This window comes from Sphaerodactylus townsendi, linkage group LG03 (genome assembly GCF_021028975.2).
Source record: "Sphaerodactylus townsendi isolate TG3544 linkage group LG03, MPM_Stown_v2.3, whole genome shotgun sequence".
Lineage (NCBI taxonomy): Eukaryota > Metazoa > Chordata > Lepidosauria > Squamata > Sphaerodactylidae > Sphaerodactylus > Sphaerodactylus townsendi.
The window spans coordinates 131,631,043-131,775,221 of record NC_059427.1 but is presented as its reverse complement, the minus strand read 5'-3'; the positions used below and the strand labels follow the sequence as shown (position 1 = coordinate 131,775,221).

The following is a 144,179-nucleotide window of genomic DNA, read 5'->3' as shown; positions in this document are numbered from 1 at the left end:
GCCATCCTGAGGCTGCGACTTGGTGGTGGGTGGCTGCTTCCTTCCCCAGTCTCTTTGTCAGCATGGAAGCTGGGGACGGCAGGAGTTGACCTCGGCAGCGAGCCACTCAAACAGGGCTCGGGAGGTGGCAAGCGGCTCAGTGGGCATCTAATGCCGGGCATCTAATGCCTATCTCCCTGGCAGATAAGTGGGGCCCAGGGAAATGGGCAGGGGGGCATGCTCAGAACAGGTTTTGCCCCCGGGTGCTATTTTTGCCCCATACACCTCTGAATGGGGGTAGAGTGGAAGAAGCAAATGTGGGAGGGAAAGCGATAACTGCTTCCACAAGTTTCTTGTGGATCCTCATATGAGTTTTTTTAAAAAAATATTCTGTAAACACCAAAATAGATCACTTCATTGCACAGGGTTTGCAGGCTTCTTTATCTTAATCCCCAGGACTGTAGGACCCTGGCAAAGTATATCCATCCCACCCTCATGTTTTCACTTTGCTTAGGCTTTATCATTGATACTCATGACTGGTACTATTGTAAAATAGTTACTGTCCATCATTGTCCAAGGCTTACAAAAAAGACTATCACATTGATGTACCATCCTAGCATGTGGATTCTCTGCCCTGTATGGAGACATGTTCCATACATCTAACTTAAGGGTCAGTATTACTCTTGAAAGAGGGATCAAAAGTTTGCTTTAATATTATAAATTATAAATCTAGTAACATTGCTAGATATTCCCTCCCTGCTACAAAGTGTCAGTTTAACTCTTTAATGGCAGCTGATTCCGTCCTCCCCACCCACCCCCCTGCCCTGCAGGGCTGAATGTTTCCTTTCAGCTGAAGGTTAAAGGGCATGCAACTTTTGCCCACAACCCCCCCTCATTTCTCCCCTTTGCAATTCATCCTCCTCCTTGATCTCTTGAAGATTATAAAAACAGTGAAAATAGTAAAATAAACATGGAGGGGAAAACCCCTGACCTTCTAGTGGAGGTTCTTCCCCTTTCCATCACAGAAATGTTATAGAAAAATAGCCTGAAAATGTTTAACATCAATTTGTGGAGATCTCTATAATTAGACTGCATAAAAAGGATGTATCTTATCCATCAGCCTTGCAAAAACACAGAGACTGCCTCCTTCTCTCTCTCATACGCTGTAGTTTTATTTTGTTCTTTTGAAGGACATCAGTAGTAAAATTCTAATTAGTATGTGATACATACCTCATGTATATAATAGGTATGTGTTGGTAGAAGGATAGTTATGTGTATGTTCCCCCACATCTCCTAAGAGGATTGCTTTAACTAAACAACTTGAGGTATCTGGTAGAGCAAAAGTAGCATTATAAAAATATCAATGGGAATTGAGTTGGTGGTCTCCATCCAAGTCCCAGTGGATATGTGTCCACATCAGCCAACCCGCCACCACAGCTGACATTAATTATCACCCCTGTAGGCAGAAAAAGAACACCCAAATGAGCTACAGAGAGGCTCCACATTGAAAGTGGTTCCATTGGGTCTGGTTTGAGGTACGATGATCGTCACCACTGACTCAAACTGAGGTGCCACTGTCTTGCTCATGGGTTGAACTGTGGGCATATCAGTTCTTCCAAAAACCAGGCTAACCCCAGACCTTTTTTCCCCCAAGATTGGAAAATGTTTGGCTGATCTTTTCTTGTATGTTAGCTTTGCTTTTACAGTTCTGTGATTCAGGCCACAAATTGAAACAGAAAACAGAAAATGCCTTGAGGAGAGATTGGGCCTGGTCAGAAAATGCCCAGAAAATTGAGGGTAGACTTAACTATTTACACAGATGCATACTGATGTATTTTACTTATCATTGAGGACTACAAAAAATTTGAACATAAGAACAAAATAATTAAATTTCTATCATTAATCCTTCAGCTAATCATATTATTGCTGTAATACCAAGTAATTTGTCTATTCAAATTCACTTAAAATGGGCCTGTTAAAACAAAATTGTAAAATATGAACATGTTTGGAACCTTAAATTCTGCTGCTATATTCCGATACCTTTATCATTTATTTGATACAGAAATATTACCATGTATTTATTAAAAAATTAAAACATACCTGCTACTTTGAAATTCTTGGGCACCCGAATTCAGAGTGTGTGGCGGCCAGGGACGGTGCCACTACTGGGCCACTGCATTGCCCCCAAAGGGCTTTCAGCGGATGCAGGAAGAAGAAAAAAAGAAAAACCCCAGCTGCTCAAAAATCACCCATGAACAAAAAAGACTTACACCATACTTTCAGGTGATGTAAATCTGTGGCAGAGGAAAGGGGCATGCTCCCTCAGCCTGCCACCACAAGGTGATGGACTCTTCCAGGTTCAGGCATCATGAAGCTGCATGGCACCCACCAACTAACATAGGTGCTCTCTCTGCTGGCATTTGTACCCCTAAAACTGGTGGTGTGGGCACTGGTGTCGCTATGAGCTCACGCTTTATTCATAACCTCGTTACGCACCCACCCGCCACCCATGACTGGGCTGCTAATATGAGATATCAGGGTTTGGAACTTTGTATGCCCAAACTTTTGGGTCATTCACAATTTTTGGTTTTCATTTTCAGTTAATTTTCTGTATCAAACAATTGATTTGGTTTTCATATATTTAGTATTAAAAGTACTGATTTTTGTTATTTCCATCCCTAGCTGTAACACCCCCACCCCACCCCCACCCCACCCCCACCCCAATTACTGGGCCTCGAGGGATTCTCCCTGGAAAAATTCAAATAGAATAAAACATTGTTATATAAGGAATTAAAATATTTGGTTGCAGAATGGGCACAAGCAGTATTCTGGCAATCCGAGAAAACAGACAGCTTGGCAAAAAATAATTTCACTGCATCAAATAGTAAAGTGGCTAAAACCTGTGTGGGTGATGAAAGCCACAGCCACCCACAGACAAAATAGAAGCCTCTACATTTGAAAAGACTCAGCAGGTGTGGGAAAAAATGACTTCATAAATTAAAAAAACAAAAAATAAGAAAAAAAAACAAGAACCCAATGAGTATAAAATATGCTCTACTAGAGTCTGAATGCTGATAGTAGCTGGGTGTCCATACATTTTTTAAAAGGAGGTGAAATCAGCATACTTGGGACTCTGAGAGCTTAAAGGAGTACAAAGGAGGAGAGTGTCATGGTTTGCCCAAATTCCACTGGGGAATTTCAGATAATAAGGAAGTTAATGAGTCCCTTTCAAGCCCAGAGATCTCTGAGGTGCAGATCGACCTAAAAGTGGTCCACAGTTAAACCCCATGAAAGCAATCAGTTGTAGACCCAGTAAGACAATGGAATAGGAACCACCTGGAAAGTCCTGAGTGTCATTGACACTTTCCAGTAACCTGGAGCCTCTGCAAAAGCCCTGCCAACGACTTATACCCACAGACTCCATTCCATCACAGAATCTCAGCATCAGGGACAAAGGGGGACTAATGCAAAAACAGGAACCCAAAAAAGCCACACACATTGAGCAGCCTGCGGTCTGTGTGTCTCCAATCTCACCCTAGAAGTGTAGTAGCCCTAGACAGAAGCCATGATTCTAACTGGGTCTGAGGGAGCAGTAGTCCCAGCTTCTTATATAAGCATGCAGAAGCTTGGAAGCTTTGCTGGTTCAATAGTTCCCATAAAGCTCAATGTTATTGCCTAGACTTCTGCCAACTTGATGTCTGCTTGCCTTCATACCCTGCCTCATACTAAACCTGCCTGCCTCTGGCCTGCCTGCCCACCTTGATTCCTGCCACCTAGCTGCCTGACCTGACTCCTGTCTGCCTGCTGGCCTCAGTCAGGCTGCTTTCTGTTGACCACAAAACAGGACATCATTTTTTGGGGGGTGGGAGTGAATTTTTCAAACTGCACTTCCCTCAACTCACACAGTTCCTCCTAGGCACCAAGGCTTTTACTATGTCTCTAATAATAAACTGACTGACCCCCATTATGATAATAAAATCAGCAAAATCAGGCCACCCACAAACAAGACAGTGGTCTCTACCTGCACAGGGACTACCTAGTTATGCAGAAAAAATATTACTTTATTAATTAAGAAAAAAGAAAAAGTCTGCTAAAATGGCCTGAGGAGAACTGAATATGATCCATGAGTGTGAAATACTGAGAGCTGCTGAGCTTTCTATTACGGTAACAAAAGCTGCAAAATCTGGCCACCCACACAGGTTTCTACTTACTTGGGGACTCTCCAGGTATGTAGGAAGGTATGGAAAATCAGTCTAAACAGGCCCCAGGAGTACAGGATTTTGAGTGGGAAAGGAGCAGGGGGGTGGGGGGATCAGTCTGCTCAAGTTCCTGAGAGCTTGAAGAATCCCACAGTAGGATATTTGGAGAGATGAGATAAGAGCTCCAAATTGCTTTCCACCTCTCATAAGTCTCTGTAAGATCTTGGCTAGTACTAAAAAAATAAATGCTGTTTGAGCACATTATGTTTAACAAGAAAAAATGAATGCAGGGCCTTCTCAGTACCTGTAGTACAAGCAGTGGGATTGGGTGAGGACAGACCTTGCAGAGCAACTACTGATCTCATTTGCTTATTCTGTAACACTGTACGAGTTTTTCCTCCTGTCCTGAAAGGAAGAATCATAGAATTATAGACTTGGAAGAGGCCATACTGGCAATCTAGTCGGCATTTCAAAGCCTTTGCCTAGGTGACTCTATCATGGGCTAGGCTAAGAGAAGTACCTCTTAGCTGGATGTCCCGAAGAGATCCATAAGACTGTATTCAGCTGAGCCATTTCTCTAACTGCATTTATGTTTTTATTTCTTTGTTTTGAACTTTTACAATAAATCTTTGAGAAATCAGCTGGTCTGGAGTTTAATAGGAGGGAAACGAACCTGAGATCGAGGTGAGATAAGAGTGGCTCTCCCAAGCTTAATCTCAGCCTCAGTCGTCATATGGTGGCAGTGCAGACTCCTATTCTCCAGGGTGAACACCTTCTTGGCTTTGCAGCTGGTTTGCAGTGATGGAGAAAAATACTGGCACCTGGTACGGAGAAGAAGGGCATGTGCAGATTGAGGACCATACAGTGGAGGTCACACTGCATGAGTCTCATCTGGCCGGTGCAGTCCAGGAGGACGAACTGGTGACCGCTGGGTCTGATGCAGAGTCAGACGCTGAGGGGATCTACCAGGACAGCTACGGCAGCTGGGCAGCAAGTCAATCAGCATCTGGTAAGGAAAAGTGGAGGGGCAAAGGGAAAAGGAAAGGAAAAGTGGAGGGGCTCTCAGCCTCAATCGTCATACTTAATCATTTTAAAATTTTGAAATTCTGCTTTAAGAATCCCAAATTTATTTCCTGCCTATTTCTAAGTTGTGTCCTAAAATTACTCCCTCTCCATGTATTAAGTAACTCTGTTTTGTCCTCTGTGCACTGAAAGTGAATGTTTAGCATTCCTGGAAACTGATGGGCATTATTTGTCCTTATTTTCCATTTCCTGCTAATCTGAAGAAAAATATAAGCATAGCCCATATTCCATGGACTTTGCTTCAGTGTTAGGTGTTTTAACTGCCTTCAGTAAACATACCTTCTTTTTCCAACTGCACAGTATAAGAGAAAGAATGTGTGGGTGCTTGTGTGTGAGAGATGGGGGGAGGGAAGAGAGCATGTAAAAAAGGACCTGTATATTCAGTGAATCACTGTCTTGGAATGGGCAGATTATTGTCAGCTCAGCTATCCCAAGACCATATGAAGGTTTAACATTAACAATGGTTGCAAAAGTTTCACCACAAAGACATCCATCTCTAATGCAGTCAAGATGGTGGTTATTCTGACTGTTATGTCATAGACCACACAGAAATATTATATATTGTTCCATGTGTAATAGCCCTGATATTGCACCTTCTATCCTAAATAGTTTTGCAACAGCACATGCACAAAGAAGACATTTCTGGCTCTACCAGAAAGCAGCCAGTGAGGGAGGCGTACATGTGTGTGGCAAGGAGTCTGGCCAAATGGCAAATTCTATGCAACCATGGGTGGGAAACAGCTTTCAGCCAAGCGACACCACAGCAAAACTCAGGTCTTACCCAAAGTGAAATGGGATTTTAATGGGTGTCCAGAATGGAGAGGACTTTTTGCATTAAACATGCAGCATGAAAAATTCTTTCTACTGTTTGTCTACCACAGGAGGATGGGGGTTTGAGACTGCTGTGCCAGAATTTTAACCTGTGGTTCCAGGGAGTCTACTGTAGGTATTTTGAATCTGATATATAGACCACAAAGTCCTGCTTGTTGATATATGCATGAAATATAGGCTTAGTTGCATTCAACACACATCTGTATAAAAATACGAACCATAATAGCAATGTGCACAAAGCAGGTACAGAAGGCTCATTTATGAATGAGCTATATACTACTAATCATTATATCTATTAATCATACAGCAGTCAGAGGGAATGATTTGCTTTTAGAGTTTTTTAAGCATTTGAAAACCTGGGCAGAAGCACTATTATGGGCTTATAACATCTCTTTGTTGTCAGTATATTTTCATTAAGTTTGGTCCTTGGAACCGGTGTTCTCCAGCCCTCCTGTCCTAATTTTACATTTGTAAAATATTCTAGAGAGGAACAGAACCTGCAATCGAACAACTGTCCAAATTCCATACTGTCTCATACAGAAGTAGCAATGGTCACTGCTGTAGCAGTGGCACTGGAAGATTTTCATCCATTTCCAGATATTTATAGCTGGATTGTGATATATTTTTTTTGCAATTGTGTATTTAGCATTCTTTATTTGAGAATGGGTTTTTAAAGAGTTGCATTTGGGCAATATAAATTGAAAACATGCACACTGGATGGAGGCACACTTCTGGGTAGCAGTGTGATTAACAAGATCTTGGGGTGCAGGTGGACTGAAAGCTAAACAAGAGCAGCCAGTGTGATGCAGCAGCAAAAAAGGCTGATGTGATATTGGAATGTGTCAACAGAGATGTCACATCCAAATTGCAAGATATCATAGTCCTGCTATACACTTCATTCATCAGACTGCACATGGAGTACTGTATGCAGTTCTGAAGGCCTTTCTTCAAAAAAGGCAGAATGGAGCAGGTCCAGAGGAGACCAGCAAGGATGATCAGGGGCTTGGAGGTCAAGCCTTATGAGGAAAGGGTGAGGGACTTGAGAATGTTCAGTCCAGAGAACAGGAGATTGAGGGGGAACATGATTGCTCTCTTTAATTACTTGAAGAGCTGTCACTTGTAGGAAGGTAGGGAACTGTTCCTGTTGGCAGCAGAGGACAGGACTCTCAATAAGGGATTTAAATGACAGGCAGAAAGATAATGACTGGATATTAGGGAAGAAATTACAATGACAGTAGATCAACAATGGAATCAGCTGCTTAGGGAGGTGGTGAGCTCCCCTTCACTGGCAGTCTTCAAACAGCAGTTGGACAACACACTTGTCAGGGATACTTTAGGCTGATCCTGCATTGAGCAGGGGGTTGGACTAGATGGCCTGTATGGCTCCTTTCATCTCTACGATTCTATGTGGAAAACGCTAGATGCATACAGATGGATAGCAGTCTGTTCAGATCTTCTACTACACTGGTAAAGGCTGTGGGTAAATACAGCAAATGTAATTCCAACCCTCTGGGCATATTCAACTCTCAATTTCTGACATTCTAAATTATATATCTCAAAACTATTTTCGTTTTCTCTGCCTGATATAAAACTGATGAAGAAAAGGTAGCAGAGCCTTACAGGGCGAAGGGTCAGGACTCTCGTTTTCTAGAGCAATAATTGTGAAGTATGTGAGGAAAGTAGGCAATGATGATTTAAAAATTGTTCTTATTAAAGCAGATTCTGCTTAAAATGATCTAGCGCTCTGCATTGCCCCAAACAACATTTCTTTCAGTAGTCAGATTTTACCTTTGTGTGAACAAATCAAATTATCAGACCTCAGGAGTGGGCTTCTATTTGGGGAGGGGGGATCCAAACTCTGATTAATAAACTTTAGTCTCAGCATGCATTTCATGTAAGGTCCATATCTCCTTGACTAATGCTGCTGCTTGTATCTACTTGACTAACACTGCTGCTTGTTCAGAACAGAAAACTGTTCTCGCCACTTCCTAAGTCAGGGATTCCTCCAGATTTTTTCTGTCCTTTTTTTTTGGTGGGGGGGGGGTGAAACCTGGCGAGCATTTGCCTTAGTATACCAGGAGCACAGGTTTGCAACCCCAATGTGTGATAAATTAGAGCTTTCAGTAGGAGTTTTTCCTGGCATGGATACTAAAACAACTTCACTGAATAGCTACTACTGCTGAATTTTAAAATTTCCCTGGCTCCTAGTTTAGCCAAAACTTAAAGCTACAGTCAGTTAGAGCTTGGCAAAATGCAGCATTCAGTAACCTTATCTTTTTATAATAATCATGTTTATTGCTATTCTACAGTGCACTATAAGGCCAAAGAGCCATGTTCTTATATAGCAAGACATGGAACAGTATCTCAGGAAGTAGTGCAGTAAACTCTATCACTGTGGTCTAAAAATAACAAGACACCATTGCGCAGTATTTAGAACTAGTCCTGGATCTGTGACTGGTTTCATTGGGTAACTTTGCTGTTTTAGCAAGGCTGAGGAAATTCTATACCAAATCCTGGAGAACAACTGCCTCTCAGTGTTGGGGTACAACTGACCCTTGTCAGGCTCATAATAATTTGTAAGAAGACATAGAATAGAGAAACACCCATTTTTAAAGAGCCGAGAGTACATGATTTCTTCTCCCTTTTTTTCCCACAAAACAACACTGAGACACTCAGACTATGAAGTTGCTTGGATGACTGTAAGCTTGGCTCAGTCATATGTCTCAGTGATCAACTTGAAGTTGAAGTTGAACACTGAGACATATGACTGAGCCAAGCCTATAGCCATCCAAGCAACTTCATGGTCTGAGTGGTGATTTGAACACTGCTCTCCCTGGTCCTAATCCAGCACACTAATCATTACACCATGATGGCTCAACTGAACGATTTTATAAAATGAATGATATTACCTACTGATTTGTTTAAATTGGACCTAGTCATTACACTACGTCTGTTAACAGGCATTTTCTTCTGTTTGAAAATCAGGTTGACTTTCTCACAGAGGGACATCTTTTTGTAACTTGACTTCCTGTATATTCACCATCATAATTTTCCCTCATAGCCAAAGATTGTTCCAGTCTTAACTCAGAAAAAATATATACAGACCATTCAGAAACCCCAAAGAATAAGAAAGTTACACAAAAAGGAAAATAAAATTTCAAGTTTCCTTCTCATTAAAAAAGGATAAAATTACAACTAATTAGTATGATATGCTACTTAGTCCACCTTCCTGTATAGTCAGCATTTCTAACTTTTTCTCACTTTCTCAATTAACTGCCACTCCCACCGGCATCTGGACCAGGCCCACCCACCCTAGCAGAGGGAGGGAGAGGGGAGGGAGGGGTGGCATGCAAGGGAGGGGAGGGGAGGGGGCCCAGCATCTGGACATGGCCCACCCATGTCCAAAAAACCCTTAGTTGCTCAATGGCCAAAAACCCCTTAGTTGCTCAATGGCACAAAATCATTTCTAGGATGAACCCAGAAATGACATCACACCACTCTAGGTTTCCTGGGGTTCACACTGAAAATGACATCATGCTGTGATTGTACTCCCATATCCCCGCCGCGCTCCCAGGCTCTGCCAGATGCCAGCCACTAGCTGGTAAGCCTGTTCTCCATAGTAAAGCAAAAGAAATAGCATTAGCTATTAATGAGCAACAGAATACATCTTACCTCATTGCGGGGTTGTGTAAGCAGCTAACACACAACACCAGAAATGAAGCAGACTAAGGTAATACGAATTCTAGACTGGGCAACTTTAGACGGCAGGTTAGGAGTAAGGTTTTGAATGTTCCTCTGTGTAAAAAGATCCTTGCAAAAACTTAACTGTACATCTTAGAGAGCTAGGATTGCCAGGCAAGGTCTGGCAACCAGCCGAAGATAGGGGTAGACATGGGGGCTGCCATCAACAGCCCCAGAGAGAGCCTACATTAAACATTTGCCTAAAATGTGCTAGTTTACTACACAGAGAGTTTTTAAAAGTGGGAACACATTTTTTTAAAAGATATTCTGCCTTCAGTCTGAAGTGAGGAACTCTGTTCTACTACCTCAGGAACATTCTGACACCTCATTCTCCAGCCCAGCATTTAGATAAATTCTCAGTAAAAAAAATCTCTGAGGTTTTCCCCCAGCAAATGCTGTGTTGAATGCTCAGCTCCCGTGAAATTCCCAGCACGGCTTGAGATATCTCTGCATGGCAATATCTGGTAACAATTGATTAAAAGATATGTCTCTTATAACAGTACTGATGTTTCATTCACCAAACAAAGGCCCTCATCCAACTAAAGGTAAGTGTGGCTAAGGCCTGACTTACACATATGTAGCTGAATCAGGTGGGAAAGTAATAAGTGTGATAGGATGGGCAGTGCTATTTTAGCCTGCAGGAACGGGAGATCATTTTTTAAAATGTTCTTCCTGTTAAAGGTCATCTGCAAATAAAAAATTGGAATGACAGGCTCAGAGAAAAGGTTTCTCACTGATGTTTTAGGGGTTTTTCCCCTTTTCCTTTACAATTTGCAGACAGTTTTTTTAAAAAAATAAGGGAGCAATCAGTGATGGTGTCACCCAACTACAGTCCACTCTAACACCAGTTTCTACTATTATATTCTGCTGAATGTGTAGCTCAGGTCTATGGAAGCCAATAGACAAGTTGTTCATGCATAATTTAAGTCTCATTCCTTTCAACCGAACTTGGTAACAACCTTTTGTTGGCTTGGAGCCAAAGTCCTTTCTTCTTATTTCATAAGAGCTGATCAATAAACTCTGTGGTGATATTCAGTATGAGTGTATTTTTCCTTATTTTTCATATACAGAAAAAAGGGGTTTGCTATGTTATAGGAACAAATTGAGTATTTTACACACAAACCAATAGCTCTCTGGAAAGCACTTAAACTTACTAGCTGTTCATAAATTTATGGCCAGTTAGCAACACCAAATTTAACATGCAGGAAATTTCATGAAAAATAGATCTATTGTAAATAATATATGCCGTGGCTTAATCCAAACGTGCTTTAGCCCAAACTAGCTGTCCCAAATGTGTTAGCTAATTTATTTTAGAGAGTTTTTGTAATCTGAGGAAAATGTATTTGCTAACCAAAAAGATAAAGTTCTTTTATGTAAAAATTTGAGCTAAAGTGTACAAAGTGCAAACCAACTTTTTTTTTGCTAATAAGTTATATAACTACAAACCCTAATAAATTCAGTGGATGTGTTTTCTTTGGCCTGTCAGAAGAATAAGTTGTACTTTCCATTGATTGGTGTATGAAGTTTACAAAACTATAAATTAAAAGAGTTTCTCCATAAAATGTGGTGACAATTTCGTTCTTGGACAGTGTTTACATTTTTGGTAGCAACAGGGACAATGATGGTGAAAGAGATTTTTCTCCTTCTTCAGTGTCATTTGGTGAAAGAAGTATCTGCGAGTTCCCAAAAGATCCAGCCCATGTCAGTTTCTAGGGTTATTTATGCTGCTTCTGAAGATGGGCCATTTCAGAAGAATACTTCATTAATCATGGAATGCATGTTTACCCTTATAACATATTATATTCCAAGACCTGAACTACTAAAAAACTAAAACATAGTAATGCAATTAAAATGAGAACCTGCATTATTTTTTTAAAATTGTGTCATTTTCCTTACACTACTTTTATTCTCATAAAATACACACATTTTAAATGTTATTTGTGCATACATATTATATAATATCTAATTATACATTAGATTCATCGTATGTGTACTTGACTCACCTGGTACATACAAATACAGAATGCATCTTTGGCCCTTTCTGCACGGGCGTTTTATGGCGGGAGCCATTTGCACAGGGGGCACAGCTGCTGCGCAGCAGCGCCGCCCTTGCGCTGCCCGATCGGCGCGAAGCCGCCGTTTTCCAACCTCGCTTGGGGAGCAAGGTTGTTTGGAAACGCCGGCTTGGAGCCACTGCTGTGCGAACGGCAGCAGCTCCAAGGCGCCCACCCCCCCACTCCCACCCTTCACTTACCTGGTCTCCGGCCCTCCGCCGAGGCCTGGGGACATGCCCCCTGCCCCTACGACGCTGAAGCAGGCGCGCAGGGCCGGGAGAGCGTGTCTCCAGGCCTCGGCGACATGCCGGAGGGCCAGGGACAAGCCAGGTTGGCCGGGCGACGGTGCTCCGCACCATTTCTGTTTCTGTTTCTGTGACCGTTCATGCAAACGGTCCCGGGGGGTTGGGTGGGCGCGGAATGCGCCAACCCAACCCCCATCGACGCCATGCAGAAACGGCCATATATTTAAAAGCATCCAACAAATATAAATGAATCTAGAAAACAAGGAGAAAAATGCAAAGAACCAGAAATATTTAGATAAATGAATATTTAGATAAATATTTAGAAAAATGACAGCATTAGTTCATCTCTAGACAAAGATGAGCCACAAGTATTTCACCGTTTTTGCATTAGAATTGCATTTCAGTGATAATCATGGCAGCACATCAGTGGTGGGATCCAAAAATTTTAGTAACAGGTTCCCATGGTGGTGGGATTCAAACTGTGGCGTAGCGCCAATGGGGCTGGGCGGGGCACGATAGGGGTGTGGCGGGGCATTCCAGGGGCGGGGCATTCCTGGGTGGGGCTGTGGCAAGGACGCAGCCGCTGCGCCGGTCCTTGGCCGAGAAACGAATGCACGCAGGCGCAGGCTGCCACGCACGCCGGTGCACCTCCTGCTAGACTGCTTCCAGTTCTGCGTGCTACTGCTGAGAGGAGGGGCGTAACTAAGGCAAAAATCACATGGCAAAATCACCAATTAGTAACCCCCTCTCGGCACACACAAATAATTAGTAACGTACTCCCGGGAACCTGTGAGAACCTGTGGATCCCACCTCTGCAGCACATTCATCTAAATATTTTCTCAGAAGCAAATGAGTATCACTCAAGTCAATGGGACACTTTCAAGTAAGTACTGTATATACTGGCGTATAAGACTACTTTCGAACCCTGGGAAATCATCTGTAAAGTCTGGGGTCGTCTTATATGCCAGGTACTGAGTGGGTGGTACTGAGCAGGTGGTACTCTATATTTTAACTGGAAAAGTGGGGGGGGGGTCGTCTTATACCCCCAGTCGTCTTATACGCCGGTATATACGGTATGTTTAGGGTTGCAACCTCAGATTAGTGAGTTTTAAGTACATTCTCCAAATAAGTCTAACCATGCCACTTGATGTGCAAGTGCTGAAGAGCTCTGGCACAAAACTTGCTGGGTGACCTGGGACCAGTAATGTTCTGGCTATATACATACTTCTGTTCTGCCTTGCAGTGAGCTTACCTTTTACTCTTACCTACCTTCCAGAGCTGTTGTGAGGGTATGGATAGCTTTCATGTTGTTTGAACCAGTATGGTCAAAACTTGTAGAATAGGTAAGCAGAACTCCTGGCAGCCATACATCTAGGAATACAACCACAAATCAGCAAGGAGGACAAATGCAGATTTCTCTATTAGATAAAATCTGGAGAGCCACTGTCCAGGTTTTGTGCCCTCCATTCCCTTCCATTCTGTCCATCATCAGATCTTGAAGTTAAGGAGTAGGTAAAATGCAGAGCTGGATTCATGCGCATGCTAAGTAAGCTACAGTTTAAGGTAGGATTCTGAATTCCTTTGGATTCCTTACTTACAACCCCACTCTCCCACCATTGAGAAAATGAGAGGCAGGAGAAAAATGCCATCCATAGTAATGCTCCAGGAATTTCCTAGGGTTGCCAACTGCAGGTAAGGCTTTAAAATGAGCTCTAGCCCATGCCTTGTCAGTTTTGTCATGAATCTTTCTCCACCATTGTTCTTACCATCTCCCCTGACTTTTTGTTATACAAGAGGCTGCTGGGCTCTTTGACTTGAGAGAAGGCACCCAGGTGCAATAGTGTCAATTTCCCCATTCCAGAGGTCAACCAGGCATGTTGGATTTTGCAAGTGCCAGGCCCCTTAATCATTAAAGGTTAACATTGTTTATTTTTTCCTGACCATGAAATCCTCTGCTATTCTTCACAAGGCAGCCTCAGCATGGGCACCTCGAATTCACAACCCTCAACACCACATCCAAGACCCCCCTCTACAAGTTCAGGCATCTCCACAAATCCATACATTTAAGGCTGCTACCCCTCTGATGGGAGTGAGGAATCCGTCACTCAGTATCCACTGGGCCAATAGTGCAACACCTTTGTCACACTGGGGCATCTCCCACCTCCCCTATATCCAGAGGCAGGAATGTTCCCTAATTCTTTTGATATTTGCGTCTTCTGATCTTCTCACTGATCAGCTTTACTATATATAAACTTGTCCCACTTCATACCTTACTAAAGTAAATGTATAAGGGTGTTTCCCCACTCTAAAAATAACGTGGAGACTTACCGGTTTCGTCTGCTGCAGGACCTTTTCAGCACGGGGTCATGTTCCCCACTGCAGCTTCTGTCCCTTCCTGAAATGAGCGCTGGCAGCCGCGCAGCAGCCAGGCAGGACTCCCCACAATCCGTTCAGGGGGTGTCCTGATTGGCTGCTGCGTTTGCAATTTTCCCGCCGCCTGATGACGTGGACCCTCCCATCCAATCAGGGCATGGCGGAGTGTCGGCGCTGATGACGTTGAATAAAGTGGTTTCTAACTGGATTTAATCCATCGCACATTTGTGGACACAAAATAGTCGAGGATTCGTCCAGTTGAAAAAAATTTTAAAATCCCACCGCATCGCGAACGCCCTGCCATGCCCTGATTGGACAAGAGGGTCCACGTCATCAGGCGGCGGGAAAATGGAAACCTGGGGTAACCACCCGGGCTGTTCCAAACAGCGGCAGAAATGACCCGCGCTGAGGGGGCGCGAGAGCGGCAGAGTCAGGGCGACTGCGTTGTCATCGCCCCTGTCATGGGGAGTGCCGCTAGACCCCGTGTCATTCAGAGCGAGTAGCGCACAACAATCAGTAAGTAGGGAAAGGGCCTAACTGAACCAGCTTAAGGTGCTGAGGTGACTCCCTTCCCCTTCCTCTCTGATGTGATTGATCTGAGAGATTATCATGTTGGAGGCTTTTCACAGTTCAACAATAAAACATTAGAGTTTCATTATCCAGAGAAGAGGATTAGGGGTTGAAGAAATTTGGTGAGAAGGAAATTTTAAGATGTTCTTCATAGCACAACTCATATGGCATTTGGCTGTTTGATGTGATTTCAGTTTGTTACAGATTTCTAAATTCTTTGAAATAAGATAGGCCCCTGGTTGTTATACAGCATTGGCTCATATGTGTACTCAGAGGTTCACGTGTAAACTCTGCTACCCCAACTCCCTTTTTCCCTTCAGATTTCCCCAACTTGTAGGATCACTTCAAAGCTTTTGAACTAAATCCACCTCAGAACTAGGGATGGGAATTTTTTTTCCCCACACAAAGTTTAAATTCCTGCCCTTGATAGAGATTGGTCCCTCTCTGATGCTACCTCTGTCACACAGTCAACTCCCTTTGTTCTGCATACACAGTTCAGGAGATGAACCAGCTCTGTCTTTAGAACCTGAGCTAGGAATTCTTCTTTTCCGAGACATTTCTTTCTTTCTTTGGCTAGAGTAGGATCCTTTTTTCCAAATACTCTTTTCCAGCAACCACCACAGGTCTATACACAGACACTAAACATGTCTGAACCCTTCATTTTCAAGAGTTCTAACCAACATTCCTGTCAGCAGTTCTGAATGAGTTCTAAACTGCACCAAATCCTGGCATGTCACTGTCACACACAGATTGATTATGGATGGGGGAACTTACCTCCTTGCTGCCTTGCCATGACATCAGGTGTGCACTTGAAGTGTTCTTGCTTTCCATGGGAAAAGCCTAGAGCAAAAGCAGGAGGCGTACGGCAACTTCCTTGTATATCAGTACAAGGAAGTTTACCATCTCGGGATTCAGTTGCCAATGCTCTGTATTCAACCTCTTAGTAATTTGCCAAAGGTTTTGTGAGGAATTAACCCTTCACAGTCAGGGTTTTTCCTGCTTTTGGATACTTCTAGCTTTGAAATAGCATTATATGGAATTGAGTTATTACATGTTATTTTCCTTAGTTCCATCACAGTCTCTTCTTAGGAGAACCTTCCTCCAACTTAAATGTCTCTTCTACTGAAGGAAGAGCCAATTAATTTGGAGAAAGGCCCTTTACACTAGAGGAAAGCATCCAACTTCCCTGAGAAGAGTAGTAGGATACATGTCTTTCACTGTCAGCACATCAAGTTTAGGAAAAGTGTGACATAAATGTGAAAGCTCTCATCTCCACCCAATTACTAAGGAGTAAGCCTTACCGCACCCTGGAATGCCCCAGGCTAGCCTGACCTTGTCAGATGTCTACAGCTTAAAAAGGCTGGCCCTGGTGAGTATTTAGATGGGCAACCTCCAAGGAATATCTGGGTCAAGATGTGGAGGCAGGCAATGGAAAATCACCTCAGAGTGTCTCTTACTTTGACAACCCTCCCGGGTCACCATAAGTCAGCTGCAACTTGATGGCACAAAAAAAAAAAAGCTTCACTGCATTTAATAGGATTTCTGAGCAATGATCCATAGAATCTGGCTGTAAATATTATTATTAACACTGCATTTTAGCAAACAACTAGGACAGGATGAGTTCTGCAACTCTCCTGGTGGAAAGTTGCACAATGTTTACTGCTGGGCGTGGCCCAAATGAGTCCTCCCTTCAAGGCCAAAACAACTCCCGAAAGGGTCCTGCCCTTTCTCCTGCCTTTTTTTCCTGAAAAAAACAAAAACCTGGAAGGCTGGCAATATTGTTGTGCTTGCCCAGTTGAGAACTGATATATTGATGATCTGTACAACTTCCTCCTTTGTGATCCAGTACTTATAAGTAGTCCAGCATGCTTTTTTCTCATTTAACTATCCTGGCATAAAAATTAAATGGCGTCTTCCCATAAACCTTATAGAAAAAGGGAATTCTAGAATTAGCTGAACACATTTCCCACTGGGATAATCGAAGATCCTTGTATGGGAAGGGGGGGCTGGGAAAACACTAGATTTCTTTTGTCTAGCCATAATGAAAATAAATGAAGGCTTCAATTTAAAGTAGTTACTAAAAATTTGTTCTTTCCTATGCACTAATTCCGAAACCCACTTGTAGCTAATTAGACCGTTTCCAGCACACTCGTGCTGCTCCAGCCTAGTATAAACAATGGCCATCTGAGTTTCATTACAATAAAGGGATAAAATAAACAGTGGGCCAGAAAACAGTAGTTTGGGCACGGCTCATTACGGTACAATGCAGTTAAAATTCTTTGAGCAGGCTAGGGGGACAGTTTAATAGGACTTGATCCATGCTCCCAGGTTTCAGCAGCTCCCATTATACCACACTAAGTAAAGTACTTTTTAAACAGCAAACATTTCCCCCATCTCAGCTGTCTAAACAAGTAAGCTACTGCTCTAAATGTGTGGCTTGCAGCTGTACATTGGTCATGGAATTCATCTCATCTTATCTGGCACATTGGTAGCGTTTTCTGCATTCGAACCCCCATCAAGTCATTTGATTGTTTTAGTTTGTTCCTGGAGGTTTTTTCCTCGGGTTTTGTTTTGCTATTCCTTCTGCACTGGAGGGCAATAAGTATGCAATGGAAATCACTAGAGAAGGATCACGTTTCTAATCTTGATTCAAAAGGCATGGCAAAGTAATAGTCCAAAATCAGTTCAATGAATCAGAGTTGATTGCCATCCTCCAGGTGCTGCCTGGAGTTATTCTGGAATTACAGCTGAACTCCAGATTATAGAGATCAGTTCTCCTAGAGCAGTGGTGATGAACCTATGGCACTCCAGATGTTCATGGACTACAATTCCCATCAGCCACTGCCAGCATGGCCAACTGGCCATGCAGGCAGGGGCTGATCGGAATTGCTGTCCATTAACATCTGGAGGGCCATAGGTTCACCACCATGGCCCTAGAGACAATGGCAGCTTTGGAGGGCAGTTCCATGGCAACGCATTCCCACTGAGCTCCCTCCCAGACTCTGCCACTAGATTTCCAAGAATCTCTCAAGTCAGAGTTGGCAACCTGGATTTAGCCCATTTTAAGAAATCCCCTTTTCAGATCAAAAAATGGGGGCGGGGGAGAACAAGAGGCATTCCTATTCCACAAGTACCACTGATCAGATATCACTGTAAACACCCCTTTCCCCCTTCCTTCCAAAGAACAACACCCCCTTCCTTCCAAAGAACAGCACAGACGTGTCAAATGAAAACAGGCTATCTCGAGCGATAGAAATTGAATGCTAAAGAATTTTCATGTTCTATATGGGTCTTGTTCCATGTGAGCCCTAATATCATCGGGTTTTATCATCTCCTCTCTCTCCTCTTTTTCTGGGAGAGATTTAGTTATAGTAAGCACTGACTTTTGTGGGATGCCTAGGTTAGGAAGTATTCGCTGTTTTTAATTGATATTTATGATATTTATGTTTTAATGATTTTATGTACACTGTTTGTGTTGTTCACCACCCAGAGCACTTTATTTAAAAAATAAATAAATAAAATAAATAAATGTTATGTATTTATGTATTTTGAGTCTCTGAACCAGAAAATTAGTTCTTTGGATGTTGCAGTCGCAGTACCAGCTTTTGCCTTTTGCCACCAATATGTGCACATTCTGGCATCAAACTGACATTGAGAAGCAAAAGGGGGGGGGAGAGAAACTGGCCAAATTCTGCTCAATAATAATGACATTACAATAGAAATTATCAGTGGAAAGCTCAGAGAGAGGACAAACAGTCCATTATAGGAATATGTAGCTTGGGTTAAAACAGTGCTACATTATGTGACACAGCTTCTGAATTGGACAGGGTCCCTTGGTTTATCCCCCCCCCCCAATAGGATTTGTATGCAGTTGACTGGAATTGCATATTGTGTAAGCAGCAACCCAAAATTGTAGACATAGATGAGTGTAGTGGCTCCCAAAACTAATAAAATAGATCAAGAATTGTTGCAAAAAGACAGAGCTAAATTGAGCACAGAGCACAGCTGTGGTCCAGTCCCATAGAAATGTGGAAACAATCATGAACACCTAAGGTGATAATTCTTCCACTGCCAAAACTATTCCTTCCCATGTTTGCCATAGGAAAATAGGTATACTTGTTTATGTTAAGTGAACAGGGCAATCATAGCGATTTGGAGAGAGCAAACCAAATGTCATTTTCATGCAGCCTGCCAGTATGTCATTGCCAAAGAGATTTTGCAATAGTCTTCAAAATATACATTTCCTTATAGGGAAGCAAATGTTAATTCATTTAAATATTATGTTCCTCCTTCTTTTATTATTATTGAATTAAGGGACTCAACAATGCCACTTGCAAAATAGATCTGACCACATAATGTCACTAAGGGTAAGTGACAGCAAGGAAAATGAATAGGCTGATCTTTTGATAAGAAATTCTGGACAGTCACTAATAATGGAAGACATTTTTAATATAAACCAAAATGTTCATGAAACGTAGTACATTGTTTTGGTTTAGTGCTTATCAGTAACTTGTATCTGCAATTAGAAAAAAATAGATATTTGACTATTACTGAAAGGTTTGCAAAACTATTTGAAGATTAAACAGAGCTTTGTGGGGGAGTTCAAGTTTCACAACACTGCTTGGAAATAGAAGTAGTAAGAATAATCTTAAATAGCCCAGATGACACTCTAGAGAGTTCAGCTATTCAGAAGAAATGATATGATCTAGATCAGTGATGGCGAACCTATGGCATGGGTGCCAGAGGTGGCACTCGGAGCCCTCTCTGTGGGCACATGCACATAGAGTTCATCATGAGGGGGGCAGAAAATCACCCCCCCCACACACACACATCTAGACTGGACTGGGCCACTGAGCACAACGTGCGCCCACCATGGTGAGCAGGGAGGACTCGGCTGGTGGGCCTGGTGCCTGTGCTCCGGGTGGCTGCTGCCCAAAGGGAGGGTGTGTGCAGAGGAGGCAGAGATGCTAGCGAGGCACAGAGCGGTGCACGCAGGACTTGCTGGAGGCTAGAGCAGGCTGGCCCCTGCTTGAGCGGGTGGGACAGAAGAAAAGGGAGCCAACCGTTTTTTTCTAAACTAAAACCTCAGCATTCAGGTTAAATTGCCGTGTTGGCACTTTGCGATAAATAAATGGGGTTTGGGTTGCAATTTGGGCACTCGGTCTCAAAAAGGATCACCATCACTGATCTAGATCTTCACATTTACCTAGGACCAATGGTGGGATTCAACTGGTTCGCACAGGATAGCTAGAATCAGTAGCTAATTTTTTGTGTAGTTTGCACAAATGGTTGTTATCCCCCAGTCTAGCCTCTGCCTTTCCCTTAAAACCGTGACTCTTAAAGGGAAAGGACCTTTCCTCTTAAGAGGATCTTTCCCTTTAAGAACCGGGTTTTAAAGGAGGGACAGAGGCTAGGCTGTAAAGGAGAGCTTGCCAGGCAGGACCAGGAGGGGGAAGAGAGGAATGGAGAGAAGGAGGAGGCCCACCACACCTCAACTGGTACACATGGAACAGGAGGGCAAAATGGGCATTTCTTGTTTGCTCATGAATGAGTGCCCTGCCATTTTGGTTTGGGGATTTGGGGACCTAGTATATGAGAATCTGGAACCTGGAACCCTCATCAACTCCCCGATGCAATTTGCAGACATTCATGAAGTATTTTCTTCAAAAGGGTAGACTGGCACTCTGAACCGGATTAGTATCATGGCGCTAGGTGGAGTTGTGTTAGGATTTTACAAGTGCCTCCTTTATTTAGTCAAGCTAGAGTTAACTGTTGAAGTCACATGACTGGAATCACATGAGCTACTGAGAAGTGAGAAAACCTATAAAAGACTGTGATTTAAACTAATTGAATGCAACAAAAGTACTGGCCGCTGTGAAATTTGCATTAAGGCCAAATGCACTTGTAACCCCCATGCCCTGAATGGATTGGCCCAGAATGGGTTGACCCAGTAAGGGGGGGAGACTCGGAGCAGCAGAGAGGCTGAAAGAGCTCTTTTGCAGAAGAACAAGGCTACCAGACTCGGACCTTGATTTCTATAAGCCCTTAACACCTTGTTAAGGTAATTGCAATATTGTTGGAAACTACTGGGAAGGTAGTTGCTGTTTTTGCTATGTTGTAAATGTTGGAGTTTATTGTTTCAGGGTTTTCTTTTGTGGTTGTAATGGGTGAGAGTTCTCCTGGAGACCTTCATCATGTTGCAACCTGTTCATCAAGCCCTTGGAGTCTTCAGGAGCCAGCCAACTTGCAAAGAAGATTTGGACTTGGCAATATCAGTAGACTGTAAATAGAAGGACTTGAAATGCAACCTGAACAGGACCTTGAATTGTAACGTTAAATGTTGATGTTTAATGTCAATTGTAAAGAGAAGTAAACCATTTTGTTGTTTAAAAATTGTTGTTGCAACTCATTCCAAGTACTGCCCCACAGAACCCACAAGCTGAGGTTACACACTGCTCCTCATTCAAGGCATCCAGGAGCAGGAAAAAAGGAAGTGCTAACAAAAGTACATCCAGAGCTAATTGAAGCTCTACTGGTGAAAACAAATACATGCTGACTTTCATTGATAGCAGCAAGCAGATTTGCCCATGTGTATTTTCTCAAATCATAAGATCAAGTATTGAATAAGTTCAAAGCATATGTAGTAGCTGTTAAAATTGAACATGGAAGAGCACCAGAAATTTTATTCTCAGATAATGGGACTGAATGCAATTCAGAATTCCAAATTACCTAGAACAAGAACGTGTGCAGCGTGCAAGATCAATTATATACTCACCTCCTCAAAATGGCAGAATGCTTTAACCATGCAATACTTGAAACTGCACATTGTTTATTAATGCAGGCTGAACTACCTGACACCTGTTGGTCTGAAGCTGTCAATACAGCTGTATATCTCTACAACAGGACACTATGCAAACCTACTGGAATGACTCCTTTTGAAATATGGCATCAAAGGAAACCAAGTTTAAAATATTTGAAGCTATTTGGAGCAAAAATATACATACAAATTCCCAAAGAGAGAAGAAGAAAACTAGATCCATGAGCTGAAGTTGGAATATTAGTTGGCTTCAGTCCAAATCGAAGAGGCTAGATTCATGGATTAAGACCTGTGATGTCCAGGTATGCAATAATGCCTACATAGATGAAAGAAGCATTCTGTGTGCTCCACAATGAGATGACTCCACAAAAGAAAGCAGTGGTGATACTGAAGAAGTCACATTTACAGAATGGATAACAGCATTGTCTGCCTGTAGTGTGTTCCAACAAGAGATTTCCTCATCAAAAGAGGAAGAAGATGGAGTCAAAGCAACACAGAGACTGTAGTAACTGTAAGAAGGTCTGAAAGAGGCAAAAGAGGGGTGACCCCAAAGAGATAAACCTACCACTTGAATGTGCAAAGCCATAATGAACTTGTAAGCTGAGATGAAATGGTGAAGGTGCCTCCATGTGAAAAAGAAAAATGGATGATGGCAGTGAAGAAGAATTAGTCTCTTTACACAAGCAAATGATAGCAGACATACTGACAAAACGAGTTACCAAGATGAAATCTGAGAATCTCTGCCAGAAATTATGCCTTGACTTCAGAAGCTGACACTTGAGAAGGGGTTTGTTAGGATTTTCAAAGGGCCTGCTTCATTCAGTCAAGCAAGAGTTAACTGCTGACATCACATGACTAGAATTACATGAGCTTCTGGAAAGATCACTTTTTTTTTCTTCTTTCAGCAAAAGAGGCAGACACAGACACAGACTGCACAAACACCCAGACTGAATATTTGCATAGAGTTTGCCATTCTTATATTTAGTGTAACTTCATTTGTTATCCAGGGAAGTTCTACAAAACAACTCACTTGTAACTTTGCTATATTACTTACTCTAATAACTCATCACAATACCAACAAGTTGCCAACTGGCAGATCTGACCTATGTTTGCCTAGGTGAGAGCCAGATCATGTTCAGCTACATGAACTTTTATCTGGGATATCTTCTCCTTCCGCTGAGTAAAAGGGGGATCTAGTCTAGCCTATTAAAATGAAACCTTAGCAAATGCTACATATGAAAGCCACTTGATATTTTGTGTGTGCGTGGGGGTGAAAAATAATATGCTTAATTGACAGTCTACCTTAATCTGACAATGAAACTGAGTTTATTTGTTCAGTAGAATTTGTTTTTAAAGATCAGTGGAGAAACTTGAAGCAGGCATACTGATCCATAGCATCATTGGGGGGGGGGACAGGAATCAGCTGTTGGAAGCAATGGGATTCACTTCTGTGTGGATATGTTTAGGATCAGAGGGCTGGATACCTTAAAACCACAGACCTAATGAGATTTTTGCTTCCCAAATCCTGTCATTAAAGAGTTAAGTTAGTGTGGGGAGGGGGGTGTTTTCCTTATGTGTTAAGATTTTATTTAAGCACATGCTTTTTGAAAAAATAAGAACTAATTTACCTTCCCAAAGAAAAAAAAATTAAAGCATTTTTACCACTGTTTGCTTTTCCAGTTTCTTTAATTTGGGTAATTGCTTAGTCAACTTCAAAAATATATATTCTGTCTTGAAAAAACAGCAAAAAATGACGGATCACCTTCCTTTTCATTTCAGATTTGGCATGCAGGTCCCAGATTGTGTATTCTTTCCACGGCGCCATACCAGCGTCCAATACTTAATTAATTTCCCTTTGCTCCTGCAGCCTTCCACTTAAAGAGACAGTGTCCCATTTTTGATGGCTTGCCTTTGGCTGGTTTTCAAAAGTGTCACTTCTTAAATCTTTTTTTTTTTTGCCATTCTTATTATATAAACTTCCCAGAGTGCTGTATGGCATAGAACTGATGTTTTCCTACTGTAGCACCTTCTCTCTCTCTGCACTGTTCAGAAGCCAAATCAACTCACATGCAGCAAAGATTGAAGACAAGAAAAGATTCAATTTTTTTTCCCACCTATCCCTCACTTTTCTCTCTGAAACTGGATAAGTGACTTTCTGATGTACCTAAAATGCCAGGGACAACAAGAACAATCCCCTGATATAAGAAAGGCCTTGGAAATTTCCTATATTTCAAACTCTTTGTATCCTCTAGGTTATGTACAAATGTGTCCTGTAGGTTGTGAAACCTCACCCCCCCCCCCCGCATACACACACAAATTCTGGGATGATATCTCTAGCCCTCTGCAGATATTCCTAAACTCATACAATAAACATGTGAAGGGAAAAACTTGTGGAAACAAGCTCTCCCATGCTAATATATTTGGAAGGCATGTGTAGAGTCTACTTATGTACTGGCATATATGCATAGATCTCTATATGACCAGATTCCTCATGATTTCAATCACATGAAGAGAATCTCAGGTAGCCCTTTTCAGACATTTGACGTCACTCCAACTGTGCACAGTGGGAGGGCATGCTATGCTTTAATCTGTCAATACTGTAGCTGTGTGAATAGGACACATGTCTTTTCCATGTATATTTTTGCTTGCATAAATGCATTCCCTTAAAAAATCCAGTTCTGTTCACACATCTGCACAGTGTCCCATTCGTGGAAAATTGCAGCCAGGTTTTATTGGGAAAATCACATGTAACATACAGTTGGAGCACCAAAATCAAACATCTGAAAAGAGATCTTCATACACTTTATAGCCCAATTCAGACTGGGCTGGAGGGCAAGGACCTCTCCAAGGAATCCCCCATAGGAAAGAATGGAGATATGCCATGAAAATCATGCAATATCTCTGCCAGCAGCTCTGGTGGTGGATGGGGGCTGACTGGGCACTGGAGGCCAATTAAGGTCGGCCATACCCCTGGAATGTACCTGTCCATTCCAGTACAGCCTTTTGTGCCCACAGGCCTGAGCAACAGAGGTTTCTTCCAGGCTGGGTGCCTCGGAGTCGTGCTGCTTGGGAAAACTGCCCCTCCACTGGCATATTTGCCATTTGCGCTGGCAGAATGAGCACTCATGCCAGTGCAGGGATTTGCCCCGCCCCAGATTGGGCTGTTTTGACACATGTAGGGTATATGCATGAACACTCCCTGCCATGCATGCTTAATATATACTTAATAATTCAGAATATCTTAAAGGGCTGCAGTGTAAGGATAAGGATAGAGTCAGCTGAACAGAAACCTTCCTTTTCCACATAAATGTCCTATTGATGAAGCCATCTGTATCTGCTATTGCCTGTATTTCCTGAGACAGCTTCCTCCTACAGCCAGAGTCACAGGATGTTTCTTCTAAAATGTGAAAGGGTCTGAATAGGTCAAGCCCCATGTTTAGCTAAATTAAGCTGTAAGTTTAGTCAAAAGACACTCCAACTTGTCTTAACATAGACAGACTGAAGAGAGAGTAACTCTGAACTATATAATAAAAAGTAACAACTCACAAAAAATGGTAGACAAAAACCTGTTCGGTAAAATTCAAGTGAAAACATGATCTGTGACATAGATGGTCTTTTCTGCAATGCATGCTTTCAGTCCAAACCTGGGCTACAATCCAGAAAGACTGCTGGGGGGGGGGAATTGCTAATCAGAATAAGCTGTAATGTATTGTCGAAGGCTCTCACGGCCGGAATCACTGGGGTGCTGTGTGGTTTCCAGGTTGTATGGCCGTGTTCTAGCAGCATTCTCTCCTGACGTTTCGCCTGCATCTGTGGTTGGCATCTTCAGAGGAGCTGATAGTAGAAAAGGAACACAGGATGACCATAGACAATCAAAGGGAACAAAGGCCAGACTACTTCTGTTCAGATGCCTCACCTATTGACCTTGCTATCTCCATTGTTACTCACATGCTACACTCCATTGTTACTCCCTTGCCAGGCCACTCCTATTCAGATGCCCTCACCTATTGACCTTTACTCACAGGTATATATACTCCACTTGCTTTCCTTTCCTACTATCAGATCCTCTGAAGATGCCAGCCACACCTCCCTCACAAGGTGTCTGTTGAGGGGAGTGGAAGGAAAAGGAGCTTGTAAGCCACCTTGACTCTCCTTATAGGAGAGAAAGGTGGGGTATAAATCCAAACTCTTATTTTCCTCTTCTTCTACAGCTGCAGTACTTCTAAAATAACAGCAACAATCACTGCACCATCTAGCCACCATCTTCAAAGACAATGGCAAGCAGAGCAGATGATTTCACAATGATCTGTAAAATATTGCTTGTGCAATTAATTACATGCTCTGGCACCATAAATCATGTCCACTTTTTAGGTCTTCATGTCCCAGCCGCCACTCTACCATCCCCCACTTTGGATTGGGCTGCCTGCTGAATGGCATGCCAGGATTCAGCCCAATGTAGTATTTTTAAACACACATACACACTTTTTCATGTCTTCTTGGTCCATTTACTGAAATTTGTCTATTTCTTTTTAATGGCTGGAAATTATAATTGTATGTCTGATGACCACCTCAAAATATCCTGCATGGTGGTTCAAACTATATGTAGATTTAGGTGAGTCAATGAACATGATCATGCAGCTCAGGGTTCTAAGAAAGCAAGCAGGAGATGGTGGTGGTGGTACTGATTATTGAGAAACAAAAGCCTACATCCTACCTAGATAACATCCTACCACAAGGAATATTTTGAAACAGTTGTGATGCACAAGCTTGTGTGAATCCATGATTTCAGAGTTCATTATGTAAATCCCAAAGTACCCTGCAGCCATTGCTGCCTCTACACTGCATGATTTTGCCTGATTTCCAGGTTAGTGTCCCTATGAATCTAAAACAACACTGGCAACACATCCCATGCTGGAGTTTTAGAATGAAGGATCTCCCCGCCCCCCTGCCCCCTCCACCCCTTTAAAATTATTCACCTTTCATTCCTGGAACCTCATAGCCCTACTAAAGTCAATGAGGCAAAAAAGAGTCTCTAGTCAGAACTTATCTCCTTCAGAAATAAAGCATACAGTAGGAGAAGTAACAAATTGCTTGGCACCTCATTAGCAATTGTAAGCAGACTCCATTTTCACCCAGGGGTCTCATTGGAATGATTTGTTAGGCAGGTCACTCTCCTTCCCTCTTAATTGAAGGGAGTTGGAGGCAATGCAAGAACAACATTGATTATTTGTGTCTTGCTGTCTAGCACTAAAGTGCCCCTCTACCTGATGTTGTTTCTGGAACCTGAAGCCAGCGCCAAGTAGCTTCTGTGTGTGGGTCTAATTGTCGAGACAAGGTAGCCATTCTAATGGAAGATGACTTGTTTTCTCCTGCATCTAAAATACTGGACAAAATCAAAGTCCTCTATATAATGTCCCAGACATGTGTATGGATTCTGGATAACTTTTTCTTTGATGGATATTTAGCTATTATACTAAGTACACTACAGTATAAAGCCTCAGAGATTAGGACCCTTATTATAGTAAAATTACTTGAGTGTTTCCTACTGGCATGAACATGCTCAGCTTCATGACAAGTTTCTTTTAACATTCCCTCCAGCTCTGGGGCTCTGGATAAGATGTTTCTTTACATTTCAGTTTCTAGTAAATTGATAATTGTTGGTAGCTTGGAATAGACTGCTTTCTGGTTTTGGAGCAGGATGTGGAACGAACAAGCAGAATACCTGATTATTTAACCTGATTATATTGTTATCTTTGTGGTGGGACTTCCCAAGAAGGAAGTTGTCAGTATCAGCCATTAGACAGTCGTGAGACTAAAATGTAAGGCTGCATGGGGATCCAAGCTGGAGTCTCACCTCATTTTAACCTCTCTGTGTTTGTCATGAACACATACATTTCTATCCCACATGGTCATGCATACATACCCACACTTCAGGTTGGCATCTCCTCCATTTTGACCTGTCAACAACCCTGTGAGGTAAATTAGGCTGAAGGAAATTGACTGACCAAGATCCCTCAATAAATTTCAAGATAAACCAGGGTTTTAAACCTGGGTCTTCCAGTGTCTAATCTGACACTTGTGCCACTACAGTACAGTGGCCATTTTTAATACATTCATAGTTCTGGCTCATTCCCAAAATTCTACTACGATCCTCTCCTTTCATCCGTTTACATTATTGTTATCTAAAATGTATCAGTGCCTCTGTAGCAGAGTGTTCAAGGCATATATGCTTTTAAAATAATAAAGCATAATAATTTACACAGCACTGTACAATATTCATCAGGGAAGGAGCAGGAAAAAAGGATTAGACTCTTCCGGTTTTCAGCAGTTAGCAGGTTAACATTTCACACCAGGCACAAAAAATGGTTTAAAATGTTCAAAATAAATGAAAATTTCTGGAACCATTAAATAATGGATGTAGTAGATCACAGTGGTGCTCGTGGGCTTCATGGAGTGTGTCAACATGTTTCCTGGTAGCCTCTTTCCCAGAGCATTTTGTCTCCAAATTAAAAACCCACTCCTGGTCAACAATTGATTAAAACCTGAGTCTACATCAGAGGCATACCAGAAGAAAATGGCGCCCGGGGGCAAGACCTGATTTTACTGCCCCCACCGAGAGGTTTTCCTTCAGCTGGGTGGGAGCTGGGAGGGAGCAGACCGGGGAGGGGGAAGGGCTGGACCAGGTGGAGGATATTTCAGCCATAGTTGCTGCTGTCTTCACGGAGAGAGCCACTGGGCACTGACCAGTCCTTGCACCCAATGGCTCCCTCGATGCCAGGGCAGTGCTTGCTGGCTTCAGGCCTGCCACGGGCCTGCTGGCAGCCGTAGTTGCTGCTGCCGGTGAGTGCGGCCCCAGCACAGAGGGAGATGCTGAGTGCAAGACTCTCTCTGTGAAGGCAGAAGCAACCACAGTAGGCCTGAAGCCAGCGAGCGCGGCCTCAGCACGGAGGGAGCTGCTGAGTGCAGCACCACAGGCTGCGGTTGCTGCTACCATGTGGGGGGAGATTCTGCGCCCCCCCCCACTTGACTGGAAGGCCTGTGCCCAAGGACATATGCCCAAGGACATGTGCTGCAAAGGGGCTGCCCTTTATTTTATTCATTTGTTCATGACAATGTCCAATGTGGCTTATTCAATATAAGATCACACTGTTAAATATATATTGAAAACACAAGTTAATTGCAGCTCATGCAGCATAGATCTCATCATCTGACAGTCAGAGTCACTAATAATAGCTAGTTCTGCCTATTATGCGTTGAAATAATTCCACTTTGCATTTTCTGCAAAAGAAAGAGAGTGTGGGAGCTTTTCACATCATATTCAGCAAACTCTTTCAGAATGTATGTGTTGCCGCTAAAAATAAGTGCATATAAACTGTAGGTGAGCAGACCTCCGAAACTGAAGGTAACCCTGAAAGTGAGGCACCTGATGACCTTAGTTGGTACACAAGTTCATATGGATGATTTGGAAGATGGTGATGCTGTCCAAATGCAACAGCCCATTTGTTATTGGGGGCTATCGATAGGGACAATGTTACTTATATTCTGAGGTCCCTTCACTAGCTGCCATTTAATTTCTGAGTCCAATTTGAGGTGTTGGTGCCCATTTTTAAATCCTCTCATGCCCCACAGCCAACCTATGTGAAGGACTGCCTCTCTGTGCAGCAACTTTGCTTCTACCCAAAAGGTCTATTGTTAATGTTTCCTTTGACCAAAGCACATTCTATGGATGTTCAGGCAAAGGTATTTAATGGCTGCCCCACGTCCGTGGAATAGTTTCTGAGAAGAGGTCAGGGGCTTATCTTCTCCTGGGTTTCCAGTGAGGCTATAACAGAGAGGCTATGACAGAATTATTCTAGAGAGCTTTGAGATTATCCTGGACTATGGGGGTTATCTTCCCAGTAGTTTTTCCTATGATTTAATATATTTTATATCAGTTGTTTTAATGCTTATTATTTTATCCAATTGTTTTTATACTGATTTTTATTATTGTTATCTGTGTTGTATCCTGAGATGCTTGGGGAAAAGGTAGGTAGGTAGGTAGGTAGGTAGGTAGGTAGGTAGGTAGGTAGGTAGGTAGGACGGACGGACGGACGGACGGACGGACGGACGGACGGACGGACTATGAAGTCCAGTGATCTTGTGTTATTTAAATGTTCCCTGTAGCTGAAGACAGTTTCTGACTCTTGGGTGTACAGATTGATTAGTAGATTCTTTAATCTGAAAAAAGACACAGTCAGAAACCAGGACTGCAGTAGACTTTTGCTAGTCTCTAAAGGAATGAGAGCAAACATTTTGGCCCATGCCATGCTTTTCTTATTTCAGACAGTTCAGTTCCGTTTTGTAAGTACAAAGAACCAGATGAGGAAGCACATAGAATAGTGAGGACAAAATACTTTGTGATTTTGTTTGCATTAACTAAATCCTACATTTGTTAAGTGACATGGCTAAGGTCACACAGCAACTCAGCTTCAGACTGAGCATCAGCTTTATTTCATCCCAAATTCTTTGCTTAGCTTTTTACATTAGATGCAAAATGTTTCTAATTAGGGGGAAAGGCACAACTTTTTGTTCAACAAATTCTAAAGGAAATAGCAACTACATTATCAACCGCACATGGTTTGGTGGTATCTGAGTGGGCAGAAATATTCATGAAACAAGCTATTTGCAGATAATCAGGATGTACAAATTTTGAGTCTGCAGTTTCCAAAGCCTTGTTCTGACCTAACTGTTCCTTTTCAAGTGTGAAATTGTATGCCAGTTGTTTTTTTTATATTCAGACACTGTATAGTATGTATGTATGTATGTATGTATGTATGTATGTATGTATGTATGTATGTATGTATGTATGTATGTATGTATGTAAATTCCTATATGGTAGTAATGACAGAATATTAAAACTTTCCTTTGGCCCTGCTAGCAGAATGATCTATTTAGAATAGTTGCTCTGATGTTGTGCTGAAAAACTCTGACACAAAAGCTTGAAGTTAGGACCCACTTTTTCAGGAGAGCTTCCAGGTTTCATTCACTGCTTCCCATCCTGTTCCTCTTTGTCACTTGTCTCTTAATTGAAACTGCAAAAGGGCATGAAATGCAAAACCTTGCACCATCCTCTGCTGAAACTTGCAATTATCTCCTTTGGAAAGCTTCAAAGACAACTACTTTGGGGGCTCTGCCTTTTCCTTTCTTTTATTGCTATCAGTTTCACAGAGTGTTCTTCTCTGAGTTGATATCCTCGCTCCTGACCTGCCTCCACATTTGCTTTCTCTAATCCACAACCAATGGGTGTTCTTGGCATACAATGGGGCAGTTCATCTTGTAAAATAATTTTAGTTTATAATATGATCAGCATTTGTTTTACATGAGGTCTCTTCCCTCAGCATGATGCACCTAAGGGCATGTTCGGATGTCAGATGTGAAGTGCACCTTTCTCACAAATGTATCAAACAACTGTGCCCACACATAGCCTCTGGCAGCCCTGAGGGCAATACTTTCCTACTCAGGATGGTGTGAGCAGGGACCATGTACTAGGGATAGGCATCCTGAACCACAGTGTACTGATTTCTTTTCAAAGGGAAATGTTAAAAAGACAAAGGGTATACCATGAGTCAATGGTTATATCTACAAAAGTGAATTTCAGAAAAAGAAATTCCCCTGCCTAGTTATCCTATTTAATTTATCTTGATTGGTAGACCCATCCTCCCTAAATGATTGGTAGACCCATCCTCCCTAAATGTCCTTTAAAAGATGCCCCAGTAAATTTGTTGTGTTAATTATGCATTGTATAAAGATGCAATATGTGTTGTAAAAATGCTTTGTATGTGGCACTGCTACTTATAAGTTATGAAAAAGAAACATTCCATTTAACTGAATGGAAAGCGGCCGCCCACCCTGGCCCAGGTTTCACTCAGTGCTTAGAATCCAGTGTGTCCAGAACAGCCATGTCTTGCAAGCTAAAGCTCCATTGCATCTATGTAAAAGCTTCCTCACTAAATTCAGTACACAAGAGCAGGAGAAGTCAGAGGGTAGGGACATGGGGGGGGGACCATCAGTGTGACATCACTGCTGGAAAAAAAGCGGAAGTGATGTCACAGCTTTGTGGGAATCATGGCATTTCCAGTGAGGCATCTCTTCCAGGTTTTCGCCAGAAATGATGTCATGCTGTTATCTCAATGGCAAATTTTTTTTCTCCCACCACAGCTTGGAAACAAGAGCTGAGGGCAGGTGGGAAGAAGAAGAAGAGTTTGGATTTATATCCCCCCTTTCTCTCCTGTAGGAGACTCAAAGGGGCTTACAATCTCCTTGCCCTTCCCCCCTCACAACAAACACCCTGTGTGGTGGGTGGGGCTGAGAGAGCTCCGAGAAGCTGTGACTAGTCCAAGGTCACCCAGCTGGCGTGTGTGGGAGTGTACAGGCTAATCTGAATTCCCCAAATAAGCCTCCACAGCTCAAGTGGCAGAGCTGGGAATCAAACCTGGTTCCTCCAGATCAGAGTGCACCTGCTCTTAGCCACTACGCCACTGCTGCTCTTGGTCCAAAGGGACCAACTCTCAATGTAAGTTTAATAGTGTGCTCTTATTCCTCCCGCATTGAAAAGAATAGGGAACTGCGTACATTTAAAGATTCTGCTTCAGTACCAAAAATTGGAAACATACATACATACATTGATCGACAGGTCCCACAACTCCCCATTCATTTTAGTGAGGTTTTGAGCAAAAGATGTTCCTGGCCAAGACAGCTCAGTTATCAGGTTAAACATGCAATACAACAAGGTGTGTTAACCTCTGAGGACTCAATTGGAAGGGCGGCCTGGCCTGAAGGCTGCAAGCCCCTCTCCCTGCTGACCTTCCTGTTAATACACTGAGGCTTTCATCTGGCTTCTGACTCCTTTTCCTACTTGCAGCATTAAATGTCATCAGGAGAAAGAGGAGAGAATGCCACCATTCCTAAAAACAAAATAAATAACACACCATTGGCGTCTCCAAGGTTTTTCTTTAGGCCTTTTAAAAATCCGAAATGGTTTTTTTGGAAAGCCTCTACTTGGATAACTCATGTCTTCATCAACAGAACAAATCTGTCTTAAAGAAAGAAGGCATAGTGAGCAAGTAAAAATACTGTGGTCCAGCAAATGACGTCGAGGCCTGCAGGGTAATTAAAGTACCGCAAGTACTCTGGGTATGGGAATGGAAAAGGGGTGGGTGGGGAGCTTGATGGAATTTAAGGTAGCTCCAAAGGAAAGCCATTACCAAGCTGAGGTGATTGAAGATGCTGTAAGAGCCCTTATCTGGTGAACTGGATTTGTTTCCCTGCTTTTACACATACAATCTGCTGGGTGACCTTGGGCTAGTCACAGTTCTCACAGAACTCTCTCAGCCCCACCTACTTCACAAGGTGCCTGTTGTGGGGAAAGGAAGGAAAGGAGTTTGTAAGCTGCTGTGAAACTCCCTATAAGAGAGAAAGGCAGGGTATAAATCCAAACTCTTCTTCTTTCTTCTATTTAAGAAGCAGACAAGGATTATTGCATGCAGATGGTGAGACTCTTTTCCGGCAAATAAACACACCACAACCTGGGGTTGGAAAATGGATTGGGCCGCAGCCCAATTTATTAACTAATAACATTATAACCAAAACCAAAAGCTGGGCAGCAAACGGGTCACAACATCAAGCAGTCCCCAACCCCCGGCTTCAACCCTTCCTGCTGCTGGGGTGTCGGGCACCGGCTAAGCCTACCGGCTTGCCTACTGGCCCGCCACACACCCCGGCTTTTCCGCAGGGCAAAACCATGGAGAAGACCGGCCGCCTGGCTCGGCTTCTCCCCCAGATGTTGCGACTCCCGTTGTTAACCCGCCGGGCTGCGACAAATACAGTAAAGCAGTACATTCTCAGACATTTCAACATAACATGTAACATAGGCAGGGTGGGTGGGTCACGCCGCTCTTGAGCCTCGGCAAGCCAAGAAGGCCGAGCTCAGGGTGTGGCGCCTTTTATCCTTTTGCTCCTCCTGCCTTTACGGCTCAGAGCGAATCATTGCAGTTCCCTGCAAACCCCTCCGCACTTTGCACCATGCAACCTGCAAGCTTCCTTTGCCTATTCTGCTCACCACAGCCGCAATGGCTGCCCCCGTTGAGTCGGTTGCTGCTATTTGTTGGAAGGAGTTAAGAAAATTATTCATATGAAGAGAGGCTGAAACTATGGGTATTTCTTGGTTTATTTGACATCCCCATTGGTTTCTCAGTTCTGCATTCCACTCCTCCAGATATTGAATTAACCGGGAGAGTTTTAACATTTAATTCCAGAATTGCTGTATGTACAGCTACAGTCAGTTCACAGTCCCTTTTAGTGGACGTGAATCTTTCATAAGAACATAAGAACATAAGAACAAGCCAGCTGGATCAGACCAAAGTCCATCTAGTCCAGCTCTCTGCTACTCGCAGTGGCCCACCAGGTGCCTTTGGGAGCTCACATGTAGGATGTGAACGCAATGGCCTTCTGCGGCTTTTGCTCCCGATCACCTGGTCTGTTAAGGCATTTGCAATCTCAGATCAAAGAGGATCAAGATTGGTAGCCATAAATCGACTTCTCCTCCATAAATCTGACCAAGCCCCCTTTTAAAGCTTTTATCCAGGTTAGTGGCCATCACCACTTCCTCCTGTGGCAGCATATTCTGCAAAACACCAATCACACGCTAAGTGCTGAAGAAGCTGCTTTTCCTTTATTAGTCCTAATTCTTCCCCCCAGCATTTTCAATGAATGCCCCCTGGTTCTAGTATTGTGAGAAAGAGAGAAAAATTCTCTCTGTCAACATTTTCTACTCCATGCATAATTTTGTAGACTTCAATCATATCCCCCCTCAGCCGCCTCCTCTCCAAACTAAAGAGTCCCAAACGCTGTTTTACCTACCAGGCTCTTTCTTTCATAGCCAAAACCGAGTGGTGGTCCTTTGTTGAGGCGAAAATCCATGAAATGGGTCTATCCTTGGATGCATTGGTTTTAATGAATGCCAATGAGCCAAAGCTGACTATCAAAAAGAGATTGTATGATCTCGAGTATAGTCACCTGATGCAGCAGGCTAATAAACGCTGCTCTCCCTTGCACTTGGGTATACCATTAAAACCCTATACCATGGCCAAGTATTTCCATTTGGTCTTTTAGAACCCAAATTGCGACGAAGCTCCTGACTCCTTGCCAGGGTGCAATATTCTCCCTTCAGCTACTCACTCAGGCAGAATACAGAAAGTGCCTTTAATGAAAGATTTTGTCCCTGCAGTTCAGCTTTTACTTAAGAATCAATCCAACACGTGATATTACACTGCCCGTTACACAGTTTAGCCAGGAATAAATATCTAAACCCGTGGTTAAAACCCCCCATTGATAATATTAATCTATCAATTGTGGTAACGATGTTGGATTGTGGTTCTGCAAGTGTATTGGAAGCGTTGGCTAACTTTTTGTGCTCTGTCATCAGCAAACGGTTATAACTGTACTGGAGATTGTATCATTACACTGAGGTCGCCATTTTTCTGGTATATTGCTGCTGTTTTAATTATGCCATTAAAGGTTTATATATATATATATAGAGTCCCAAACGCTGCAGCCTCTCCTCATAGGGAAGGTCCTCCAGTCCCTCGATCATCCTTGTTGCCCTTCTCTGCACTTTTTCTATCTCCTCAATATCCTTTTTGAGATGCGGCGACCAGAACTGGACACAGTACTCCAAGTGCGGTCGCACCACTGCTTTATATAAGGGCATGACAATCTTTGCAGTTTTATTCTCAATTCCTTTCCTAATGATCCCCAGCATAGAGTTTGCCTTTTTCACAGCTGCCATGCATTGAGTTGACATTCCCATGGAACTATCAACTAAGACTTTAAATCCCTTTCCTGGTCTGTGACTCGAGATAGCACTGGACCCCTCGTGAAAGCGTGTATGTGAAGTTTTGGATTTTTTTGCCCCTGTGTGCATCACTACTCTACATTTTGGCTACAGTTTCGAACTGCATTTTGCCATTTCTGAGCCCACTCCACCTAATTTTATCATCAAGGTCCGCTTGGAGCCTCTTCGGGAATCCTTTGTGGTTCTCACTCACCCTACATAATTTGGTATCATCTGCAAACTTGGCTACACCACGCTTACCCATCTCCCCCTACTTCCAGGTCATTTATGAATAGGTTAAAAGAGCACTGGTCCCAAAACGGATCCTTGGGGGACACCACTCCCCGACATCTCTCCATTGTGAGAACTTCCCATTTACACTCCACTCTTTGTTTCCTGTTTCCTCAACCATTAGCTTTTAATCCATAGGAGGACTTCCCTCTCTTATTCCTTCCATTGCTGAGCGCTTTTCTCAACAGTCTCTGGTGAGGAACTTTGTCAAAAGCCTTTTGGAAATCCAAGTAGACAACAATGTCCACCGGTTTCACCCCTGTCCACATGCCTGTTTTACACCCTCAAAGAACTCTAGTAAGTTTGTAAGACAGGATTTGCCTCTCTGCAAAAGTTTCACATGCTGACTCTTTCTCAGCATATAGGTCTTGCTTTTCTACATGTTTTCTATAAGTAATTTTATCTTTAATGATAGATTCTCGTACTTTCAATTTACACAGGAACAGATGTCAAAACTGACTGGGCCTGTAATTTCCCGGGTCCCCCTAGTGATCCTTTTCTTTAAAAGATTGGTGTGACATTGGCCATCTTCTCCAGTCTTCTAGGGATGGAGCCTGGATTCCAGGGATAAGTTGCATATTAAAGTGAGAAGATCAGCACTTCCCATGCTTGAGCTCTTTTTTAAGAACTCTTGGGTGAATGCAATCTGGGCCAGGGGATTTGGTAACATTTCAGTTTATCAATGGCTGCCAGAACTTCTTTCCTTTGTCTACCACTATCTTCATGCTTAGTTCCTCGGATTCGCCTCCTACAGAAGCTTCTGGTTCAGGTGCAGGAATGTTCCTCACCTCCTCTTGGGTGAAGACAGATGCAAAGAATTCATTCAGCTTCTCTGCAATCTCCCTGCCATTTTTTAGCACATCCTTTGTTCCTTTGCCATCTAACGGGCCTACCGCTTCCCTTGCTGGCTTCCTGCTTTTGATGTACTTGAAGAACTGTTTGTTGCTGGTCTTGATGTTCACAGCCATGCGTTCCTCATAATCCTTTTTTGCCTCCCTTACAGCTAACTTGCTTCTTCTTTTGCCACCATTTGTGTTCCTCTCATATTCTTCATCAGCCAGAAACTGACTTCCTATATTTTCTAAAAGACATTTTCTTTTTTTTTCTGATACAATTTCTCAACCTCTTGTTAACCATGGTGGCTTTCTTATGGACTAGGTGCTGCCTTTTTTCTAACCTGTGGAACACATTCCAGCTGAGCTTTTTATTACTGTGTTTTTAAATAACCTCCAAGCATCCTGGGATACAGTTTTGACTCTCTCTTTGATTTTCCCTTTCAGCTTCCTGCAAGCACTATCCTCCTCATCTTTGGAGAAATTTCCTTTCTGAAGCCAGCTTAATGTAACTACATTATTAGTAATTGCCACTTGTTCGCATGCTGAGATACTGAATCTGACATGCGCATTGTGGTCTAATGCTGTTCCCCATCGGCTCAACAACACTGACTTCCTGCACCAGTGTCCTGGGTCCCACATAGAATTAGGGATCTAGGATCACTCCTCTCCCCCTGGTTGGTTCCACAACCATCTGTCTCTAAGCCACAGGTCATTGTTTTCCTAGCATATCCAGGAATGCCTCTCTCCTTACTATGACCTGAACATGCATTTTTCTCCAGTTTATATATGGGGATAGTTAAAATCACCCATTACCACTACATATTTTTTTTGTTTTTTGTTGGCCTCTAATTTCTTTTTTTCCATCCTCAGAATCCTTCTTGTGCACTTTGGTAAGGGGGACGATAATATATACCTAATATTAAACTGTCCTTCACACCTGGTATTGATATCCACAGTGATTATGTAGGGGCTCCGCCGCCCCTTGCATTGTATATTTTACGTGACACTATGCTCTCTTTGATGTAAAGGGCAACTCCACCCCCAATGCTCCTCTATCCTATCCTTCCTATAGGAGCCTGTAGCCTGGGTATAACAGGCATCCCACTGGTTCCTCCTTTCATATTCCACCATGTCTCTGTAATGCCCCACTATATCAAAGTCCTCCTCGCAACCCCAAAACTCTGTACTCTAGTTCCCCATTTTAGGTCGTAATGCTTCTACTTCATTAGCATAGAGACACCTGTATACCCTTGTCTCTGTCCTTAACCTGGGGATTTATGTGTGCTTTTACCCTCAAGCTCTTTTCGTGAGACACTATCCCTTTGTCACATGCACATTGCTATGTTCCTCGCTTTGTATGTGGTTGATTTTAGAAAAAACCTTCCTCTCTGTCTGCATCCCCATAGATACTGTATTCCCGAACCGGGTCACTCCTCAGCTCCTGGTCGGCTTTCCCCCAGTGATCAGTTTAAAAGCTGTTCTGCTTTCTCCGTCACTTTTTAATGGTTGAGCGAGCCAGCAGCCTGGTTCCTCTTGGTTAAGATGAAGCTCCATCCCGCTTTGTACAGGCCTACCTTGTCCCAAAAGGTTCCCCAGTTCCTGACAAATCTGGAAATCTTACACCACCTTCTCATCCACGCATTGGAGAGACCCTGTATCCTCCGGGGCTACTCTAGCTCGCCTCTGCTCAGGTGGAACGGGTAGCCTTTCTGAGAATGCCACCTTGGAGGTCCTGGACTTCAACCTGTTTCCTAGCAGCCTAACAAATTTAGCTTCCAGAACCTCCCGGCTACATTTCCCAATGTCGCTTGGTGCCAATGTGGGACTCAAGCAACTGCTGACTCCAATTCCCAGCACTGTCTAAAAAAAGCCTATCTAGACGAAGCGTGCGACATCCTAAGAACCTTCGCACTCAGGTGCAGGCAAGTCACTCATGCGGTCATCACGCTCTGTCACTGGAACCCAACTCTCTACATTTCTAATGATCGAATCACTCCACTACAAGGAGCTCCCCCACCTCCCCGAGGGGTATCCTCAGTGCGAAAGAGGATAGCTGGATCACCAAGTTAAGGAAGGGATCCCATCTAAGGGAGCATCTTTCCCCCACCTCAGACTGGCACCCCCCATCCCCAAGGCCTTCCTTCTCCAAGTGACATCTAAAAGAGATGTCACCTTGGGAGTGGGACCCAGCTGTTAGGGTCCCTGAAAGCCCTCATCTGTCACTCCCTCTCTGCCTTCTTTCTAGCTTCCTCCAGGTTCTGCTACCTTGGCTTCAAGAGAGAACGACATACGTTCCTTGAGTGCCAGGAGCTGCTCATTTCTGCAGCTGCAGGGCACACCCATGACTTCTGTCCTAGGTGGCAGATAGTCATACATGTGACACTCAGTGTAGTAAAAACACTGGAAAAAGCCCCCCATCCCCCTGCTGGCTTTCTGCCTTCTCATATCTGATTTGTTTAGATATTTAAATATTAAGCTTTTTAGTCACTGCCAGCCCCTGGAGCCATCTTTCGCACGCATTCATCTGTCAAATATGTACTTATTAATTTAAAAAAAATAAATTAAAATTGCGCGCGCTGCTAGGCGCTCCACTGGTTCCAGAGACTGAACTAAAGCCCCACCTTTAAGGACAAAAGCCCCACCTCTCAGGACAAAGAGGAACAAGAGATGAACTCTGTTAACCCCTGTTAAGCCCCACCTTCCAGATTCAGCAGCCTTACAAGGAGAAAAAGAGATAACCCCTGTTAAAATACACTGTTTTAAAAGCTGTGGCTTTGAGAAAAGCCCTCCAAAATGAACACCAGCAGGTCACTCTGCTCTTCCTGGCCAAGTCTCTTCTGCTGCTACTCCTCTCTGCTGGTTCCAGAGACTGAACTAAAGCCCCACCTTTAAGGACAAAGGTGGCTTTATGTGCATATTCATATCAACAAACATTACTAAAAAAAACTTATTTCCCTTTGATATTTTACTGAAGCAAACATGCAGTCTTGTGTAACAGTAGGGGGAAAAAAGAACTACATGACTCTTGATGCAGTGACACATATGATCACATAAATGTTCCTGTGCTGTTATCAATAAAAAGTACATCAGCAAAACATAAAACAAGAAAGTTGATGTCCTGGAAACTTCAAAAGAAACTGGGGGGATGCCCTTATCTGGTGAACTGTATTTGTTTCCCCACTCCTACACATGAAGACTGCTGGTGACCTTGGTCACTGTTCTTCACAGCTCTCTCAGCCCCATCTAGGCACTAGGATACTTTCATCATGACTAAGAGCTCCAGTCAAGGGGTGGGAGGCGAATCTGCTTCTGGGAGCAGTGGGCTGGCTGTGCCAGCAGATTTGCTTTCCCAAGGGCCTTACTCTGTCAGAGGGGCAATCCCTCTGGCATGCAGTCGCTACCCTCCCAGCACTGGAACACGGTGCAGAATGTGGCACCAGCATCTCAGCACTCCCTCTGCCCCACCCCCTCCTCCCCCACTGCTATAGGGGGGCTGAGGCCAGGGAAGGAGTTTGGACATTAGTTGGCTCCCTCCCAGCTTTTGCCAGCATTATGTCAGCGGACCGTAATCCGGACTTCAGCCAGTTTTCTGTAATCAGTCTGCAGAGGGCAGGTCAACCAGTGCTTTTCAATGGGCAGCCAATCCATCTTCTGAGTGGCTAGGATTCTCTTATGAGTGTCTGAGTAGCTATGAAGGTAACACCTTGAAAATAAATAATTTTTTTAAAAGCACTATATATTGCCGGAATCAGCAAGACCAGCTGAGTACAACTTTGTACTTTTCAAGTTGAAAAGGCACTCAGGATTGGAGCCTGCAGAGCAATTATCCCAGGGCAACCTTTAGCAAATGGCAGTAGGGAGAATCCCTTCAGCTGCACACAAAATGTCAAGCTCAAGCTGAGGCTCATTCCGCACATGCAGAATAATGCACTTTCAAACTGCTTTTAGTGCTCTTTGAAGCTGTGCGGAATGGCAAAATCCACTTGCAAACAGTTGTGAAAGTGGTTTGAAAACGCATTATTTTGCGTGTGCGGAAGGGGCCTGAGGGAACTGGCCAAAGAGCAAAATGGTCAGGTGGGAAACATAAAATGCCTCCTGAGCTCTGCATTCCATGCAGCCAGATAGGAGATGTCTTGCAGGTGGCTCCTGGGAACAAAGCTGCACTTAGAAGCGTTTTTTTAAAAAAAAGACGTCTTGAGCAGAAATAAAGTTTCTTGGGGAAAAGGCAGTGCAGAGTGCCTTCCCAGCATGCTGTGCAGAGTGCCTTCCTGAGAACATCTTATTCCAGCTGTGCGTTACGGACCACAGGCTGCTCACTGGCATAGCACATAGATCCACAACTTTGATTATTGGATACTTAACCCATTCTAGGGTAAAAAAAAGCTATCATGCAGTGGATGCAGGCAAGGTAGGGTGGAGATTAGGTAGAGCCTGGGTGAGGATGAGATGTGTAGTATTCCATGATAAAAAAGACTATAGAGTTGCTCTGTGTGTAGGTAATCACCTAATTCACTACAAAAAGTAGTTGTCAAGAGTTTGCTATGACAAACCCTAGAAGCATCTGTCTACTTGTTTCACACTGGATGTCACTGGAGTGTGATGAGTTTTAATCATTCTTTCTGCTATTTCAGAACCCCTCTGCAAGATTCTGCATCCGTTGAAGACTGGATAATATTTCTCATTTCTAGGCAAACTTCTCTGATGAGATTGTATTGCATTCTGGGATTCCAGCAGCACATCAAGAACACGATCAGAAGCAGTATCAATCTGTTCCTATTCTTATATCTAGCCATTCTTATGTAGACTGCATTTGTTTTAAAGCATAGTATCTGATAAAGCCAAAGAAAGTTCAACTTATTTGCTAACCAAACACAGTGGATTTGGTCTTTTAGATTATGTTTCTTTTAGTGATTCTGTGCAATATTAATATTATCTTTCATAATACCAATATCTTCTTATCTGATGTAACCATAGGTGGAAAAACATACATTGCTCATATAAAAGCATCCCAACATATTTCAGATGTTTGCCTGTAAGGAGTCTCAAAGCTTACAAACTCCTTCCCTTCCTGTCTCCACAACAGACACTTTGTGAGGTCAGTGGGGCTGAGAGAGTTCTGAAAGAACTGTAACTAGCCCAAGTTCACCCACAGGCTTCATGTGTAAGAGTTGGGAAACAAACCCAGTTCACCAGATAAGAGTCCACCACTCATGTGGAGGAGTGGGGAATCAAACCAAGTTCTCCAGATTAGAGTCCATCACTCTTAACCACTACGCCACACTGAGAGTAGCATAGTGAGAGGTGGAAGAAGGACCAGAGGATTCAGCAAGATGATTTGAACAATAGAAAGAATACATTACAATCCCCCTAAAGTTGAAGGGGAGATAAGGTAATCTGTAGTTTTTACTCATGTGTTGCCTTCTTTCCAACAAGTCTGAGATCTAGGGTTGCCATCCTCCAGGTGAGGTCTGGAGATCTTTCAGAATTAGAACTGATCTCCAGGTAAGAGAGCTGATGTATGGCAATCCTGTAAGGTTTTCAAGGCCAGATACATTTAGATGTGGTTTGCCAATGCCTGCCTCCACATCATATCCCTCACATTCCTTGGATGTCTCCTGTTTTGGACATCTACTTGCAAAATCAGCTTCTCCAGCCACCCTATGATCAGGAAATTAGATTTAAAAACCACATTAACTATCCAGTCAAAAAAAATTTGTGACAATTCTTGAATATCTGAGGTCATTTCCTTTGGATGCAGAGCATTCATGATATTTCAAGATGGGCCTGATTCACATAAGACAGAAATTTGTCACAAACTGAATGTGCATTATTGTCATTTACTTCATGATGCTACTTCCTGAGAGCTGCAACTGACATCCCCTGGGGCTTCAAGCTGAGAGTGCAAGAAACATTACCAAGCCAGTGATGTATGGAAAGTTTGTGAGCTGGGAGACCCCTTTATTCATCCATTTTAGGAAACCTATCATTAACCACAAAAGAGGGAAAGAATCGGAAGAGGAATGGGGGACTAATAGAAATTGCAGCAACACACCTGAGAACACAATAGGCTAGGCAGACAGAAGACACTGCTTATACAGAATCGAGACACCCTTCACTAAGTCACTGATGACAAGTGGAATCACTGCAGAATGAAAGACTCGTCAGGAAAAAATGTTTATGTTTCCAGACCAATTTGATTGGGATAACTGGAGAGGGCTCATGTCCATTTCATTATCTCTTGACAACACTCCATCCACATTACAGTGAATGCATGTATATCCTGCCTGTATGTACATACATCTGTTCTAAAGAAAGAACCAATATTCATTCACTGGATGTATGAAACCTGGAAAAATGTGGGGTTTGTATCACACATTCAGTTGTACATGCTTTGGCTGTAACAGGAGAACTATTCAATGCTCATGCAATGAACAATCAAGTGTATACTGTACACAGATTGTATGTGTACGTGTATGTGTATGTGTACCTGTATTGTAATGTGTGAACAGGGCTTATCTGCCCTACCTTTTGAGTTTTCACTCTACTTGCTCTCTCAAAATCAGACAGCCACATGCCAAAATAACAAAAATTAATGTATGTCGAGTTTCCCTGTTGTTTTCATTGTAACATTGTATATTTCATTTTCCATTATTTAATAGGGATTATTTCACATTTTGCATACCTACTATTTTCAGCTTGACCTAACAATCTGTTTTAATTTTGCTTTTCACCTCTGCAACTTGAAAATATGGTTCTTAATTTTCATGCCATTTTCAGTTTCCTCACATTGACTTTTCAGATAATTTGTATGATTAATCGCAAAAAGTGGAGAACAAAAAATGTATACAAGTAACAGAAAGAAACAAAATGAATTAGGGAATATTCCATCCTTACTCTGAGTTAATAGTACCTGCTGGACTGCCCCTTCCAGTATGTTTCCTGAAGGGTGCTGCAAATAGTGAACAACAACTTACTGGTGATTCCTGGCCGAAAAGATATCTGACTGGCCTCAAACAGGGCCAGGACATTTTTGGCCCTGGCTTCTGATGGAACGGTCTGTTTAGAGAGACCCAGACCCTGTGGGACTTGATGCAATTCCACAGGGCCTGTAAGACAAGGGCTGTTCCACCAGACTAAAGCTGTTTCTGCACAGCCCAATAACAACACCCTAGGGACGGTGAATACATTGTCCCTGGGATGCTGTTCGCACAGCTCGTGTTGTGCTTGTGCTGCCCAAGCGGCGCAAAGACACCGCTTTTGAACCTCGCTTGGGGAGCAAGGTTTTTCAAAAGTGGCATCTTTTCGCCAGTGTGGTGCGAACTGCACTGGCGTGAGGGCATCGCTTTTGGTCCCTCCGGTGTTTGCGAGGCGCTTACCTTTCCTTCCTGTGCAGCTCTGGATGGCTGGAAAGACATGGCCACACTGCCCTCTGACCCCCGGGGGTCGGGGGGCGGTGTGGGCATGTCTTTCCAGACAGCAAGGAAAGGTAAGTGCCTCACAAACACCCTGGGCGGGTCTGTGCGGAGGCACCCCTGTGGGCAGTGGCAGCATCAGGACTGCCCGCACGGGACTGTGCGAGCGGTCCCAATGCTCCACTGGCTTTATTTAAGCCAGTGGGAAGCCACTGCTCTGGCCGTGTGGAAACAGCCTTAGAGTTGTAGCAGCTACTGTTGCCAGACTGACCTATGGTGGACTGAGGGAACCCTGTTTCAAGTGGTGTCTCTACCATCTCTGTCAACCCTTTGGGTGCCTTGCAATGCAGTGCCAAAATGGGGAGCCCATTCTTTGCATTGACTCAGTGCACCCAAAAGGAAAAAGGACCGTGTCTAAACTTGTCCCCCTCCGAATCAACCTTGCATAATGCCTCTCTCATACCCTTCCTTACAGGATTAAGTGAACCTAATTCCCTTACCCTGGAAAGCATTCCCATCTCCAGCCCTGGACACTTTAATGGACTAAGTGGTTTTATAGCTATCAGGGGTTCTATGGGGCTGGGATATATTGTTTTTAACTATGTATTTATGTGGTGGAAGCCACCCTGAGCCCACAAGGAGAAGAGTGGTACATAAGTGGAAACAAGCTAACAAATAATAAAATAATGAAGATCTCTGTTGTTTTATGCTAACAACACTGCAACTTTTGTAAATTGAAGAGAGGCTCAGTGGTGCTGTGGAGAGGACAAACTCCAATGCCCTACTGCACACATGGGTTTGTTGCATGGCATTTTGAAATGATCCATGATCTATTTCTAACTCTTTTGGTAAGCAGAAATGTGCTTCAAAGCATGTAGGAAGAATATAGGATCGACAAATTGGAGCATTATAGTGATAACCCAATATTTACTGTGTGATCCAAAGCAGTCCCTTTTAGCCATGTCATTGGACTGGATCCTGCAGAGAAGTCCATGGAATGAGTTAGCAACCCATCACATGCCCTCCCTTCCTTTTTCCTTTCCCCTTCTTCCAGCAACTTGCTTCTTTGCCTGAAAATCCTCTGTGAAGGTTGGGGGACCTTTCTGAGCAAAATGCATTACAATATAAGGAGGTACAGTGAGGTACTGGATGAAACTGTCTTTCCCCTCTTCCACTGTTAGTACTCCTAACCCTCAGAGAGAAAGGGTAGGTGAGGAAGAAAGTTTTCTTTCCCATAGGATCCAATTCATGGATTTGAACATTTGGAGCAAGCAGTGCTAGGATTGTTCGGTGCATTCTCACTTTCTGCAGCACTTGGGTGGTTGAGCAAGGCACGTTTACTACACCTTTGCACATACTATTCAAATTATATAATGCCAGGCATGTTGCTAAGTCAGATCCTGACAAGTAGGCTGAAATCTCACTTTCACAATTTGGATATTCCACTGGCCTTCAATGCTCTTTCCAAAGCCCATCAAGCTATATAGAAACCTAGAAGGATGGCCATTTCTTCATGTGTTCAAGGCCATAAACAAGAGTCTTGAAACATGTTCTCTGTATTCCTGTTTTACTTTGGAATTGTGGCCCTGATCTCCCCCTAGCTCATTTTTATAATAAAACCCATTTTGCCTTGTTCTATTTCAGCTTATGCACTCTGTGTGTGTTTCTCTGCGTGTATATTTCTACGTAATAAACTGCTGCACACTGAAAAGGAAGCAAATTCTATATGGTAAACCTCATTAAAACCTCAGGTATACCACTGTAAGGGCATCAAAGTGAAGAGCAGCAAGTACCTTGCTGTAAACAAGTTAAACATTTTTAAACACACTCATGTCTCTTTAAGGAGCTGGAATTGAGCGGGTTTATTTTCACAGTGATCTTAGCTGGGTCAGAGGGAAAAGTACTCACTATGGATTCCAAAGAAGTATTAGAGACAAAGCTGGGGAAATTATACCTAACCCCCCTCCCCCCCACACACACACATTATTTCTTCTGAAAAACTCTCTATCTGCCAATCTTAGGTCAATAAACATGGGGTTGACTGACAAGTTAAAATGTTTATCTTAACCTGCAATTCATATAAACCAATTTTACATTTTCTTGTACAGGAGGGAAATGTAAAACAAACAAACAACATCTTCTGCCTCTGCCAGCCATCCAGCTTCCTCCCTGTATATGATCTCAAGGGTGCATTCTACTTATATTATTCAGGTAGACAGCCCTCTCTGGTCAGTATAAAATGGTAGAGAGCCAGAAGTGGATGCTTCTACAGCTTGTCTGGATAGCAGTTTTTCCTATGATAGTTTTTGTCCTATAGCATTCAAAGGCAATATTAGAAAGGGATGTCAGTTACTACCAAGGATTACAAAACGATTGGGGTTGGGGTTTTTTTTTAGCTATAAGGTAACAAGATGGGGAACTTGTTTCAAGTACATGGATGCAGCATACTTGATTCTTGAAAAACTCTCCCCAATTCTGAAGTATATCAGGAGGAACTGCATCAAGGAGAGTGGTATCTACCATGTGAGCTGCCTAGTAGCAGGAGAAGGACAACTAGGATGACCAGGAAAGCTGCTGCTTCATGTGATGCCACTGGGGGCAATGAGAAGGAGGAACATGTGTTGCCTTTCTGGTGTACATGAGTAGGCACATGAGGGAGTAATCAAAGTACCACCATACTTTGCTGTTGCTGCACTGGAACACCTGGAGGCAGCGCATGGAGATGGAATGAGCAGTCAGCAGTGTACTGGGTCAGCACTGTAAATATACCAGGATGGAGAAAAGTAGGAGTGGTTGAGCCAGCTTCATCTGAGCATCAGCCCCCATCTCTTGCCATTGCTGTGCTTGGAGGCTTAGACTTGGAGTTAGAGTTCTGTCTGGTATTTTCTACATTTGTTTACTAGACAACTGGATTTTATTCCAGTAGCACACTAGAGACCAACACCTTAGAGATCAACACAGATACCCTCTGAAACTAGCTTACTGGACAAAAAGGTTGAACATTGGGTTGTTCCACCTTCCAACTTTACCTATAATGAGAGATTTGGGTTACGGGGACAACTCTTCATCTCCCTCTGCAATTCCTTGCAAGTCTCCAACATATCATTTTTATTTTATCTCCACTCATCTCTCTTTGTCATATATCCCATATTCCTGAGCCTGCTAATGCAGCTCTTATGCATATTTTTCCTTGCATTTTAATTATGATCATTAGTTGAGAGGAGAGCGACAGAAAGTTGACAGCTTTATCTTCTTTCAAAGTGGAGTCACTGTGGTCCCAAATAAATAGATTTATTAAATCACACTTCTTTGGCCTTTTGTACCTCAAGCACTGTGGATGGACAAGGCTAAAAATGTTATAATGACAGCCACAACCCTGTTAAGATTCTTCATTACTCCTAATCAATTTGGCTAGATAGGTGCCAGATTCCAGATTACTCAAGAAATGTCTGTGTTGAAATGCCATAGGAGTTGAAATGCCATAGGAGGAAGCTGCTCTGGAATTCCAAACAGCCACAATATAGCAGTAGAGGAGAATGTTGAATCACTTACTCACTGGTTACTCTAGCATTATAAGGTGTTGTTCTTCTTAATTTCAGGGGTGCAAATTTAAAAAACCAGGAGCAGTTTCTCCTGTTAAGGGAAAAAATTCTTTGACTTGCACCATGCTGTAAACAAAGAGAGTAGATATTCCAGTTTGAAGTTACAGATGAGAAACTATTCTTGGTCTCTAATGGCAACAAGGCAAATGAGTCTCATACATTTCTCTTTTCCATACTGTTTCATTTGTTTAGTTTTATCTTTTTTTTTTTGCTTTTGCATTGGAATAAGGATCCCGGGGCAGGCTGCTCCTCCACGTGTGCAACCAACTGTGTGTGGTAAGAATTCAACCACAGTGGCTCTCAGTATCAGGGAAAAGAAAGTGTAATGAATATAAAGCCACAGTTTTTCTCTGTGCTGCATGGTACTCTGGAACAACCATCTCCATCTCTTGGCATAGAGCAAAGCCATGTCTTTAAAAAAGGAAAAAAATAGTTTGGGATGTGTTGGGAACCAATGAAGAACATCCAAGGTCGTTTCCCCACTTCAGAAGAGAAAGTGGTGGCAGACCAGGTTCCTAAGAACCCGGCGTTGTCGAGTGCAGGTTAGTACTCCCCACTGCAGTTTCTCCATTAGGGAAACTCATCTTTCTGCTGCGGTTTTTTAGATGCAGCACTCCCCACGACCCCACTTTCTGCAGCGATTGGCAGGGCAGGTCTCTGTTACGATTGGTTGGAGTCCCGTTTTGGAGGCTGAACCCTTTTTAATGTTTTAAATTTTTCCTTCCTGGGATCAACATTGAAACGTCCCCACATGCACACATCATCACAAAGCTGCCCAATGAGATTTCCCTGCTTTTGGTGCTGGCTTTTGATTGGCCAGCACGTTGCGGCACGAAAATTTGCTGAATTTCCTGGTTGTTCGCTTGTGGCTTCATGATCACACTGGGGACAGAAACTGTGGAGATTCACTGCAGTGTGTTTTGAGTGACCCTAAATAACAGTGGGACTGGTGTATCAGAATCACGCTGCTTTCAGCCCAAACAGAAAAAACTTGTCCGGTCAAAAATCAGCCCCAATTCCTTCATGGACGATTTTTTTCTTAAAAAAAAAATTAGTCATCCCTAGCGGGATTAGAACTGGTGAGCTTTCACATTGCAGCACAAGCAGACAGAATGGTGCATTACCTAGTTAATCCACAGAGACTCTAACAGCAGATAGGGATAAATACTAGACTTTCAGTGTGTGCTCCCTTGCATTGCTATATTAATGACCCTATGTTGCAATGAAGGGTCAAATACACGTCGATCTCTGTTCCCCAAAATAAAAAAAAGGCTGCATGCTTGCGCACAGCCCACTGCTTCCTTATTGGGCAAAAGGCTCCACGTCACTACCAGGGGCAGGAAACTCAAACCCGGAGTCACCCCTCTGGACTTCCCCACTGCCCTGCATTCTGCACGGGGTTTTCCAAAAGGGGTTTTCCAAACAGGAACAGAATTGACGCGTGCTGAGGGGTCGTGAGAGGGGTAAAATTGGGGCGGCTGCATTGTCGCCGCTCCTGTAGTGGGGAGTGCTGGTGGACCCCACGTTACTTGGAGTGAGTAGCGCACAACAAAAGGTGAGTGGGGAAACGGCCCAAGTCACATTGGTAATTAGACTGAGATTTGTAGCTGGGAAGGAAATAAAAAGACCAAAGTGACATAGGCATAGCACAGGTTCCATATAAGATTCTGATACAGTTGGTTAGGCATCCCTTTCTTATTGTACAAAGACTAGGTAGGTACAGTTGGGAGCTTACTTTAAGAGGCAAGGCAAGTGGAATGAAATTTGTGTAATGTTGATGCTATGTTGGATCTGATTTCCTTCCCAAGCAGTATGGGCCCTATCTTGACTAGGATGTCTCCAAGCAGTCATTTCTTGCTTCTTCAATTGTCAGTCACTGGAGATGGTGTTTTAATGTAAATCTCCCCAAATATGACAAAGAATGCTGAGATTCCCAGGATTGTGTTCAAATTGTCAGATGCATGGCAAATGTCTAATCCTGGTGATTTATCACAAGCCTCATTCATGGCAACTTCCCTGATGTTGAGATTGCACCCAAAATATTGCTGCAGATCCATAATGGTTTGCACATTTTATTTCTCAAATGAATGAAAAAGAAAAACAGACCAAGACAGTGTATGAAGCTATGCTGTGTTTCATAGAAGTTGCTATTTTTTCTTTTAATAACAGTCCATGTTCCTGCATTGAATTCCATATATGTGCATAACATTAATAAATAGTCATGGAAGAAGATTTTACATCATTTTCCAGGAATAGATTTCTGCCACATGATTGCTTGATCAACTGTACTGTTTATTAGACAAAACATGGTAGAAAAAAACTGGCCATTCAGTCATGTGTGATAATGTGTGGTCTTTCCCAAATGTATTCCTTACATTTCCCTCATGACTAGATGGTTGTCTCTATTAGTAATGCGTGGCTTTTAATGTTGACTGGGAAATATATTTCCCTAAATTGTAAAGTTTCTTTTAAGGAATTATTTGTCTTGCCTGTTTTTCTCCATGACTTGCAGATTTCACAATATTGTATTGTATTACTCTCGAAGAACCCTGTTGCATTTTATAAGGTTTTTTAAAAAACTATTTATACATTCATATTCATATCATATTTATATATTCATATTCATATCATATTCATATCATATATTCATATATATATGAATGATATGGAATTGTAGGAACTATACCTTTATAGGAATTATACCCTAGGTAGATTAATTCTTGTTTTAATTAAATAATAAGGTAAACCTTTGAGAAGAGATGGGCACATGCACACAACGGATGCACCAATTTTTTAAAAAGGAAAAGCTGCAAGGAAAGAATAGATTTAGAAAATATGAACAAATGATCTAAATGATGCATAATCAAGATTTGTTTTAATGTAGCATCCAATCAAAGAACCAGAAAGTAATGAGAAAATACACAGGAGTAATAAATAGAACCATTATTTTCCCTTCCTGCCTGTTACCTAGCTTAACAGTTATGAATATATTTTTAAAGTAGCAATGGGGAAAATAACTCAGCTTGGCAGTGCGAGAGGCAGTCTAGGTGGGATCTTTTAGACAGCTATACCAGAATTGGCTTTTGAAAGGTTCTACAGAGAATGCAAAAGAGACCAAACTGTAGTTTAAATATTTTTATATAAATTTTGTTTGCAAACAATCACACAGTAAGATATGGAGAAGCATACACACCGTTTCTAAATGATATAAAAAGGGAGGAGAGGGATAGGTTTGGATGATAGAATTGGAAGAGGGGAACAGGGGACTTATACGTTACCTAAATTCTGCAGAGAAGATCTTGAAGAAGGCAAGGATTCCTATGCCAGCATAGGGATCAATGTGAAGGACGATATTGTGTCTCAAACCAACTAGACCAAGAGAGGTTTAGCCAGTAAAGAGCACTGAGGCTATGGTGCACAGTACTTTTATACCATTTTGCACAGGTAGGGCAGGAACTAGTAAGTTTCATTTTCATTTTCCTGCATCTGTTGGGTTTCCCATGCTGGGATTGCTGGTTTGACCTAATTAATAGCTCTACTTATTGTTTCTAAGTGTTGGGATAATAGAGCCAATTGCTTTCTTGATTACATCTGGAGCACTGAAAGGCTTTATGCAGAGTAACTTCTTGAAGTCTCTGCCCAGGTATTCAAATTTGGCTGAGGCTTGAGTGAATCCGGAAGGGATAGATTGTTAGGGAGATCGTATCTAGAGGTGAAGGAAATGCAAGGAAGGAGCAATTGTTGAGAAAATGGTTTCTCAAAAGCAGATTAAATATAATGTCTAGTTTCAGGGAGTTCTTTGGGATCCATTGTGTCAGAACAGCTTAGCAGGGTGTGGTAATCAAGATATGCCCATGGTCAATGAGGCTTCCAGATTCTATTGCCTGGAGTAACTCATTCACTGATTTAATTTTGCAAACAGATCTTTTGCCCGTGGCCTGTTTTTATGGTGGACACTCTGCTACCTACGCATACAAACATGGAAACTGGCATTTTGTAGCACACAGTATAAGAACTAATATGAAAATCCAATATTTCATAAGGTAGAGGATGAAAGGCAGGGTTACATGCCAAAAGAATGAATAAGTAGCTATGGATGGAAAAACACTATCAAAAGAACATGACAAAATCAGTACATACTTTCAAAGTGAGCAAATATCCCCACATTTCCCACATGTTAAGCACACCATCATGAATTCACACACACACTAAATTTAGATATTGTTACTTGGAAACAAACCTCTCCCTTTCTGACTACCTTTGCTCCAGGTGAATAGGAACTAGTGCGCTAAAGCTCAGATATTGAAAGTTTTTCTGAAACTGGAAAGGCAGCATTTTCTGAATAATCTCTGTATTTCCTCTTTTCTTCATTGAGGAGAACACACTTTTTGCAGATGCTGTCACATGCTATGTAGGTTTTCCAAGAGACACAGCCTTTTACTAATCAAGATCATCACTTGTATACAACTCCCAGAATCCAGCTCAATGACCAATGATCTTAACTGAGTTTTTAAAGTAACTCAAACTGATTTGTTTTTGCTTGAGCCTACCATAATACTTCCCCCTCCCCCGAGATAGATATTTTGGGAATGCATCAACTGCTGACCACAGCCAGGTTGGCTGCTGGTGGTCAGCGAACACACCACCCACAGAGTCAAGTAAAATACCTCACTTCTGTTGCCTACGTCAAGCAGAGACCATCTTTTTCCACAATGCCCCCTTTGCTGGATTGATCCCACCCAACTCTCTCTTTTTTATAGGGGTTAATAAATTTGCCAGCCAAGACACATTGCCCTGCTACTAGAGGCAGCCTTGACACAGAGACTTCTAATGAGGGCTTTGCTCCGTAGGGAATAGGGTTTTCTTCTCCCTTGCTCCTTTCGTCTCTCTGCTTGACATGTGGCTTGGGTAAGGCAGTTAACTGTGGTTTGCTCAGCTAAGCCAATACAAGCAAACTGAATACCACATGGATTGCTGGAAGGGCCAATGGGTCAGCTCATGGAGTGCTATGAATCAGAGGAATCTCCAGAAGGCCAATGCATGGCTTATATGTGCACAAGCACATCTCTGTGGAAGCATTTTACATGCTGAAAGTTATCCAGTTAATTTTATCTTGTTGCAATACTGAAAACATCAGACAATTGCTAAGAAGTTTTACAAATGGCTCTATTACAGCAGAATATAATTCCCAGAAAGGATCTCCTTGTTAGTTTTGGGGAGTTGAATACTACCACCTCATATACCTACTTGTAGACCTACTGAACAATATGCTTGTCCCTGCATATTTAACAAAACACAACACAACACAGCTAGCAATCATAGACTATATAATTTGTGAGTTTACTAAGTTTGCAATGCATACATTTAAACGGGCTGTCAGTGATGCCCCAGCAAACCTTCAAGAGTTTCTCTCATACAGACATAAGTACATGCATGAGCACTAGTCAACACTATTACAGTTGCTTTCCTAGTGTCTTCAGGGATAGCTATTAACTAAATATTGAAAGCCCAACATGAGCTGGCCAGCTTCTGGATATGTTCTGGCTTCAAAAGTCTTCAAAGGTTCATGAGTACGTGGTATCTACAATGTAAACAGAATATGTATACATGAGCAAGTCCCTACTTCAACAAAGGAATTCTATTCTAATACATCTAAAAAAACAAATACAGAATCAGACACACAACAATTACCAAGTCAGACTTCATTTGTCTCTGCAAAGCTTTTTCTTGCTGCAAAAATGTCATTGGGACAAAAGAGCACTGATGATCATTTGCAGGCCAATTGCCAGCACACTTCCTCACAGATGTTGATAATTAAAATGGTATCGTTCATAAAAAAGCAGAAAAGTCCAAGTTGGAATTAAATCCCAGCGGGTATAAAGTTTGCAGCCTGTGGATGTGAATGCCTCAATTCTTTGCTGTTTTGTTGTATATTAGTTTGTGTATCTCTTTCCTCCATGGTTGCAAATATGAAGAAGTGAAGGGATTCAGGCTTATGTTGTTTTTTGCACATAAGTGTTCCATGAGAGGTGCCTATATGACCATGTTTTGAATCTGGGACAAGTGCTCCAGCATTTGAATTTTTATCTTCCTGCTTGTTTGACCAATATAATCTAACCCACATTCACACAAAAATCAGATACACAGCATTTTTAGTATTCCAATTGGTGAATTACTTCTATATCTATGGTAGTTTTCCTTGGCAATATTGATCTTCTTGAATTCATGCACAAGTGGGTAAGCTGAACACATTCCACACCTGTAATGTCCTGAAACACCTAAGGATGACTGTACTTTAGGTTTTCTAACATGTGGTCTAATGACAATGTTTCCCAATGATCTGGTTTTTCTAAATCCTAGTAAAGGTGGTTGTTCACATTGTGGTAATTCTTGTAAAATCAACCAGTACATGTAAAAAAAATTTTTTAATGTGTCCACTTATATTCAATGGAGCTAACTATTTTGTTGTTTTCTTCTCTCTGCCTGTTAGATAGAAGTTCTTTCCTTCTGGCACTGTTAGCCCTCAGTCTGGCTTTTTTGATGACTGGCCAGGGATAGCCCCTGTTCAAGAGCTTCATTTTAATGAATCTTGTGGTTTTCTTAAAGCCTCTTTTAAATGTATCGTTTCATTTAGCTTTGAGAAAAATCCCGTAAGAGATATTATTTCTGAGATGGCAAGGGTGGTGTGAATGGAAATGGAGATAAGCATTTCTACCCATTCCCTTCCTGTATAAGGAAACTGCTAAAGAACAATTTTCAGTAGTAATTATATTAATATCCAAAAAGGGAATTTGAAACTGATTTTGTGGCTGAAAACTTGATAGTGTGATGTAAAGAGTTAATCCATTGTACAAAGGGTTCCACCATTTCTAATCACCATAAATAGGTAATCAAGGTACCTTTTATCGAATAGTATTTCTCCAAAGAAAGGACTGATGGTAGGATCTCTTATTAAACTGACTTCAAATCTTGATATGTATAGGTTGGAGAGCACAGGAACGAGGGGAGACTCCATAGTCAAACCTCTAATTTGCAAATCATATTGATAGTCAAATCTTTTTAAAAAACCTGTGACCCAGGATTAGATCTAGGAGTTCTAACAAAAAAATGAGGTGCGGGGGAAGGGTGACGTACAGTTCTGCAGTCAAGATAGTGTTCAGCTGTAATTCTTGGCTCATCATGAGGAATGTTGGAGTATACAGAGGCAACATCTAAAGTGATGAAAATAGCTCCAGATGGAATCTTAAATTCCTCAATCTTATTAATCAAATCTGAGGTATCTTTTATGTAAGTGGAAATTTCTTGTACAAAAGGTTGTATACTGTCCAAATATTGGGCTATGGGTTCCAAAACAGAACCAATACCAGACACAATATGGAGGCCAGGAGGTGGATATATGGCTTTATGAAGCTTGGGAAGACAATTAAAAACTCTGGGGTAATCATTAAATAAAAAATTAGCTGTGATGTCATTAATGTAGCCCATTAAATTGCCATAATCTATAACCATTTTCACAATTTTTTTAAAATATGAAAGGTAGGGTTGGCCTCTAATCGTTGATAAAAATCAGTGTCAGTCAATTGCCTATTAATATCTTTAAACTAGACAGCAGATTTCATAATGACAAGCCCACCTTTGTCAGCTGGTTTAATCATAAGGGACTCATCTTTGGCCAGTTCCCCAAGTATATGAATTGTGCTGTAAGGTAGATTTCTCCTGGTGGGTCTTTGGTTTTTCTCTGCTAATTGTATTTCTTTAAGAGCAGTGTTGTTGAATGTAGTCCAAGCTGGTATATCTATGTTAGACATGAATTTCGATTTACGTCTAAAAGGGTTATTAGTGAAAGTCTGTCCAGTGTTATCAAAGAATGATCTTAATTTGATCTGTCTGATCAGTTTAAAAAGGTCTACTCTGCTTCTAAAGGCATTATATTTTGATGTAGGGACAAACCCAGTGCCTAAAATTATGGCATTCAACTAGGTAGTAGTCAGGTTCTTGGAGGATATAATAATAACTAAACTTTCAGTTCTGATCTTGCTCCCCTGCATCCTCAAAAATCCTGTTGTGTATAGTTCTGTCTGCTTTTTTGTTTAGCTGTCCTATCTAAATTGGTTCTGGCCTCAAATTCTTCTGAAAATCTGAAGGGTGATGAGGTACTATCAAACTCAGTAGAGCTGGAGGTGTATCTCGTCCTACTTGGTCTTGCCAAGTAACTTTTTTCTCTTTTCTATTACCTACCCTATCACCAGTCATCCAATTATATACAAAGCCTTTTGTATAATCAGCAACATCCCTACTGAATTTCCATAGTTTAGATTCTTTCAGATTGTCACTGAACTTTTTAATTTTCACCTCTATATTTTAAAGTTTAGCCTCAAAGTCCTCAAACTGTCTTTCAGTTTTCCTGGACATTCCTCTATCTGTAGTTTTGAACGTGCAATGTGCATGGCTTTTTCAATAATTAAAAGAATCAGGTCATGCAAGCACTTATTCAGAATAGCTGCCAATTTGGATTGAAACAAGTTATACAGTCTACAGCTGCATCCATAGACATCAAGGAGCTCCTCGGATATACAGAGAAATAAGACTTTGTCAATTTATCAAAAGGAAACCTTAAAAACAACCTCAGAGTCAGAGACTCATCATGGACCCAGTTTGTGGTAGTTCAGATACAGGAGATAATGGTCTCTTTCCATGGTGCTACTGGATAGGAACAAGGAAAACACCAATGGCACCAACAACAATTTAGGAGCTTGACTAAATCTGAGGGGCAAAGATGGGTATAGGGCTAGGCTTTAGCCACTGATATTTCCTACACCAAGCCTAGTCCCAGACATGTGACACCACTATCTAATTGTGCCAACTCAAGTAGCCTGTTGGATAAGGAAATGGCCCTCTTTTTGATGGAAGACTGTGATTCAGTGCTAGAATATTTTTGTTTAATGCAGAACATCCCAGATTCAATCCATGGCAACTTCATCTAAAAGACCTCAGGAGGCAAATGTTAAGGAAACAGCTTTCCCTGCTTGAGACCCTGAAGAGCTACTGTCAGTCAGAACAAGCAGCGGTCTGTGGATCAATGGTCTGACCCACTATAAAGCAAAAGCACAGTCCATAAATTTGGCATTTCAGCAAAGCATTTTCTTGTTACTGTTCAACACTCATATATGTATAAGGTCTGCTTTTGAATCCTTCAGAGAAATACTGTACAAAATGCCTTCTGCTATTCATGCCGCCTGCTAATTTAAAGAGCTAAATCTCTTCTGGACATTGATGTTTTATGGCCTTTCCAGAAAGGTTCATTATTATTAATTCCTTCCCCCACTTAATGAGCGTCTCCTGGGCCAGATACCAAACAGAATGGAGAGGCTGAAAAGCTGATAAAGTCATAGTAATCCATTGGCAGCTGCATGATGAACAGAAACACAATTGGAGAGCATGCTGCTTCCATTCTGGCACAAAACAGGCTGAGTAGCATGAAAATGAATCCATCGCTTGAAGCTTTCATGGAGCTCCCCAACTGTGGCCTGCCAGTGGCAACCTTGGGTTTAGTATGAAAAATGGAACAGGAAATCACCTTGTTTTACTAACATTCAACACCACCTACTGATGACCCATTCCATTAATACTAACGTCTACCCTGTACTAAATTATAATAATTATTATTATTTACAGTTTCATGTTCAAACTCTGCCAATTTTCACATATGCTATACATTTGTCTTAGTAGGGGGCTAACAAAGCATTGCACATGCATTATTACTGTTACCATTGCTACAGTGATGGTAGCAGAAACTACAATGGTGAATGAATTTTGCATATGAAATAAATTACATAGTATAATACAACAATGAATAGGCAGGATTTCTGTTGTTGGAAGACAGGGTAATTCTCAGGAGAACATATTATTTATAAGGCATGTCAACATCTGATAGAGCACCAGGCGGCTGAAGGAAGGAAAACTTAGCACTAACTGCTTCACTGTCCTATATGCTCTTTCCCACCCACTCCAATGAAAAACTGTGCTATAAGACTTGTTTTTCAATATTTGAATCAGAACTTTTTAAAAGCCTAAAACAGAGGAATGTCTACAGCAGTGCTGAAGTCAACTTTGCTGTGAACTCAGTCTGATCTGGTCACTTTTTTTTACCTCTAATGCAAACCTATGTGCAGTGTGCTCAGCTGGATCCCAGCACTAAGAAGAATGATACCGGAGCTCATGGTACTTGTAGGAGCTGTTCCAAAGCTTGCTGGCCTCTTTTATGCAGTAACAGCTTCAATTCTTAGACTATTGAACACACTGAGGCTTTGTCCCAAGTGTTTATGAGGATCATATTGTACCCTTTCTCACAGAAGGAGGATGAGGAGGAGTTGGATTTATATCCCCCTTTCTCTCCTATAGGAGACTCAAAGGGGCTTACAAATTCCTTCCCTCCTCACAACAAACACCCTGTGAGATGGGTGGGGCTGAGAGAGCTCAGAAGAACTGTGACTATCCCAAGGTCACCCAGCTGGCATGTGTTGGAGTGTTCAGGCTAATGTGAATTCCCCAGATAAGCCTCCACAGCTCAAGCGGCAGAGCAGGGAATCAAACCCAGTTCCTCCAGATTAGAGTACACCTGCTCTTAATCATTACTCTACTGCTGTTCCTGAATTTAAGTGGTCTAAAACATTAAGTATGGCTGCTTTGTAGTTGAAGATGACATCTGTGATAAAACCTCATTGCGGCTGTGCATCCAGATGAAACCAAAAAGCTGAAAGCCTGAAAAATGTTTTGGCTTTTTTCAGCTTTTCCAGTCATTCCACTTCCAATTTTATGAAAAAAATTAAAAATTCTAAACAAAAAAAATGAAGCCCAATCATGAATGAATTCCCACCACCACCTGAAAAACAGCTTACCTTGGATGGTTCTGTCGTGGGCTTCCAGGTGGGTTCTGCTGGACTGACAAAGGTGCTGCCTTTGCTGAATTGCTTTCCACAGTTGCCCTTTTCCTGTCCTGTAACAGACTTCCGGCTGTGATCCACCTTTGAAGATGCCAGCCACAGATTCAGGTGAAACGTTAGGAACAAGATCCACCAAACCACGGCCACGCAGCCCAGAAAACCCACCACAACCAGTTGAATCTGGCCAAGAAAGCCTTCGACAATAGCTAGCTGGAGCTTTATTACGTGTCCAGTGGCTACAATGCATTTTGCATTGCAGTTTTACTTAGTTGCTGCAGTAACTGCAACTTACTGCAACGGCCTCTAGAGAGAGAAGGGTGGGAGTAGGAGCAGAAAAGAGTGGCCAATAGGATTTCAGGATACTGACACTACTGTTCTTTGGACAATCCCAAAAGGTGTTTTTGACTTCTTTCAGATTTTTCTGGGTATGGTCACAGAGCATAAATAGGAGGTCTGGTTCCAGCAAACCCCATTCTAGACTAAGATTTGAAAGAATTCAGTGAGCAAAGCTTGGCCGTAGTTACTTCTCCTCCTTCTGAGTTTCTGATGTTTTGACTGCTTTGTCCCTTGGTTTATAGCATGTATTGCATTCCTGTTGCCTGCCTACTTCCTTGAGAAGATGTTGAATAATTTATTTTCTACATAATTTGATAGGGATGGGGGGGGGGGGGTTGGGAGGGAAGTTGGTGAAGTGTGCCTATTACCAATGTTTTTTAGCCTGTTGGTGGAAAGGAGGGCTCAATGTCTTGCAAGGCCTAAAAGAGCTTCCAGTTGCTTAGAGTTTAGTTTGGTTTCCCTATGTGTTAAATGTTGTTTTAGGGGGGGGAATTGTTTTTTGGGTGGCTCTGCTGGGGTATTTTTCTGAGCTGTTTTTCTTGGTGTTATTGGGGGCAGGAGGCGTAGCAGGGGCAGCCCTGAACGACTGTAGCCCTAGGCAAAACCCACAAGGTTGGATGCCCCACAGTAGGTGACCACTCCACCCGCGACCAATATTTTTTTGCCCCAGGACCTTGGTGCCTGCAGGGGGTGCCCTTTTAGACATATCAGCACTATAATTTCAGCATACCATCAGGAGACTGTCCTTATGCTACTCCCCATGTTTGGTGGGAGTTTGGTTCAAAGGGGTCCAGAGTTATGGACTCCCAAAGAGTGCCCCATCCCCCATTGTTTTAATAGGAGCTAATGGGAGATAGGGGCTACAGTTTTGAGGGGTCCATAACTTTGCTACTGCATAGGCTCCTGGGGGGGGGTATCATCAGGGCAGTGTCATGATGAGACCCTGAAAGTTTTGAGAGTGTGCCTTTCAGAAATCCCCAGCCTGCAACCCCCATGGACATTCTGTGCAGAGAAAACTCAATGCAGAACAAAGGTGCGTTGAGCAAATTTCTGGGATGCTTCCTGCAGGAGGCGCATTTTTTTGGATGTATTGGCACCAGAAAATTTCAGGGTATCATCTAGGCTGTCCTTATGGGTACCCCCAAAAAGTTTTAATTACCAATTTGGTTTAGAGTTGAGTTATGGACCACTCAAAGTGCCCCATGCAATTTCTTTGCTAAGGGAATGGGGGGCTACCAGCACAGATAGTCCAGCACAGGCCTCATTACTAGGCAGGGAGGTGCCAGCCGCCCTAGGATGATACCCTGAAATTTTGGTGCAGATACATCCAAGTATGCACCCCCTACAGGAACATCCTAGAAATTTGCTTTAAAGTCTTTGTTCTTCATTGGGTTTTCTGCACGATACCTATCAATGGGGAGTTGCAGGCGTATGAGGCTCACATTTCTGAAGGCACAGTCTCAAAACTTTCAGGGATCTGTGGGAAAGACTACCCTAATGGCTCCCAAGTTAATGCAGTTTATTCAAGGGGGCCAAAGTGATGGACCCTCAAGGCTGTAGCCCCCATCTCCTAATTAGCTCCCATTTGGAAACAATGTATCTAACAGATGGAATCCCTAGAACCGAGACCTCACCAAACTTGGGGGAATTAACATAAGGACAACTCAAACCATTCACACGCTAAGGAATTTTGGTGCCCTTCAACTAAAAACTGGAACCCCATTACGGGCCACAAATGGAAAGCCACTAAAAATACTGCAGCGAACCGAGCGTTACGTTTCCTTCTGAGGGCCTGGGCAGTTGCCCACCTTGCCCAATGGGCATTACGCCAGTGATTGGGGGGCATTCCTTCACTCTCTCTTTTTTCTTGAAAAACACTTGTTTTCTGTTGTTGGGTGGGGGAAATCCTAGTGAAGCATAAAGGACTGGTTATATTCTCCTGCTTTGTTGTGGGATTCTTGTGTCTTGCAGTTCAATAGATTGGTTGCAGAGATTTTCTTGTATTTTCTTGCCTTTGTGAGGCTTTGGTTTTTGTACAGGTTTCTCATTTGTTTTTGTGTGTTTGTGTGTAGATAGGTGGGTTTGCTCTCCACTGTTTTAGGGAAATTTATTTGAGTTTCTTTCTCTGGGCTTCATGGAGGGGAAATTTTCCAGGTTTTTTTTTAGTTGATTCTTCCTCTGACCCCTTTCCTTCATTTTCTGGTGCCTGTTTCTCTCTTATGCTAAAATATTGTGGTGGGCTGGGCCTCTGTTTCTTTCCTCTGTTTAGAGGGTTTAGGAGGGGGTTCTGTTCATTGCAGCTCTGTTAAGTTGGTGTACTTATATTGTTATGCTCCTCCGCACAGGTTCCATTTCAGCCACTTTGATACAGTAGTTGAGAAATTTAAATAGAGGCCAGTTTTAATAATAGCCTGTTAGGAATTGGGTTTAACACACACACTTACACCCTGGCCACCTCAAATTGTGAGGCTATAGTATAGAACCCTATGGCAAACCACAAGTTAAATTCCACCAAGTTTATTCTGCACCGCCAATGGAGACTCTTTGTATTTGGTCAGACAGAAAACAATGAAACCACTGAAGGGGCTACACCCTTCTTACCTTCTCAATATTCCAACCAGTGGATGAATGAAATTGATCAGTAATCACAAGCTGTTGAGAGGTCCAGCAGTATGAATAGGGAAGTTTGCCCCCTGTCTAGCTTTAAATGAAGATCATCCACCAGTACAACTAAAGGCATCTGAGTTCCAAACCCAAAGCAGATTGAAATGGGTTAGGGGCAGATGTGTCATTTAGGAAACCGTAGAACTGCTCTGCCACCACACACTCTGCCACCTTCTCTAGAAAAGGTAAATTGGAGACTGGCCTGTAATTGGCCACTTAATCCTGAGTCAATGAAGGGGGTTTTTTTAGCAGAGGTCTAATATCTGCCTCCTTCAAAGGCCTAGGGAGAGCCTCAATCAGGCAGGATTATATTCACCAATGGCTTCTGTACCTTTTCCCAGTAAGATTTTAAATCTATGATGGGGCCGGGTCTAGAGCACACGGTGGCTTTCACACTTTCAAGGACTCTGTCAGCATGCATTGGCAGGATCAATCTGAAACCTCCATAACAAAAAAACAAGCAGCCATTTCTGACACTTTAGATGCTACATCTGCACTCAACTGGCCTCCAAGTTGGTATGATGAGAAAAGTTTTTGTCAGCAAAAAAAAACAAACCCTGCAAAAACATTACAGCTGGAGGCCAGATTTTCATTACCCACAGGATTGGACTTTGTTGTTATCAAGTCATGAATCACTTTGAACAATTGAGCTGAATGAGATCTTGCTGGCACATGGTGTTGGAGGAGAAAATTATCTTTGCTGCCATTACTACCACCTCATAAGCTTGCAAATGGGCTGTATGACATTATCTGTCTGATTCATCCAGTGTCTTCTGCCAGTGTTGCACTAGTCATCTTTCAACCCCTCTTCATGTCACCTAACTCCCTGATAAACCAAGGCATTAAGGTCTCACAGAGTGTGGAAAAGGATGCCAGGAGCAACTCTGTTGTGGCCTCAGCCAGCTCACCATTCCATGCCACTACAAGGGGCTTCTCAACATGACCAGAAAAGCTCTCAAAATCTCCCTGGAAACAAGCAGGATCTATTAATCTCCAAGGGTGGACCACGCAAACTGGTCCACTGCCCCTGTAGAGAGGAGACAGTAAGCTCAATGTTGCTTTCAGAAGTTATTGATCTGACCACAACAAGTGCTGAGCCTACAGACCCCTGATCAGAACACCAGCAAGCTGCTTGGTGAAGATAAGAAGGTCCAGCACATGTCCCTTTTCATATGCTGGGTCCATTTCAATCTGAGACAGACCATGGTTGTCATGGTAGCCATGAAGTCTTTTGCTTGATCCAACAGAGCAGCCATGGTATGTGTATTGAAATCCCAAAGGACAATCACCCTTGGGGTTCTCAGCACCAAGTCTGACACCAGATTCTTCAACTCAACCAGAGATCCTACTGGTAAATTAGAACCCCTAATCTGGAAAGGTATGGATAATATTTATGGGACCCTACTCACATTTTGGTGCAGACTTGGAGATTCTAGGAAAATGGGTCCTTGAGCTGAGTTGCGCATATTGATGATATTTATTTTTATTTATTTATTCATTCGACTTAATAAACTGCTCTCCCCCGAGGGCTCAGAGTAGTATGCAAAACAGTAAATAGCAAAAAACAAAACATCGAAGAACATCATTAAAATACATAAAACCAATAAAATCAGTTGCAGCATTTAATCCCAAATCTCCAGATAATTTCCTAGCAGTATCACTTATATATGAAATAATGTTGGAAAGAATACAGAATAGCCAAACTAACATACTCAAGAACCAATGCCAAAAGGGTAGAGAAACTAGAATGTCACACACTAGCTAAATAACAATGTGCATGTACTTTCAAACATAAAAAAAACCAATTCTACACACAGGTTAGGGAAACTGCTATGCCTGAAAATAGTGTGCTGAAAAAATGGAATTTATTTTGCTTACAATGTCCCTTTTTTCTTATGTCTATTAAGCTCTTCCACTGCTGAGATCATAATTTAAAATGAGGGTTTGTTTAATTTATCTGCTGCTTTTGCATCTGCATGGTCAATGGAATTTATTAGCCCCTTATGTAGCCATCTAGTAACCACTTTGCTTAGAATCATAATAGAGTGTTATCAGTGAAATCCCATGCATGTCCACTCAAAAGGAAGTCTCACTATTTTCTGTGGTGCTTACTCCTACGTAAGTGCATATAGGCTTGTACCCAGTGGTGAGATTCAGCAGGTTCGCACCACTTTGGCAGAATCGGTTGTTAAAATGGTACTTGTAAACAACCAGTTGTTAAATTATTTGAATCCCACTAACAGAACCGGTTATTAAATTATTTGAATCCCACCTCTGCTTGTACCCAGTATCATATGACCTACTCAGAATGCTGCACGGTTGCTTAGAAAACCCAGCGCCGTTCAGCACATGTCAACCACAGTTCTCAAGCAACAGTGTGTGAGAATGTATATGTGTGAACAATTAGCTTATCTCATGCTAGCCATAGGATTGAGACTCGCACTGTAATCTAAATGGAGGGGGGTACACAGAGGCATCTGGGGACAGCACCGTGAAAGTGGTGCCATGCTGCCTTCGTGGGGGCTTCAGACAGCACAGAAAGGAAGGAATGTTTAAATCCCTTCAGCTACCTGAATCAGTCCATAGAATAAGCAGGGTATGGGGTGGCAGGATGCCAGTGATTTTGCGGCCTCTGTCAGCACGGGTACCCCTTATACCAGTGGAGGGGGCAAACCCATTGGCGCAGCCCTCCACCACTCCCACAGTACAATCATACGGATTGGGCTGCTTGACAATCAAAATAGCTAAAAAGCCAAGTTGCACAGCTTCCCTTCTACCTTAGGCAAAGCCCGGCAAACCAAGTAGCCACTACGAAAAGAGCAAAACCTTTTCAGAGTTATTTTAACTAGGCTCTTCGGGGAGCATTAGGTAGGTGGGAACAAGAGGGAAAGTAATTGACCTTGTTCTGGACTGGTGCCTTCCCCCAGCTGAACTACAGTTGCCAAGTGATAATGCAGGAATGCATGTGTATTTAAGAACTATAAAACTTGCCTGCATTTTTGGCGTACAGATAATAGGCAGAAGAGTTCTTTTTAAAATCTACACCATGCTCCGTGATAGTGCTTTCATATTATTTGTTTAGCTCTCTGAAAAAGTATTGCCTTTCATGCCACAGAGGACACTGCTGTTCAAAGCCAGAGCATGCAGCCATTTTAGCTGGCTGCTTATTTCTTGTACATCCTGGGTGGCTGCCTTTTTACCAACAATAATCAGAATAGGCAGTTGCTCTTTAGTGGATGGCTTGCAAAGTGACATCTGTAAGATATTCAGTATGAAGCTAGATCTACCTGGGCACAAGAAAAGGAAATTGGTGTAGCTAGAGTAGAGAATGTATATCCTGTACATTAACTGGGCTGATCCTGGACTGCCCAGGCGTGAGTATGTGGAGGCACCATGCTGGAGGGCACAGATTTTGAAATGTATTTATAGTCTACCTTTCCTGTTAAGATCCAAGGCAGATTGAATAAAAACATTGCAGTAGGAACACTCAAACGCATACAATCAACAAAATTAGAGAATGTTGCATAAATAATACAGTATATGAAGACAGTAAAGCAAGAAGTAAAAGACTGGAGAGCAATGCAGTGAAACATTACCTTAAATACATTAAGCATAAAGATGGATTAGAAAATTAGAGAACAGGACAAAAAAATCAACATAATATGCACAATGAAGATTTTTAAATAAACTCCAGGCATAAACTGCAACTTTATTCACTTTACAGGAAAACCTTCTTGAGCAGTTCCAATTTGCTCATTCTGCAGAGACTGTCTACTAAACTGTTAAATCAATACCATAAGTCCATCAACTACCATGGTGCTATTCACTGCAGTAGCAATGCACCACTGAATGTCTTAATGTTAATATATTGAAGGTATTATTAATATTTTAGAATCTTCTTTCAGCTTAGAGGAAACACACATGTTAAACTCATGGAATGAATAAATACAAATGTACTGAGCCTATTATGAGAATCTGTCATTCAACATGACGATAAATCATGTATGCAAATCATGCATCGAAGGCATGAAACAGGCTATAATTATTGTATGCAAAAGCAGAGGAGTTGAAGAAGAGGCACCAAATATTCTCCTTTCTTGGGCCTCATTTGATCTAGGATTGGCCCTGAATAAGGATTCCCCTATCTCCCCCACTCCCCGCACACACACATACCATAATCATGCTTTAGCATCTTTCCTGCATGGTAGAAACTGTCTATGTGCCTGTTTCTGAGTTTAAAGGAGAGACTAACTGTGACAGATTAGGCTCTTTTGGGGTTAATTTGCAAGAGCATAGTAACAGCCAGAGCCCAGCCTGATTGGCTGGGCTGGAATGGTATAGCTGGCAGCCACAGATAGGATGCGCTGTCTGCTATAAAAGCAGGAAGAAACCTGTCAGAAAGTAAATGGGGAATTGAGACTGCGTGGGGAGACAGTTTTGTGTAGTCAGACACAGATCGTGTCAGCCCACAGATCCTTCAGTCTAGTGATCTTGTCTAGTGGTAGTGAGGCCAGTGAGAGACAGAGAGAGGATGGCTAGGTGGCCAGATTCCTCTAAGTGATCTCAGAGAGACTGAGAGGTGGAAGGATCAGTACACACCAGAGGCTAGAGGCCTAGTTGGTAGGAGACGAAAGGGAAACCTATGACACAGAGACCCTCCTAAGCCAGTAAAATCCCTTTGGAGATAAGGGTGGGTGTTGAAGGAGTCGGTTCTGAGCCATGTGTAGAAAGTTTACCTGAAAGTCTGTACTGAAAGCCATCTTACTGAAACTGCTTGCTCTTTAACCATTATGAAGTACCTGCCTAAAGTAATGCTTATGTGCTTCTCTGAACCATCCTGAGAAGAGAAGTTTGTTGAATAAAAATCCAGTTTTTGTGTTTTAAACTTTCAAGAGCCTCTCTATACGTTCCATTTACTTCAGCTTATGGTGGCAGCATTTTATATCTATAGTTTAGTGTCCCCTGACAGGATTTTTCTGTTTAAAAAGCTGTGTGTACATGAGTTGAGGGGAGTGCCCTAGGCCAACAAAGTCAGCTACTCAAATAACCACCCTCAGCAACAGGCTTCACTCTCTTTTTGGGGCCTCTGTCTACCATCAGGGAGTGGGTGCTGTTACACTTACCACTTCTGCTGCCTCTGTCTCCCATGTGCAGAGGCACTCTGTATGTATTTGTATTGGTGGGGGGAATATTTCTCTGTTATAGTGAGTTCGGTACTACCAGCTTTTCTGATTGATTTTGCCCAGTTGACCTCATGACTCCCATCTCATGCAGATTTTGACCCATGATTCTTGGCTATCTTTTTGTGTGGTCCAAAGGAACCTGTCCTTCTGCTTTTTCAAACTGATAGAGTACATACCAATATTTTAAAATTCTGCTTTACTCCCTGCTCCCTTTCTGACTGACTTGTTTTCTAGGCTTCGTTAATCTTATTTATTTGTTTATTTTATGCAGCTTATAGGCTGCCTTTCCCCATGTGGGCTTTAGGGCAGCTTACAACATCAATTAATAAACCATAAAATCAATAAAACATTCTTGTCCATTCTTGTCCTTGTGCACCTTTCAGGAGACATGGGCACATTTATACAATAAAACTTAACTGGTTTAACCCCTTGGAAACAGTGGGACAAAACTGTCAGTATGTGCATCATCTTTACTCTCAGAAGACTATGGGGTGGGGGTAATTTTACAGTACTCCCTAGGTCCAGGGAGTTGTGATCACTAAAATCTTTTAACAAAGATTTAATCACTTAAAATCTTTTAAACACTATCTTTGGTCACCAATAATTCCAGAAACAAGTTCAGTGATCACTCTGGTAGCCTTGACACTCCTATCTCATGGTGAGGATGGGTCCCTAAGCTCGAAACAGAGTAGATTTCCAGCATAGCCTGCAGATATCTGCTGTGCTGGAGGCCAGTGTGTGTCCAATGACTGGAGACCAGTTCCTGCCAGTGACTTTTCTGTCTTGCTATGGGGAAAGGTAGACTGAAAACAAAAACAAAACAACACCAAAAATTCCAGTCACTTCCTTGCATTCTCAAGAGAATTTCAAATTGGATTAATACCCTTATCTGATCTACAAGCATTTTTTCCATCTTGGTAATGGAGCCTGCAGGGGCTTTCAGCTAGTTGTGGAGCTGCCAATCTTTTCATTTGTAGAAGCAGTTTTACTATTTGGTTACATTCGAACACAGGTTAAACTAGATTAGGGAAATTAGCACCTTCCAGTTATGAACTCTGATATCACTAGCACAATTGTGATTGCTCTTTCAGGAATAATTCCCTGCCAAGATCAAGAGGTGCATAGTAATGTTCTGGAAATGATGGATTAAGGTGCTGAAAGAGACAGTTTCTGTTTTTCATCTTTTCAGGAATTCTCTGATGTTGTATGACACTGTCATGCCCCTGGATTTTTCAAAAATGAGACTTCATGTTCAAACAATTTCTTTTATTGAGAACAGCATCAGAATTGAGCATTCAGACTTCCATTGACAGAACAATGGATTAAACACCAAAAAAGCTTCCATTATAATGCCTCTCCATTCCCCCCTTTTATATCACACAGAGGCATGGGGGGGAATGGCGCCTATAGCAACACCTGCTCCAGTCACCCCCCCCCCGCATCGCCTCTGCCCCCCACACCCCACTTACCTTAGTCGGTGGGAGCCTGCTGTGGGCCGCCCCTCAAGCAGCCTGGTGGTGTGGGGCTGAGGGGCGCTCGGCAGTGGAGCAGCCTAGCAGGGTGGGACAAAGCCAAGGGGTGCCCAGCGGCAGCCCAGCCAGACTGGTCCTTCAGCCAGCGGAGGCTCCACCAGCCAAAGGAACAGCCTGGCAGGGTGGGGCCAAGGGGAGGGATGGGGTGATTCTCCACCACCCCCCACGTGACCAGCTGGTGTGTGCCCGGGGACATGTGACCCCACATGTCCCCATGAGTGCTCTGCCTCTGATATCACATAACACCACCCTTCAATCTCAGTTCTCAAGGTGGTAACAGCACCCCTCCAGTCTCATGGGAAGGAGAAGGCACACCCGTCACTAGAGCAAAACGACCTATGCTCCCCAACATTTTGAACAATGTACAAGGCAGCAGGTGTCTAATGGACAGATTAGCTCATGCCTTAAAGTGAAATTAACAATCAAGCAAGAGAAAGCAGTCCCAAAGAGAAAGGATCCCACATCCCAACCAGGAGACATGACAGGATCAGGCCAGAACAGGCCAGCTCATGACATAATCGTATAAAGCTTTCAGTCAGGTAAACATCTATAAATCTGTTTTAAATACAACTAGTGCCAAAGTTGATATCAATTAGATCTAGATGATACAACTTGTTCAGATCCAAATAAGAAAATTTTCTGATTCTACAAACGTTGCAAAAGTTCTTACAGGTCTTGGGATTAAATAAGTAACTAAGAAGCCAGGCCAGTAAGGTTGTTCGACGTAAGCAAAATTGTTACTGAAATAAAGGGGGGGGGGGACAATATACTCACCCAAAATGGTTAAATGACTACTGTAAAAATGGTGGCATGATTCCACATGAGAATAAGTGGTTAGAGCCTGTGCCTCATTCTGCCTTTGCCAGCAACACTTGTGCTCTCTTTAGATTCCTACCAGTTCCCTTTTCTCACTACAGATCTCTTGAAGGTCTCCCACACTTCCAGGAGCACAATTTCAGGCAGTGCAACAGGCTGTGCTGCAGAAAATCCAACACTAGATGTTATTAAAAAGAAAGGAGAAAAAAAGACAAATTATTGTCCATTCACATACTAAAGTGCATCATGCGTTTGCACAATCTGTAGCATCATTCCATCCTTGGCAATTAAAACTCTTGTTTTGTTATTTGTTCTCTCATTGTAACTTACAATACTCTTGCTTGGTCTGTCCCCTCTCAAATATTTTTCTTCTGCCTATAATCCTAAGTAGAGGTATATACCCTCCTAAATCCATAGGCTTTATTTAAAATTAAAGGGGTCTGTGATAGTTTGCTATGAAAATATTTGTCTGTTTCATTTCTGCTTTTTAATGCAGGGTTTTATATGTATGTTGCTGTGGTTTAAATGTGTGTGCATGTGCGTGTAAAGTGCTATCAAGTCACAGCTGACTTATGGTGAGACCTTAGGTCTTTCAAGGCAAGTGAGAAGCAAAGATAGTTTCTCATTGCCTTCCTCTGCAGACTTCCTTACAGAGGCGTAGCTAGGGAAAATGGATCCCAGTGCAAAATCTGAGTTTTGCTCCCCCCAATGTTTGTGTTTTTTGTATTTTAAGTGTTTTTTTAGTTTTGGCCTGTAGGGGGCACAGGTTTTAGGCTAGCAGCATCAAAATTTCAGGGTATCTTTAGTAGACTATCCTGATGATTATGAACTCTCAAAGGTGTAGCCCCTATCTCCTATTAGCTCCTATTGGAAATCAAATGAACCAAATGTCACCTAACTTGGGTGGTATCATCAGGAGAGTCCCCCAAAAACTCCCTGAAATTTTGGTGCTGCTAGCCTAAACACTGTGCCCCTTACAGGCCAAAAACTGAAAAACACTAAAAATACAAAAAAACAAACCTGAAATTTTTGCTGCCCCCCACCCCCAGGTGCGCCTTTGGTGCAATATGTATCCCCCAGCCCCCTTGCAGCTCTGCCTTTGCTTCCTTGGCAAGTCTTCTCTTCCAAGTACTGACCCAACTCAGCTTCCAAAATCTGATGAGATCAGGTTATATCATGTGGCCTTCCCTCCCAAGGTTTAAAATGAAGCCCTCTAAATGTGGGATAGCATGATGTAATGGCTAAGGTGTCAGACTAGAATTTGGGAAACTCAGGTTTGAATCCCCACTCTGGGAACTTGCTGGGTGACTTGTCCAAGTCACACGCTCTTAGACTTGACCCTGACAAGCATTTGGACAGAAAACCTTCAAGGAAGACCTTCAAGGAAGTCCTTGGAAACCCTATGGGGTCACCATAAGTCAGCTGTAACTTGTTGGCAAAAAAAAGTAAGAAATGGAGGCTGAATAGGTGATTGAAATGTATTAAGATTAAATGGCAGTTGTATTCTAGGGGTCAGAGTTGTCTGGTTTGTTCAAAGAGGGTTTGTGTGAGAGAGAGGAGAGAGTGGAGTTGGTAAAAAGACTCAATGAAGTGCTGTGGAGATTGAGAGAAATCTGTGTTTGTTGTGGAAGTTTTTAGCCTAAATGGCAAGCAGAGGCATAGCTGGGCCAAACTGTGCCTGGTGCGCATTCTAATTTTCCGCCCCCATGCTCCCCCGTGACACCCCGCCCCCATGCCCCCCCACGGCACCCCCCCCTGCGGTGCCCCCCTTCCCACACTTACCTTAGTTCCTTTCCTTTTCCAGAACTTTTTCAGGCTGCAAAAGGGCTGTTCACAGTAAAAATGGCCTGATGGGAACTATACTTCCCAGGAGACCTTGAGAGCCCCAAGATCTCCTGGGAACTGTAGTTCCTCAGGCCGTTTTTACAGCAAACAGGCCTTTTGCAGCCTGAAAAAGTTCTGGAAAAGGAAAGGAACTAAGTGTGGGAAGGGGAATGGGGGGTGTCGTGGGGGGTGCCGCAGGGGGCGAGGAAAGGGGGAGGGGCCTGTGGTGATTTTCCACGTTCCCCAGGCGTGCGCCCAGTGCACGACGCACCCCCTTCCCCCTTGTAGCTCCGCGACTGATGGCAAGTGAGGAAAATAAGCTTTTGCAGAAATTATTACCCTAAGTGGCAAGTGAGAGAAAAAAAGTCTATATAAGGAACTTAGAGAAAGGAGGAGATTAGTAGCTATCTAAATTGTCCCTATCTGAAACTGTTACACTGTTATACTTCTAAGTAAACTCTATGATTAAGAAAATGCTGGTTTTTTTGGAGTCAAGGATCTCAGAGCCACATTCAAGTGCTGACCGTTTCATTCTACTGAGTATACTTAAGCCTTTCTATTCTTTGGGTTCAAGTTCAACTAAGAAGTCTAAAACCTTTGTTAGCAGAGAAAATAAGAAGGAAACACTAAGGAAGACAAGGAAAATTATAGAAAGGTACCAGTACAAGTGGATAAGAGGCCTCTGAAAGAAGCAAAACATTACAGGCAGTGGTATATCTCAAGTATGGCAGGAATGGCACTTGTCCTGGGAGGCACTTGGCGGGGTGTGTGTGTGTGTGTGTGTGTGTGTGTGTGTGTGTGTGTGTGTGTGTGTGTGTGTGTGCGCCATGCCTGCCTGCCACTTGGAGCACCTCCCAGAAGCACCTTGCTCAAAGCTATCTGTGCTTTGTCTTCTTCCTCCATCATCTACCCAGGCCTCTCTACCAGTGGATGAAGACAATTGTGGCTCTTCTCTGTTGGGCCTGAGCCCCTCTAGTACCCAATTCCTGGTGGGGGCCCTCCCAATCCCTTGCATTCCTCATCCTGTCTCTTTGGCACTCCCTCTTCTCCCAGCCCTCCTTCAGCTTGCGGTGTCCCGGCCAGCTCCCCTGAGGCTTCCTTGTTGTGTTTCGTTCTGCATAGGGTCATCTGTATTTTCAGTGCTGTGCCAACAACATTTGCTGCCCTAAGGACCCTGAATGCAAGGTTGCCCTTCCTCTAATGGGCACAATGTCACTGTAGCCATATTTGCTATTTTGCATAGTTATGCCCCTGATTACAATAACTTTACTTTGTTGTATTTGTTATTTTGATCTGTTTCAGTATTTTCATTCTCCTGCTTCCATTTATCCACATGCTGATCTTTTGCTACCCATGCCTTCTCCTTCCTCTCTCTCTCTCTCGCCTCTCCTACAGTTATCCTCAATGAGCCCACATTCCTCGGTTGATTCTGCACCGTACAAATATAACAGGATGACGAAGGAAAATATCCTAGTTTAGGCAAGAACTTCACATAGGTCCCTTCCCAAAGTGAAATTGACCCACAATATTTCCCTCAACCCGAGTTTTTAAAAAATGCCAAAATAATTATCTTTTTGAAAAATCCTGGGTTGAACTCACTTCTGCGGGAATGGCATGAGCGCTTTATTTTTCCTGCCTGGCCACTTGTTCTCCTGCCTTACATCATGTCAACTGCGTTTCTGCTCAGCTGCTGACCGGTATGATAGCCCACCATTTCAGAAACATCCCCCAAGCACATTTTCTCCCCTTGGCAGTTACTAGGAGTGCCATTTCACTCAAATGTGCATTCACTCAAAAGCAATGGTTTCACAACAAATGGCCCTGTTTCCTTTTTTATTTTTTGGGTGCTCAGAACACGTAGCTAGGCAGGTGCACACCTTTGGATGTGGATGGGAAATATTGCTTTGTTCCCTTTTTGGACAGATGTTATTATTTTGTGTATCACAATGTTAAGGGGGGGCATCACACATGAATGTAATTTGAAAACGGAAAGTGGAAGTTCTTTCATTTTTCTTTTAATAAAAAAAATTACTATTAAAAGTCTTTGGCCTGTTCAGAATTTTGAGAAAAGGAGAGGGTTTTTTTTCACTGGTTCAACTGATGGCAACATGAAACGTTTCAAGAAGGCACATACTATTTCTTTACTCCTTTCTTTTTGAGGAGAGAAAGGGTCCTGAGCTGCCAAAACTACCACTCCAACTTGTTCTGCTCAGCAGCTGCTGTATCAAGGACAGTGTCTTCAAAATGGTGCTGGGTCAATTTCCTAGAACAGTTTCTTCAGTGTGACACCATCTTGCCACTCAAGAGAAAGGGACCCAAGTTAGGATTACCATGACAATGATTATTCTTTCCCTAAACATATTTATTTAAACGGAATCACACAGATGTCCACTTGGCCTCAAGCATGTTTAGGATCACAACCTGGGTTCATGAAGCATTAACATAGGTTAGAAAGGTGGAAAGCCACACAAACATGAAGACCCAAATGGGAAAAGCTGACAGCCCTTCAGGGATAAGGCGGCCTATAAGTTTAATAAAATAAAATAAATAAATTAAAACAGGGGTGGGCAATTATTTTTTCCATGGGGCCGCATAAGAAACAGAAAATATTGTGGAGGGCCGGGCCAAAAGGCAGGGGGGCGAGGCGCTTTTGAAAGCCCCGCAGAAGCCGGCAGCCAAGGCAACCGGCTTCTGCGGGGCTTTCAAAGGCGTCTCGCTCCCCAGCAAGGCAGGGGGGCCAGTCAGGGTCATCTGGCGGGCCGGATGTGGCCTGCGGGCCATATAATGCCCAGGTCTGGGTTAAAAATTAAATGATGGTTATTTAAATAACATGTCTGCATGGCAATTTCTGATCATCTAGTCTAAGAATATTTTATCTGAAATAGGAAAGTTTCTCAAAATGCTGCTGAAATCTGAATGTGTGAAATGCATCAGGTTCCTCTGCTTTATTAAACAGTAAAATGTTAGAGTCCTCAAGTATTCCAATATTACTTATTTTACTCTTCCATTCTTAACACTGAAAATATGAACATCGATGTTCAGAGCTAGTGCTAAACTCCATAGCCCTACTGGCTGGAAGGAAATGCCAATCCAGAATGGGTGTAACCTTCTCCTGTCCACTCTCAGCAAAGTACATCAAACACACTGGCTCTTGTTGCTCCACAAACCAAAGGGAACTGTGATTCCAAGACTACTTGCATGACTTGCCCTGGGTCAGCCCCAGCAATAATGTTTTTAAACAACCATCAGTCATTCTTGGCAATTGAAAATGACCTAATCAACCAATCAGTATCAGAAGAAAGCATTTAATAAAAAAGAAGATGCAAAGCCAAAATCTGTTTGAAATCCAAAGCTTTTTTTTGAGAGTTTAGACTGGTCATTAAAAAAGCCAACCTTTGTATGCACTAAACTAATCATATGCTGAGTTTCCACAGATTTTAAATACATTTAATAAAGTGTTTTGATTAAGGTTGCAATGAATATTTTAATCAGACATTCTCAGTGTAAAAGTAGACAAAAAAGGAGACTATAAATTCTGTAAATAATTATAAACACCTACCTCTTGCAGGACATTTGCAGCCTACAAATATGATTGGGACATCAAGGAGTGTGTGTGTGTGGGGGGGGGGGGTTAAGTTTATCCCTAATCTTCTTATTTGTTAAAGTTATTTTTGTTTATTGTACATCCTGCCCTTTCTTCCAGAAAGATTCCCAGAAGGCCTCTTGTTCAGAAACTGACCAGCCCCAGGTATGCTTAGCTTCAGCAAAGTTGCTACATCAGATGCCCACCAACCATGCCCTGACACCTATTAATTTTTCCCATTTTTGTTTCTTCCCCCAATCTTCTGCAGGACTGGAGGTAGAAGTTGGGGGCTAGGACCATTTTCCAAGGCTGTGGTTTGGGGCTAGGACTAGGTTTGCCATCCTCTAAGTGGGGCCTAGAATTACAGCAGATCTCCAGACTACATAAATCATTTCCTTTGGAGGAAATGGCATATTCATGGGGAGGATTCCATAGCATATCATCATGTCTAGAGGACTAATAACATCTCCCTGCAGACCTTCCCCCTTCTTCAAAAACCACCCTCTCCACACCAAAATCTCCAGTAATTTCCCAAGTCAGAGGTGTCAATCCCAGCTTGGGACTGCTGTGGCTGCTAGTATTGCAAGCATGGCCTAATTCAGCCAGGAAGTGGGTCAATGAGCCAGCACAAATGGGAGCAGAATCCCTCTCCTCCACCACCCCCAACATCACACTAATATGTTCTGACCAATGCTTCTAAGACATTCCGTTTTAGGGCACCTTAAGAAACTTGCACTAACTGTGCATTCCCATGTGCTGGGCCTAGACTGGAATAATTCCGCAGATGAATGCACTATGAGACCCTATATTAGACATGTGCAATGTGTATGCATGGTGAAATGAACAATGAACCAACAGGCACATGGTGGTGTTTAGCTCCCCTAACCTATTTGCATTATCTATAGACCCTCACCCTTCTTTGTGGAAGCAAAAAAAAAACCCACCTCAATTTACCTCCCTGCTGTGCAGTTGTGCCTTTGAAAACCAATGTTTTCTTCTGTAGGCTTGAAATAAGATCCTAAAAACCCCATGTGACTGCAATATTCCTAAAAACTGGACATGGCCCACACACCCTTCTTCCCCTCCCCTCCCTCCGCTAGGGTGGGTGGCCCATGTCCAAGATTCCTAAAAACCCCATGTGACTGCAATAACGAATTTTTTAAAAAAATCTTTCTGAATATCAGGAGGTAGAGCATACAATACATTAAAATAGAGCAGTGGACTTTTTTGCTCTAATCCCAAACTTTCATTTTTCCATCTTATTTTAAAATAAGTATAATGCTCTAACTGCACTAAAAAGAGCTTCGGCCAACGTCAGTGTCTGTTGTGGATTCAGGACGCAGACTTGGCTAGTCAGACCATTGCCTGGGAAGTCTTGACATTTAGGGCACCCAAGTGGAAGGTTGGAAAGGATGTATCTGATCTGTCTGTAACGTTAGTCACTCTGCAGCACAGCCGTATCGCTCCGTTAGCAACTGTCTCCAATGCAGTGTATCTTCATAACCGCAGACCGTCGCTGAACGTACATTTCAGCAGAACACTTTGGGGATGAATCATGACATGCGCGGGTTGGTGGACACGCCTGGTTGGCAGCCCAGTATAATTTATTTATGATGTCTTTTCTGAGATTTATCCTAGGTTTTCCTCAAAATACCTGTCTCCTCCAGAAACATAAAACCTTTCAGTAACAGCTGTTAGGGGTTTTTTCTCCTTCTCCCTCTCTCCGCTCCCAACCCACACTTTGCTGAAGAGAAGTCAATCTTTCCTTTCCTTTCCTTGTCTGCATTTGCTTTCTTCCCTGTGGCATCCAGCTTCAAATATTCATTGAAAGACAACCCTACCCTCCTACATAGACTTACACTTCAGTGTTAAAATGTGGTATGTTCATAAAAGGCAGAAGATGAGGAGACAGGCGGGGAAGTGCTCACCCTAAAAGAAAACAAGTAATGTTTGCCATGAAATGCCACTTCACTGTTAGACAGGGTGGGACTCATTTTCCAATAGCCTTTCTAAGTTAGGAATGCTGGTGAGAAAGTCCTCTTCCCTAAAATGAGCCATCTGATTCCAGATAAATGTGGGTCATCCAAAGTTTTATCCTTCCATTCAAGTCCAATTGAAATAAAATAGTATTCTTGATCTTTATGGATGCACCCAGTTGTCCACTAAAGGCTGTTAACTAACCCTGATAACTTTATGTCCTAATATCTTTTGAAAGAGAATCAACCTATTTTGTTCATAGTTTACATCTGAGGACACTGCACAACAATTGGTGGCCCTTTGGAGCTGAAGAAAGACATTGTTTAAGGGTGAATATATTTAATTTAGTATATTGTTATCCTGTTCTTATTCTAAAACAGAAGGTCATGCCAAGTTGAAGAATGGGGTGTGTTTCCCCATAAAGATTATAGAGTTACACCTCTTCTGCACTCATTCAGTAGAAGAATACTCTATATTTTCTTAATCTGCCTGTAGGCATCCCGTTTGTCTCTCTCCTAAAGCTCTGCTGGGTCACTGAACAGAAAAAGGAAAGAACAGGGTCTCCTTACAGGTTTCTTTCTTGTCCCTTCAGCACTAGGCAACAGTGCAGTTCAAGCTCACTCAGTTGAGACAAGCTTGTTTCACATCCAAAAGCAAATTCTATTGGTGAAGTGAATTTGCCTTAGGTTCTGAAATAGGAGATGTATTCAATGGGGCAGTGATCATCTAAACTGGGGGAAATCCTTCCAAATAACTTAAAATTAGGCACACCTGGGAACACAGGAACAACTCAATGACTACCTGGACAGGTATGTATTTATTTGTCTGAAATCATTCTAGACCACCTTTCTGCTAAAACTTGACTCAAGACAGTAAGTGACTGCCCATTAATCACCCTCAAAGGACAAACCTGATGTGTACACCTTCACCTTTCAAGGGCAAAACAAGCAAGCAGCTGCTACTGAAAGATGTTCCATGTCACTGGATGTCTATGGAACTGCTATGAGCAACTACCTCAACTGACAAGTGAGGGAGATAAAACGCTGATATTCAGGTCATGAGAACATGAGAAAAGCCTGGCTAGATAATACTAAAGGTCTATCTAGATATGTTCAGCATACCCGTTTTTCATCTCTGGGAAGTCCAAAAGCAGGGAAGGAAGGAAGCTTCCTCACCCAGCACTGCCTGCCCCACCCCCTACTTGTGACTGGCATTCAGAGATGTTCAACTTACTGTTACAGCTATTTCATTTAGTGGTCAGTGAATCCCTTAAGTTAACTGCACATTATGTAAAGTACTTCATTTTGCCTGTGCTGAATCTACTACCCATTAATTTCATTTTGTTCTAGTATTATGGAGCAAAGGTTCTCTTAATCCAGTGTCTTCATTTGCATGTCACCACTTCCCCATCTTAATTCTGTAAGGACCTTTAGCTGTACGCTACCCAGACCCAGTGACTGGTAAAAATTTTATTTGGTTAAATAGTCCTAGAACTTCATCTTCCACATCACTGTTTGATGGAGTTCTTCAGACATTATTCACTAAAACTGTAGCTCTGGCATAGATATCTGTTCCTTGTCCTCTAATTTATAAAATAACATTATAAAATTATCTTGAGACATGATAATTGTTATAGTGAAAAATAATTGCTTTGAGGTGTACAAAAAACTCTATGAAGTGTTCCAATATCTGAATACTCAGAATGGAATAATATATGTCACATAATGTCTCATTGACATTAGTGGGACATATACCATACGTGCACGAACAGGATTGGACTGTAAACGGGATCTAGCCTAGCTTTTTGTACAATGTGGCAAATTTTGGATTGGGGTGATTTTCACCTATGTTCCCCACCCAATAAATAATCATACATATACAACACAAGGTGGTACAGGTACCTTAAGGGGCAGTTCCACCTCAACAACTCAACATTTGGATCAGCTTCCAGACAAAAAAAGAAGAGGATTCAATGGCTAGACATCCATAAAGACCAAATAAACATAGGTGTGTATGAAAGGTCATTTGCAAGAGCATTTGTGGATCTTGGCAAGAACAGCAAAATATGTCACTAGAATTCTTTTTTTTTCCTCTCCTTTTTCACTTTGCATTCTTTCTGGTCTACAAGCAATTTTTTTAAAGTAGGTTTGTTTCTTTTTTTAATATTATGGATAAAGAGAAGGATTTTAAAATATATACATACATATATACATCTCTCTCTCTCTCTCTCTCTCTCGAGAGAGAGAGAGAGAGAGAGAGAGAGAGAGGATGTTAGATCTGGCCTTCCTCCTTTTTCTTTCCTCTCCTCCTCCTGGGTCTCCCACTTTTACTCCTCCACTGACTATATATGAATATAATTATTGGAGCACTGGGAATAGATCTGTATGTTTAAATGCGAATCTGTTTTACTTGCTTCTTTTTTCTTAATAAAAAATATTTGTACCTAAAAGCAGTTTAACAACAAAGAACTGTTTTATTTACTTCTAATTCTGCTTTATTGTGAATGTATAATGTTTGATATATAATTATTTGTGTGTGATCATTGTTGGAAGCTGGCCTAAACCCAACTTGTGTTGGGGGGGGGGGAGGGCATAAATTAAATAAACAAGCAAACAAACAAATAAATAAATAAAGTCTATTGAGTGAAAGACTGTGAGAGGATCCATAGGCCCCTGCTTTAAGTCGACTTCGGCAAAAAAAGATCACTAGTTTAGTGTTTTAAAAAAAACCCTGTGTTGAGCTGAAATAAAATGCCCTGAGGACATTTTTTGGGGAAAGCTGTGTGGAGTTCCTCCCCAGAACACTTCTTTTCACATCCTCACGACCTTTTATTTGTGCTGTGTAAAAAGGGCCTCTCTCAATGTGTACCTGGATCAATGCTTGGTCTACCCAACTTCCTCAGTTAGAGAGAAGAGAGAGAAGGGCCGATTTGGGCTAATCTGCCCCCCCCCCCACACACACACACACATTATATAGCATTTTGGTCATGACATTCTCTCAATATGGGTTTGAGGAGAAGTCATATGACGCTATTGTGGGAAAGAAAGGAGCATAAAAAGGAACTCTGTGAGTTCCTTGCAGTTGTCATTCATATGATATCGCATATGGACATCTAAGTCTTAAAGAGAACAGATTTTGATATAAATATACTGTAGTTTAAATATTTCACATGTTCTTCTTACAGAATTTTTAAAAAGATTTCATCACCTTATATTAGTCAGAATTTACTTCATAGCAGCTGCTCTAGTGAAATTGGTTTTATATCATGACTCTGTCTCTAATTTTAATATAAGCTCAGTTGCTCCTGCAAACTAAAAATATTCAGTACCAGGTCTTTGGGCAGCTGTACAGAGCATCTGCAAATTGATTTATTGTCTGATGATGGCTTTAAGCCGCTGCCCCAAAATTATTAGAGGTGATTTGTTTTCTTTTAATTTTCTATTTGGGCCAGGTTTAACCAGCTTCTGTCTCCCTATTTAACATGTATACATTTTGAAACTAAGCTTCAACATTTTACATTTGCTTGATCTTATAATGTACATTCCCATAGCTATTTTGGCTTCTGCTTGAAAGTATATTTCACACAGCCTGAAGAACTGAATATGTCAAAACCAGAGTAGTTTCTATTTTGGAGATTTATGCTTTGGAAAATCTTTTTTCATGTGCATGCATAAACATACAAATATTGTTTTTCATGTTTCACAGATTACTCAAACTTTCCAAATTGAGAACATAAACACATTGATTTCAGTGGTATTTATTTAAACATGGCAGGAGCACAGCTTTCTGTCGACCAGGCCCATGGTGGCAACAAGTGGGAGACCAGGACAGAAGAGGACATTGACAACTGCTGTCATCAGCAATAACATGATGGTAAAACAGTAAAGTTTTGGGTGATTCCTGGAGAGGTGTGACATCACTTCTAGGGAAAACTCAGGTTTCTCTAAGCATTATTTAAACTCTGTGGTTTTACCATAGAGTTTCAAGCCATTCCTAGAGAGGTGTGATGGTCACTTCCAGATTTTCCTGGAAGTGACATCATACCATAATTGCTGGAATTTTTAAAATATTTTCTTTCGCTTGCCTGCCACTGGAATCTTGGAGGGTGAGGGCTGTCAACTGGGGAGGAGATATATATTCCTACCCCCCATTAAAGCCATATGGAAACCCTACTTTATAATGCTTTGGGAACAATCACATTGTATCAGGACTTACTGCAAAGAACAATGGAGAGGATTGGACTGTGTCACAGCAATCTTACTCAGATATTAAAATGTACATATGCATGGATATATTCGGATTGAAATCATTGGAGTTTACTTTCAGGTAAATGAGTTTAGAATAAGCAAAGCAAGATACACATTCTGAATATTTATGAATAATTGAAACACAGGGATGGATTAATGCTGCTATGCGCGAGTTGCTATTTGATTGCAAAATGCACACAGAACCCTCAAATCACTGAAAAATGTTATTTTTCGTTGAATACTTGAAATTGTTCTAACTTAACTTCAAATAGGACTACCTCTAAGATCTCCTTTTTTTAGGGAGACATAGGGGAAAAAACTACCTGGAAGGGATGAGGATCACTTTTACAACTTTTTTTTTTCAACAGCAGGATTTATTTTCCAGCATCAGCAGGGTAAACTACTATTGGAATTTTCCAAAGGAATAACTCAGTATTCCCCTTTCTTTTTTGTGCCAAGAAATGAAGAGTGCCTCAAAACAGGGGAAATACACACACACACACACACACACACACACACACACAAGTGTGAAAGGTACTGAGAGCACCCTTTATTCTTACACACGACACTTCCACAGAATATAACTGACATTCAATTTTTTATTCCAAAAATCAGAATTGAATGTCCATTATATTCAATTTTTTATTCTAAAAAGTCACTTATCTTGAAAATTCTGAACTGGCAATCCTTCATAAAACTGACCAAGTAGTGAAATCTTCACCACTTGTGTGATCTGTTGCTAGCTTGTCTAGTGGCACAGAACTTCACTGGGACACATTCAAGCACAGAGACATTCTTCCTGTCCTCAGTTTGGGTCTAGTATCAGGAGTTCTAGCATTTCTTCCTTCCCAAAGAAGCAAGCAAGCATAACAATTAAGCTGTGATTGGGAACAGAGTGCAGTAGTTAATTAAGACTGTGCCTTTCATTCTCAGGAAGCAATTTAGCTGGCCTTGAATAAGTGGGAATGCTAGGGCATGGTGGGAATGTTGCTCTGTGTAGCTGGAGAATTGGGTCTCCTGGGCTGTCTCTGATTAACGTAACAATGTAACAATAACCCCCAGGATGCACTTGGCATGATGCAATGCTCAGAAATAATGAAGGGCGAGGAAGAATGCTTCTTGGAGAGGCCTGCAGTATTTGCAGATGGCTGGCTGATGGTTCAGCACATGTTTTCTATGTATCTGTCCTTCTGGACAAGATGTTTGCTAACTGAGAGAATGCAAGGAAACAACCTGTTACTGGGCTCTCCTTCCTGCTTCTCAAAGCAACAGTAAATTGGCTGGAGGAATTAGTGGTGGCGGGGAGCGGAGGGAGCAGGAAAGGCTTAGTGCACCAGCGCCACAGTGCCTATGTCACTTTTGGAAGTGACAAGATGCTCCAGCATTCTGCAAAAACTAAACTGCAAAGCTGTAGAGTTCTCATGAAATGCTAGAGCGTCCCAACAACACATTGACATTACTTCTGGGATCAGTTGCCATGCCTAGGAACTCTAAAATTATTGCTATTATACTCCCGTGTACAGAGCTGCAGTGTGACCCCTTTTGGAATAATGTGTACAGTTCTGGTCCTTGTTTCTCAAAAAAAAAAATGATACAGAACTGGGAAAAGTACAGAAGAGGGCAGTCCAAATGATAGGGGGTAGGAACACCTCTCTTCCAAGGAAAAGCTAAAGAGTCTGGAATTTTGCAGTTTAGAAAAAAGGCAGCTATGAGGGGACATGTTAAAAGCTTGTAAAATTATTCATAGAGCAAATACAATTGATAGAGAGAGCTTTTGAAACATTGATTGATTGATTGATTGATTGATTGATTGATTGATTGATTGATTGATTGATTGATTGATTGATTGATTGATTGATTGATTGATTGATTGATTGATTGATTGATTGATTTGGTCATCAAGTCACGGCTGACTTATGGCGATTCTGTGGGGTTCTCAAGGCAAAAGATATTCACAGGTGGTTTGCTGTTGCCTGCCTCCGCATCACAACTCTGATATTCCTTGGAGGTCTCCCATCCAAATGCTAACCAGGATCAGGGCTGAGAGTGTGTGATGGGTCCAAGGTCACACTACAAGCTTCCACGACTCAAACAGGGATTTGAATCTGGGTTTCCTAGGACCTTGCACTATGCTGGCTGGATCAGGAAAAATAAGAGGAAATAGTTTTTTATGCAACAAATAATTAAACTGTGGCATTCGCTAACTGTGAGTAGTGCTAGATACAAGCATAGACAGTTTTAAGAAGGAACTAGTCAGATTCAAATAGTTTTGTCAATAAATCCTAGCCATGGGGACTAAATGAAGCTTCCCTATACAGAGGCAGCATATCTCTGAATATCAGTGCTGTGAGACATCAGGGACATCTATGCCCTGTTTGTCAGCTCTGCAGGATTACTGTGTTGAAATGTGATGTTCAGCTAGATCAGGGGTAGGGAACCTGCGGCTCTCCAGATGTTCAGGAACTACAATTCCCATCAGCCCCTACCAGCATGGCCAATTGGCCATGCTGACAGAGGCTGATGGGAATTGTAGTTCCTGAACATCTGGAGAGCCGCAGGTTCCCTACCCCTGGGCTAGATGGACCACTGTTCTGGATTCAACAGGGTTCTTCTTCTCAGAAGCAGTAATTTTAGTGCTTCCATTTGCAAAAGGACCATTGCACTTGTGGAAGTCTTCTATGGAATCCAACCAAAATGTCAATCAAAAACATTAAGTTGATCTGATAAAGAGTTAACTTCACATGTAAATGTGGAATTTGTCCATGTTAAATTGGGCTTGCAATCATGTTTTGTGTTGAAATTCTCAGCATTCCTGTTGAGAGATGTTCTTATTCTTGTACTATCATCTATAATGTTGTACAACCATGGCTTAAGGATGCAATTTCCACTTGTTCTCAAATCTTTGTTTATTTTGCTGTCATAAAATGTCACTTGGAGAAAAACAAACATGTAAAGGATTTCTAAAAGTACAAAACCCATTATGTAGTATGAAAGTACTCAAAATTAATTTGCATTAATACATCTAGCGCCTTTACTCAACTAGTTCGTTTATTTGAAGGAGAATAACCACGCAAATAGAATTTGCATGGTAGGTGATTTTTCATAAAAATTCTGTGTTTGAGGCTGGGAAGGCAGATTGAATTCCTCCTGTGGGTTTCATACAGTTTAGTCTTCATTGTCAGCCAACTTTAGGACTGGCAGAAATATATAACTAAAACACACCATAATCTTGGATGATTCATTTAGTGTCTTTGTAATACCAAACCATTTCACAGTGCACTCTGCACTTCAGCTAACTGAAACTGAAGATGTGAATGCCCTGGGGTCCTGCCCTCAAATTTAGGGGGAAAACCCCATTTTTTTCCTGAGGACTTTTGTGGAATTCAGGGTATCACAAACAAAAAACTCTCCTATGAATGCTTTATCACTGAAATGAGCAATATTCTTTTAAACAGAATTTTTTACTCATTCAAAAATTACAGCATAAAAGAATAAGCACTTTTATTTTTCAGTTTTTCCAATGGTGGTTTTAGGAAGCACTGAGACTAATTGGTGTGATTTTTTTAAATAAGGGGGGGGGGTAAGAGAAGGTGTTATTCTCTCAAAATGTGTAGAATAAAAAAGTATAAAGGCTTTGTTTTCAGTTTTTCCAATGGAAACACTGCAATATTTTGGAGAGCACTAAAATACCTCATATATAAGAATGAGTGAAATATGCTAACCAGCACAGGATGCAGCACAGTATGGCACTTCTTATTTTAATTGTGGGTATATTTTTAATTTTGCTTGTAAGAAATATACAAGCAAAATTACAGGGGGAGAGCAATCTTGGGGCGTGTCACTACTCCAGTCCCCATATGGCTTAGTAAATGAGGCGACCAGCAAAAAAATAGTGGGTTGGTTTGGATTTTTTTAGGGCAACTGTGTTTGTGTCCCCAGCAACCATGCCACTACATTTCATGAAGGTATTGTGGTGAGGCCATGGGGTTTTAATAGACAGGCATCCATTTTTCTTGATTTAATTCCCAGGTTTAAAGGTTGTAGGGAGCTGACTAACTCCAGTCACACCCCACAATCTGCCCACATTGACACTGGCCTTTTCCCCACTTACCCTTTTCCGAGGGTTGCTGCGCGCAATTCCCAGCGCGCAGCATCCCTGGCGAGCGCCCGGGCGTCCCCGCGCGGGGTTTAAGGTAAGTGGGGAAAGGGCCACTGGCAAAGAACCCTGCACCTGAATTGTGCCAGTGCCGAGAGAAGCATAGTGGTACTGGGGCCCTGTGTTGTCATAACTGACCTTTATGCCAGTGAATCTTGAAGCTACACCAACATAAGGGTCAGTCTGTTCCTCAACCCATTCACCTACCCCACCCTTAGGATTTTGCAGTAAGAAATTTATACTTTTAAAATCCTTATGTGATTTTATGTATATTTATACACTGTTATACTGATCTGATAGGAAAGCGATTATTGCATATATTTCACACAACCCCTAAGTTAGTTTTTTTTAAAGAAAGGCGGGTGGGTTCCCAGTGGGTACAAATTTTCCAGAAATTTTACATCTATAGCTAAAACAGAATAGAAATTATGATTGAACAAATTTGAAAGTAGGGGAACTCTAGTAAAATTGGCTAGATTTTTTAAACAATGGGAAGGGGGTTGTCAGATACATTTATCTTTTTACACACCTTCACTTCAGAGGTACTATGGGGTCTATTAAAGGGTAATAAATATGTGTTGACAGATGTGTGAGCAGTGATGCCTCCTGCAAACGTGGGATCAAAATGCTTGGCTTTGCCAGAGGACACAAAAGTAGAACAACTGCCAGCAATACAAAGTGTGGCCCAAATATAAGAGATTATCAGAATAAGCTTCTCTAGATATATATAAAATCCAGAAATTGTTACATTTTGAAAAAAATCTACCCCCCCCCCCCCCCCCGCATCATTATAAAAACATCTACAAGACTGGAAGATTCCTGCGATCTCTTCAGTTGAAAACAGTCAATAAAATGCCATCCCTGCACTATGTTCACTCTATCGTGCAGGCATCTGAGGCAGTGGTGGGATTCAAATAATTTAACAACCAGTTCTGGTGATGGGATTCAAATAATTTAAACAACTGGTTGTTTACAAGCACCATTTTAACAACCGGTTCTGCCGAAGTGGTGCGAACCTGCTGAATCCCACCACTGATCTGAGGACTGTCCTGCATCATTGGACACAAAACTGCAATTATCTGTCAACCCTTATTTTCCACTTCCTAGATTTTTACCATCTCTTGGAAACTTGTGTTTGTTTCTATGGCTCATTCCGCACATGCAGAATAATGCACTTTCAAACTGCTTTCAGTGCTCTTTGAAGCTGTGCGGAATGGCAAAATCCACTTGCAAATAGTTGTGAAAGTGGTTTGAAAACGCATTATTTTGCGTGTGCGGAAGGGGCCTATATCTCTTCCTTTAATTTTCTACATGATATGGACACCCATCAAAATCGTCACATTAGCAGATACGCAGTATTGCAGAGAAACATAAGTAGTAGTGGTAGAAGTATAAGAACAAAAACAATAATGATGATAATGATAATGTAATTCTTTTAAAATACTTCTTATTCCCTGCATTGCCTTTCTATGCAGTTAGATATGATATAATATAGGCAATGATCAGTCATTTTAATCTTTTCACCTTAGGGAAAAGAACATCTGAATAATAGAAATGTTGGTTGTCTATGTGCACAGCTGGCTCACAATAGGGATTTTTCTCTTACTTGAGGGTGACCTCTGGCGCAGGTGTAAGTTTTAGAGGCGACAGAATAAAAAACACAAAATACTCCATCTTGCTATAAAAATACCTGATCGAAACCACATTAGCCCCTTATATCCATCATTTTCCACAAGATGTCATAAATTCTGGCTCTTGATAATAACTGTAATTAAGGTGGAACATTCTCCTTATAAAATGTTTGTTTCCATTTTGTCGGTTGTTTCAGCAAATGTTGGGGTATTATATGTAGTAATAACCTAAGAGTCTGAAGGGAGAAGGGATTGGATAAACCCCATATGGAAAGAGTTAGGTCAGACTTTATTGCTTCAAGGGAGGTAGAGACTGGCATTTAAGGAGGACAGAAAGGTGACATTTGGAATATGGTTTCTGGGAACCCAGTCACCGCCCAGGTAAACAGAAAGCATGCAGCACTGGAGGATGGAGTCTTGCTACCTTAAAATTTAAGCAGACAGAAGCTTTCTAAATATTATTGTCTTGCAATATTAACTAGATGGTGGTTTGGGGAGGGGGAGGTATTTTGGCATTAAAATAATTTCTCCACTACCTCAATTAGTTCAAATGATCTGGAAAGGTTGTCTCTGGAGAAATCAAACTAATGTGCAGACTGCTAGAGGGGCCAATCGTTGCTTCTGAGGTGTTGATATGAGTGTTAGTCAGCAACGTAGACTGCAATGAAGTAAGTGAATAATGCTGTCATTGCAGTCTTTCAGAACCATAAATTAATTAATTATTCCACAGTGGTAATTGAAACCATTTAGGATTCAGACTTGGAATCCCCTGCATTCTACTGCCTTCTCTTTTCAGAAATCAAACTGTCATCAGTCTGTACTGGCAAGTTTGCCTACCCTTTCTTCAAGAAGCTGGAGGTGGTTTACATGGGGTTATTATCACAATCCCACAACAGCCCTGGAAGAAATGCAGCCTGCCAGAAAATGATTGACCTAAAGCAACTCAGTGGACTTTATAGTTGAGAGAAGATTTGGGACTCTCCAACCCAATCCCAAGGCCTTCTCTCTGCCATCACACTGGGAGCACTGGCTGTGTCAGGAACTTGGAGATTGAACCAGGGACCTCAGAGACTGGGGTCTAGGCTAGTGAGAAATGTGGATTTGTGGGCTTAATCTTCAGTTTTAAAAACATAGAAACCCTTCGTTAAAGACCCGGATAAATGTTTTGGCCTAGTGCCTAAAGCAAAGTAAGGTAGGTGGCAGGCAAGCTTGTGAGGGGTGGGGAGGATTCCAAACGTGAGGTGATCATTTGAACAGTTTCACCAGGGACCCAAGTTACCAGTGTGGCTGCATGCAACCTATGTACATTTCTGCTTACACAGGCTGTGAAGTCTCCACTTGAGTTATTTGCTGTTAGTCCATTCCAACCAAAACAAAAACAAAAGGAACCTACTCAAAAGGAACAAGTTGGCTCCAAGGTGCACGTGAAGTTTATGCAAATATAAACTAATAAGCTTATGTCATCCTTTCAAGCTCTCATTCAACAATTCAGAATAACAAAGGCGAAAATGGGTAGACCGATTGTGCCATTTCAATGATACAGTGGAACCTCAGTTTTCATTGCCTTCAGTTTTCATCTGTTTCGGTTTTCATCGATTTTTTCAGTGAAAAATTTGTCTTGGTTTTCATCGATTTGCAGTAAGGTGGAGTTTGTGGAGAAAAATCACCCGGACAAAGCTGTTGCAGGTCATGTCTGCAACTTGTTCAATGGCAATGTCTTGTCCCATTTCAGACAAATCTTAAAGAGGGGTCAGAAACAGACCTCTTCGGACAGCTTTCTGGTGCGACATTGGTCCACTGGCTCTGAAGCTGGACCTAGTGTTATTGTTTGTTACTGTTTTCAGCATTAAACACTGTGTTTATTCACCAAAAAATGTGTTTTTGGTATGTTTTTTGAAGTGCCTAGAATGGATTAATTGGATTTACATTGATTCCTATGGAAAAGTTTGCCTCGGTTTTCATCGGTTTCGGTTTTCATCGATTCTTTTCGGATGGGTTACCAACAAAAACCAAGGTTCCACTGTATGTGGAATACTGATTCCTATCTTGTCTGGTTATAGTTACAGAACACAGAAATGTAATTCATCCGGGTCCACTAAGGGGTCACATGCAGTGCATGAATATAAGGATAAGCCCAATCCACACGTGTAGTAGCTGTTTCATTCACATTGGTATAGCCCCATAAAACACAACAATTGCTGTTTTTCTGGTATGATGTAACTAAAACCATCATTGAACTCTTTGGGAAGCTGCTTCACAGAAATTGCTGCCACACAGAGCTCATTTCATATGGCTGTGCTTATAGGTTAAGACATGCCATAGCGATAATATTTGCTGTGATGTGCCTCGGACTCAACTGGGCTGGATCTTGAATATGGCATCAGTGTACACACCTTGATACAAGTGAATTTTTTATCACATCTGTTATGGTCAGAGACACTTGAAGGCCATCTGATGCAGAGTTAGGCTAGGCTAATATCAATTGAAATCAATATGTGCAGACTGAGTGCCATTGCAAAGTGCTTTGTGATGGGATCGGAGTTAAAAATTACCTTCTAATGACACTTCAGGAATCTTCTGCCTCTTAACTATCAAGATTTTAATGAGCAGGCTAAATGAATGGTAATCACGTGACTGAGTCACCAGCTGTGAAACCACAGGAAGGAAGAGAAAGTAAGAGAGAAAACAGAGCATCTCTTTGACCCCTTCCCTTTGAAGTCCCTAGGATCATGACTCCGCTATGGAAGGCTGACTGACTACTGCCTATGGGCATTTTTAGACATTGCTCAGCATTGTGTTTACCTGGCAGGATTATCAAGTGACAGAAGAGTTACAAGAGGATCCATCTCCCTCCATTGCATTCACAATGTTCCTCTGGGATATTAGGAGTCATGATGTATCCATGACTTACAAAAGCCACAATTAAAATATAATCAGCAGAGTGCAGAAATCTGAGAACTGGTGGTTACTACTGGCTTGATAGCCAAAGGCTAAATGGGTCTCAAGGAGCCAAAAAGAAGAAATTCTCCCTTCTTTCTTGTCCTCAAATCAGCTCCTCCTCCTACCTCTGAAGAAACAACTAATTTACCAGCAAGAATACAGAACCCACTGTCTCTATTGCAGTTTTCTCTGATTCTGACTGTCATCTTTATCAGTCTCCCATATTTCTTAATTGCACATTGCTATTTCCTGCATTCTGTTGAAGCAGAAATCTTTGATGCTTTAGACCAGTTTTGAAATTCTATGCAGGCTTAACTATTCCTTCAATTACACCAAGGTCTTTGGAGAGCGGGGGGAGGGGGAACTGACTTCCCCATCTCATCCCCCTTCCCCATCTCATCCAGACCCCAGTTGAACCTTCAAGATGACTAGCGTCACTAACCGGTATGTGTCAAGAGGCGTGACCAGAATCATGAAGAGTCACTACAGAGGAGAAGCAAGAGAACTCCCATGTTTATTAGTTCTTTTCCTCTCATCCATCTCTACTCTACAGCACTCTTTATGTATCTCTTCCATACACCCCAGCAACTGCTTTATATCCATTATTATGCCTTTCCTGTTGAGCATGCATGTTGCCCATTGTTCAGATTGGTCCACTATCCCCACTCCCTCTCTTTCCTCCTGTGCAGTGACTGATAAGAGTCGTCCTTGATGTCCCACAGGAATTTGCTACTGGCTTTCCCTATTACAGTACCTACTGTAGTCATGAGAGTAGGCTTTGTGAAGGGGTCTTTTTTATTATTGTTATTTTGTGGTCAAAAGGTTGCATATACTTTTTTTTCTTATGCAAAGGCTTAGAAAGGGTGGAAAGCAAAATATTTGGATAATTATTCAGGCCATCGGGTTACATAAAAGGTTCCATAGCCCTCTGCATCGAGTCTTAACAGTTAAAACCACAAAATCTGTTTTCGCAGTCATGAAACATTCAGAGCAAGATGTGTGTGTGTGTGTGTGTGTGTGTGTGTGTGTGTGTGTGTGTGTGTGTGTGTGTGTAATAAAATAATAAAATCCATTTTTCCATTTACTTGAAACTTGTAAAATTTAACATGTCTTTTTTATTTTTATTTTTTTAAAAATGACAGTTTACTCCCACAAGGAAACTGCTTAGAAAAATTTGTCTCAAATGTACACTGGTTTAAAGAAATAAGAAATGGATTTCTAATTCTTTTTTTAAACAAGAGTAATTAATTCCTGAAAAAGGATGTCTTGCCATCTGTGAGCGGCTGATTTAATATTTTAAAGAAAAGCCTTTTCTCTAGTAGGATGATTTGAATGAGAATACATAAGTTCTGCAATTGGGATTTAATCACTACCCCAGTGACCCAAGGTACATCCCTACTTTTGACAAGGGAGGAAGAAATGCTAGATTCCTTAGCATACCAAGGAATAATTTGTTCAGCAGTGAGTGCCATGCATGTAAAACTAGCCTTGTTCTCATTATACATGTCTCTATGCACGCAAAAAGCCTGGTCATTATATCTGATTTTACAGTGCACCCATGAAGCTTACAAAATAAGAGTTGTCCAAATAATACAACAAAAAAGCAAAAGGGTGGTGGAAGCAGAGATAAACAAGGGAACACCTGTATATTCCAGTTACATTCCATAGGCCTGGAACAACAACTAGTGAACTAAGACGGCACTGGTCTGCCATCTTTCAAACATCATTTGCTGAGCAGAATGACCTATGGCCCACCATTCACAGCATCCTGTCCACACACAGGGTACAAACAGGTGGTCCAGAGAGGGTCACAAGCATAGAATGATAATGACTTGATATCTAGGGATGCACAAACCTAGTGGAAACTACCTGCTTAGGGTAACAACTCCCCCATCCTCTGCCAGTGGCCAGCGGGGACCTGGCAACTCTAAAACCACAAGACGTTGTCAGTACACTTGAAACACAAAGTTGCAAACCTAACGTATGTTAAAATGGTAAAGGTAATCCTGTGTGCAAGCTAGGGGTCCTTACTGATTCATGAGGTGACATCACATTTTAGCCAATCTACATTAATTACCACACTACTACCCTCCTGTCCTTCTAGTTTTAGCTCAGTTTTCCAGCAAGCAAGCTGGGGCAGTTTCATAGCTAGCTATCCAAGGATCCAGGAAAGCTGAAGAAACAGGGCTTTCACAGGCTATGAGCCTCTCAACCCTCTGACCACTGAGAAACAGGAGGAGGGGAGGACAAACTTCCAGGGATACTTACCAGAATCATCAGGCCCATTGAGAAAGCTCAGTCAGTCCTGTTGAGTCATTATCTAACAAAGGCATGGTCAACCAACCTTCCCAGCAATACTGTTACAAATCACAATGAGACACTTGCTATGAGCCCCTAAGGGAACACATCTGGTAGGGGACCATCCCAAGCAAAACAAAACAAAACAAGAAGGCAATGGTCTTAAAAAGGGGGCAAAAAAGAAGAGGAAAATAGGTTACAGGTTTCCTCCTCCTCCACCTCCTCCTCCTCCTCCTCCTCTTCATGAACATTTGACAAGGAAATAGTAATTGGATGAGCTGCAAACAGAGGAAACCTTCACAGGAAACAAATGCAGTAAATGGCAAGCAGGATGGACAATCTCAAGCTGCAGAAAATGGTGGGTGAGAGCTGCTGTGAAAATGCAAGTAAGTGCTCTAACGGGGGAAGCGGGGTGGAAGGTGGGAAAAATAAGATGTCTCCCGAGCTGTTTCTGCAAAGCCAAGCAGGAGACCTCTTAAAGACAACTCCTGGGGGAAAAGTCTACATTTTAGCAACTTTTAAATAAGACACCCTAGCACAAATAAAATGTCCTGAGGATGTTTTGGGGGAAAAGCTGTGCAACGTTCTCCCCCAAAGTGTTTTTTTCACATCCTCAAGACGTTTTATTTGTGCCATGCAGAATAGACCATGATCAACTACAGCTTTCTGATCGCAGCAAAGTGACCCAACACATTTGAACCTACCAGTTGGGTAAGAGCTAATTTTTCCATGTAGTACATCTATAACTAGCATATAAACTATAAAATTAACATAAACTAGACAGAATGTAGACTTGGTGGACTGTCCTTGTTTTGAAGCAAGATAGGCCTTTCTCTATGTTCTTGCTACATGTGCACTATTAAAAAGTAATTGAATCTCCTTGAAACTACAGGGAGATGCAATATGTTAAAAATTTCCCAGTAGCCAGCCACAAAACACAGACTATTACCAGCCAAAAGTTTTAAAATAATATTATTCCCTCCATGTGTTAGAATTTGACACTTGTCAATAGCACCAAAATGTTGACCGAACTGTAATTTTCCTTATCAAAACAACATGCTAGGAGCTTGTCAAGGCAAGGTAGCATTGGGTCTAGAACCCAGTGGGGATGAGCTTGGCCAGACTGCAAACCCCATTTGAAATATTAACCAGGGCTATGACGAAGTAGCATAAGGGAGAAATATCCAACACCACTACCTTTTAGCGATCAGGCACAAAGTGTTAACTTTTGTTTTATCTCAAAAAAATCAGTAGAGGCATAGGGGACAGCTTTTTTACTCAGTCCCAATGAAATCAACTTTGTCGTGTGATAAGTGTAGTCATTCTGCCAAGCTACAATTTTTAAAAACAAGACTAAAGACCCACTGAGCCCTCCTACATTAATTTTAATCCCAGAATTCAATGTGGTGGTTAAGGAGGGGAAGGTAGTGGTCTGTGATGAGGGAAAGTCAGTGGAAATCACTGCCACCCCTTCCTGAAATGAAAAGACCATTCCATCAGAAGTAACGTTTGGTTGGATACAAGCTGTTGCAGAACACCCACTGACCTGTGAGTGGTCTTCTGTTTGGGTCCTCTTAGAGGGTAATGTACCCTGCAGCCATCCTAGATTTCCACCCAGTGATGCACCACTTTTCCAAGTCTACCTATCTCCTGAAGGGGTTCTTGGTTTACCTCTGGGTATGTACACTGCCACCAGCTGTTTTGTTGCAAAAAGGGCCAGAACTCCCAGAACTCCATCTGTTTACATGTTCCACCTAGTTTCCATATCTCCTGCTTACTCTAATTAGCTACTTCAGAGACAGCTGAGTATACCTGTACACTCCAGGGATCTAAAAATCTATTGACCAACCATCTCCTTCCTGGTACCTTTTTAGTAACATGTTCAAATGGAACAAAATTCCAACATTCAAAGTAACACAAAATGTTTGCAAAAGAAAACATCCACACGAATCCACACAGAGTCCCAAGCCCAGATGCGAAAGGAGAAGAGTTGAACATCGGGCTGGCAAACTGTCCCTGTAAAACCCCAAACACTATGGAAACAACAAAAAGAACTTCAAGCATTTCTGGTAAACCAGGTGGTTTGGCTTCACATAATATGACTGTGTCAGAGCAAACCGGCACTGGTGTCTGGTACCTGATGTCAGAAACAATCTTCTCTGCCAAAAACATTACAGGAGTTTGAACATGGAGCATACAAGCCCTATACCAGAGTGGATGACTTACTCAACTCCTATGGATATTTGACGACTACCGACTGGACATTCTAGGTGTCAGTGAGGTCAGGTGGACAATAAATGGCCGGATCAACAGCAATGACAAGACCATCTTCTATGTGGGTCACAAAGATTGGCATGAACGTGGGGTCGGCCTTATCTTGAGCAGAAAAAGCACTCATCAACTGGCAACCCATCAACAACCAGATCACTACAGACTGTTTTGCTCATTGACATACCAAAGCAACTGTTGTACAGGCCTATGCACCAACAAACAGCGCGGATGATGCAAGAAAGGATGAATTTTATGAACAACTCCAAGACGTCTTTGCTAATATCCCAAATCACAACCTAAAGTTCCAGATTGGTGATTTCAATGGCCAATTAGGTGGCAGCTGGCAAAGATTCGAGACTGTCATTGGAGCTAGCAGGCCCATTGTGTTCCAGACTGAGATAAAGTGATAGTTCACGATTTCCCTTTGACTCTTGAACTTGTACTCCCTTGGGCTGATCTTTGAACAACCTGTCTCCATAGGATACCACTAATCCTGCAGAGGAGACCTGCATGGAGAAGGTGCTGAAACGTCTGACTGACTCACTTTAATTTTTTTTTAACTGACTTTTAACATTTTCACTGATGCTTGTTTTACTTGTTTCAAGTTGTGTTGTTGGGGTGGGGGAGGCTGAGGGCTTAGGCCAAAAGCTTTAGGGCTCAGGACCCAGGCTAAGCCTACACAGGCCTAGTTTGACCTGTTTATAGTTGTGTAGTTGCCATGGGGGGGGGCATTGCACCCCAGGCATGTGCCATTGGGGTCATGTGGGGGGAAGACCACCAGCCAGGCCCCGCGGCGTGAAACAGCCTGCAAACATACACCCAGAAATTCAGAGGCGTTCCTCCCATTGGGCAAAGTGGGCAGTTGCCCAGGGCGCCTCCTTGGCGGGGGGGGGGGGTGCAAAAACTGCAGGTTCATTTGTGGGATTTTTTGTATTTTCAGTGTTTTTCTGTTTTTGGCCTGCAGAGGGTGCAGTTTTTTGGCTAGTAGCCGCACCAACATTTCAGGGATGTTTTGGGAGACTCTCCTGATGCTGTCCCCAGGTTTGGTGAGGTTTGGTTCAGGGAGTCGAAAGTTATGGACTCCCAAAGGGGGTACCCCATCCCCCATTGCTTCCAATGGGAGCTAATAGAAAATGGGGCTACACCTTGGAGGGTCGATAACTTTAAACCCCTGAACCAAACTTCAGGAGAGTCTCTTACTGATACCACCCAGGTTTTGTAAAGTTTGGTCCTGGGGGTCCAAAGCTATGGACTCCCAAAGGGGGTGCCCCCATCCCCCATTGTTTCCAATGGGAGCTAACAGAAGATTGGGGCTACACCTTTGAGGGTCCATAACTTTGGACCCCCTGAACCAAACTTCACCAAACCTAGGTGGTATCATTGGGAGAGTCTCCCAAAGATACTCTGAAAGTTTGGTGCTGCTAGCTTAACAATTGCACCCCTGACAGCAGGCACCCCCCAAATTTCCCCAAATTTTTCTTTTAACCCCCCCTTTGGCATGGATTTAAAGGGAGAATGTGAGGTCCCCAGTTTAAACATTGAAAGTGATGCTGTTTCGGGGTGGGGGAGAATCCACCCCAAAATAGCATCACTTTCAATGTTGTTTAAACTGGGAACCCCAGACTCTCCCTTTAAGGTGGATTTAAAAGGAGAATCTGTGCTCCCTGGGGTCCCATTGAAAATGCTGCTTGAGGGTGGATTCCAGCATCACTTGTTTAAACTAGGGAGCCCAGATTCTCCTTCTAAATCCACCTTAAAGGGAGAATCTGGGGTTCCCAGTTTAAATAACACTGAAAGTGATGCTGTTTCCCCCAATTGAGGGGACTGGATACAACACCATAAAATGTTTTCATAGCAGTAATAAAACATTTTGAAAGCATTTTGAAAATGTTTTCAAAAAATTATTTCTGCTGTGTGGCATGGCCTATTGCTGTGTTCAGATTTGTGAGTTGGGGCATGTTCTATAATGTGATGGTGACTTTGAAACAACCTGGTGTAAAAAATCATTGCTTGGTCACAGTGGGGGAGGGCAGCTGCCCATGAGGGGGGCATCAAACTCCAGTTTGCCTAGATACACCACTGGGTGTAGCTACAAGGGGGCCGGGGTGTGTGCGTTGCACAGGGCACACATCTGGGGGGCCATCAAACTCAGGTTTTGCCCAGGGCTCCAGTTTGCCTAGTTACGCCACTGCAGAAATTCCCCATTGGCTACAGGGGAGCCAAGTCACTTTAATAGTGAATCTGAAAATTTTCTGTAAGGGGTCATTTTTCAAGACAGAGGCACCAAACTTGTAGGGTGGCTTCAGGAGGCCCTCCTGATAATAGCAGCAGGTTTGATGAAGTTTGGTTCAGGGGGCCCAGTGCTATGGGTCATCAAAGGGGGCAGCCCCCATCTTCCATTAGAAACCATTGGAAACAATGGGAGATGGGGCACACCATTTAGGGCCCCCATAACTTCACCAAACTTGGGTGGTATCATCAGGAGAGACTCCTGAAATCATAGTACAGGTTTGGTGCCTCTAACTTGAAAAATTCACCCCCAGCATGTGGAAAACCACAAAAACACCAAAAAGTCCTCCATAGGTTTAAACGGACCTAAATTTTTTAGGGGGGGAGGGGGTTGTAAAACCCGATTTTTTTCAGGTTTCCTAAATTAAATGTTCAGGTTTCAAATTTCATGATAAACTCGAATCCGAAATTTACTGATGTTTAAAAAATTTTGATCAAGTCTAGAAATTTTCCTTTGTTGGGGTCCCTCTCACTCAAAGGGAGAACAAAGAAAAAGATTGGTACTGATATAGTTAAATACCTCCCTTTCATTTCTCTTAAATAATTTGCCTAACACCGTGTGGATCAGAGGTAGGGATGTGGCTTATGAGGACCAGTGGGAAGGGCTAAAATTGGACAGAATCAGGGTGGGGCGTGTGGATTTAATAAAGGGCCTCCTACCCTTTCTCTCATAATCCAAACACAGCTTCCTACTATGAAACATTCCACGTGCCAATCACATCAAAAATGTTCTGGGACATTTGTAAAAGAAAATCATTCATGTGGATTTGGCTGGACTGGGACATGGTGCTATTATTCTCTCCTCCCCTACTCATTTGGCACAAGAATGAGTGGAAGGAACATGGCCACAATCCTGTTCTTGCAATTGTTAAGCAATTTTCAGTTCCACCTGAAAACAAGAAAGCAGCTTAGCTACTGCTCCAGGGAAAGAGTTATAAATGCAGTTCTCTCCTTGTCTTCAGATACAATCACTGTGTGCCAGTGAAAGAACATGGATTATATTGCAAGACATGTTCTTTAGAGATGCTAATGATCATGCTGTAAAAGCAGGGACAAATCCCCCTCCTCTCCTTCCCCGCCTCTCCCACTCTTCATTTCCCTTATTCCACTTCTACCTGGTCGACATTTGATCTCAATGTCCATTGAATTTACAAGTCTCCAGAGACCACAGGAGGCTGACTGATATGTGTGGGAAAGTGGTGGCCATTTTGGGTGCACCTGTTGTATAGCTAACCCCTTCCCTTCTCTCCGTTGTGCATCTCCCATTATTGTCTACTTCATTCTGCTTCAGTAAGAGTAGAAAAGAAATCTTGCAGTTCTCATTGGCACAAACAACTCTCCCCCCAATACATTTTTTAAACAAACTTCCTATAAAAGAGTTGAAGAAACTTTCCCTCAGAGAAGGGAGTTCAATTGTGGATTTAGCAACACTATCACTTTTCAGAATTGTAGTATAATAAGGTAACTGAAAAGGCCTTACCAGGGCTTTCTGAGTGTGTGACCATTTAAATGCCACAGTGAACAATAGCAGTAGAAAGATGGCTTTAAAAAATAAAAGAATAACAACAGCAAAATCTTGTATCCTGTATCTCCCAGAACAACATATCCATTACTCTGAGAGTGAACATCAAAGTCATCTAGGTTTTCTAACTTCCAAGCAAACAGTCTACAGAGCTGTTGCCAATCCTACTGTAATAGAACAGCTCTGCTTCAGAGTAGCATAGTTCTGAGTAAATAAATAAATAGATGATAAATAATAAATAAATAAATAAATATGCCCAAGAATAGGAAGGACAGTCTTAAAACCTTGTTCTACTTCCCTTGCTCCATTTCTCCATATAAGTAGAAGTTCTATAAAAAGTCCCAGAATTTTTTGTATAGTTATAAACAAACTCAACAGATCCCTATAAGATTCGTGAGATGGGTGGAGCATAATCTGATGAAATCTATAGCAGAAATTGAAATTATAAAATACTGAGACTCAAAGGATATTAGAGGCTAGGAAAGGAAACTGGCATGAGGAAGTAATCACTGGAAACTAAGAGCAAAGGCAGCAAATGAAGACTGAGACAGAAACAAGATGGGGTTGAATAGTTGGAGAAAGGGTGCAGTATGCATAAATAGTATGTACAATGTCCTATCTACATAGCTAGTTAGTTAAGACTTTGGAGAAAAACCGATGGCACAAGGCATTCAATTCCCACTCTAGGCTGGTTTTGACCAAAACAGTCAGGTTATGCCAATGTAACCTATTTATCCTTGGCCACATCAATCTCCATTGGAGACCTAGGAAATAATATATGACAGCACCCTGTGGCTTACCAAACAAATATGAAATTGCTTGAACAAATTAACAAACTTTTAATCTTTAACACAACTTTCTATCATTTAAGGATAAATAATAGTGAACATATAGTGAACATATATATATATGCAGCACAACTCAATTGAACAAAATCTTCAGTGCTTTTAAAGAAAAAACACTCAGAACAGTAGCCACCACTAACAATGTCCAATAATGAAAGATAGCAATAAAGTCCAACTATTAATAAAGCAGGGCTTCTTTCTCTCATCTGGCCTTCTGCATCTGATGTAGCTGCTGCAGGTCTTTCTTCAGTTTGGACCTGTAAAAAATAATTCCCTCAATTGAGCTGTAGGTCTTCCTTCTACTGCAGGCCAGATCAACTGAGGAGGGTGGAGCTCTTGCAGTTGGTAATAAGTAAGCAAGCTTACCAACTGCACATGCTCAGTGAGCTCTTATCCCCTGGGCCAAACAAAACAAAAAGTCTAAAATGGCATGGGTTACACGTTACACCAACATCATGTTTTTCTTCAAGGAAAAGGGTCGAATTTCTAGCTCCCCTCTAGGCCAAGGGGTCTTTACGTTTGCTTGCATTTCTTTCACAAAACCTGGGAAGACTACCAGACAGAGGAGGTACCTAGTGCATACAAATTTTGGGTAAAAGAATAACTCCAACCAATTTTAGCTGCACGGAGAGTCCAGCTGATGGAAACAATAGTACTGTACTAGGCAGAAGCATTTGGTATGGCCAAATATACAGCAATGACAAAAGCTGGCTAGGGAGGTTTCCTTGAAGGCTTTAATAGGAAAGTTTTACAGACATCCCTGGAAGAGATGCATATCCCAAATAAGACATCCGCCTGAGATAAAGTGATTAGAGTAAAAACAATATTAATCCTATAAGTGAAGTCACATTACTTGATAACTTTTCTCCAGACAGTTCTTGGTCATGTAAAGAAGACTAAGATGGATTTTGTGTAATCACAGGGAAAGAGACTTTATTTTATTGGCAAATTTCAGTTACTTGGAAGCCACTAATTGTTAAAAGCTGGTGAGAAAATACTGTTAAATAATTATAAATTGTTTTGACAGGTTTAGCATTCTACCCAAAGTGGAAGGAGAAGGACGTGGTAGGGCTAAGTGCCAAGAAAAATTTGTTATACCTTTGTAACCAAGATTGGGGGGGGGGGGGTTCCATAACTCCTTGTGTTCATTTAGGATTCAAACAGAGGTGGGATCCAGCTTCTCGTTACAGGTCTCCGAGTAGGTTACCACCATTTGTGTGTGCCGAGAGGGTTGCCAGTGATTTTGCCACTGGATTTTGCCTTAGTTACGCCCTCCTCAGCAGTAGCGCAGAACTTGGCGCAGTCTAGCAGGAGGTGCACCGGCATGCGCAGTCGCTCGCGCAGGCATTCGCTTCCGCCCAAGAATCGCACAGCTGCTGCCCCTGCCACAGCCCCGCCTAGGAATGCCCCCCCACTTCGAATGTTGGCCACTGCCGCGTCTCCACCCAGCCCCATTGGCGCTATGCCACAGTTTGAATCCCACCACCATGGGAACCTGTTACTAAAATTTTTGGATCCCATCACTGGATTCAAATCTATAATTACTTGCACTCATGATTCAAATCCATGTGGTTTTCCAGGTTATGGTGCTTTACAACCATAACTTTCAATGTGAAATCTATTGGAGAGTCTTGGGCATCAAATTTGCACAGAACATAGTCCCCCCACCAAAGTCCCCTTGCCAAGTTTTGAGCAATTCTCTTCACTGAACAATTACTTCCATTGATTCCTAGTGGAAGTAAAATACTACAGGCCTTCGATGTTTAAAAAAAATCTGTCTGAATTTATTTCAGTTTCCAACTTTTACAGTGACTGACTACTAAAAATTACATTTCAGTGGAAAACTCTTTGTTTGCCATGCTTCCCTGTTGTGATCTGTTCTAAGTTGAGGAAAGATGGACTGGGGAGTGGTGGTGGTTAGGGTGGCTGTTTTTCATCCAAATGACACCAACTGTCTACTAAAGAACCCCTAAGTTTCAAGTGAATAGGACCAAAGGGTCAAATTCTATTGGGCCTTGAACAAAGTGAGTTCAGGAATTTATTTATGTATTTATTTGCTGTTAAGTTGCAGCCAATATAGGACAACCCTGTAGGGTTTTCAAGACAAAAAGATGTCCAGAGGTGATTTACCTTTGCCTGACTCTGCATAGCAACCTCACTGATGCCTTTGCTGTCTGGAAACAAACCAGTAACCACCTCTCTTTAAGACGTCCCCCGAACGTCTTATTTCAGGTGTGCAGAGTGAAAAGAAGCAGTTGCCTCCTTTTAAGATATCCCACAGATGTCTTTTTGTGCTGTGCAGAATGGGCCCAGGTTAATGCTATGATTTTCCATGTTGACATTTGTATATGCTAGCATTTTCCCATTCACCTGTGAAGTCTGCCAAATTCCATTAGCACAACCTGAACCTTATTGTTTGCTGCAGTAGTGACTCTGGGGCATCATTACCTGTCTATGGTGAAATCAGGGAATCCATTTAGAGCATTTGTGCAACCTAAGATATACCCCAAATTTTACTGCAAAGATGAAAAATAATCAGAATAGCAATGTGTTGGCCTGCTCCATAGCTTTACACAACCCAAGAGCTTTTGTTTTCTATGACACGTTCTACAACCATTTGTTTCATTTAAAGTGGACATTAATTTGATATCAAACTAATAAAGCAGGAAACTGACTGCACAAATATAGAAAGCAAGTGTTCGGGCACTAGCTGTCGTATTAAGTGCTCTCAGGAAGGCCTTCTTATTGACTTCATAGAGGCTACCAAAAAAGTTAAACAGGGATGCGTGTTGGGCCCCACAGTTTTTAATCTTTATTTGAGTGACCTCCCCTCACTTCTGACTGGTCCCAACTTCCACGCTCCCAAGCTCTCCCAAGATTATTTATCAACACTGCTCTACGCGGATGATTCTGTCCTGCAATCACGTTCCAGGGTGGGTCTAAGGCAGCTCATGAAACAATTTTCTGAGTACTGCAGTACCAACAAATTAACAATCAACTATCAGAAAACCAAAATCATGGTTTTTCCTGGATCCCACAAAAAATATTTCTGGAAACTAAACAATGTTCTTCTTGAGCAAGTTTATTGTTTTAAATATCTTGGCATCACCTTTTCACACAATCTTTCCTGGACCTTGCACCAAAAGGCAGCACTCACTCTGTCCTCTCCTAGTATCTCTGGAATCCTTCGATTCTTTTATAGCAGAGGGCACTTGTTTGTTCCGGCTGCATTAAAGATCTTCAATGCAAAGGTTGAATCCCAACTGGATCCAAGCAGTGAACCATGCTCTGAATGTCCCCCAATCCAAGTTTTTCCACCAAGTAATGGGAGTTCCAAACTGCGTCCCTTATGCAGCCCTGTGTCTAGAACTGGGCCAAAACACCCTGAAACATAAAGCTTTGCTTAGGGAGCTCTTCAGGATTTTAATAGTCTCCGCTTCTTCACTTCATTTCAGCCACCCGAACACTCCCTTGTCTCATTGACACTACAGGACATGCAGGCTAACCCCTGGTTCCTCTCTAACTGAGAGAAAAGATTATTTCCATTAGGCCTGCTCTATTTGAATCCCACTCCTTACCTAATGTCCTGTTCAGAAGCTGCACAATAGGCTCCAGTGAGATCCAGCTTTGTCCCAGATCTAGAATTTGCAAATTACATCTGTAGTACGTCAAACGAACCTGCTCTCCAACACACAACTCTTATTTCCGTTTGAGCAGAAACGTATAGGCTCTACTACACTTCCATACCTTTAACAAACCTTATCACGCGCATAGGAGAGCCTCCTTACCATTGCCACGATTTAACGATTATGCCTTCTGCCGTCTCCGTTAAATGGTAGGTTCAGTAATTTAGTGAAAAAAAATCTGCAAGGCTATGCAGTTGCATTAATTTAATAATGTGTATATTGAAACTCCTGACTCACCCAACTCTTTGCACTGCACTAGATCTTGATAACATCAGATTCCTAAATATAAAGCAACTTTTACATTGTTTCTTCCAATGTGGGCTGCCTGATCTGACTAGGTTATCTCTATTGTTAAACAACTCGGACCCTGGTCTTTGTGAAGAGGTTGCCAATTTCATTGTGGAGATAGTTGAGAGTTCTCAGTAGAACGTACTTGTAGTGCTCCCCGTGGCGCCTTTTGCCTTTTTATCTATCATGTATTCATGTATTTGTTCCTGATTTATGTATTTGCTTCTGACTATGCCAATAAAGGCTTATGTATGTATGTATGAGAGAAAGTGTTTACTAAGCATAATACATTCTCTGAAGGCATGTTGTCAGCTTGCTGGAGTGACAGGACAAGGGCCTTATCTCAGCTAATGGTTTTATGCATGATGACTTATGAATAAGAAAATGGCTGTCATCACCACAAGTTCTCAGCCATAAAATCTCTGGATGATAAATATGACATTACACCCAACAGTGTAAGGAATCTGGAACACCCTTCAAAAGCAAATATTTACTACATAGGAAAGGTTTTATTTTTAACAGTAAAAGAAGTACACAAACCTGAAACAGGAGAAGCTCAGGAACTTTCCTAAATCATATCCTTGGAATATTCTGTTTTCTACCATCTGTCACATTTTTATCTCACATACTTCAAGCAGCTCAAAGCACTTTATAAGGTTTTCCATTCCCCCTTTAATTGTAACAGTTACACTTGGAGATAGGTTGGGCTGAGGGAAAGTATTTGATGCAAACTCAACTAGTGTTTTGCATGGCAGAGTGGGGATCTGTACCCAGATTTCCAAAATCCTAATATTACACAGTAATCACTACACTGCCTCACAGTGTATGGATTTCACGTCTAAATATTTTATATGAATCAAAGAAGGACAGTATGTGGTAAGGAAGCTTGTTGCCTGCCTAATCTCTGTATAGCTTGTGGTAAATTGGATTCTACTGTATAATCTAGCATCATTTAATGTGTCACGTTAACACTTATCCTCTGCTGCAACTCTGCTTTTTAGATTTCCAGTGGATTCTACAACCCTAATTCTACCACATTGTTTACTGAATCTCCCACTGTGTTCATTGTATTGACTCACTCTGTATAATCCATGTTGAGTCCCAGAGAGAAAGGCAAATCATGTCTTTTATCATTGTTCACAGAAATATAGATTTGAGAGTGATATTCAAATGGGTGAATCCCACCATACCATCAGTTTGAGGGTATGTGTGTGTGTTATGAGAAAGTCACCATGGGAATACCACAGAAAACATCATTCTCATAGTGAGATATGTTAAACTGGTCTGAAACATTAGTAAGTGTTCAATATATTACTTCTCCTTCTCCCTATCATGTTCCAAGTTGAATGGCATTCATTCCATATACTGAGAACTGGGAAGAAGGCTGGTGAATTGCATGTAAATTCATAATGTGGTAAGTACTTCCAAGTGGTATAGATCATGCAGAAATGGTATGCAACACGGAGACTGTGGTGTCATCACAAGGTGGCCATAATTTGTGTTTTACCAAATAGTAAGTGCTCACCAGACTTCATGCTTCCATCATGCTGTGAATTTCCATACCTTTGTTCCAAACTCCCAGCAGTTGTGAACAGTGCTTGCAACTATAATAGCCCTGAGATACCAGCTCTTCCTGCCAGAGCCATATTCTGCTCACTAGCGAGGAATTATTTTCTTATCTGGAAAGCAGAACAAGAGGCCCGACTTCCCTACTTGCAAATTATATGGACATTTTCCTAGTCTGGGACACCAGAATTTCATCTGGCTCTTCCTACTTCCCTCCTACACCAGGCACTGAGCTGGGAGTGCTTTCAGTTCATCATGTGCAAGGCAAAGGTAAGATGATTCTGTTCACTACATAAGAATAACATCTCAGTCTTAGCAATTCCACATTCCTGAATTTCCCATCAGTTTCCCTCCCACTTCTAGGAGAGTTGTGAGGAGGAAAGGGAATATAACTGTTGGATTATTAAACTTAATATTTAGCAGAGTGAGGAATAAGAGACCATGAGACAGTTGCTGTTTTTATATAAAAGAGTTTACTTACGAAAAGGGAGGGTTTACATGGAAGAAAATAAAAAATAACTTTCTATCCTAGCACTAACTTGGTTACATTGCTTAGGACCATGTGACCCCACATGGTGCCTATCTAGCAAGGCAGAGATTCACCTCTTGTGGTGATCTCATCATGCTAGAGAGTGGTTCTCGTGGTGTGAGACAAAGAAACATACTTAACTTTATAACTTCTGACTACGTGAGTTGTTAGCTGACCAATAGCTTAATCAATGAACTGACCATAAAACTCTGACCTCAGTATCTAATTAGCATGCACATAGTTAACTCCTTCATGTCTGATTTGTGACAGACACTTGCAAGTCCCAACAATAACACATTGCAATAGTACCCTCTCCCCTTGAATGACTTGCAATGCCATCCTACAAACACTTTGAATGCACCTAAGTAGGATTCTGAGAACACCTGTTTAGGATTGCTCTCTTGGGGTATGCTACAGGTGGAGCAGCACCAGAATGTTTAACTAATTGGATAACCAGTCTTCAGCAGAAGAATAACCATTCTATGACCGTTCTTTTCTTTTCTCCTCTGTACTTCGTTTTCACCTGAAAATGTGGTTGTGGCAGTGGAAAAATATGTATGGCATTTAACTGTGGCTGTTCACAGCTAATGAGAGATGTCACACACAAAACGTTATGTCAAAGTAGAAAATCAGGAGACACATTTTATAGTGAAGGGATTATGGTTCCTTGCATGTATGTGATGAATGAGAAAGTGAATCCTGCAAAAAGTAAATATCTGCTCCAGAGCTCCATCTGTCATTTTGTGCTGAAATATCACACTATTAGATTCTCTTGAAAGACTGATATGCATAATAAAAACTGTAGTGTTATAATCTTATCCCCAAACCCCTACACTTTCTCTGCCTCATTAATGACAAATGACATTAATGACAAATAGCTTTATTTTTAATTTTTTGCCAATCTGAGGAAAATATTTTGAGGCATCATTTCATGATTTAGCCATCCTTTTTATTTTGTTAAGAAATACTGTGAATATATTTAAGAACTAAAAAACATAATTATACGTCTGTGTGCGCACACACACACACACACAAACATTTGTACACTAACATTCTTCCCCTCATTTTAGGAGGAGGAGCTTTGAAAACAGGACTCTTGTTTCATTTTGAAAATAATGTTTTACTATGTCTCTGTTGGCCAAATCTAAAAATAAAGAGATGAAATCGCTAACACTTTTAACTTGTTTTACTGCAGAGCTTGATATTGATAGTGAGACAGTTGGCAACTAATTCAAAACCAAATTAATACATTCTGCCACTTAATATCGGTATTACAATTAATCCAGATTGGAAAATTAATCACAGTAATATTAGGAAACAATAAATCTTGCCAATACTTTGGATCTAGCCACTATTATATCTGGCTTGGAATCCAAGATCAGAGAGTGCATAGGATAATATGGCAAGAGTGACTCAACAAACATGCAGCTGATAAGGATATTCACCAATCTGCAGAATTACACACAGGGACTGCCACCACGCTTGTATGGAGGGCTTTAACTAGATCCTATGTATGTACAAATTAGCATAAGCACAATTCCTGACATGTATGCACCATTCATATCATTCAAAAATCCCATTCAGTTCTGGCTGCTGGATGATGCTTTCGAGTCATAGAAACTGCATGTCCAGCAGCCCATGCCTGTCCATGTGCTTAGCTAGATCAGAACCTAAATCTTTTCACTGTTAAAGACTTTGTATGACTAACCTCTCACTGAAGGGTTGAAGGAGTGTGTTACACTAAGTAGGCAGTATCGACTTCAGCTGAGGAAATTAACTGGAGGGGGGTAACTGGATGGATAACCTGCGTATACCAGGATATCCTGGGGAGAAACCCTCAAACGAGCAAGCACTTGTAAAATTAAAATTGGTTTTATTAGAATAATAAAATAACAATAACAAAATAAGAATACAAATAACAAAATAAGAACTATATTCTAAGCCTTGAACACACACACACACACACATAAAATGCATGCAAGAGCTGACTAAGAGAAAAGAGAAGAAGTTGGATAGGGTTTCAGAGATGGGTGATAGTTACCAATCTTCAAGGAACGTCCAGGGAAAGCTGAGGTGAAGAAGGAAATGGCCAGCATTTCCAGGAACAAAAGAAAGAACCCATACACATGTGGGTTTGTACACATGTGGGTTTGTACACATGGATCCAGAACAGACATATTTCAAGCTATCTGGAAAGCCAGAGACAAAGAACTGAGAAGGCAAAAGCCTTTTCTTGGGTTCCACCAAAAAAATAGGAGAGGCTTGATGAGTCACCAGGACCCAAGAGCAGAGGTGTAGCTCCAAGGGAACGGGGGCACGATGCACCAGGCACGCACCCCTGTGGGGTGGGGTGAGGGCATTCCAGGGGCATGGCAGAGGCATTCCGGGGCAAGACGGGGTGGAGGACACACCGGTGCACCGGACGCTTTTCCCCCTTGCTACGCCTCTGCTCAAGAGAATGCCTGGGCTAGTCTCTTGACTACTGATTGATTGCAGAGTCAGGTGCAGCTAGGGTAAGTAATGGTCTGCTTGGAGCACTGATCTCAGTGTGACGCAGTGGAGATTACATAGTTGCTTTGCCCAGTCAGGCACACCTGGGCCAGGGGAAAAGTTCAGAAGTCAACTACTTTCCTGCCCTGGCCTGACATACAAGGGATCCCAAAACAAGCTGAGAGGCATCCATTTTGTGAGGAGCCGTGTCTTGCTCTTATGCCAGTATTTGGCCCCTGTGCCTTTGTAGCACCCTTAGGAAAAGGAGATATCTGATTGCTTACAAGTAGACTCAGAATGTGGCAATAATCAGCTTCCACAAACATTCCAAAGCCAATTTACTACTTAGAAAAGAGGCTAAAGGACTCCTTGGGGTCTCTTCTGCCAGTCCCTTCAGAGGCCATTTGCTAGCTGCCTGGTTGCTGCCAATGAAAGAAGCTTTCATTCATTCATTGGTTTTATATGCTGCCCTTCCCCTCACAGGTTCAGGCCTCATAATCTCCATCTCACTTGGATTTCTCTGCTAGCCCCCACAAGATCATTTTTGCTGAAGACTCTCACATGGAGGCAGTTCCCACAGAGCGGCAACTCTTTCTGCATCGTTCCTCGTGTAGCCATGTTTGCCTCCTGCCGTGTGGGTTACACTGCAAAGCATGCTTCTCCACCACTTACATTTAAAAATCAAAGATCCATTTCACTTTCATCACCAGGCATCACAAATTCTTCTTCCTTTCAGATTTCTTACAAAGTCCTCCAGCGGGGTGCTGATTTCATCATTAATCTGCATGAAAATATCTGTATATGCTGTCTAGTGTCCCTGTGTTTTGCACACATCTTCTAAGAAATGTCATTGAGATGACACACAGAGGCAATGTTTTGTAATCAAAACTGAGGTCCCTACATTTGCCTTTCCAGCTAAGTCCATTTTATTGCCTTTCAGCTATCACTCACTTTTCATTTTATTGAGCAGAAAGCCAGTATGGTAGGAATTTGACAGCAATATTGTATAACATCTTACTGGTTGCTCAAACCAGAGGTCAAAGATGAAGGTTTAGATGAAGCCCCCCTGCCCCCCGCTCCTTCCAAAATGATAGCTAGTGCCCCTGTCTCAACCTGCAGTGTTTCATGGATTACTTGCTGTTCCCCTCTAGAGAACAAAAAGACTTCTACCTCCTATAGATTCAAAACAATTCCAACAGCTGTAACTATTTCATTTTTAATTTACTTGATACAGCCTTGTCTCTGCTTAATCCATCAAGTCAACTCTGGTGTCCTTAGCCATAAAACTAAAAGTAAGGACGAAGAAGGCGGCCGGGTGGGGGGGGGGGTGGGGGTATCATTATTGCATTATTTGAGAAATTGTATCTGAATTGTAGCCAAATGTATCGACTATGGTGTTACTAACACTGCATTCCTGTTCAGAGTTACTCAAGTCTAAGCCCATTGACTTTATTGGGCTTAGGGCCAAACTAAACATTACAGTTTTTAAAGAGCTGGATCCAGATTCTCTGAACCCAACTTATGTTCCCTGCAACTATACAGCAGCGGTGGGGAACAGGAGAAAGGGGGAAGAATGACTCCTGATTCCCCCCCCCCCCCAGGCATTTTCCAGTGTGAAAACCACGCACGGGTGGGGGGGTTGTGTTCCAATTTTGTTGCTTTATTCTGGTCCATTTAGAGTATCTATGCATATGGAGCAGCAAAATTGGGGAACTAACTGCCCCTCAGCATGTTTTTTTGTGTGGGAAAATGTCTTGGAGAAGGCAGGAGCCCATCCTCTCTGCACAGAGCTGTTCTGAGTTAAGGCTCCCCTCTGTTACCAGACCAACCCATGGTGTGGGGGGGGGGGCTTTGCTTTAAGACAACAGTGTCTCTACCTATCCTACCAACCATTGGGTTACCTAGCAGTGCCATGCCAAAATGGGGAGCCCATTCTCTGCATTTGCTAGTGTACCCAAAAGGACACAGTGGGCGATTCCCCACGGTACAAAAAGCGTGTGATACTCACGGCAAAAGTCCCAGTTTGGGCGAGGAGTCCCCACTGCTTCAGTGTGCAACTCAGCTCCATCCCAGCTCTGGCGTACACTCTCCCCCTCAGTCCGCGTTTTTCAAAAAATGGCAAGGAAGTACAACTTTTTGAAAAACATGGGGCGAAGCAGAATCAGTGGGGAGACACAGGGAAAAGTATAGGTTTATTTTCCTGCTCTAGGGAGTGACGTGAAATGATCCAGCCAATCAGAGTACAACGGGCTGTGCACAGAGCATGTGCAGTCTTTGTGTGTGTGTGCACGCATGTGCGCACACGCATGCTGGTTGTGGCTACAAAGGAAGGTAACTACGAAGCTATATCTGTGGCACAAAGCAGCGTGAGTTTGATTGAATTGTTTATGCATGGCTATGTTCAAACATTAAAACGTGAATAATAATAATGTGATTTTTTTAAAAAAGGGGGAGGGGTATTGTGCCCACCCCAACACAACACAACAGCCAATCACAATAAGGAACAAAAGATCCACTGAGCAGATCATGTGTTCATGGGAAATGTTGCATTCAGGGACGTAGGTATAGATTTTTTATGGGGGGGTTGGAGATGGGGCCACACCCCCACCCGCCCCTAGGGCATGGTCATGCTTCCCCAAGCCCCACCCCTGGCCTAGTGCTTATAAAAGCAGCTCTCCAGGGTCGGGGATGGCAGAATCCCCTGCCCTGCCCTCCCCTGCTCCTCCCCTCTGGGCAGAGGCATAGAGGGAAAATGGAGCCTGGTGCAAAATCTGAGGCCCCCCCCCCCCCCCCCGGAGTGAAAGCCAGCCGTGTACATGCTTGGAATCTACACCCCCCAAACAGCATCACTTTCAATGGTGTTTAAACTAGAGAGCCTAAATTCTCCTTTTAAATCTACCTTAAAGGGAGAATCTGGGATCCCTAGTTAAGCCCACACAACAGTTGAAAGTGCGATTGCTTGTTTTGGGGTGGGATTCATCACCCACCCTGAAACAGCATCACTTCTCTAATGTGGCATGAAAGTGGTTAAGAGCAGGTGCATTCTAATCTGGAGGAACAGGGGTTTGATTCCCTGCGTCTGCCTCAGCTGAGCTGTGGGAGGCTTATCTGGGGAATTCAGATTAGCCTGCACCCTCCCACACACGCCAGCCGGGTGACATTCCACTCCCAAGTCACAATCGGCTGGAGCTCTCTCAGCCCCACTCCACCTCGCAGGGTGTTTGTTGTGAGGGAGCAAGGACAAGGAGATTGTAAACCCCTTTGAGTCTCCTACAGGGAGAAAGGGCTGGGATGATAAATCCAAACTCTTCTTCTCTCTAAACCATTGAGGACCTTCAGATTCCTCCCCTTTAAATCACAATGCCTAAGAGGGTGGATTTAATAGGAGAATCTGAGGAAATTTGTGGGGGTGCTCTGCTGTCTAGGTGGTGCAATTGTTAAGCCGTAGGAAGCACCTAAACTTTCAGGGTATCTCCTTTAGGAGTCTCTCCTAATGATACCACCCAGGCTTGGTGAAGTTTGGTTCTAGGATGTCCAAAGTTATGGGACCCCTCAAAGATGTAGCTTTCATCTTCTATTAGCTCCCATTGGAAAACAATAGAGGATGGGGCACTCCCTTTGGGAGTCCATAGATTTGGACCCCCTGGACCAAACTTCACAAAACCTGGGTAGTATCAATAAGAGACTCTCCTGATAATATATCCCAGGTTTCCAGTGAAGTATTGGTTCAGGGGGGTCCAAAGCCATGGGACCCTCAAAGGTGTAGCCCCCATCTTCTATTAGCTCCCATTGGAAACAATGGAGGATGGGGGCACCCCCTTTGGGAGTCCATAACCTTGGATCCCCTGAACCAAACCTCACCAAACCCGGGTAGTATCAGGAGAGTCCTCCAAACAATCCCTGAAAGTTTGGTGCTGCTAGCCTAAACAATGCGCCCTCTGCAGGCCAAAAACCGAAAAAGCACTAAAATGTTTTTAAAACCCACAAACGGAGGGGCGGAGCTTTGGACATGAATGGGGGGGTTCAAACCCGAGAACCCCCCCTTACCTACGTCCATGGTTGCATTGCTTGAAACAGGGGTTAACTTTAAGGTCCTCAATAGAGGCAGGCTGCAGTAGAAAGGGAGAAACCATGATAAAAAGGTGCTGTATCTTTTGGAACTGGGGTGCACCCGGTTTAGTTTCCCAGTGGAAATCCCACCAGTAAGAGTTTGTCTGAACTTGCCTTCACCCATATCTGCCTTGCAAAACCCCTGCCTCACCCCCTTCTAAAGGGATTAAGAAAAAACAATTCCTCTTCATTGGAAAGCATTCTCATTTCCATCCCTAGACTATCTGCCCTGTGAAGACAAGGGACTTGTTAATGTATTTGGCCCAAGTGTTTCTGCTAGTATTGATCTAACTCAAAAGCTTCTTCCTCTGACTAATATCTCGCTAACAACAACCTTATTTATGTTGCCACTGTTTTACAACTATGATTGAATCAGCTCCCTACCTACCTACCTCCTGGCACTCCCAGTTTAGAACATTATGCTAAGTAATCCAGCCATTAGATTAACAAAAAGTTGATGTCTGCCTGTTGTGTCCCCCCAGAAAGGTAAGACTCCCCTTTGCCCTGGAAGATTAAGGGTCACTCTGCATAATGCTGAGGGTCCCTTTTTCCCTATAAGTAGCCTCCTTTCCCAATAGCCAGTGTTCAATGTCTCTGGACACCTCTCTGTCTATTGATATTGTCCCCAACCTGTTGTTCTTTCTTCTACCAGAGTTAGCGTGGGTCACTCAGTTCTGTTCATTGGACATATCTGCACCACGATCAAATGACTATAACCACTACTCCCCAATTCTTTCCATCTATCCCAAACCTATCCTCTCAACACTGCTTATATCCAAGGACTGTGTGTGTTCTGCTGCTTTGATTATTGTGTGCTTGTGTACTCCTATTATCCCTGAATAAAAGCTGCTGAGAGATTAAGACAGACATGATAATAACATATGAGTTTAGGGATCTCCTCTATACCCGTACATGCAGTATCTGATTCAGAATGGGCCCATGACATGCATTGCTTCAGTCTCTGCTCCCCATGTGCCATTTTCCTAACATGGAACAGTCCTGGTGGACACTATTTATGGAAACCCATATTTTCTTTGGTAGACAGGTGGGTTTATCCAGCAGGCTAAATAAAGTATCCCTAAGACCATTACAGATCAGGCAAATGGCACATTCACTGCAGTCCGAATCAGAATCGGGAACCACATCTGCAGGATTTGAGGAGAACCTGCAATTCACATCTGACTGTCACATCTGACTCAGGATGGGGCATCAGACTGAACCTGTGTACGCCATAATGTGTAGATCAGCCACTTAGTGCAGCTCTAGTACTTTCAAATACTACTCCTAAAATTGTTGCTAATGTACCAAAATTCAGATTGTAATGAGGAATCCATTGCATGTTCATCCTGAACCACAAAATTTTCTCTGTATGTAATATATAGTTAGTAGCTTTCAATCCAGCAACTACAAAACTTCATCACCATGTTAATTTACTCTGTTCCCAGAATAACCATCTAAAATTAAAGTAGGAGAACTCAGAGATGCCTGTAGAAAAAATATGTTGAGTTGGGTTGGAAGGAGTGAAAGCAGATTTTTTTTCCCCAGGAACCTAGGAAAGCTGGAACATGTGGTGGATCTTAAAAACACAAAACCTTGATACAGCCCAAACTACAGTAATTATAGATTTTCAGCAGTATATCTTTTAAGGGCTTTCTTGGAGACTCTGTGATCAAGACAGTGATTTTTGCTAACAGCATCATATCCATTACGGGTGTTATCAATTAGTATAGATAAAGTACAAGGTTCTACAATTACAGGGTTGCGATACAGGAAAAATGTGGGTTGGGTGGTTGACAGTTCCATCCAAAACTGAGTTACTCTGTCCTAAGGACACTGAAGTCAATTTTCTAAAGGACTGTTCTGTTAAAAATGTTATGTTATGATAACAGTCAATGTGTGTTTTTTTCTGGGAATTTACAGAGATTTAATTAAGGAAGCTTACTAATACCATTGAAAAATATTTCCCAGCTGCTATCCTTTAAACAAATACTGACTCCCCCCGCCCCCAGGAAACTATTAAGTCTCTGCATTTCTTTCTCTGCTGCATGGTAGGCAGGACTGTTCTAAATCAATTTGCTGACATCAGCCTAATTTTCAATTAGCCATGAGAGGGCAACAGAGTTTGATTATAGGAAAGACCTCAGGCTATGTCCTGGAGTTTGGAAGTCTATTTTTGTACTTATCTCAGTTTGACAAGTGAGAAAGTGGTGAAAAAAAGAGAGGAAGATAACTGAACTAAAAGAATTAGTGTTGTTAGCAATGGGTGAACTCAAATTATCCCAATTCCAAACTGGACATGTTAAAATGAATTGTCTCAAGAATTAATTCTTTGATCCATGGGAGTAAGACGGGCTTTGGAAGCCAATTCTCAAGCAACTCTCACTTCAAACTAATGTCAGACTATGAATATACACTTTTGTGACTTTCCCCTATATTTGAAAATTTTGAACTTTTAAGTAAAGGAAAAATGACAAAAATTATGTCTACAGTGCTCTGGGGAAGAGGAGGCAGAATTTCAGGCAAGATGTCCCAATCTTAACATGCATTTAATTACTTATTTCATATATATCCCACCTTTTCCCTCATTAGGGACCCCAAGTGGCTTATAGGAAGTTTTCCTTGACTTTCCTCTGGATTTTACCCTCGCATCTCCTGAACCCTTTGTAAGGTGAGGTTAGATCCTTGAGGAGCAGAGTGGACTTGAGTCCCAAAAGTGGCACTACAGCAAACTTTAATGGCAGAATAGAGATTCAAATCTGGGTGCTAATTTTGGTCAAAGAATTTCTCCTCACAATGACGTTCCTCAACATCTATAAAACTGTTTCCATCATAGTCCCATTTAATTTGTGTTTATTCATTAAATAACTATGTTAATGAATACAAGACTAGACTGTTTATTGGTCCCTACACCTTTGTCAGTTGTTCATGTGCCTATAGGACATAAAGACTGGCACTGAGCTTACCTTATTCTCCTATCCAAACAGAGGCTTTGTCGTCTACACTCAACAGCTGTGTTGACTGTGAGTTTCTCCATCTTAGTTCACATTATTATATTTTTGCCATTTAAGTTTGCCTAAAGGCATTCAGTGCTGATGGAGACAAAAGGTCTGGTTGCTTTTTTTAAAAAAAATTCCCTTGCTAGAACAGGTTTGTGTCAAGAACACTAGACTACAGAAAGCAGTGTTATATGCATAAGACAGTCAGGTCTTTGAAGGATAAAAGTGCTGTGCGACTGAAGACGATGCTGTCAAACTAAACTGCAATGAAATTGAAGGATTCAGAACTTCCCAATGTGTCCTCAGACTTCATCATGGTCCTGATGCAAGGCTGAGTTGATTCTGGAGTGGATCCAACAGCCCCCCAAGGAGCTTTCCCAACCTTCTCCTTCTTTCTCCTCTCACTGACATGGTCACGCCAGTTCAAAAAAACTTTTCTTAGAGTCTCCAGGAAATTTTTTCTGAAGTCTTTTTAACATACACTAACACTCACCCCCCCCCCTCTCCTGAGAGAGAGAGAACGCTTTTTAAAACTCAGGGTGAAGGTTTTGCTAAGTTCACAGGGTTGTTGTATGAATAAAAAGGAGAGACAACTAACATAAACTGCTTTGGTCCCCACTGGGGAAAAATGAGGGAACAGAGAACAGGGCTTGAGAGACACAACTTAACTGGCAGGCTGCTTAGTATGGGGCACTTTCTGCATGGGCCAGGGATATGGGGTCAAACCAGGATACATGATCCCAGTGCAGCCCCAGGGGTCATTTGCATGCTCCCGTGCAAGCGGCCCCTCGGAAGTGTATCCTTTTTTTTTACACTCACCTTCTTCCTTGCGCAGCCCCACAGGGACAAGGGGATGGGCCCCCATGGCCATGGCTGACACCTCGGGGGTTGGAGGACTGGTCATCCTCTCCTATGGTGCTTCACAGGAGAGAAGATAAGTTTTTTAAAAAAAACTGTGGCCAAAAGCAGCGCCTTCCACCCAAGGCCCTTCACACGGGTGCGGCAACAACCCAGAGTATTTAAGAATTGTGCATAGCGCAATTCTCAAATATCCCGGGTTCTGCCCTTTAACCCGGGGCAGGGCCGATTTAGGGCAGGAGCTGTGCGAAGTTCCCACCCCAAATGGTTTTAATCCCAGCCCTGACCCAGGTTAAATGGTCTGTGTGGAAGGGCCTAGGAGGAAATAGTCCTTTATGTACCCTGTCCCTAAGTTGCTTAGGGCCTCAAAGGTGAAAAACAGTACTTTGAACTGTGCCCAGAAACAGGCCGGTAGTTAGTGCAGATCTTTCATCACAGGGGTGATATGATCCCTCTAACCAACCACTGGCCATAGCCCCTAGCTGATGCAGTTTAGATCAATACATGATATGGCACTAACAGAGAGATTTTCCTAATCCTATAGTGGCCCTAGGATGGATGTGCAAGAACAAATACTTGGGGTTAAAAAAAATGATCATACAGCACTACTCTTTAATTGCTTTATTCCTCACCCCTGTTAAGTATAAGTAGAAGATGAGCATAACCTGAGCATGGAAGACATCAGGAATGAGGTGAGATGTCCTCCAATGGGCTCCCCAGTAAATATCCGGTAATTTCACTCAGACAAATGCACATCACCTCATGAGCATTTCTAAAAGCCCCATCAGTCCTGGGGGGGGTCACACCCCATTCCCTTCAGCAGGAAATGGGAAATTCTGAAATAGTCCTCTGGAACAATCTCCCACTTTGAGAAGAGTTGGAAGAAGTATGGACCAGTCCTACTCTTCTGCTTCTCTCAAGAAACAAAGGAGTGCCAGGAGCCTCAATGGATGCTTAAAATGCTGAAAATTTTAAGTGTGCATTAAGTACCCCAACTAATGACCTATACAAATGCACCTTTGTTTATTCAACTACTATAAGACCTAGAGTTTTCCCTAAATCTGTCTCTTGATCTGTCTCAGAAAGTTTGTCCCACACTCAGTCACATCACTAAAGAATACCAGCTGCTTATGGCTGCTTTGCCCCCCTCCCAAAATGGAAAACTATTCACTTTTCCATAGATTAACTAGTTTTGTGTTCATAAAGATGCAAATTGTTGTAAGAAACAATGGAGCTCCCAATTTACTGCATTTGTTTTATTTGTGACTTTATTACTTATTCCACATTTTCTATATTTTCCATGTGCTTCATGTTACTTTCATCCACTCTGAATTTTTTGCATGGAAACTTGGGCTCTTCTCCACTGGCTAATGTGTTGAAGGCTTTACAAACAGTCTTTTTTCATTGTTTTCTCTCTATGTTTCCATCCCAAGGGTGTATGACTCAAGTTATGTTTGGTACTAGTCTGAATTTTCTGAAAGGTGGAAGGAGAAAATGGGGGAGTACTTGGGAGACAAACTACTGATGTGATATACTGTGGAAAATAAGAAACCGTATACTTATCGTGTCCATTTTCCATTCACAAAAAGTGTTCTTTTCTAGTTACAATTTTCATCCTTGCAAAATGTAACAGGGCTAAATTTCAATACAAGGATTTTCTCACTAGCAGCCCCATCCAAAGGGGGGGGGCAAAAGGGCTTAAGGGAGCAGTACAGCATTGCACTGGTGCATTTGCCCTCCCCAGGGCACTTACCCTCGTGGAGGGGGCAGACAAGACAGCCCCACGGGTGCAGAACTCAGAAGTCTGGGCTGCAGTAGAGTGTGCTGTTATACTGCTTGGAGGCCAGCATGGGCGTGGGGTGGGGGGCATTGTTCAGGGCATAGCCAATGTTAGTTAGCTCCCACCCAGGGTTGAGGGCTGGGAGAGTGGTACTTTCACCACCCTTTTTGGTGGTCATATGGGGCTTTCAGTGGGAAGATGGGAGGATTTTCCCTGCTTCCTGTGCCACCAGAAAGCCCTCTTGGAGGCAGTGGGACTGTGCTGCATTGATGCCTCGGCCCACCAACCCCTCCAGGTTTGGAAGGGGGAAGCCTGTCACATTAACCAGCCTTATTCTCCCAATACTTTTCCTCAGTACCTTTGAATGCAAAGAAGGTAATTTCTAGTTTCAGCCCACGATTGCTAACAATTTCAATGATAGCTTCTATAGTTAGTCCTGTTGTTGCCTAGCTAGGGATGAAATGATAATTGGATCTGCTTTGGTTTACCTAGTATGCATCTTTTACCTCATCTGAGCTATGCAATTGTTCATGTTAAAGATCTAGAATACATTTGAAACAATCAAGCAGAACATTTTGGTGGGCCCCAACCATGTTGGGTTTAAAAATCCCAAAATGATAAAAGGAACACATGCAGCATTAAGAAATGGGTGCCCCCAGTGACTGTTGCTAGGCAACCACAGCAGTTTTGCCAGCAGGTTACAGGTTTGGGTTCCCTCAGTGAAAGGCAGGGGCAGAGTCCCTTCCAGGGCTGTTTTGGCCTTGGAGGAAGGATTCATCAGGCCTAGCATCAACCTCTGTGCAACTTGATATCATGTGACTTGCATGATTAACTCAGTACTGGCTGCTTGCTACTATTCAACAGCAGCCACCCCACAAAAGTAGTGCCCCAGGTTTGAAACCCTACTCTGCTGTTGAAGGTCACAGGGTGACTTCAAGTCAGTCACACGCTCTCAGCCTACCTTACCTCACAGGGTTGTTGTGAGGATAAAATGGAGGAGAGGATAATGATGTAAGCTACTTTAGGGGCATTGTGAAAAAAGCAGTATAAAATGAAGTTTACAAAATTATAAATATAACTGAAATGGGGGCAGATAGAAAGTAGATTTATTGGTGGGTAGGAAGGAAAGAAGGAAGGAAGCAAGGAACAGTGTATATGCGGTGCTGCCAGGAAGAGGGAAATAAGAAATAGTGTAGAGCGGAGATACAAGGGAAAGTGAGGTACCGCACAAGTCCTTGGAGATTCCCTACCACACAAGTGAACCAGGTTCAGTCAGCTTGTTTTATAAATATCTCAACATTTCTATTAATATTTTCCAGATATTGCAATTATATATGGTATCTAAGGCCCACTCCACACGGGCTGAAAACAGCACCCCTGGAATGGTCAAAATACCATTCCAGGGGCACAGTTTGCATGACTGCTACCTCGGCAATGAGGCAGCACCATGCTTCTTCCCCCCCATCACCACCAAGTCTTTTCAAAAACAGTGTATGGCACCAGGTCGGAGGCACGGTTTTTCAGCGCCTCCATTTTGTTTGCCAACTTATCTTCTCTCCCCTGCGAAGCTCCACATGGTCAAGGGGGACATGCCTCCTGCTCTCCGACCCCTGAGGCATTGCCATGGCCATGGGGGCATGTCACCTCATCCGTGTGGAGCTGCATAGGGGAGAGAAGGTATGTTGGCAAACAAAATGCCGAAAAGCAGGCTGCGGCTGCTCTGGGGCTGCTTGCAGGGCAGTGTGTGAACGTCCCTGGGCCCAACCAGCATCATACATGCCTGTGTGCAGCCGCCATAGTGGCCTGTGCAGAATGGGCCTAAGAGTAAGGATGGGCAAACCGCACTCCATTTGACTCATATTAGCAGTGTTAATTATGAGATTCCTTTGTGAATGTTTACAAAAGATTGTTTCATGTCCCTTTTGTGTCACAATTCCTCACAACCCAGCTGTGACAGTGGTTCTATTCATTATCATGCCATTTAAAAATATCCTTGCATGTCAGCTTCAGCTACTAGGAGTAAAAGTTTTTCACTGAGACCAAGTAAGTAGTTACAATAATCAAGTTCCGAGTTACCTAACTCAGCAACCTGGTCTGATGAATGCTGAGCATGTATGCACCAAAATGATGCATGCACCAAAATGATGCATGAAACACTGGCATGACATATGTCTCATTTTAATTAAGATTTCAAATTTCAAAGTAAGAGTTTCAAGTTTCAAAGTATCATATCACAATAACTAGTATTACAGGCTGCAAAAATTTATATTCTGAATCAATTATCTTCCACCTTCCAGTCTCACTGGCTACAGATCATAGAACTGCTCTTTTCAGTACTAGCATGATGCTGAAATGTTATAAGCAATTTCATTTCTATATTTGCAAATAATTATACAATAGGAAAGTATAATTTCCTAAATGCAATAGGAAATCAATATTTTGCACTGAGACATTAAAGTAGGGATGTCGATGTAGAAATAAAAGCAACATTTTATAATGAGACACTAGTAGGGATGTCTGTGTAGAACTGATAATTCTGGGACTACAGCATGATATATGTTTCCTGATGCATTACTGAATGAAAACCAATTATTTTCATACTAGTGCAAAGGAAGGGTCACTGCTAGAAAACCAGAGGAGAAGAAGGGTGAGTGTGCAACTGAAAATCCCTCTCCTCTCGACGAGACCTCCTTGGATAGTCAGAACCCCCTTTTATGATGTACTTCGTTGTTTTTAATAGGCACTCTTTTTTAGAGCTGAAGTGCCAGGGGATCTGAAAATTGGGCAGTCTCATAATGTCATCTGGCATGAAGAAGACTTTTTAGTCGAAAGTATTGAATTCATCCCAGGTCAATACTACCACCTCCATCGGAGATTGACTGCCAACCAATTGGTTCACCTCACAACCGTGCGCAATTCATTGAATATGATGTTCTCATGGTAGAGACTTATTGTGTATACACTGGTCCAGACAATCTCTCTCCCTTTTTTTGTGCGTGAGTGTATGTGGGGTTTCGAATTATTGTTGTTGTCCATTGTATGTATAGTTTATATGTTCACTGATGTATTTTAAAATGTTTATATTAAAATGGAGTTTTTAATTCTATATTAGAGCCAAACAGGGGATTTGCTGTTTATGATTGACATTTATACTGTCTCAGGCTTTGTTTTGTATTGCATTGTTTTCAGTCATGACATTCCCAGGAAAGAAGAGGAAGAGTATGCTGGGTTTCAAAAACTGATTAAGTGTGCATGCGCGCTTGCGCGTGCGCGCACACACACACACACACACCCTAACTCTGTGACATTTCTTGCTCAAGAACAAAAAAACTACTTTCAACACTAAGGACATGACCCAATATCCTGATATATCCCAGAGGTGTCTGCCCAGCTCTAAGGCTTGTATAACACAATCATATTGCTTTGATGAAGGAATACTTCATCAAAGAAATGTAAACCATGTCCTGCTATACACTGTTGGGCAACCCTTAAGTATTGCTAATCCAATCCACCCAGCACAAGCCATCAAGAAACAATTTAAAGCTATCATTCACGCCCAGTTCTTTGTCAATATACTACAACTGTCCAATGGTGGTCCTACCTTGAATTGTCAGGTATTTCCCTACTAATCTTCCTGCCAGATTTTGAAAGCAGTCACTTTCAAACTACTGGGTCAAATTCAAACTTCATACCTTGGACCAATCATGTTCCTGTAAAAGTGGGTTCCCAAGCCTAGTGATGGGACCGTTCCCCATCCCAAGACCATCCTAAGTCTGTGGAAAGTGGACCTGGTTCTCCCACTATCTGGATACTCCTGCAAACTTCACAGGCTCCCCTTTTTCTCTTAGATATTCTGCCACCTCGGTCCTCTGGTGGATCTACCCCCAAACATTTCCAGACCTCAAGCTCCAAATTTAAGGTTGTATGTCTCTTCCCTGAAACTTCCCAATTTCCTCCATTCTACCTTTTGTAAGTATGCCCTCTTGATGTGTGTGCTATGATTGCTTAGGAAATCAGTTCTCAGGTGCCTAGTTGTAGGCACCTGTGTTGTGTTATTAAACACAGAACTTCCGTAACTTAGGTGTGTGAAATTCCTCACCTTTTTTTGAACAACAGGAGGTAGGAGAGATAACAATGCCATAGGATGTGAAATGACATTGACATATTAGAGTGTAAATTATTAAGCCCCTTAATAACCTATGATAATGACTTACACCAGATGTTCTGTTGCCATATTTTAAAACACAATTTCCTGTGCTATCAATTGCAGATCATTAATTATTTTACATTTGCCTTAACTGTAACTGAAAATAAGTATTCAATGTTTGATACACTCATAAAATTACAGGGTCAGATGAATTGAGATTAGTTGAGTAAGCTAAAGCTTGATCTTCAAACCATGGATCAGTTAACCTACTTTATTTGTTTTTTGGGGGGGTTGCTGTGAAGCGATGTATCATATTCTTGATTTATTTACTTTGTTATTACATTTATAGTTTACCTTTCTTCTATCAGGTAACGGAAGGTGGAGTTTAAGAGGTTCCCAGAAGGTTTTCCATCCAGGAACTACCAGGCCCACATCCACTCAGCTTCCAAAAGGTTGCCTTTAGATCATATTCTGGGTCCTATTGGGCAAAAACAAGATGACCCATCAGTGACATGTCAATAGAAATGCAGCCATCTGGCATGGTATATAGATTTAAGTATTGAAGGTTGCTGGTTAGCTGTCCGGTTCTACATGCATTTTATTCAGGTGCAAATTATCCATATATCAAGGCTCAAGAGCTTTTGTTCAAGCCAGGTTGCAGATAAAATAGCATGCTTGTCACAATCTAAAACAAGTGTATTTGACTGCAAAATATTTACACATTCTTGCACCTGGCAATGGTATTTGACCAGGTGACTTCATGAGCAAATCATGCTGTGACATAGGTATAGATTTTTATGGCGGGGTTCAGGGGTGTGGCCATGCCTCCCCAAGCCCTGCCTCTGGCCTTAGTGCTTATAAAAGCAGCTCTCCCAGGCCAGGGATGGCAGACTGCCCTGCCCTGCCCCTCCCCCACCACGCCCCACCAGCAGCTGGGCTCCCAGCCGGCATCCGGCAGTGCCTTCTGTCCTCCCCTTCAGGCAGAGGCGTAGCTAGGGAAAATGGAGCCCACTGCAAAACCTGAGTCTCACCCCCATGGGTGGCTGCTGTGATGCTGGAATCCACCCCCAAACAGCATCACTTTCAATAGTGTTTAAACTAGGGAGACCAGATTCTCCTTTTAAATCCACCTTAAAGGGAGAATTTGGGGTCCCCAGTTAAAAAAACATTAAAAGTGATGCTGTTTTGGGGTGGACTATCCCCCACACTGAAACAGCATCACTTTCAATGTTTAAATTGGGGACCTCAGATACTCCCTTTAAATCCATGCCGAAGGGGGTGGATTTAAAAGGAGAATCTGGGGAAATTTGGGGGGTGCCTGCAGCACCAAACTTTCAGGGTATCTTTAGGAGACTCTTCTGATGATGCCACCCAGGTTTGGTGAAGGGGTCCAAAGTTATGGACCCTCAAAGGTGTATCCCCCATTTCCTATTAGCTCCCATTGGAAACAATGTGGGATTGGGGCACCCCCTTTGGGAGTCCATAACATTGGACCCCCTGAACCAAACCTCACCAAACTTGGGTGGTATCATCAGGATAGACTCCCAACAAATTCCTGACATTTTGGTGCTGCTAGCCTAAAAACTGCACCCCCTGCAGGCCAAAAACAAAAAAACTTTTAAAATACAAAAACCCACAAATGGGGGGCGGAGCTTCGGACAAGTAATGGGAGGGTTGAGCCCGAGAACCCCCTCTTACCTACGTCCTTGAAATCATGAATATGATCATACAAGGTTCTCAACAGGAAAGGGAACTGCAAACAAACAACTGTGACTTTTGACCAGCACTTTTGCGAACTACTAGGTCATCCACAAAATAAATTCTCCTCCAACATTTAAAACTGAGATGAATTTTGAAGACTTCCTGCCAAATTTGAAACAATTACACAAAATGTAATATAAAATTCATAAAACCACATACAAACAGGGAGAAGGACTAATAAAAGTTAGAGGAAGAACATCAAGCTAAACAAAAAGTCTTCATCTGCTAGAAGGCAGCAATAAAGAGAGACAGATTAATCTCCCTGACATTTTGGTAGAGAGATCCTTTCTAGAGTTGCCTCTTGTCTAGATTCAGATGTTGGGGCATCTGAAGCAGGCCCTCCAAAGATGACTAGAGTGGTTAGGTAAGTTCATATTGGAGTAAATGGTCCTTCAAAGTAAACTGGTCACAAGTTTTATAGGGCTTTAAAGGTCAATGTCATCACCTAGAATTTGGCCTTGAAGCAAATTGGACAGCAGTGTGGTGGCAACTCAGCCCAAATCTTTGTCCACAATAAAGGAATCATCTTCAATCTCTCCATCTTCAGATCACCTTCTTTGTTCCCAGAGACAAACATCAGCTGGAAAGTGTGACCTTCACAATGTGTGGGGTCTCTTATTACCTGAGACAGGCCCATGACTGCCATAGAGGTCATGTAGTCCTGAAATGTTCCTGACAAGGTAGCCTCAGCATGGATGTGGAAGTCCCCCAAACAACCAGTCTAGGAGTTTCAACACCATCCCAAGACCACTTCCACTAACTCAGTCCAGCATCAGGGTAGGTGGTACTCCAACAGAATCTCAGTTCTGTCTTGCATTCCCAACACTAGATATACACTATTATATCTAGTCCTGGAGAGAACATTGAATCAGGAAGACAGAACTCTGATGGACTGCAACTCCTCCTCCCAGCTTGATAGGCCTATAATGATGCATTATTGAGTACTGCAGGGGGCATAGTTGGGAGAGGTTAATACCTCTTCCCTCTCACAGCCAGGTCTCAGTGATACATGCCAGGTCAGACAGTGGTGAAGCCACCAGGGGGAGGGGGTGCACAACACACCAGGCACACCGATTCTGGTCACGTGGGGGGTGGAAAAATCCCCCCTCTAGTGCACCCTCGCCCTCTTCCCCAATGTCGCCCCCCCCCCCTGCCCCTCCACGGTTGGTTTCACCCCACTTACTTTTTTTAGAAAGTAGGAACATCCCAGGAGGAAGAAGCCTGCCTGTGATTTGCCTGGGGCCTGGTGGGAACTACATTTCCCAAGGGCTCCCTGGGGAAATGTAGTTCCCACCAGGCCCAGGCAATGCAGGCAGGCTTCTTCAGCCTGTTCCTTTCCTAAAAGTAAGATTGGGGTCAATGGGAAATTAATGCTACATCAGGGGGGATGCTGCTTGGAAAGGGGCGGGGGTGCCATGGAGGTGCTGAGGGAGAAAAAGCCAGAGTGTGCACCGGGCACACTCTGGCCTAGCTATGCCTCTGGGTCACCTCTATCATCCAGAATTATATGCTGAATGGCTGCTTGTCAGGACACATACACACAAGGGAAGATCCAGACCCAGGAACAGACTCTTCATCTGAGGATGACCAGAATAAATCAGAGATCACCCTGGGGAGGGGAAGGAAGTTAAGAGGACACCCCACATCACTAAAACCTCCTCTAGTCCCAGGGACTCTGGATTCTCAGTCCTCCAGAAAAGGACCTATCCATGAAGCCCCAGCTCCAGATTGTGCTGTCAACATGCCAGTCAAGCCTTCTACTTCATAGGGCCAGATCCCAGACCACCAAACAGACAGGTATTGTATCCAGTGAGACACTGGTATAAGGGGTGATTCCAGAGATTGCAGAACCCACATGAACTAACAGCTATGTTGGAAGGGGCTGCACTGAAAACAAAGGTGGGGGAAATTCACCTGGTCCTTGTTCCATAACCTCTATCTTCATTGATGAAAGAGGCAGGAAAGTGATTTTGTACACTTGCCCCAACCCATATGGCTATTTATTCACTTGGGTCTGATGACCCTGAGAATCAGAAAAGCCAGTTGGGAAGGGAACACAGTAAAAAACCAGAATTCTCCCTACATTCTACTGGCAAGTTGTTGGCGACAAACCACAATCTGATTATTGTTCCTCATTGATGTCTTGCATCTCATCTGGTTTGATGTGTGCATACATGCTTATAATTACTAGGAGATGAAACCTTAGAATGTGCCTGAGTAATAAGTAAGATCATTAAATGAAATGAGTAAAATATCCTCCCTGCAATATACAGGCAGAAAGATTGCCTGTCATCAAGGGGCATATTCTGAATCTGCTTCTATTTCCCCCACAAACACCCTGTCTCCACAGTCTTGCCTGCCGGCTTATACAAGTAAAACATTTTCCTTTGTCCCTTGAAAGGTAGGCTGACTAGTTGGGGCTGTGGACATATCACTGTATAGAGGGGAGACAAACTATGGCTTAAATATCTCTACCATCCTCCCATCTGCTCTGCTTTACAGTGGTTGACAAGGAAACTGTTTCCTCTTACCTGCCTAGCTATATACATATGCAGCCACAAAAATGGAATATGTCAGAGCCTAAGTACACACACCGGCCCTTTATGCACAGCACAAATAAAACATCTTACAAACTTTAAAAAAAATAACTGTTTTGGTTCTTATTTTCCTCACATAGCATGGGCAAAAAAAGCATCACCAGGGAAAGCAGTTCTTTCCCCCCCCCCTCCCCCTCCCCCTCCCTCAGCTCTTAATTTCATTTTTGCTGCAACTCATGCCCACCATTTCCTCCCACTTGTGATTTGTGCCACCTGTTACTTGGTGAAGGTTTCCATTGGAGATTTTCACTGTTTGCAGCTCACCCACCTGCCATTTCCATGCAAAAAGTACATGAAAAAAGTTTGTTTTGATTGCCGATTTGGTGTACATATTTGGTGCACATGTTGGGGTTTTTTTGTTTTTGTTTTATGAGGGTGTCTTGAAGCTATGATGATTTGAAATAGGAGCATGTTTCAGATTCTCATATCGTGTTTCCTTAGCTTTGAAGACACCTCTCTCAAAACAAAACAAAAAGGAAAAACAACACATGAGCCAAATCAGCAGTAAAAACAAACTTTATTCAAGTACTTTTTACATGGAAATGGTGGGCAGGTGATCTTCAAGTAGAGAAACCTTCACCAAATGGCGGGCAACACAGGAATCACAAGCAGGAGAAAATGGCTGGCATGAGGTGCAGTGAAAATGAAAGTAAGAGTAAGTAAGTCAGATGGGAAAAACAAAATGCTTCCTTCTGCACAGGCAAGGGAAAACATCTTGACCCCACCTTGGGGTGGGGGGAGATTTAGTGTTTTCTAAATATGATGGGTTGAGCAGAAATAAAACATGCTGAAGACATCTTGGGGGAAAAGCTGTGCAGAATTTCTCCCCAAAGCTTTAAACACTTAAGAAATTTTATTTGAGCGCTATAGAAAGAGCCTATTTTTCCCTGGAAACTTCCCTGGACTGAGTGAGGAAGTTCATGCTTCCCTGGCATGTGCAGACCCAATTCAGATTAAGACTACAAAACATAGAAATAGGAGACTTAAATCTCCCCCAGAGCTTTTTCATTGACCTGAAACAACTCTAGAGGCAATGTTCATCCCACTGCGCATGTACTGATACATGTACATTTCAGCAATGAGAGCTGTTTTGGGTCAGGAAAATAGCACAGGAGGGAGGCCTAAGACCCATTTCTTTGTGGACCATGTCAAATCAGGCCCTTGTATCCCTGTTGCCAACCTACCTATGGACATCCCTGAGGTAAATGTAATGTATAGTTAAGCAAAATGGGCATCATATTAAAAGCCTTCTAACAGATCCTGATCATCAAAAATAATTCTGGTCATGTTCAGGGCATTTCCAGTATTTTTGACTGGAGTATGGTTCAGGTCTGCATTAATACATTTCTAACTGAGTGCATATCGCTATTTGAAGCAAATGATATTTCCTTTTGGTGTAATCTCTTTGGGATTTTGTCACACCTTGTGCATTTTATTTGCCCTACCCAATTCACCTTGCTTTTGGATGAGGTTTTCGAAGTTTTTTGCAAAACAAGTCAACTAGTTATCACTTTGTAAATCCAAGATGAAACCTGGAGAATCATATTTGATAGCCTTAGAATTTCCTAAATACATTTTGCCTGAACAAGATGCCAATATTAGCTTTGAATTTTCATTTTGGTGAGATTTATGAAGTCTGTACCTCTCCCCAACATTGTGTCCTGAATTTCATGCTGGTTTTTTTGGCAACGGAGTGTGAAGGAGGGGAAAGCCCTAAATTAAAACATCTGGCTAGGTAATTACATGCACTAAAAAGTTTACATTCTAAACTACCCATACGTAATTGATCAAACTATAGTGATGTGTCACTTTCAGTTACCCATACTAAGCAGTGGGCTTCAACTAGCAATACCCCATGCTAACCTCCACTGCTGACCTGCTACAGTACACTTATTAAAGCTGCAATTATGAGGTGATCCTTAATAGCCAGGGTCTTGGTTCACAGGGGGGAGATTTTTTTTTGTAACTCACTTGCAACAATTAAAGATAATTTAAAGTGTAAGTAATTGAGCTGAGTTTCTGGAAACTACTGTAGAAGTCTTGTTCCAAGCATCTGACGCAGTCATGTATTTTGACAAGTTTTCTGCAGACTTCCATTAAATGCCAGCTTGTAGTTCTATTTGCTTTGGAGTCACTGGCCAGGAAACAAAGCTTGCAAAAGGTTAAGCTTGTGAGGGGTGAGGGTGTTGCTCATGTTCTGTACTATGGGGACCTAATTCCACCATAAATCTGAACTCTCATTTATAGTGGCCTTGCCTGCTGTGTTGATTTTAGTCCCAGAGAGAATGAGAGCCTGATCCTTTCAAAAGCCTATTTCAAGGTGTTTCAAGCTTTCCAGATCCAAGGGACACTTTGGGCATCAATGTATCTGCTACAGAAACCACAGATACTGCAAGTATGTTCTATGGAGTATGCTGTGAAAAACAAGTCTCTTGAGCCGGACTGTTACTTCACATGAACATCCTAGAACATACCCAACACATCATTTGTGACTGCATATTGCAAGAAAAGACCACTATTGCTGACTTTCAGGAGTTTGTCCATTACTCTTTTGTTTTTGTTTCTTTTGAGGGAAACTCTGTAAATATCAAAAGTTAATTACACTGGAGTTTAAAACCAATGGACTATTGTACCTAATTTTTTTTTCCACAACTGAATAGCTTTTGGTTGACATCTAAGCAGGAATAATAACAGTGCTATAGATTGGATGTGTTTCTGGACTTCGGAGCTCCATGTTATGCTTCAAATTCAGCCATGTGCATGCATAGATCAGTGACAGAAATAAAGCGAACAGGTGTAATAAATGCCCTGTGATTATTTTGGGTCCACTTGTTCCATCTAATTGTAAATGTTGTCCTTACTCTGTGAACCTGATGGAAACATTTTTTTTTCCCCATTGTGGATTCTACTTACAGGCACATTTGGATTTATTGGAACCTATGTTGGCTGGTTAAAAAAAAACTGCTATCTGAACAGAAGACTCTCAAAAATCTTACTGGTGGGGCTGACTAAAGAATTACTGTATCTATAGCCAAGTTTCTGTTTTCTGCAGTGAAAATATGGACGAGATAATGTCTTATGTATAATTTACTCAGATACTTACTCTTAAACTCTTAGATAGGAAAAATAATGCATGTTGAAAGTCTATGTAGATAATGAATTTTACAATATTGGATTTTTTCCCCTGTGTTTTCCCCCTATTTCTGTGGTGATTCTGATTCTAGCTGGAAGGTCGGTTTCATGGGGGAATGCTGCCCAGCTCTTTGCCTTTGGCTTATGGGGTCCCACAAGATTCCAATTGTCCCCTTCAGCTACATGAAACCTCTAGGCTGGAATCACGCATGTTTTCCACACTCCCTGCCTCCCCTTAAAAAGTGTTGTACACGCATTCAGTAAACCAACATATAAACTACTGAAACAAATCAATACATGGCAATGAGAGAACCAGTAACCGGTGGGAAAATTCACTTTCTGTTCTCTTTAGGAGCACTAGGGCCTCCAAATTGATATGGAGAAGGATTTTCTCTCAGTCAGTTGCCAATCCTTCACTAATTGTCCCTAATATATAAGAATTTGCCAAGCACTGTCCAATATTTCAAAGGATTTCTTCAAGTTGATATCTAATTCTTGTCCAAAATAGAATGCCTCTTCAAGTTCTTAAGTATCATCGGTTGCTAGTGAACTATTAAGTGTTATGATTTGGACGGCAAACATCATTGCCTGAGGCTGTCTTGATGACATTAGAATTCACATTTCTTAATTAAGAACCTACCATTTGACCTTTGTGATAGGAAACATATGGCCAGTGGCTTATTTGTGTACATCCTGCTGTTACCACTTCCTCTCCTTTTCTTTACCTTCTTTTCCCTCACATCAGTCTCTTAGTGATATAAACCTGGTCTGGAAGTAACTTAAAATCCATGTTTTGGCCAGACCTGCACAAGTGAGACAGGATGGCATGAAAGCAACTGGAGTGCAGAAAGCTGGCATAATTATAGTATTCCTGCCATTGTATCCAGTCCAGATTTCTCCAGTCACATAGCTATCACTCTGTGTCTCCACTCACCCAACTGTATCATGCCTATGTAAAGCTAGTAGAAGTCACAAAGGTACATGGCAGCATACAGACGAAATTTTTCAAGTAATCTTCCCATATTTTTTCAACTTGAAGCATCTAGAGGCTTAAAAAAATACTAACCATTTCTGAAAACTTGGTAAGAAGTTAAGATGGGCATGGAAGAAAATTAGTTAGACAAGAAAAGGTTGCAGTTACATAAGTATAATTTCTTTTTTGTCTTTTCTGGTCAACCAACTTGGCAAAGAACTATATGGAAAACAGAGAAATGCAATTAGACTTTTTCTCTTCTTTGTGACCCCGCATAGGTCTTATAAGCAAATAATTTAATTATAGTAAAAATAGTAATATTGACTCTGTTTCAGGGATATACCATAGAAAAACATATGTAATTATGCCGTGTGCTTGACACTGACTATTTCTGAAACAAGAACAGATGATGTAATTCCACCGTTTATGATTTTTAAAAAGAAAATTATTGTAAAACATGTTGTAAAATGGAAAATTACGGGTGACTATCACATTTCTAGCCAGACATTATTTAAAATGGAGCATTTGAGCATTTCCTGTAGCTACAAATGGAGGGCATGATTCAGTCAAAGTTCAGCACTTTGAAATCCCACTGATTTCAATTAGTTAAAATTGCTGGGACTTAAAGGTCTTTAACTTTGGCTGAATCAAGTCTGGGTAGGTTTTACCTATATCCACATTCTAGTATGTTAAGATTTTTAAAAATGATTATGGGAAAAGAGTTAAGTTCAGCAAGTAACATTGTCTGCTAGAATCAAAAAAGAAATGATATGTTTGGGCTGAGATCAACAAAAGGTATCTAAGTGGGAAGAATAGAAGTCTGGTGCAATCCTCTACAAATCATCTAAACGTTGCAGCATTTAGTAATATAAATATAAAATGTAGAGTATTATGTTGGGAAGTATGTAATATGATGTTAATCCTTTTGATGTTTACATCCCTTTGATGTGTACATGAATTCTGATTTGCTTTTGTCCAATTTTCCTTTCTTCCTTGCAGTTCAGTTAAGGTTTGCCCTCACAGGAAGAAGAACACCTGGTTTCAATACAGTTCTTACAATCCTATATTAGGTAAAATCATTATAAATATAATTAATAATGCTAAATGCACAACAGCAGGTGTCCGGCAGGTAATAATCCAGGTTATAAGAACTAGATGATGGTGGGGAAATTGAAACTGAATGCACGGCAAAAGTGCAGTGATTTATTTATTTATTTATAGTTCTCTTTTCTCACAGGGACTCAAAGCAGAGTAACATAGTGAGTCAGTACAATCAACAAAATGGGACATTCAAGGCATTAGGATTTTAGTAGTCTTCTGGAAACACCAGAAAGAACTGCAGTATATCATAAGAATTAACATGAGACATTAAGCAGTATAGAAATTACATACTAGGATCCTACATAGGATCAGGGGTAAAGTTGAATGACACAACAATTACGCATCTAAATGGCACAGATTCTCCTAGGTGGGGGTTGAATCCTGTCCCAAAGGGAACAGATTCTCATTTTGTGAACAACTCTTTGTCCCTTGAAAAATGGTAGTAGAGGAAGCTATGGCCGAGGCCCTCGTGGTGCACTGGCAACTGATCCCTGGCATGGCAAACTTCCTTGTACCAATGTACAAGGATGTTGCTGCATGCCTACTGCTCTCGCTCTCAGATTTCCCCATGGAAAGCAAGAGCATTTCAGGTGCGCACCTGATCAGACAATCTTTGAAGTATGCTTGAAAAATTGGATTTGGTGAAATAGCAGAAGGAAAAATGACTGCAGCTTTTGCCAACAAGGACTTGATAAGTGGATCCACAGGTCTCTTCCGTCTTGGACAAAAGTGCCTTGAAAATTCTTGGAGAAAAAGTGTTATGCTTTTTCCTAGGGACGCCCATTCTCTCTCTAGGTCCTCTCTGTACTTGCATTCATCCTGGATCACTGTAAGCAGATGATTTGTATGTGAATGAGTGAAAATGCCCTTGCCAATATCTCATCCCCTGCTGCATTAAACTATGGAACAAGCAGATTTGCTGTTCCTAAATCACTGGAGGGGAGAAGAAATGGATCTCTGGCCTTATTGCTTTCCTGAAGGATGGTTGGGTCTTTGCTTAGCACACTACTTCATGGAGCATTCAAAGTGGTGTCCAGGAGATTCCTCTGAATCCTTTGCAAAAATTGACAAGAGAAAGCTAAGTACCCATTTTGAAACAGAAATGTCTTACTAAGCTAACCCTGAAGAGAAATAGCAGCAACCGAATCACTGGGTGCAGCCATTGCGGCTGTGGTGAGCAGAGGCAATAAGGGTTTGCAAAGGCATTGCAGAGGCATTGCTTGAGCCCAAGCATGCACAAGGTTTGCATTGATTGGTCTACAGACCAAAGGGTGGGAGGAGCTTAGATATAAGAAGGCGCCACACCCTTGGCAGCCGAGACTTCTTGGCAGCCGAGACTCAGCAGCGGCGTGGTGTCTTCGTTGTTGAGTGGGAGCGTAAGGCCAAGATGGAGTGCTGGTATTGTGCTGTGATCCCTGAGAGGGGATTCAGCTTGCCTTTTCTTGTTTGAGTAGAGAGAGAGACCCCCCCTTTCCCTGAGTGTTATCGACCTTACCCTTTAGTCTTTCCCAACCATCCTACCCCGCCCCCCAGATCTATTGTAATTCACTCCTGCACTTCTTTAGCTGGTGGGAGATCGCGGCTGCGGGTTGGTTTTAGTAATTATGCCCCCAAAGCGCACTAAGATTAGTGAGACGCCGGGAGGCGAGAAGGCCCCATCTGGTCAGGCGAGAGCTCTGTTGAACAGAGTAAGGGCTCAGACCGGCCCAGGAACAGCTGAACAGGAGCCGGTGGTGGGCAGGCTCGGCGTGGCTGCCCGGGCCGAGGCTCCAAGAGAAGTACAGAGTTTGCAATTGTTCCCAATAGGGAGGGGTATAAGAACCAGACAGGCGGGGAGTGCTTCCGCAGCCTCGGAGCAACCCTGGGCTCCCGACCCGCAGCCTAGTACCTCAGGCGGCGCCTTGGCATCGGAGCCGGGATCCAGCACCAGTTTAATGAGGAGCCTGGCGGACATGCTCCTGCACCTATCACAAGCGCTGGGCGGCTCGCTGACGAATCTTGACACCCCGGTCAGGGCCGACAACCCAATCCCATCCACCTCTTCAGCATTCACGGGGGAGCAGGGCGTGGTGGGTCCTCCGGCCCCTGCTATCCAGCTTTTCCCCCTGGGAGCGCATCCACATTGGTGGACGCATCAGTGGGGATGTCGGAGTGCGAAGGCCGCAGACGGAAGAGATCATCGTGGTGCTCGCGTTCGTCCCGACGGTCTCCCAGCTTTTCTTCTTCCAGTGAGTCATCAGAGGATGACGAGATGCAGGCAACGGGGGAATACTGGTATCAAGGGGAGAGGGTGCCTTTTTTGCCTTCATGGCTTGCGAAGCGCAGGCGCACGTTCAGTCCAGAGGCTCCACCTACTGGTACGGCCTCGGACGACACTGGGAACCCTCCCAGGTCTCACATGCCCAGGAAGTTCAGAGAGTGGGCATTGGATGGGTACTACACTGACATTTTTAAGTACTTGAGACGGGAGGGAGAACAGGGCCTGGCGGGGGGTAAGGCCGACAGGAAGAAGAAGGAGCAGCCCACTGCAGATCACACATTTGATAATTGGTTGAGGGGCTATAGTGAGTATTTGGCCTTGATAGCAGCCGCCTACCCCTTAAGGGCCTGGCACCTGGATTCCGCACTTGCATTATCAACCTAAGTTCGAGCTGCGTTCGACTTAAGTGCTCCGCACAACCACTGGGATCGACGTGGTTTTGTACCAGCTTCGCCCCATGTAACGGTCAAATTTCCAACTCCAGTTGGGAACAATTACTTTTTAGGGAACCACGCTCGAACTCAGCTCGATTCCAGTAAAGTGTGGAATCTCTGGTGCCAGGAGTTCTCCATTCAGCCAATCACAGCTGAGTGTTTTGAGCATGCGTACACTGGCCAATCAAAAAACACCACCTTCATCCCTCCATTCCTGTGGCAGTTTTTTAAATAACGTGTGTGGGGATAGACGGAACATGGCCACAGAACAGCAGCCAATTGGAACGGAGTGGTGAAGAGGCACAGGATGATTCCGCCCTCTGAGCTGGGATCAAGCTGGTTGCAGTGGGAAAAACAATGGCTTCGACCTAGGTTAGTACCCTTCTCAGGGAACTGGGTCGAACCTATTTTACTCATGTGCGGAATCACCCAAGGTGTACTTTATTGCCTTCCCAACATCATATTTAATAGATGGGGCTTCAGTGCAGTCATCCAGCTTCTTTCCAAGCACAGAAACAGACTGAAAATTACTGAATGTGGGGATCTAACAACTTTACTTTATTTGCCTTTATATCCCACTCTACCACAGGCAGAGGCTGGGCTCAGGGCAGCTTACACATAATATATAGCACATGTCACCAGTGTATAGTACTCACAATCAATAATCAATACATAATACAATAAACCAGGTTAAACTATTTAAGACTGAATATACAAAAAATTGGCACCTTTTCATTCTCTGTTCCATTCTCCAACAGGGGATAAAAATTGGTAAGTCTAAAACAGCTCTAGCTGAAGAAAAGGGAAAGGAGAGAAGGAAGGGGAAGAGTAAGGATGGGGAAAGGAAGGGAAAATGGGGAGGGAAAAGCTTTGCAGCCTGATGTTGAAAAGCTGATATCCCTGCACCAAGCACATCCATCCCATTAAAATTGTGAAGACATAATGGGTGAGATGCAACCAAACTCTTTCATTTGGTTCTGGTGGGTTTTCCGGGCTGTGTGATCTGGTGGATCTTGTTCCTAACATTTCGCCTGCATCTGTGGCTGGCATCTTCAAAGGTGTAACACAGAGGGAAGTCTGTTACACACTGTGCCGGGGTTCAGCGATGGGTGCTGACCGGCTGCTCGGATGCGCTCCTCTTGCTTGCTCAGCTTCTGCCTCAATAAAAGGGATACGGTCCATTTTAATTCCAAAACGTGTCCTGTCACCAGATAAAACCTCTGCAAATCTGGGCTCAATAATATTAAGATTCTGTTTCAGGGGTCTGCAACCTTTACCACCCAAAGAGCCATTTGAACCCATTTTCCATGGCCCCAAAGATCTACTGAGCCGGAGAGGCACCTCCGCTTCCAGTTTAGCCCCTCCACTCACCTTTTCTTCCAGCGCTGCTCTGGAGGGCTGGAAAGACACACCCACGCTACCCTCCGACCTCCAGGCCATGCGGAACCGCAGTATAAGGTTGAAAGAGCCGCATGCGACTCTGGAGCCGTGGGTTGCAGACCTCTGTTCTATTTCATTGCAAACCAACATGTTTTAGCAGTCTATTAATATATACCTTTTTTATGAAATACATAATTGGGTATATTGGATGAACTTGGGACAATCTCAATGTCTCCCTGCCCTTCTTTCTCAGATTAACTTATATCACAGAGTTGTTATGAAAATAAAAATGTATGTGTGTGTGGACAGATGCTATATCACCCTGAGGTCTTTGGAGGAAAGGTTAAAGTGTATTAAATAAATAAAGTCAGACACTTGGTTTAAATTGCTTTGAGCTAAATTGATACATTTTGAGGAGTGGCTTCTGCTTGCATGATTAAGTTCTTACAATGGGCTCTTGTCTATCCTGAATCAATCAAGAAAGTGTATGTGTAAGTGTATAATGGGGTAATATGCTATAGCAGCGATGGTGAACCTTTTCAAGACTGAGTGCCCAAATTGCAACCCAAAACCCACTTATTTATCGCAAAGTGCCAACACAATAATTTAACCTGAATACTGAGGTTTCGTTTAGAAAAAAACGGTTGACTCAGAGGCGTGCATTACTCAGGAGTAAGCTTGGTGGTAGTCGATGGCTTTGCTTTGAAGCAACCGAGCAACTCTTCCAACAGGTGAATCACAACCCTAGGAGGGTTTACTCAGAACCAAGCCCCATTGCCAGCAACCGAGCTTACTCCCAGGTAAAGGATCGCACTTTAGTTTAACAGCGCTTAACAGGGTTACCTACACTACTTCCCCAAAACTAGGCCTTAGGTTTAATGCTAATAGTCGGGCCCAGCAACCCAGGCTAGCCTAGATGTGTGTGGGGGGCACTCTGTTTGCACATGCCCACAGAGAGGGCTCTGAGTGCCACCTCTGGCACCCGTGCCATAAGTTCGCCATCACTGTGCTATAGGATGGAAGGCTCAGCTACAGGATATGAGATTCAGAAGTATTCGCTTATCTGAACCGAAATGTATCTCAAAGGGCCAACTTGCTTCTTCACTGGCCTAACCACTAAGGGCATCTATTCTTTGGATCCAACCACTGCAACAAGTTTCTACAAGTTCTGCTGTCTTCCCTCCCCTCAAATAAACTGTTGATTAAGAGCCAGTTTTCTTTTAGCATATGTTGTATTTTCAACATCCTTAGCATTCGTCTTGCTTTTTTTCCTGACTAGTGTTTTGGCTCCTTAAGAAAAAAAAGATGGAATTACAATGATAAAGTTGAATTGGTTTGATTAATTTTTTTTTGAAGGAGGAGGAGTTTGGGATGAAATTGACAATGATGGGTCATTGAATTTGCCTTCGCCAATATTAATATGGCACCAATTGTACAACCTCTTTGCTTCTATCACATTAATTGATACCTTAAACAGTGATGATTTCTTTAGTTTTAGAGTCATTAAATATTTCAGTATTTAGTATTTCAACATTCAGTTATAAGGGCTGGGGCCTGGTACCATTTTCTTGCTTTTTCTTGCTGGTATCCTACAAACTAGTCTCAAGAATGATGGTTGGCCAGATGAGGCCCCACTGTCACTACAGCATCACCATTTTCACTTTGTGTGGAATAAACAAAAAGAGGCACTGTGAAAGTCTGTTTCTTCCATCTCTCCAAGGAGTTATGATCCTGAACCAGGCACTGGAATTACTACATCATGATATAGTGGCTAGAGTGTCAAGCTAGAATCTGAGAGACCTAGGTCCAAATCTCTATTCTGTCATAGAAGTTCTCTGGTTGACTTTGAACCAGTCTAATCTATATCATAAAGTTGTTATGAGGATAAATTGGAAGAGGGGAGGTCAATGTACAATGCTTGGGGACAAAACAGAAGTATAAATATCCCAACAATTTTATTCACAACTTGTGAGAATGCTTTCTTGCTATTACTCCACAAGCAGAAATCTAAAAAATGAACATTCTTGGACACACAGGGAGCTGTTTTCACTCTGTCAGAGAGCATTTCAAATGGCCAGGTGCTCCATGTCTTCTTGAAAGTTTCTTAAATCCTTAAACAGCCTAGAGCAGGAACACCTAAAGAAACATCTCCATATGTTCCTTAATGTGATTTAAGGTCATCAGCAGAAGACGTGCTCCACATGCATGTACCACCTGCAGTTAGATAGGTAGCAAATAATCTGTGTATGTGTGTCCGCCTGTCTGTGTAAGCGTAATGGCACTCTTTTTATAGAATTCTATGTGAAAAGAGGCTTGCAGGCTACTTTCTGGCCCTTCCCAAAGACTGATAAAGATTGTTTATTTTTTACACAAAGTGGGATAAAATAGTTGTTATATAGTAGCTTTGTTAGCCTTGTGACTGGATCTGTGGTGAGGTCTTAAGCGTTTGATATTGGTTATATACAAACCACTGAACGATAATTGGTAAAAAGATGGAATACAAAGTGAGGCCAGTGATGCAAAACACACCGTAGTAAAGTTAGGGACATAAACATGAAACATAGAACTGCAGCTAAGAATGAAAAGGTTAGAAAATCAGATAATCTCTACTTCAGATTTCCCTCCTTCACTACCCCTGGCCGTAAAATAATGGCACTTAGCTATAAGGGAACCAACAAGAACTAGCAGGAGCATTTTGCTTTCCACTGCATTGCCCTCCCCACACTAGTTCCTCTTTTCCTCCTTTTAACAGGGCACCTATTTCCCTGCTCTTGATAGCACCCATATCATAACCTTTCCCTTCTTCCCTCCTTCTCACACACCAATCATCCTACATTTTATCTGTCCCCCACCTTCAGCTATATTTATTTACTTCATTTATACTCCAACTTCATTCCCAACTGGGACCTATATCAGATTACATCCATTCTCCTCTCCTCCTCAAAGCCCTATTAGGCTGGTTGTGTATAACTGGTCCAAAGTCACCTAAGCAGCTTCTATGGCAGAGGGGGGATTTGATTTCATGTTTTAGATTTCATGTTTCTGCAAACCTAGGGTTTTTTTCTAGGCTGGTGGAAAAGTCTGCTTTGTCTGTTTAGGTTGGCAACTCAGGGTTGGAAAATTCCTGGACATTCTAGGAGTGGAGCCTGAGGAGGAACTCATTTGGGAATAATGTCATAGAGGTCTGCCTTTAAAACAGTCAGTTACACCAAGGAAATTGGTCTCTGTCATCTGGGGGTCAGTTGTAATTCCAAGAGATCTTGAGGCCCCCCCTGGAGGTTGGCAGCCCAGTCTTGCAATATTCATATTGCACGGTGTGATCTGAGCCTGGCTCTGTCACCATGTGGGAAATTCAAGACTGGGGCACCACACTTTCTTCTGTAACCCCTACCTACATTATTTCCCCTTTCACTTTTCCTGGAAGCCTCCATATTTCTCACCTTTCCCTATTTCCATCTCTCCTTCTCACCCACAAACCAACCTACCTTTTTCCTGTCTCTGTTACATCCCATTTTTCTCCACAATGGGGACTAAATGCAGCAGACTTCATTCTCTCCTCCATTTTATCCTCACAACAACCCTGTGAGGTAGGTAAAGCTAAGAGTATTGACTTGTCCAAAGTCACCCAATTAGCTTTTACACCACTGTGAAGATTCTAACCTGGGTTTCCTGGATCTTTTTCTCAAACTCTAACCCCTAAACCGCACTAGCTTTTGTGGAATGTCTGCTGTTGAACTGTAGTAAGAAGCCAGAACTGGGCAAGTCATGCAAATCCTGTGGTAGCAATTTGCCTAGTGGCTGTTGCTGGTCCTAGTCCTCATGAATCCACTCCCAAAGACCAAAACAGCTCTGGAAAAAGCTCTCCCCCACCATTTTTTACTGGCAGAAATCAAGGCTTCAATGCTGTTGTGGCTGCCTAGCAATGGCCACTGTGGTAATCTTTTCTTCAAACTAAAGCTAGTTCTTTTATAATTTTGGAGGTTCTAGCCCTTCTATTAACTTTTTAAAGAGTTTTTATTCTTTTTTTTCTGTAAAGCTGGGGCTTCTTCCAGGTTTGTAGGAAGATCACCTGTTCATGGCCCTAATTTTCAGATTTAAGCATCCACGTCTCAGGGCCACATTGAGAATTACCTCTATTGATACCCTTGCAGAAGATTATGTGCCAGTGGCAGCAACCATGGTTCATACACTTTTAGTGCAGCACTTAATCTCTTGTAGATAGGTAAGTGCTAAGTTCTTGCCTAGCTGGCCACACCTAAATAACTGGTTATGTAGTTCTAATAAATAAAGGCTGCAAACCACTTTGGAACAGCTAAGGAATATCCAAGTCTGGTTTTCTAGGCTGTTACATGCAAACCCACAGTCAGGCATCTCCAAACCATGACTCTGGCATTGGGCAGTGTACCACAAAGAGACATGAGAGCCCAGCCCTCTGTTTGCAGCACCGCAAGCCATGTCAAGCCTGGCTTGTGGAACAGTGGGTGAGGTTATTTCTAATTATATCTCTGAGAAAGGATTTGGGTGAGCTAACGCATCCAGCAGATGAGAAAGAAATCCATTCTGGGCAGTTTATCTTGCATTTCATCCTGGGCACAACTGGCTATATATCTGCAGGAGCCTCCAGGAAAGGGCTGAATGGAAATAAATGTGACGAATAACCACTTATTTTGAAACACCGCCACCGTGTGTTTGGTGAAACATGCAAGAACTGATTTATTAAGATGCACAATGGAGATGTAACTTTTTGTGACACCAACATCAGGAGAGGGAGTGCAATTTTATTAGCACTGTGGCGACATTTAGTTATTGTAGCATATCATAATAATGCTGATCTTTACACATAGCAAATGATGCACAAAAATGTTTTGTTCATCCAGCAACATGAAAACAAATGTTTGCCATTTTCTGCTTATGTCTGTGTTTGCTGTTTGAAATCTTCCTCAACTGTTTTGATGGGAGAAACTGAATTCAATGCTTTATATACAGGGAATAATCCTTCACTAAAACTTCAAAGAGGAGCCACACCAATTTCATAGAAGACTGGTATCGTGGTCATTCAAACATTGTTTGACGAATGATTAGATGTTCCTGCTCTGCCATGAGAGGTAACCTGGTGACCCTGGGCCAATCACACATTTTCAGCCTAACCTAACTCACAGGGTTGTTGTGAGGATAAAATGGAAGAGAGGAAAAGAATGTAAACTGCCTTTGGTCACCAATGGGAGAAAGGCAGAATATAAATGAAGTGAAATTAAATTAAATTCAGACTAGGAGGAAAGAGATTCAGTGAGCTGATTTTTGAAGCAAAGCCCCAAGGTTCTCATGTTCAAATATAGTTTAACAGCATGGATAACTCAGGGAACAGAGCATCCAGGGAAGAAAATTATCTGAGGTAAGTTTAAGGTTGTTTACCACTGAAAATCTGGTAAATATTTTTCAATATATGCCCACAGTTTCATGAGTTACTGGATAGAATCACCAGCTTTATTTTGTGCTTGGTTTAGTCCAACCATAGAGAACCAATTATGGCTACAGGGAAAGCAACTTAAGTTTATGGGGTCTGTTTTATAAAATTTCATGCCAGCTCTCCTTTACAACAGATCCAAATAGTTCTGACAGGAATTGAGTGCGCTGTTTTTGTGCTTCTGTCCTCTACTTGAGAGATGCCTCAGCCAGCTTTGTTTCCTGCCAGCCCAGTTAATTTAAAGAGACCTACACTGGTTAATCTTTCAATAGGGAGCTTCAGGATATCCCTGGCTGGTCTCTCTTCCAAACATTTCCATCTGAACATGCCCCATTATCACAGTGATTCTAAAATGCAAACTAAGTTTAACTGGGGCTGAAAGAGACACAAAGGCCTAGGCCAAAGGCAAGTTCTATTGGTTACTTAAACATTTAAGGGCTTCTATCTATAATAGGAAGCTCTGTGTCCCACTGTCATTGAATGTCACGTTAAAGGCAGCTCTATTGGCTGTTGTGGGTTTTCTGGGCTGTGTGGCCATTTTCTGGCAGTTTTCGCTCCTAATATTTTGCCCACATCCATGGCTGGCATCTTCAGAGATATGTCCTGGTAAGATGTGTTTCTCTCCCTCGCTGTGATATATCTCTGAAGATGCCAGCCATAAATGAGGATGAAATGTTAGAAGCAAAAACTATCAGATCACAGCCACACAGCCTGGAAAACCCTCAACAGCCAGTTGATTCCAGCCCATGAAAGGTTTTGATTGTTATTCTATTCTTGGCTATTGACTCATCAAGAGACCTGAGGATATGCAACTTTGTTTTTCTCTTGGAAAAACCTGCTGCTATTTCTCAAACAAACACAGGGTGAAAAACACATGAAAAATTACCTTGTAGCTTTCCCTAAGGAATGCCTCACGGGTGCCATGCAAGGAGGCCATCAGCAGGAACGTCTATCTTTTGATCTGCTCAATCTCAGACCCTGCTTTTTCCAGAATCTCCTCACAAATACTGGTGTACTAACCTCAGGAAAACAAACTAAGAAATGTTGGCTGAGATCCTAGTAGGGCTGAAAGCTTTTGAGCCCCAGCCAGACTGAACGAAGCATTGCTGGGGTTTTTTTAAAGAGCTCTCAATTCATTAAGACCAGGAGTTGGGCAATGTTTCCCAGAATGGTTATCAGGCCAGTGTACTTTTCTGCCATTGCTACTTATCCAAAGCAAGGGAGAGGAAAAGGAAGCCTTGAAAAACTTTTTTTTTAAAGTTGGCATTGCTACTCAGACCAATTTGCATTTCATTAAGCAAGATTGTGTTTGTCCAAATGTTGTTTGGCTCTGATCTTTTCCAACCACGCAGGGGTTGCTTTTAAAAAAATCTTTAAGTGATGTGTTTCCCCCTGTTGGCGCAAGCATTTATTTTACTTTACTGTTACATGGAGTTACAGATTCAGAAGTGAGTTTGTGTGTCTATAATATCTAAGGAATATGAATTTGATTTTTAAAAATGAACAGCGTGCTCAGTCCAAGCTGCACCTTTTTAAATTCTATTGATTGCCATGGTTGATTATAGATATTTGAAGCCTATCCCATTGGAAAGAACAGGATATAAACATATTTCATTTTGCGAGCTAATGCCTGCATGTTTTAAATAGGGCAGAGCCAAATCAGGAAAGCAGGGGTCAAACTCCACTCCCTTCCCAGAATATATTCAGAGTGAGGACACCATGATACAAAAAGCATTGCTCTCCCTCTGAAATGGCTTCACCTGCCTTTCATAACATCACCACAGAGTCAACAATGAGTGGCTGTGTGATATTGCGCCCAGATGTGCAGAGGTTCCATCTGGTGAATAACCATAGGAGACGTTCTGGAATTAAAATGGGTCACAGCCCATTGCCCAGAAGCTGGGCAAGCAAGAGGAGCGCATCCGGCAGCCAGTCAGCGCCAACCCTAATCCATATTGGGGAGGACAGAGAGGTACTGGGCTACCGGGGCGCCTGCCCTTGGTGGACTCCTCCCTGCTGGGGTTTCAGGCTCGATTGCAGAGGCCTCCATGGCATGCGCCATGAGCCCACCCCAAGTCTCTTATGGAGGCCCCCAACGCGGGGAGGTCCGGCATGCAAGCTCGGCCTCTCCATAAAGATGCACTCCTTTGCCCAAATTGCCAAGTCTGCGACAAAGTAAGCAGCAAAAAAACCCTGCCCAAATAGGGAGAGTGGGTGGGTCAGTTTGCTTCAGACGTCGAAGAACGCTGGAGCAACCGCGTGCTGCCTAATATATAGGGATGGTGCTCCACCCCTTAAACTTGTGCGCATCGTGAGATCAGGCCGGGTGTGGTTCGGCAGTCCAGCCAGCCCAGGGCACACATGCTCACTGCTCCAGAGCTCATCATGTGCCCTAGCTGATTCTAGTGCCATTATTTATGATGTTAGGCCTGGCCATCTGCGATCAATTAAAAAGAAGAAAGAAATTCTATCAAAAAGGGGAGGGGATTGATACAAGAGAAAGAGGTGATGATGCTGTGGGAGCATGTTGATTTGGAATCATCTGCAAACTTGGCCACCACACTACCCACTCCTGGAAGCAGGGGTGGGTAGCGTGGTGGCCAAGTTTGCAGATGATACCAAATTATGTAGTGTGGTGAGAACCGCAAAGGATTGTGAAGAGCTCCAAGCAGACCTTGATAAATTAGGTGAGTGGGCTAAGAAATGGCAAATGCAGTTCAATGTAGCAAAATGCTGATGCACATAGCGCAAAAAAAAACCAAACTTCACATACACGCTACAGGCCGCAAATTATCAGTCACAGACCAGGAAAGTGGATTTGGGCTGTCTTGGTTGATAGGTTCCATACGGGAAACGCTCAACTCAATGCATGGCAGCTGTGAAAAAGGCAAACTCTATGCTGGGGATCATTAGAAAAGGAATTGATAATAAAACTGCCAAAGATTACGCTAAGCTGCCCTTATATAAATCAGGTAGATGCGCACCGCATTCTTGGAGTACTCGTGTTCTTCAGTTCTGGTTGCTACACATCTCCAAAAAAAAAGGATATTGAAGAGATCAGAAAAAGGATGATTGAGGGACTGGAGCACCTTCCTTATGAGGAGAGGCTGCAGCGTTTGGGACTCTTTAGTTTGGAGAGGAGACGTCTGAGGGGGGATATGATTGAAGTCTATAAAATTATGCATGGGGTAGAAAATGTTGACAGAGATAAAATTTTCTCTCTTTCTCACAATACTAGAACCAGGGGGGATACATTGAAAATGCTGGGGGGAAGAATTAGGACTAATAAAAGGAAACACTTCATCACGCAACGTGTGATTGGTGTTTGGAATATGCTGCCACAGGAGGTGGTGATGGCCACTAACCTGAATAGCTTTAAAAGGGGCTTGGACAGATTTATGGAGGAGAAGTCGATCTACCAATCTTGATCCTTCTTGATCTGAGGTTGCAAATGCCTTAGCAGACCAGGTGCTCAGGAGCAGCAGCAGCAGAAGGCCATTGCTTTCACATCCTGCATGTGAGCTCCCAAAGGCACCTGGTGGGCCACTCGCCATGAAAGTAGCGAGAGTACGCTGGACTAAGATCTGTAGCAGAACCCCAAAATTGTGATTTTTGAAAGGCCTTCTGCTAAGCCGAAAACCTACAGAGAAAACTTTGAAAAGCATTT

At 42.5% G+C, this 144,179-nt stretch overlaps 1 long non-coding RNA gene across 1 annotated transcript; it reads right to left on the bottom strand.

The window, feature by feature from the left end:
• Positions 1–67,641: 67,641 nt before the first annotated feature.
• Positions 67,642–141,504, bottom strand: LOC125428985. The gene is made up of 4 exons (XR_007243924.1): positions 141,399–141,504; positions 121,765–121,888; positions 69,336–69,555; positions 67,642–67,832 (listed from the first exon to the last, which is right to left on the bottom strand). It is a non-coding gene; the product is annotated as an uncharacterized LOC125428985 (long non-coding RNA).
• Positions 141,505–144,179: the final 2,675 nt, after the last annotated feature.